The following is a 144,179-nucleotide window of genomic DNA, read 5'->3' on the forward strand; positions in this document are numbered from 1 at the left end:
GCATTAATCAGACATAAATAGGGACAATTCTTGAGATTTCCATGGTATCTTGTCTGCTTCTGAATTCTCCCTCTCAAGGCCTGCTAGGTTTCAAAACACAGAATGGTTTGTCCATTGCACCCTTTACCCCAAAGTAAATGACTGCCCCTTGTTCTCTTGAGAGGACCCCGTGTTGCTGAATTATTAAATACTATGTCATTAAGTATACTAGGCCTCAATCTATGCGACCCTTGCCATTTCGAAACTAAATGTTTTATCTAAGACAATATACATATGCTTGAAAAAGATAAGTACAAACATGTTTTAAATTAAAACACTTTATTTTATTGATTTTTAGAGAAAGGAAGGGAGAGAGAGAGAGAAGGAAAAAGAGAAACAATGGCTTTATTGTTCCACTTATTCATGCCATCATTGGTTGATTCTTGTATGTGCCCTGACTGGGAATCAACTGATCAACTGTACCCTGCCAGGGCCCAGGTATGTTTAAGTGTCAAATTAGTGGATATAATTAACGCCATGATTGGTGGGATGAGTAGGAAGAATTAATAAGAGGGAGACTTTTGTGGTGAAGCAATCTCAATTCTAGAACATTAAAAATGAGCAAGATTCATTACCACTGTCTAGTAGCCTATGTTTACAGAGGCCCCTCATGCCCTCGGCATTACAGGAAAAACCCAGAGACAGGGCTGCCAAGCCTCCCGCACAGTGATCCTGCCAACTTGATCCTCATAAGAGAGGTTCAGTAGAACTGAGACTTTCCCAGTCTAATTGGATCTGTGCAGGTTTATCCTCATTTGCATTTCCTGATCAATCAGTGTGGTTAAATTCTGAGTAATCAAGACAGTGTGTTTTGGACCAATCAAACTGTGGATTTAGAGCCCTCATTTTCTTGGGAACATAGCAATCTGGATCAGGGAGAGAAGTCTTCCTACATGAGCCGGCTTCACCCCTATTTTGGGGAAGGACATTTTCAGTTTTCATTGAAGACTTCCTTTTTCCTGCTGGAGCTAAAGCACTTGGATCGAGGTTGCCAGGGTCGCATTGTGGGCCATCTCCCAGTCCTGCTGTCCCACAGTCCTGCTGTGCAGCAGTTGAGCTGTTATGTAGTCCCGCTATTTCACGATTGAACTATCTCACAACTGTGCTGTCCCACAGCCGTGCTGTTTCAGGGTTGAGCAGTTTTCACTGAATACATTTCTTTCCCTCAGCGCACCTCAAACTGGGGACTTCTGTTGGCATTGACTTGGCCATGATTATCTCTGTCAACAAAATAACACCACAGTATCTTTGATTATGAAACCCAGGCACTCCATATGACACTTAATTATAGAAGGTACAATTAAGGAGACAGTGAATGGGACTCAGAAATATAATAGATCAATTATATCTCAAAGCTGGAAAAACCTACCTGTCTTATCCGAATGTCAGTAGATTACAGACTTGAAGCCACAAGCTGCAACCTATGTCCCAGGATAGCAGAGCTGTTGTTTGTTTCTGATATTTGGTACAAGGCTTCCCTCTGTAACATACAGTAATAGAGTGTTTTTAATAGCTGCATAAATTACTGTGGCTCCTCCTGCAAACATCGACGTTACCACCTCTGTGCAGGTTTTCTAGGGCTAGCAAGTGAAATAGCTGGGTTAATAACTTTCTGAATTGTTCACTTTCTGCTGTGTGCAAATGAGAGGGAAGGAAAAATGTTTGATTGACCTCAGACCCCAATGTTATACTTCCCCATATTAAGCAATAGGGGACAGAGTTTAGTCATCTAAAAATGTTAATTTCACACAAGGAAAACAAAAAAGGACCAGTTGATACCAAATAAAAAAATTATAAATGACCTTTGGGAATAAATGATAAACCTCTGAATAAAGACAATTTGAAGGGCTAAGAAAGGGCTTGTTAAATGGCCTAACAGTCCACAGGAGGACAGCAGTGTTACAATTTACAAAGAGTTCATTTCAGTGTAACCTTTCATAGATGGAAATGTAAAAAGCATTGCAGCTTAGGGGGAATAAAGAAAAATGAATGTAGTCACTCTATTTTGCATGTTTTTTGGAAGTCAGTATAGTATGTTAAAACCTGTTCTTGAATAGAACTTTGCAAAGTCTTAAAATATGTAAAATAGTTTATTCCTAGTTACACTATTCGCTGTCAGGCATGAATTATTACATTATAGAATAGCAGAGTTGCCTATGTTCCTTAAACTTAGACTTTGCTTTAACAATGCAAACTCAAATTCCTCTTGTTCCATGTCTCTTCAGCATTCTTGCAGAAAACGTATCATTAGTTATCTTTTTTTATGAATTATAATGGGGTGACATTGATAAATCAGGGTACATATGTTCAGAGAAAATAGCACTAGGTTATTTTGATGTTTGATTATGCTGTATTCCCATCACCCAAAGTCCAATTGTCTTTCGTCGCCTTCTAACTGGTTTTCTTTTTGCCCCTCCCCTCCCCCATCCCCCTCCCTCTCCTCCCCCCCACCTGTAACCCCCACACTCTTGTCCATGTCTCTGAGTCTCATTTTTATGTCCCACCTATGTATGGAATCATATAGTTCTTAGTTTTTTCCGATTTACTTATTTCGCTTAGTATAATGTTATCAAGGTTCAGCCATGTTGTTGTAAATGATCCGATGTCATCATTTCTTATGGCTGAGTAGTATTCCATTGCATATATATACCAAAGCTTTTTAATCCACTCGTCCTCTGATGGACACTTGGGCTGTTTCCAGATCTTTCCTATTGTGAACAATGCTGCCATAAACATGGGGGTGCATTTCTTCTTTTCATACAGTGCTATGGTGTTCTTGGGGTATATTCCTAACAGTGGGATAGCTGGGTCAAAAGGCAGTTCAATTTTTAATTTTTTGAGGAATCTCCATACTGTTTTCCACAGTGGCTGCACCAGTCTGCATTCCCACCAGCAGTGCAGGAGGGTTCCCTTTTCTCCACATCCTTGCCAGCACTTATTCAGTGTTGTTTTGTTGTTGAGCGCCATTCTGACGGTTGTGAGGTGATATCTCATTGTGGTTTTAATTTGCATTTCTCTAATAATTAGCGATGTTGAGCATTTTTTCATATGCTTATTGGCCATCTGTATGTCCTCTTTGGAGAAGTGTCTATTCATTTCCTTTGCCCATTTTTGGATTGGATTGTTTGTCTTCCTGGCATTAAGTTTTACAAGTTCTTTATAAATTTTGGTTATTAAACCCTTATCAGATGTATTGTCAAATATATTCTCCCATTGTGTAGTTTGTCTTTTTATTCTCTTCTTATTGTCTTTAGCTGTGCAGAAGCTTTTTAGTTTAATTTAGTCCCATTTGTTTATCCTGTATTTTATTTCACTTGCCTGTGGAGACAAATTGGCAAATATATAGCTGTGAGAAATGTCAGAGAGCTTACTGCCTGTGTTTTCTTCTAAGATGCTTATGGTTTCACGGCTTACATTTAAGTCTTTTATGCCACGACCAGAGCCACTGTAGCGCCTGGGGCAGAGGCCAAGGAGCCATCCCCAGCGCCCGGGCCATCTTTGCTCCAATGGAGCCTTGGCTGTGGGAGGGGAAGAGAGAGACAGAGAGGAAGGAGAGGGGGAGGGGTGGACAAGCAGATGGGCGCTTCTCCTGTGTGCCCTGGCCAGGAATTGAACCTGGGACTTCTGCACGCCAGGCCGACACTCTACCACTGAGCCAACCAGCCAGGGCCCCTCTTATATCTTTTTCTTGTCTGATTGCTATGGCTAGGACTTCCAGAACTGTGTTGAATAAGAGTGGTGAAAGGGGGCACCCCTGCCTTGTTCCTGATCTTAAGGGAATTGCTTTTAATTTTTGTCCATTGAGTATGATGTTGGCTGTGGGTTTGTCATAAATGGCCTTTATCATGTTGAGGTATGTTCCCTGTATTTCCACTTTGCTGAGAGTTTTGATCATGAATGGGTGCTGGATTTTATCAAAAGCTTCTTCTGCATTTATTGAAATTATCATGTGGTTTTTCTCCTTTGGTTTATGTGATGGATCACATTGATTGATTTGCGAATATTGTACCAGCCTTGCCTCCCAAGAATAAATCCCACTTGATCCAGGTGTATGATTTTGTTTTCATATATTGCTGAATCCGGTTTTCTAATATTTTGTTGAGGATTTTGGCATCTAAATTCATCAGGGATATTGGCCTATAATTTTCTTTTTTTTGTGTTGTCTTTGCCTGGTTTTGGAATCAGAATTATGCTCGCCTCATAAAAGAAGCTTGGAAGTGTTCCTTCCTCTTGAATTTTTTGAAATAGCTTGAGAAGGATAAGAGTTCGTTCTTCTTTGAATATTTGGTAGAATTCACTTGTGAAGCCATCAGGCCCAGGACTTTTCTTTTTTGGGATTTTTTTTTATAACTGTTTCAATCTCATTTGTTTTAATTGGTCCGTTTAGGTTTTCTGATTCTTCCAGATTGATTTTTGGAAGATTACATGTTTCAAGGAATTTGTCCATTTCATCTAGGTTGTCGGCATACATTTCTTCATACTATTTTCTTACACTATTTTGTATTTTTGTTGTGTCAGTTGTTATTTCTCCACTCTTGTTTCTAATTTTATTTATCTTTGTTTCTTGGTGAGTCTGGTTAAAGGTTTATCGATCTTGTTTACCTTTTCAAAGACCCGGCTCCTGGTTTCATTGATCCTCTGTATTGTTTCTCTAGGCTCTATGTCATTTATTTCTGCTCTGATCTTTATTATTTCCTTCCTTCTACTACATTTGGGCTTTACTTGCTGTTCTTTTTCTAGTTCTTTTAGATGCAGGGTTAAGTTGTTTATTTGAGCTTTTTCTAGTTTCTTAAAGTGTGCTTGTAGTGCTATGAACTTCCCTCTCAGTATTGCTTTTGCTGTGTCCCATAAATTTTGAGTTGATGTATGCTCATTATCATTCGTTTCTAGGAATTTTTTAATTTCTTCTTTAATTTCATTGTTTACCCATTCGTTATTTAATAACGTGCTATTTAGTTTCCAAGTGTTTGAGTATTTTTCAGTTTTTCTATTGTGGTTGATTTCTAGTTTTATGCCATTATGATCAGAGAAAGTGCTCGATATGATTTTAATCTTAAATTTGTTGAGACCGCTTTTGTGCCCTAACATGTGGTTTATTCTAGAGAATGTACCATGAGCACTTGAAAAGAATGTATATTCTGCTGATTTAGGGTGAAAGGTTCTGAAGATATTTATTAAATCAAGTTGATCTAGTATGTCCTTTAAGACTGTTGTTTCTTTGTCAATTTTCTTTCTTGAAGATCTATCTAGTGATGTTAGTGGGGTATTAAAATCCCCTACTATTATAGTATTGCTGTTGATCTTGCCCTTTAAGTCTATCAAAGTGCTTTATATATTTGGGTGCTCCTATATTAGGTACGTAGATATTTATAATGGTTATATCTTCTGTTGGATTGCTCCCTTTATCATTATGTAGTGACCTTCTTTATCTCTTACTATAGTCTTTGTTTTAAAGTCCATTTTGTCTGATATAAGTATTGCTACCCCAGCTTTTTTTTCATTTCCATTTGCGTGAAATATTTTTTTCCATCCATTTATCTTCAGTCTATGTGCATCTTTTTGTTTAAGGTGTGTCTCTTGTAGACAGCATATGTATGGGTCCTGTTTTCTTATCCACACAGCTACTCTATGTCTTTTGATCAGATCATTTAATCCATTTACATTTAAGGTTATTTTTGATATGTAATTGTTTATTGCCATTTTATTCTTTAAAATTGTATTCCTCTTTTGCTATATTCTTTTTCTCCTTTGATCTGTTTACAACAGGTCCCTTAGCATTTCTTGCAGCCTTGGTTTGGTTGTAGTGAATTTCTTGAGGGTTTTTTTTTTTTTTTGTCTGTAAAGCTTTTTATTTCTCCTTCAATTTTAAAAGATAGCCTTGCTGGATAAAGTAGTCTTGGTTGTAGGCTCTTGTTCTGCATTACTTTGAATATTTCTTGCCATTGTCTTCTGGCCTCAAGTGTTTCTGTTGAGAAGTCGGAAGTCATCCATATGGGGGCTCCTTTGTAGGTGATAGTCTTTTTTTCTCTAGCAGCTTTTAATATTTTCTCTTTATCACTTAGCTTTGGTATTTTAATTATGATGTGTCTTGGTATTGATTTCTTTGGGTTTCTCTTTAACAGAGTTCTCTGTGCTTCCTGAACATGTGAGATGTTTTCCTGCTTTAATTGAGGGAAGTTTTCAGCTATGATATGCTTGAACAATGTCTCTATTCCTTGTTCTTTCTCTTCTTCTTCAGGAACCCCTATGATGCGGATGTTATTTCTCTTCATGTTGTCACAGAGCTCTCTTAGAGTTTCCTCGGACTTTTTGAGTCTCTTTTCTTTTTGTGCTCTGCTTCCATGCCTTTATTTATTGTGTCCTCTAACTCACTGATTTGATTCTCAGCTTCATCCATCCTGCTTTTAATTCCTTCCATTATATTTGTCATTTCTGACTGATTCTTTTTTATGATTTAAATGTCCGTTTTTATATCTGCTATCTCTTTATTTAGGTGCTTGTAATGACCATCTATTGCTGTTCTAATATCTTTGAGCATCCTAATAATCGTTATTTTAAACTCTGCATCTGGTAATTTGGTTATATCTGTTTCATTCAGGTTCTTTTCTGGGGACTTCTCTTGACTCATTTGTGTTGCCTTTCTCTGCCTTCTCATCTTCTCTGTGTAATACAAGGTCTTGGCCGCTGGAGTCCACTGGGCGTTTCCTCTGTTTTCTAGGTACGGTCTGTCTGCAGGCTCGCCACCCCCCCTGCTGTTGCTGCTTAGGTTGTTTGGGTATTGGCGTTGCCGGTACCTGTCCACTGGGGCTGTTGCTGTGGTTTCCGCCTTTCCTTCACAGGGTGGCTGTGATCACCTGCTCGTGTATACAAGCCTTGATGGCCTTGGCCTTTGCCCTGCCCCGTGGGTGGCGCTATGCTTGACCTTGTGGTCAGTGACAGCACCTTTTCTCAGTTGCGGGTCTCCACCTGTTTCCGGGCTTCCGCTTCACCCGTGCAGGAGGAGTCCGCTTGTGGGATGGCTGTAAGCCTTGGCTCCACAGGCCAGGTGGGACTGCATGCCCATGCTCAGTAGCGGGTCTTCACCAGTTCTGAGCTTTTGGCTCCACCCCTGTGGGAGGAGCCAGCTCCAAAGTCAGGCCACAAGCCTTGGTTCCGGGCAGGGGGCAAGGATGTGCTCCTGCACCCTTGCTCAAGGGCCAGTCTCCTCCCCTTCTGGGCTTCCCGCCCTTCTCCTGCAGGCTGGATTACAGGCTGCCCGCAGTTGGGCTTGACCACTTTTGCACGCCTACTCCTCCCTAGCTGGGCAAGACTGAGCTCACACCTGGTCCCAGTGGTGGGCACCTAGCTTCCGCCCTTGCTGACAGAACCGCGCCTCTGCGTCCGCTGCCGCCTGCCCTTGGGCGAGCCCTTAGCCATGTGGGTGAGGGTGCTGCAGCTCAGACCCTAAGACTCACTACTGTAGCCTCGAAACCTCCCTCCTTCTAAGCGACTCTGCTCCTAGTGCCACAGGAGAGCTTGTTTGGCTGGTGTCCTGCTTCCCTTTGCTGGTATTGCTGTTTCCAGGGGAAATATTCACTTCAGATTTGGGGAGTGACTCGTCCCAGAGGTTAGGGTGGCTGTCTCTCAAAATGCTTCTCCCTGTGCCTCCTAGACTACACTCTCTTCCTGCTACTCTGGTCCTCTCCTCTCTCCCCATTCCCCAGAGCCTCGGATGAGTGGTTGTGAGAGAGGTTTTCTGCGTGGTCCCTTTAAGAAGAATCCTGGGTCTGAGAAATCAGTCTCTTTCTCACAAACAGTATCCTGTCTTGTTTCCAGCTAAATACTGTCCATACGCCCCTTCTAGGCTCTGGGGCTGCAGGCTGGGGCTTTGCTCCTGGGACGCAGGAGCCTCTCCTCTCTGCTAAACTCACTTCCCATCACACAAGTCTCTCCCGGCTGCCATTCGCTCTGGGGAGTTGGGCAGCCCTCTCCGTGTTTCCACGTTTCCTACCAGTCTCGGTGTGGCTTCTTCAGTGTTCCTTGGTTGAAGAGTCCTTTTAGTTTAGTCCAAAGTTGGTTTTTCCAGATGATAGTTCTTAAAATTAGTTTGTAATCCACTTTGGTTCTGGGAGGTGGGAGTTGGTATGTCCGCCTACTCCAGCACCATCTTGTCTTCCCTCATTAGTTATCTTGAATGTTCTCCCTGCATATGCAAGTATAAAAAATAACTCAGGTTAAATCCAAATAAAATTTGTTAAAATACTGCAGTTATAGTCAAGCTCATTTTCATCCAGTGTTGGTATTAGAAAAATTGCTTCTGTGCTTTTAAACCACAGATCATATAGTTTGGTTGGCCAGGCAACAAGCCCTTAACTGAAATCTTAGGCAATTTTGGATATCTTTATTAGGCTGATTTACTCAAACCTCACATTTCTTAAGTAAATATAATCCTTTTGCTTTTATCATTTTAAGTTTCCATGTAGAAACAGACTGTGGGAGTTGAAACTCTCTAATGAAGAGTTTCTCAACTTTACCTTTATATTAGAAGCATTTGGAGAGCTTAAAAAAAATCTATCTGCCCAGGACACATTGCAGATCAATTATGTGGGAAAACTCTGGGTAATATGGACATTTAAATGATGTTAATTCTTTAAATGCATGAACATGATATATGTTTCACTGTTTTGTATCTTCTTTAATTTCTTTCTTCAGTATCCTATAGTTTGCTGGTATGAGCCTTTTATATACTTGGTTAAATTTATTCCTAGGTATTTTATTCTTTTTGAAGCAATTGTGAATGGTATTGTTTTCTGGGTTTCCCTTTCTAATAGGTCATTATTAGTATATAAAAATTCAACTGGCCCTGGCTGGTTGGCTCAGCAGTAGAGTGTTGGCCCAGAGTGTGGAAGTCCCGGGTTCAATTCCTACCCAACGCACACAGGGGAAGTGCCCATCTGCTTGTCCACCCTTCCCCCTCTCCTTCCTCTCTATCTCTCTCTTCCCCTTCCACAGCCAAGGCTCCACTTGAGCAAAGTTGGCCCAGGCGCTGAGAACGGCTCTATGGCTTCTGCCTCCGGCACTAGAATGGCTTCAGTTGCAACAAACAATGCTCCAGATGGGTGGAGCATCACCCCCTGGTGGGTATGCTGGGTGGATCCTGGTGGGGCAAATGTGGGAGTCTGTTTGCCTCCTATCTTCTAACTTCGGAAAAATACAAATAATAATAATGATGATGATGCAGCAACTGATTTCTGGATATTTATTTTGTATTCTGATACTTTGCTGAATTCATTTATCTGTTCTAGTTGTTTGTGTGTGTGTGTTTGTGTGTATGTGTGTGTGTGTGTAATCTTCTCTGTATATTATATTATGTTATCTCCAAAAAATAACTGTTTTACTTCTTCCATTTCAATTTGGATGCCTTTTATATCTTCTTGTCTTATTTTTGTGGTAGGACTTCCAGTAGTACACTGAATAAGAGTGGTGATAGTGTACATTCCTGTCTTGTTCCTGATCTTAAGGGAAACACTTGTTATTTTTGCCCATTAAATATGATGTTGGCTATGGGGTGTCATATATAGCCTTTATTAGGTTGAGGGTTTTCCCCTCTATTCCCACATTACTGAGAGTTATTTTTAAATATGTGATGGATTTTATCAAATGCTATTTCTGCCTTTATTGATAGGATGATGTGATTTTTATTCCTCATTTTGTTTATGTGGTGTATTGTGTTTATTGATTTGCAGATGTTGTACCAACTGAACATCCCCTGAAAAAAATCCTACATAATCACATAATTGTGGTTTATGGCCTTTTTGATGTATGCTGGATCTAGTTTGTTAATGTTTTACTGAGGGTTTTAGCATCTAGGTACATCAGGGATACAAGCTGATAATTTTTTTTGGTAGTGTCTTTATCTGGTTTCGGAATTAGGGTGATGATGGCCTCATAAAATGAGGTTGGGAGTCTTACCTGTTGTCAAAATTTGAGAATTCTTTGAGAAGGACAGGTGTTAATTCTTTGAATGTTGGATAGCATTCACCTGTGAAGTCATTCAGTCCAGGACTTTTGTTTGTTGGGAGTTTTTGATTTCTGCTTCAATTTCACTGGCTGTATTCTGTCTATTCAGATTCTCTGATTCTTCCTGATTCAGTTTTGGAAGATTGTATGTTTCTAGAAATTTATTTATTTTATCCAGTTTGTCCAATTTGTTGGCATATTATTGTTCATAATATTTTCTTACAATGGTGTGTAATTCTTTGTTGTCTGTTGTTATGTTTTCTCTTTCATCTCTGATTTTTATTTTTTGGGGTCCTCTTTTTTTTCTTGATGACTCTGGTTAAAGGATAGTCAATCTTGTTTATCTTTTCAAAGAACTAGTTCTTGGTTTCATTGATCTTTTGTATATCTATAATTACAACTATATATATATATGTCTCTATTTCATTTATTTCTGCTCTGATCTTTATTATTTCCTTCCTTCTACTCCATTAGCTTGTTGTTCTTTTTCAAGTTCCTTTAAGTGTAAGGTTAGATTGTTCATTTGAGATTTTTCTCTTTTCTTGAGGTAGGCCTGTATTGCTATAAATTTCCTACTTAAGGCTGCTTTCACAGCTGTCCCATAAATTTAGGGTTATTTTGTTCTTATTTTCATTTGTTTCTAAGTATCTTTTGATTTCTTCCTTGATCTCAGTAGTTGGTAACATGTTATTTATCCTCCATGTCTTTGTGTGCTTTTAATTTTTATTCTTGTGATTGATTTTTAGTTTTACGTCATTATGATCAGAGAAGAACTTTATATGATCTCCATCTTCTTAAATTTAATGAGACTTGATTTGCTTCCTAACATGTGATCTAGAAAATGTTCTGTGTGCTCTGTGGGACAGCTGTGTGAGGCTTGCTTGCTGGTTTATCGGTTAAAAACCCTTTGTGTGACTGGTACATGAGTGTGTGGCTGTGTCACATGTGTATGGCCTATATAAGGCTATGGGTGCTTGCACTCAGAGGAATTGTGGATGACGGAGTGCCTACCCTCCACTGTGAGGGGCTATTTTGCTGTCTCTTTGCCTGAGAAGCGGCTTACCCCTGCCTGTGTTTTGTCCACTGTTGTAAGACTCTGTTAAACAGAATGGCAACAACACTTTCCAGCTCCACAGTTTCTCTACCATGTGCCAGAATCTAATGTGGACCTGCCTGGCTCCAAACACCAGCAATTACATGCACTTTAAAATAATCTTTATTTAGGCCCTGGCCAGCTGGCTCAGTTGTAAAGCGTTGGCCTGGCATTTGGAAGTCCGGGGTTCAATTCCCAGCCAGGGCACACAGGAGAAGCACCCATCTGCTTCTTCACCCTTTCGCATCTCCTACTCCACCCTTTCCCATCTCTTTCCTCTCTATCTTTCTCCTTCCTTCCCACAGCCAAGGCTCCATTGGAGCGACGTTGGCCCAGACACTGAAGATGGTTCCATGGCCTCTGCCTCAGGCACTAGAATGGCTCCAGTTGCAACAAAGCAACACCCCAGATTGGCAGAGCATTGTCCCCTAGAGGGCTGGCCAGGTAGATACTGGTCAGGTGCATGAGGGAAACTGTTTCTCTGCTACCCTGCTTCTCACTTCAGAAAAATATAAATAAATAAATAAATAAATAAATAAATAAATAAATAAATAAAATGAATAAAAATAATCTTTATTATGCTGTTTAGGATGAAATGCTCTGATGCTATTAATTAAATTCAGTAGATATAATATGCCATTTAAAGCAACACTTTCGTTGTTGATTTTCTGTCTGGAAGATCTATTCATTGATGTCAATGTGGTGTTAAAATCCACTGCTATGCCTATAGTGCTACCAATATCTTCCTTTATGTCTATCAAGATTTGCTTTATAGCCTGACCAGGCGGTGGCTCAGTGGATAGAGCATCGGACTGGGATGCAGAGGACCCAGGTTCAAGACCCCGAGGTCATCAGCTTGAGCGTGGGCTAATCTAGTTTGAGCAAAGCTCACTAGTTTGGACCCAAGGTCTCTGGCTCGAGCAAGGGGTTACTCGGTCTGCTGAAGGCCCGCGGTCAGGGCAAATATGAGAAAAAAAGCAATGAATAACTAAGGTGTTGCAACGAAAAACTAATGATTGATGCTTCTCATCTCCGTTCCTGTCCATCTGTCCCTATCTATCCCTCTCTCTGGCTCTCTCTCTGTCTCTGTAAAACAAAACAAAACAAAACAGAAAAATTGAAAAAGATTTGCTTTACATATTTAATTATCCTACATTGGGTACATAAATGTTTACAAGGGTTATATCCTCTTGGATTTCTCTCTTTATCATTATGTAGTGTTTTTCTTTACGTCTTATGATAGCCTTTATTTTAAAGTCTATGTTGTCAGATATAAATATTGCCACAGATGGGAGTGCTCCACCCAAATTTTTATTCATTTCCAATTGTAATTCAGTCTTGATTACTATTTGGCCCACTGTGCATGGGACTGACCCTCAGGCTGTCTGTCTGTGAGTCTCTACCTTAACCAAAGCATGCAAGTTGCTGTGCAGGTGCTGACCATGGGCAGCAGAATCCACTTCAGCTGTGTTTGGTGCCTGGCGAGCTCTCCTTTGAATATGCTGACTGTAAAGCTAATTGGATACTACTCTGATGTCTGAAATTGGCCATTAGGTGCATTGGTTCTGGGCTTCTTAGGAGAGAACCTGTGCTGACCAATGTAAGATGCTGCCTGTGACTGGCTCTCAGCAACCTGCATGGAGCTATGAGTAATCCACAGTTTGTGGCTGCCTCTGCTGGACTTAGGTGTGTGTGTAAGGACCAAGCTGTACATCAAGGTCAACTTGACTTGGGGCTGGTCAGCAAAAGACTGAAGGCACCCTGAGATCTGCCAGCTCCTTGTTAGTCTCATCCACTGAGGGAGCCTCTGGAGAGTTGTTCTGCCACCAGCCAGCAGGGCAGTTCTACTGCATCTCCTGTTAAAGGGAAGCAGCAGTAAGATTCTCGGGAGAGTCAGCAAATAGCTCCCACCTCAAAGAAAAACAAATGAGTCATAGTCAGTCCCATAATCTGTCCAGAACTCTATTTCCTGGCCAAGGCCACCAACTCCTCAGTAGGGCCTAATCTTTTTAGGGTGGGCAAGAGGGATTCCTGAAGGTGTGTGGCTGTTATTTTCCCTCAAGTTGATGCCACACAGATGGGAGTGCTCCACCCATGAAAGATGATAGCTTCAGTATTGGACAATAATTCATCAAAGAAGTCATGGTGGCTGTCCCCCACTGTGTCTCTCACCAGAGCCGCAAACTTCAGACTCTCCTCATACCTCTCTAGTCAACTCATCCTTCCTTTCACAGAATCCCAGGATAAGTGGCTGTGAACAGGACTCTATACATTGGCCCATTATGAGGGATCCCATGTCTCTGTGAATTCCTGTCTCTTTCTGGCAGACAGAAACCTCACAGCTCTTCAGTCAAATGCTATGTGGGCACCTCTTCACAGTCCTGATGCTCTAGGCGGGGGATTCCGGCTTGGGTTTTCAGGCCCACATTCTCAGTGTTACTCTCTTGCAGCTGCAATAGCCCCCAGACCTTAGCTGCTGCTAATGTGAGCAGGGCCAGCCCTTTTCACGTCTCTGCCCTTTATACTTGTTTCAATGTGGCTTCTTCCGTGAATCCTTGGTTATAAGACCCTTCTTCGTTTAGTACTGAACTGGGTTTTCAGGATGGTTGTTCTTAAATTTAGTTGGGACTCTAGTTTGGTCCTGGAGGAGGTGAATGTGACATCCATCTACTGTGCTGCCATCTTAGATCCTTCTCCAGGAATATTATTATCAACTATTTTGTAAATGTAAGTTTTTTTAGTATCTCTAGAACCATTTCTAAGAAGGAGGGAATTTCTCTTCATCTCATTTTTAAAATACAAATACTGTCTTTAAAGAGGTGAATCAATTGCTGGTTGTTTATCTTTTTGTACAATGAGAAAATAATGGGATATGAATACAGGGGGCTTTTATTGTCTTGGGTATCAGCTTAGTATTCCATAGATGGGAACAGTTTTAATATTCCATAAAATGCGGCATACTAACTGGCAATTTGGAGAAAGTCATGCATTTAATATGTCTTGAACATTTAATATTATTTCTATTCCTATGTTTTTGGTAGAATTGTTTCCTAAAGAAAACCACTCCGTGACCTTGGCTCCGCCTTTCAGAATTTTGTGCACTCTGTAACATCTTTGGTGTGGTAGTGCAGTTTTCCTAGTAACTTTGTGAATGTGCTGTGAAAGGTTGAATTTGCTTATGTAGTATATATGATATTAATATCTGAGTAGAACTTTGATATAAAAGCTATCAATATTTGAAGATATTGATACTCTATTAGAAACAATTACCCTCCAAATTTTAAACTGGAAAGTCACTGGAATAATGGTTGAGAAAGAAGTCATTAACTACATGACTACGTTTTTGGTATATATGTTAAGAATTGTTACTAGTTGAGATGTTTGTGTAACTTATCGTCAAAGCAGTCAATAATCCCCATTGTAAAATAATTATTTTAAGCAAAACAATAAAACCTTTTAATTGAAAAATGCTTGTTTTTGTGTCATTTAAAAAATATTCTCTACACAAAATTATTTTTTATAGATTTCAGTAATTGACAAGCTATTTGACAACAGAATGTAAGTTATATTTACACATATATATCAATATCACACACATATATATTGAAATCAAAAATATAAATTTGAATTAGACCCTTTTATAAAAGTTAATTTATGTTGATAAGAATAAAAATCTTTGGTTGAAAAATACTTCAATTAGTCTTTAAAAAATGAATAGTACAGTCATCCCTGCTGCTAAGCATCACTACATTCTTGAAAATTAGTCAGTAAAAATATACTGCTCACCAAATTAGAGGATATTTCAAAATGAATATGAGGCAATAAAATATCCCCTAATTTTTGTGAGCAGTATGGGTGCAGGAAACTTATCTGCTGTATTTAATTCTTGATTATTTCTTCTCAAATTCATCTTCCTAAATGTTTCTCACCAGAGATTAGAAAGGAAAGGAGCACTTAAGGTCTATTAAAAGGTCTTTATAGCGTAAAACAGTATTTACTTTGGTCCACTCTGATTCCCTCTTAATTTCCTTCTCAAAGACAAGTTGCTTGGGCCCAAATTGTGCTACTGAATTTTATACACTTGTAAAACAAAACTTGTAAAAATGCAATTGCATTACAAGTGGCAGTCCCTGCTCTTTGCCCACTGGCTCATTTGAAGAAAACCTTGCCTGATGTGAGGCTTCGGATAAAGGAAGCACGTATTCCAACTGAGCGGAGAGTGCTACCTGAGCTAGGTGTTGTCGTTTCCTTTTCTAACACCAACAACCCACACACTAAGTTAAGTTTCCTTTTCTGAAATACATGGCTTAATGGTTACTCTGACTTTAGCAAGTGAGGGGAGATGCATACACAGATGAATTCAGATACAACTTGAGGTTATCTGAGGCTACTCCCTACAATGCTGCCTACTGTTAGGTGACATGTGTAAATAAGATAGCTTTTTATTCAAGGAGGGAGAGAAAACCAGCAAGACCAGAAATTAGAGTGTGTCCTATGTCCCTAAGAAATCTTCAAAGTCACATTGTTCACATTGTACCAAGCTAGCATTTGCTGTTTTTGAGTGTTCGACCCTTCTAACATTTTATACAGTGTGTCTGTAAAGTCATGGTGGACTTTTCACTGGTCACAGGAAAGCAACCAAAGACGATAGAAATGTGAAATCTGTACCAAATAAAAGAAAAACTCTCCCAGTTTCATACCTATTCAGTGTAGTTCGATATGGGCTCACGCACAGATTTTTTTAGGGCTCCTTAGGTAGCTATCCCACATAGCCTCTACAGACTCGTCGCTGACTGATGGCCTACGAGAACGGGGTTTCTCCACCAAACTGCTAGTTTCCTTCCAAGGCTTATCCCACTGAGTAATGTTATTCCTATGTGGTGGCGCTTCGTTATAAATGCTCCGATATTCATGTTGTACTTTGGTCACGGATTCGAATTTAGCAAGCCACAGAACACAGTGAACTTTCCTCTGTACAGTCCACATCTTGACTGGCATAGCCGTGGGCTGCTCTGCTGTATACACGGTGTTACGTCATCATCCGCGCATGCGCACATGCTGCCACATCATCCTACAGAAACTGGGAGGTTTTCCTTTTATTTGGTGCAGATTTCACATTTCTTTTGTCTTTTGTTGCTTTTCTGTGACCGGTCAAAAGTACACCATGACTTTACAAACACATTGTAGAAGTACACAACTGATCTAAATTTTTATTGACTTTTTTAGATGTTTTTGTTTCTTGACATTAGAATAAGTAAACAAAAAATGCCATACATTAATTGTATGGCTTTTTTAAATTGCCCAAAAATTGACCTGACCTGTGGTGGCTCAGTGGATAAAGCTTCAACCTGGAATGCTGAGGTCACCGGTTCGAAACCCTGCACTTGTCTGGTCAAGGCACATATTGGAGTTGATTCTTTCTGCTCCTCCCCCCTTTCTCTCTCTCTCTCTGTCCTCTCTAAAATGAATAAATAAAATAAAATAAAATAAACTGACAACAAATTGAAAAATATTTTTTTCCAGGATCTCTGAATTAGTAACATTTATTGTTATCTATGTCTGAAGCACAGCAGATATTATGATCTTTATTAATTATAGTTTCCTTGATTAAAATAACTTGTACCTATAATGTATTTTCCCCCTAAGATTTTTTTTTATTTTTCCCCCATTTTTTAAAATTAAATTTAATGCAGTTGACATTGATAAATCAGGGTACATATGATGAGAGAAAACAACTCTTGATTATTTTGATATTTGATTTTGCTGTATACCACTCACCCAGAGTAAAATTGTCTCCTGTCACCTTCTATATGGTTTTCTTTGTGCCCCTCCACTCCCCCACCCCCTCTCTTCTTTTTTGTCCCATCCCCCCCACCATCCCCCACCCTCGTTGCCATCACATTCTTTTTCATGTCTCTGAGTCTCATTTTTATGTTTCATCTATGTATGGATTCATATGGTTCTTAGTTTTTTCTGATTTACTTATTTCACTTCATATACTGTTATCAAGGTCCATCCATGTTATTGTAAATGATCCAATGTCATCATTTCTTATGGCTGAGTAGTATTCCATAGTATTTATGTACCAAAGATCTTTAATCCACCTGTCCTCTGATGGACACTTGCGCTGTTTCCAGATCTTCGCTATTGTGAGCAATGCTGCCACGAACATAGGGGTGCATTTCTCCTTTTGGAGCTGTTCTATGGTGTTCTTGGGGTATATTCCTAAAAGTGGGGTAGCTGGGTCAAAAGGCAGTTCGATTTTCAATTTTTTTGAGAAATCTCCATACTGTTTTCCACAATGGCTGCACCAGTCTGCATTCCCAACAGCAGTGCAGGAGGGTTCCCTTTTCTCCACATCCTCGCCAGCACTTATTCTGTGTTGTTTTGTTGATGAGCGCCATACTGGCTGGTGTGAGGTGATATCTCATTGTGGTTTTAATTTACATTTCTCTAATGATTAGTGATGTTGAGCATTTTTTCATATGCCTATTGACCATCTGTATGTCCTCTTTGGAGAAGTGTCTATTCATTTCTTTTTCCCATGTTTTGATTGGATTGTTTGTCTTCCTGGTGTTGAGATTTACAAATTCTTTATAAATTTTGGTTATTAACCCCTTATCAGATGTATTGTCAAATATGTTCTTCCATTGTGTAGTTTGTCTTTTTATTCTGTTCTTATTGTCTTTAGCTGTGCAAAAGCTTTTTAGTTTGATATAGTCCCATTTGCTTATCCTGTATTTTATTTCACTGCTCCGTGGACATAAATCAGCAAATATATTGCTCCGAGTGATGTCGGAGAGCTTACTGCCTATGTTTTCTTCTAAGATGCTTATGGTTTCACGGCTTACATTTAAGTCTTTTATCCATTTTGAGTTTATTTTTGTGAGTAGTGTGAGCTGGTGATCTAGTTTCATTTTTTTGCAGGTAGCTGTCTGTCCAATTTTCCCAACACCATTTGTTAAAGAGGCTGTCTTTACTCCATTGTATTTCCTTACCTCTTTGTCAAATATCAGTTGTCCATAGAGCTCTGGGTTCATTTCTGGTTCTCTGTTAGGTTCCATTGATCTATATGCCTGTTCTTATGCCAGTACCAGGCTGTTATGAGTACAATGGCCTTGTAGTATAACTTCATATCAGGAAGTGTGATACTTCCCACTTTATACTTCTTTTTTAAGATTGCTGAGGCTATTTGTGTTCTTTTTTGGTTCCATATAAATTTTTGGAATATGTGATCTATATCTTTGAAGTATGTCATTGGTATTTTAATTGGTATTGCATTGAATTTATAGATTGCTTTGGGTAATATAGACATTTTAATGATGTTTATTCTTCCTAACCATGAGCATGGTATATGCTTCCACTTGTTTGTATCTTCCTTGATATCTTTTATCAATGCTTTGTAATTTTCCGAGTACAAGTCTTTAGTCTCCTTGGTTAAGTTACCTCCTAGATAATTTATTTTTTTGGTTGTAATAGTGAAGGGGATTGTTTCCTTAATTTCTTTTTCTGGCTGTTCATTATTGGCGTATAAAAATGCCTCTGCTTTCTGAGTATTGATTTTATATCCTGCCACTTTGCTGAATTCATTTATCAGGTCCAGTAGTTTTTTGACTGAGACTTTAGGGTTTTCAATATACAATATCATCATCTGCAAATAATGATAGTTTTACTTCTTCTTTTCCAACTTGAATGCCTTTTATTTCTTCTTCTTGTCTGATTGCTGTGGCTAGAACTTCCAGGACTATGTTAAAAAAGAGTGGTGAAAAAGGGCACCCCTGACTTGTTCCAAATCTTAAGGGTATTGCTTTTAATTTTTGCCCATTGAGTATGATGTTGTCTGTGGGTTTCTCATAGATGACTTTTATCATGTTGAGGTATGTTCCCTGTATTCCCACTTTGCTGAGAGTTTTGATCATGAATGGGTGCTGGATTTTATCAAATGCTTTTTCTGCATTTATTGAAATTATCATGTGGTTTTTCTCTTTTTTGTTTATGTGATGAATCACATTGATTGATTTACGAATATTGTACCAGCCTTGCCTCTTCAGAATAAATCCCACTTGATCATGGTGTATGATTTTTTCCATATATTGTTGGATCTGGTTTGCTAATATTTTGTTGAGGATTTTAGCATCTATATTCATCAGAGATATTGCCCTATAATTTTCTTTTTTTGTGTTGTCTTTGCCTGGTTTTGGAATCAGAATTATGCTTGCCTCATAAAATGAGTTTGGAAGTCTTCTTTCCTCTGAATTTTTTGAAATAGTTTGAGAAGGATAGGAGTTAGTTCTTTGAATATTTGGTAGAATTCACTTGTGAAGCCATCAGGCCCCATACTTTTCTTTGTTGGGAGTTTTTTGATTACTGTTTTTATCTCATTTGGTATAATTGGTCTGTTCAGGTTTTCTGATTCTTCCAGATTGATTTTTGGAAAATTGTATGTTTAAAGGAGTTTGTCCATTTTATCTAGGTTGTCTAGATTTTTTGGCATACAGTTCTTCATAGTACTTTCTTACAATATTTTGTATTTCTGTTGTGTCAGTTGATATTTCACCACTCTCATTTCTAATTTTATTTATTTGAGTCCTCTCTCTCTTTTCCTTGGTGAGTCTAGTTAAAGATTCATCAATCTTGTTTACCTTTTCAAAGAACCAGCTCCTAGTTTTATTGATCCTCTGTATTGTTTCTCTAGCCTCTATGTCATTTATTTCTGCTCTGATCTTTATTATTTCCTTCCTTCTACTATATTTGGGCTTTACTTGCTGTTCTTTTTTTAGTTCTTTTAGATGCAGGGTTGTTTATTTGAGCTTTTTCTAGTTTCTTAAAGTGTGCCTGTAGTGCTATGAACATCCCTCTCAGTACTGCTTTTGCTGTGTCCCATAAATTTTGAGTTGATGTATGCTCATTATCATTCGTTTCTAGGAATTTTTTTATTTCTTCTTTGATCTCATTCTTAATCCATTCGTTATTTAACATCCTGCTATTTAGTTTCCATGTGTTTGAGAATTTTTTAGCTTTTCTGTTGTGGTTCATTTCTAGTTTCATGACATTGTGATTGGAGAAAATGCTTGATATGATTTCAATCTTCTTAAATTTGTTGAGACCACTTTTGTGCCCTACCATGTGGTTTATCCTAAAGAATGTACCATCAGCACTTGAAAAGAATGTATATTCTGCTGCTTTAGGGTGAAAGGTTCTGAAGATATCTATTAAATCGAATTGATCTAGTGTGTCCAATAAGTCTGCTGTTTCTTTGTTAATTTTCTTTCTTGAGGATCTATCTAGTGATGTTAGTGGGGTATTGAAATCCCCTACTATTATAATATTGCTATTGATCTCACCCTTTAAATCCATCAAAGTCTGCTTTATATATTTGGGTGCTACTATACTACGTGCATAGATATTTATAATAGTTATATCTTCCTGTTGGATTACTCCCTTTATCATTATGTAGTGGCCTTCTTTATCTTTTACTATATCCTTTGTTTTAAAGTCCAATTTGTCTGATATAAGTTTTGCCCCCCCAGCTTTTTTTTCATTTCCATTTGCATGAAATGTTTTTTTTTCCATCCTTTTACCTTCAATCTATGTGTATATTTTCTTCTAAGTTGTGTTTCTTGTAGACAGCATATATACGCTTCCTGTTTTCTTATCCATGCAGCTACCCTATATGTTTTGATTTGATTATTTAATCCATTTACATTTATGGTTATTATTGATATGCAGTTTTTTATTGCTATTTTATTCTTTAAAGCTGTATTCCTTTTTTTCTATATTCTTTTTCCACTTTAATCTGTTTACATCAATCCCCTTAACATTTCCTGCAGCATTGGTTTGGTTGGAATGAATTCCTTGAGTTGTTTTTTGTCTGGGAAGCTTTTTATTTCTCCTTCGATTTTAAATGATAGCCTTGCTGGATAAAGTATTTTTGGTTGTAGGTTCTTGTTCTGCATTACTTTGAATATTTCTTGCCATTCCCTTCTGGCCTCAAGTATTTCTGTTGAGAAGTTGGATGTCATCGTTATAAAGGCTCCTTTGTAGGTGATAGCTTTTTTTTTCTCCTGCAGCTTTTCATATTTTCTCTTTGTCTCTTAGCTTTGGTATTTTAATTATGATGTGTCTTGGTGTAGGTTTCTTTGGGTTTCTCTTTAATGGAGTCCTCTGTGCTTCTTGAACTTGTGAGAGTTTCTCCTGCATTAATTTAGGGAAGTTTTCAGCTATGATATGATTGAACAAAGTCTTTATCCCTTGTTCTTTTTCTTCTTCTTCAGGAACTCCTATGATGCAGATGTTATTTCTCTTCATGTTGTCACAGAGCTCTCTAAGAGTTTCCTTAGACTTTTTGAGTCTCTTTTCTTTTTTCTTCTCTGCTTTCTTGCCTTCATTCAAGTTGTCCTCCAACTCACTGATTCGATCCTCAGCTCTATCCATCCTGTTTTTAATTCCTTCCATTGTGGTCTTTATTTCTGATATTGTATTTGTTATCTCCAACTGATTCTTTTTTAATATTTCAATATCCTTTTTTATACTTGCTACTTGTTTATTTAGGTGTTCATAATGACCATCCATTGTTGTTTTAAGATCCCTAAGCATCCTTTCAATCAATATGTTGAACTCTGCATCTGGAAGATTGATTATTTTTATATCACTCAGTTCATCTCCTGAAGGTTTCTCTTGTGGTTTCATTTGGATTGTACTTTTTTGTTTTCTCATTATCTGTGTTTGGGTGTTTTGTTTGTAGAGTTGGTTGAGTCTAGGCTTGGTGTTGTTTGCCTCCAGTTTTCAATTGTGTTATTTCTAGGTTTTCTTGGGTTGGTATCAGCTATTATTTGTAACCCACTTTCGGATTTGGGCAGCTTTGAAATCTTGATTTGTTTGTTTTCTTAATATGTGATAGTCTTGTTTACTGTTGTCAGCAGGGGGCTTCCTTGAAACTGTATCCATGAATGCGGTGGGTGTAACCTGAGACTGTGAAGGCCTCTTCCACCAACTAATCTCCTAATCTCTCTGGGAGCAGGTTGTTTTCTCAGCTTCAGTAGGGGGAGGTGTATCTCAGATCTCCATGGAGACCTGAGTTACTGCACCTCCTCCCCACTTCTTGTTTTCAGCTGTGTCTTTTTTTTTACTTCTTTTTTTATTACTTTTTAGATAGGAGAGAGAGAGAGAGTGAGAGAGAGAGAGAGATGGAGAGAGAGAGAGAGAGAGAGAGAAGGGGGAGGGAGGAACAGGGAGCATCAACTCTCATATGTGCCTTGACCAGAAAGCCCAGGGTTTTGAACCGGCGACCTCAGCATTCCAGGTTGACGCTTTATCCACTGCACCACCACAGGTCAGGCTTCAGCTGTATATTGTTGAACTGATTGGAGCTGGAGAGATGTCTGGAGATCTCTGATCTGGAAGCAATTCAGTACTATTTTGTGGAAGGATCAGTCCCTGCCCCAGCTATGGCTGCCTCCAACATGGATGAGTCAGCTTTTTAGGTCATCTCCTGCAATCCTTACCCCTCACAGTCTGTCCCTCTCTCTCTCCTTTCCACTTGGGAGATAAGCTTGTATTTTCAACACACCTTGCTCCCTGGTCACAAGGCAAGATGCTGTCACCAGTATTTTCTGCTCTTTTCCCTGAAGTGAGATCATTGATTGCTTTCTCATATGCGCCTTGACCAGGGGGCTCCGCCAAGCTGGTGATCTCTTGCTCAAGCCTGATAACTTGGGCTCAAGGTCGCACTTTGTGCTTCCAGCCAATGACCTTTGGGCTCAAGCAAGAGATCATGTGATCATGCCTATGATCCCATGCTCAAGTCAGTGACCCTATGCTCAAGTTGCTGAGCCCTGGCTCATCTGTATACGCACTGATGTTTTAAGCAAAGAAAGTGTGAAACACAAAGTTATTTTGTTTTGCTTTCTTTAGAAGTTATTTTTTCCTGAACCTTTAGGAATTGTAAAAATAATCCACCAAGATAATTTCCTACTCGGACAGCTGTGTATACGTTATTTAAAAAATATATTGTACTACAAATAGAGTAATGTGTATATTGTGTATTCTACAATATAAGATTTAAGATTCAAGTGAAGGAATTGTGAATATTTAAAAGAGAATCAATAATATAAAAAAGTTTGATTTTATTATTATTATTAAATTTAATGCAGTGACATTGATAAATCAGGGTACATATGTTGAGAGAAAACATCTCTTGATTATTTTGACATTTGATTATGCTGCATACCCCTCACCCAAAGTCAAATTGTCTTCTGTCAACTTCTATCTGGTTTTCTTTGTGCTCCTCCCCTCCCCCCACACACACCCCTCTCTCTTTCCTTGCCCCATCCTCCCCCACACCCCCCTCTGTTACCATCACATTCTTGTTCATGTCTCTGAGTCTCATTTTTATGTCCCATCTATGTATGGATTCATATAGTTCTTAATTTTTTCTGATTTACTTATTTCACTCCGTATACTGTTATCAAGGTACATCCATGTTATTGTAAATGATCTGATCTCATCATTAAAAACGTTTGAGCTTTTTATGAGTGAAGAGTGTACTTTTATTACATAGCCCAAACCCAAAAATTAATATAAAAGAATAATATATTATAAAACATCTTAAAAATAATAATTTTATTTTGAAGCTATCTCCAAAATGACAAGCAAAAACAAATTGCTGGCAATCCAATATTTTAATCTTGGTCTATGCTCCAGATTTATTTTAAGTCTTTTAATACATTGTAAATTATTTTATTAAAATTTAAGTGTGATATTTACAAATCTAATTCTCCTTAGGAGATATATATTTGTACATTTTTCTAACCTAAATTCTCCCTTTTCCATTTTTATAGATTAACAAGGCAGATGAAGTTAATGAAGTGCCTTGGTAATTGGCCCATTGCAGCAACTTTAAGTTTAACACAGTAAATTAATAGAACATAAGAAGAAAGTCAAAAAGTGTTGCTTTTAATTCTCTGGTATGACATGTATAAATAACAAGTCTAAACAACAGCAACAACAAAAAATCAAATTGGGTATTTGAGCAAGACACCTATATAGCATCTTACAGCTACTTGAGTTATTCAGACATGGCTTTCTCCTAAAAATGACAGTGAATAGAATTGTCAAAGTCTCCACAGTGAACAATTTTAAATTTAGTCCTGGACACCAATGCGCTGTAGAAATAGGATATACCTGGGGTGAGAAAGGCCCCAGAATGATCCATAATATTCTGAAGAGCTTAACCTCAAACCCCACAGAAAGTTTTCTTACAGTCGTAGTAGCTAAAGCAACTCTGCACAGATTGCTCTTGTTATAATGATAGTAAAAGTAGGTGAAAATATTTTTAGTAAGGAAATGCAATTCTGACAGCACACTCACACAGGCACAGTTTTTAACAGCACCATATAGAATGCAAACAAAATCTGCATGAAAGTATGTCAAGAAGGAAAACCACCAATTAGTTCAAGAAACATGTTTAATTAATACATTCTTCATGACATGAAGACATTTGTACACACAGGTTCCAACTACTGCAATGCCAGGAACTACAAGAAAGCAGAAAACAAATGACATACTACTCTAAAATATAATTACCTAGTTTCAAAATCTAGCAGAAGAAACTAATATTGATTACATTTCAGTGTCCAGGAATGCTATTTTATTTAAGCACATATACATTTATTTTCCAACTGAATACTTCACTGTCTAAATGCCATTCCCTGGAATCACTTAAAGAACCTTCAGGCCTGATCAGGCGGGGACACAGTGGATAGAGCAACGGACTGTGATGCAGAGAACCCAGGTTTGAGACCCCAAGGTCACTAGCTCATATAGCTTGAGCAGAAAAGCTCAGCAGCTTGGACCCAAGGTTGCTGGCTTGAGCAAGAGTTTACTCAGTCTCTTGATGTGCTGTCAAGGCACATACGAGAAAGCAATCAATGAACAACTAAGGTGTCACAACAAAAAACTGATGATTGAAGCTTCTTATCTCTCTCCATTCCTGTCTGTCTGTCCCTATCTATTCCTCTTTCTGACTCTCTGTTTCTGTAAAAAAAATAAAATAAAATTCAAAATACCAGAGAAGAGTTCTTGCTTAATTTAGAATATTATTCAAAACATATTTGGGATGCAAACTCATATGACCAATTACCTTGTAAAAAAATTGTTATTTAGGATTTGTTACTAAGTGGACATACAGAATATAAATAAATATATAATCACCAACACAAGGTTAAATATCATACAAAGATCTGGTATTTCTAGACTGCTTTACTTAATTTCAAGCTATAAAAAATATAGAAACTAATCAAATCATTAAAAATGTACTTCTTCACATTAATACTTTAAGTATCATCCATGTTCGGGACACTACGTACCATAAGAACAGTCAAAGCTCTGAGTCGATCACCTGAGGAAAAAAAAATCAGTGTAAATAATTGAGCACATGTGTATTTCCAGAGAGAAGATTTACTTTAATTTTGATCAGATCATCTATGAACTACAGCGAAGAATAACTTTATTAATCTAGTTTAGTGTGACTGCTAATGATTCCAGCTCATTTTGATCCCAGAAACCTTTTCATCTGATTCCAGGCTTAGAGTCTAAGTTGTGAAATGCTTAATAGGAGCCTCACTTGTCAAGGTTTTGTGCTCAGTCATCACATCAGATTATAAAAATTAGAATTATTTTAAAAATTAAAAAATTATTATAAAAATTAGAATTCATTAGATTAGAGGAAAATCATTTTAAGAATGTGTTATCTTATTATAGTTCATTTAGTATTCAGTCTATCATTCTTATGACTTGTTAGTAATTTCATTTATATTGTTCTCATAAAGTGAGTCTGTGGACTAAGTTGTAAATGAAGTTCTATTAATTGGTTACATAGACACATTTTGCAATGTCATAAACAATGTGTTATCTCATCATCAATCCTTGTTCATACATCCTACCCCCAAATTTAGACACGGTCTTAATTTCAAATACCAAGAACATTCTAAGAATGCAAATGAAACACCAGGATACATGGATAAATTACACATAGAGACTTAAACATGCATTTCTGACTATCCAGAGAGCCATAAATAATACCATGAAATCTTAATTCTTAGAAATGTCAAGTAGTATTATTTCTGCTTCTAAGCTGCTATAATTTTTATTATATTTCTACAAGTCAAAACATACAATGTTATGATTCCTTCTGATTTTTTTCTTTTACAAAAATTTATCAGATGTTTATTGTCTTAACATGACTTCAGATTTACTGGCACAATGACAGTTTAACCACAGTGTTCAGAGAGAAAATATAAGAGGTGTAAGGTGCATTTTATAAAAAGATTAATCTTACTAAAGTAGTCTAATGTAAATAAAAGTACTACATATTTTTCTTCATTTATTCATCAAACATCCTTGTATTTCATTCAACTATCACAAATATACTCTATCATTTCCTTTAGTATATATTGTGTGAACCTTGTGAGCCTACATAAAGTGTGCTCCACCAGCCTTTTTAAGACAAAAACTAACCCAATTTATGTGTACAATACATAATGTATGAATAGAAAAACTTGATTTACAAGTTGCCAATACAAAATAACACTGTCACCTGCAAAGCAGTTTTATGTATTATAACCTCCATATAAACACAGCAATTGAGAAAGCCACTTCATCCTATTAGGAATTCTCATTTGAGGCACCCTTAAAAACTGTATTATCTACATGTGTGCAGTCCTACTTCTTATATTTGTCATGTTATCTGTACTCTTAAAATAAGCATACATGCCATTACAACGTTTGTGACAGGTTGTTTGTCTAAGTACGGAGAATTGAAATATGATATTTCCACTTAGAACTCTAAGGTCTCATCAGGGAGGGGTATAAAAACCAAAATAATTTCTATATCTTTACCTAAATACTCAAATCGTTCAGCTGATGATTTGTAATGTCCTAAAAAGAAGAAAAAATATATAAATAATGTTGAAAAGAAGTAAAAAATAGTAAAGCGTATAGATCCCTAAATTAATAAGTTTTGATCTTTGCCTTTGTACAGAATCTCACATAATTTTATTTTCTTTACATAAATTACGTTAATGTTTCTCATTTAAAGTATTATCATAAAATATTATAAATTTATATTTAATGTCATAAGTCTTTTTCTTCTCCAGTAAGATTTCCTGTGACAATATTCTGTGGTACAGCATGCAAATTTATCATTAGTGTATTGTTAATAATAGCCTATGGTGTAAAAGAAATTCTACTTACAATTAAAAGATACAGAAAGGCTTAATAAATGATGTAGAGGTTATTCTGTAATACAGTGAAATTTCAACATAATCAGGCCCATTTATGAAAAACCCATAGCTAACATCATGCTTAATGGTGAAAGACTGAAGTTTTCCCCTTAAGATCAGGACAAGATAGGCTGACCATGTTTGCCATTTCTATTCAATATAATAGTGAAAGTTATAATTAGAGAATCAGGCAAGAAAAAAAGCATCCAAATTAGGAAAGAAGAAATAAATTATCTCTGTTCTAGATGACATGATTTTTTGAAGTACAAAACTCTAAATATTATACTCATATGCAGGCACTCACATTATTAACCTGTTGCAACTAATAAATACATTTTATTAAAGTTACAGGCTACAGAATTGACAAGTAAAAATCAGTTGCATTTCTATACACTAACAATGAGCAAATCAAATAAAAGTGTAAAAGAAAAAACACAGTTTAGTTACAATAGCATCAAAAAGAGTAAACTACTTAGGAAGAAAACTTAACCAAGTTGCTGAAAGACTCCTACACTGGAAACTATAAAACATTGCTGAAGGAAACAGAAGATAATATAAATAAATGAAAAGACTACCTTTGTCCATACATTTGAAGACCTTATATAGTAAGGATGTTAAACTACACAAAGCAATCTACAGATTATACACAACCCACATCAACATCTTGAATATACATTTTGCAAAATAGGAAAATCTATATGTAATTCATATGAGATCTCAGGGACTAGAAATAGCCAAGACATTCTTAAAATGGAAGAGCAGAGTTAAAAAAACTCACATTACCTGATTTTAAATGTACTCAAAAGCTTCAGTAATCAAAACACACTGGTTCAGGCAGAAATACAGACACATCAATGGAATAGAATACAGAGCCTACCAATAAAGCTTCTCATATATGGTCAAATGATTGAATGAAAGGGTGCAAAGAACATTAAATTGGGAAAGACCAATCTTTCAACAAATGGTTCTTGGAAAACTGGATATGTACATACAGTCCATGAAGTTTGATCATTATCTTATATCATATGCAGAAATAAATTCAAAATGGGTCAAAGAACTAAATACGAGCTAAAACAATAACTTTCTTAGAAAAACACAAAGAGGACAAGCTTCATGATGATAAGTCTGACAAGGATTTCTTGGGTGTGACACCAAAAGCCTAAGTGACAAAGAAAAACATAGATAAATTGGACTTCACCAAATTTATGAACAATTATCAATAGAGTGAAAAGGCAATCCATAGAATAAAAGAAAACACCGGCCAAGAATACATCTGATAAGGAATTAATATCCAAAATGCATAATGAACTCCTAAAACTTAGTAATGGAAAAAAAACCCAAACAAAAATGTGCAAAGGACATGAATGAATATTTCCCCATAGAAGATATACAAAACACCAAGAAGCACAGAAAACGTGACCATTAATCAATAATAACCACAATGCAAATAAAAACCGCAGTGAGATACATTAGAATAGCTAGTATCAAAAACAAGAAATAACACGTGTTGGTAAAGAGGTAGAGAAATTGGAACTTTGTGCATCACTGGTGGAAATGTCAAATGATGCAGTTGCTATGGAGACCACGTGGCTGTTCCTCAAAAAGTAAACACAGAATGCCCAGGTAACCCTGGAGCTCTACTCCTGGGTCCGGACCCCAAATTGAAAACAGGCCTCAAACATGTCCTCAAATGCCATATTCAGATAAGCATGTTCAGAATAGCCAAAAGTTGAAACAACCCACGTGTCTATCATCAGTGAATGGATAAAAAATGTGGTATATACAAACAATGGAATATTACTCAATCATAAAAAGGAATAGAGTTCTGATACATGCTACAGGGTAGATGAACCTTGAAAGCCTTACACTAATTGAAGGAAGCCAGAAGTGATTGCAGTTCCGTCAGGTTCTTAAGGTAGCCAATTCCCAGGAAATTAAATAACAATTGTCAGGGTTGGGCAGGGTCCAAGGCAGATGGAAAATTGTTGTTTAATGTGTATAGTGTTTCAGTTTTAGTTTTGGATGTACAGAAGTGATGGCTGCACAACAGTGGGAATGTACTTAATGCCCCTGACATGTATCCATGAAATGGTTAAGTGGTAAAAATAAAATAAAAGTTGATCTGTAAAAATTAGCATAGAAAGTGGCTTGAACATTTCTCCAAAAGCAGTGCTCTGACAGATATTAAAACATATCACAGCAGTAGAAGGAAGCAGAAAAGATGTGGTGTAGGCAGAGTTCAAGTGAACAGAGACAAGAAGAACATCTATGAATTTAATGTATGATAAAAACTGGCACTTCAAGCAGTTGGAGAGAAGACAAAAAGTGTATATTCCAACGTCAGATGTAACAATGATTTAAGTGCAAAGAATGCAATAAGGATATGTGGTTGAAATTTTTATATGATTTCAGCATGGGGATGAACTCCAGTTTTTATAATAAAGACTGAACACACATAGCCACTAGAAAGAGTAACTGATACATCCAACTACCTATTAATGTAAAATTTCTGCACATATAAATGTCACAGATAGAAAATTTTAAATAAATATGGTATATATTGAAGCCATCATTAAAAAATGTGGGAATAGGCCCTGGCCCGTTGGCTCAGTGGTGGAGCGTCGGCCTGGCGTGAGGGAGTCCCGGGTTCGTTTCCCGGCCAGGGCACACAGGAGAAGTGCCCGTCTGCTTCTCCATCCCTTCCCATCTCCTTCATCTCTGTCTCTCTCTTCCCCTCCCGCTGCCAAGGCTCCATTGGAGTAGAGTTGGCTCGGGCGCTCAGGATGGCTCTGTGGCCTCTGCCTCAGGTGTGAGAGTGGCTCTGGTTGCAATAGAGCGGCGCACCAGAAGGGCAGAACTTCCCCTTCCTGGTGGGCGTTCCAGGAGGATCCCAGTCAGGTGCATGCTGGAATCTGTCTGGCTGCCTCCCCGTTTCCAACTTCGGAAAAATATAAAAAAAAAAAAAAAAGAAAAAAAATGTGGGAATAAATGTAAATATCATCCCAATATAAGATAGTAAATGTAAAATATGAGAGTTTAGAAAAATATGAACAGCATGATGCCATTTTTGGTTACCAACAACAAGAAAAAAGAACACTGAAATATGTGTATGTATATGCATACAAGAATATTAATATACAGAAACAGATAAAAAGACACCTAAACTATTAAGTGATTTTTTTTTAAGTGAGAGGAGGGAAAGTTGTGTGACGAACTCCCATATACACTTTTACAGGGATCCAGTCACCAATTCTTGTCTGGGGCTGATGCTCCATTACTGAGCTACTTTGAGCACCTAAGGCCAACGCTGGAACCAACCAGCTATCCTCAGCACTGAGAGTCCAAGCTTGAACTAAGTGAGCCACTGGTTGCAGGACAGGAAGAGGAAGAGAAAAAAAGAAGAGGAAGAGGGAGAGGTGAAAAGAGGGAGAGGGAGGAGAAGAGAAGGGCATAGTTTCTTCTCTTGTGTACCCTAACAGGGAATTGAACCTTGGACATCCATATGCCAGACCAACACTCTATCCACTGAGCCTACCAGCCAGAGCTACTATTAAGAGATTAACTCAGATAATGAATTAGAGAAAGAAAAGATAATATTTTGCTCTGTATATTTTAATTTTTATGAATTTATATTTGTGCACTATTTACATAATTAAAATTATATAAACTATATTCAAACATATAAACTCTTAAAAATATACTCACTAAAAAATAAGGCAATGAAAACTAGTTACAATGTTTACTTCATCTTAAAAGGGTTTTGAAATTTTAATGAATTCTGTCAAATCAATGAAAAAACATTTTAGAATCCTGATTAAAAAATGAGTGAAGAACAAGAATAAATAAAAGTGGGCCAAAACAAGTTTAACTTCATTTATAATTAAATAAGTGCTAATTTACACATAAAATTATTTTCATCACCTTATGAAGTTATTAACAATATGAATAGGATAAAGAGTTACTGGACCTGGTTTAGTTCTTTTTGGAACAGTAGGCTTGACACCTGGAAACATGAAATTGACTCCATTTACCAACAATACAAAATTAGGGATTTAATTTGATTTTTACCTTTTAAAAAAGATTAATTATTTCTCTAAATGAAAAATACACATGATCCCCTATCTTTACAATTCCTCTTCTGGGAATTACCCTAAATATAAATATATATCAATATAAGTACATATAGATTTTGCATAAGAATGTTTTGTATTCTAGAATAGAAGTTCAGAAATTAACTAATAAAAATCATAACAATAATGTATTCAAAATGAACATATGTATCTCTAAGAAATTAACTGTCCAATTTGTAGCATACTACATATTTTTTATCCTTTTGTTTTCTGCTTAGTATTTCACTGTTTTCCACACTAGAACAATTATATCTACCTTATCATCATTACATGGTACTATGGATTTGTTTTGTTTTAGTTTTCTCTAACCAATAAAAGATATTTGACAGTCACATGAGGAATTTTAGTTTTTGATAATTAAGAAAAGTTCCCTGCAGTTTATCATTTTTATAAACATTTCCTTACAATTCTTTCTTCTTTAAAACACTAGAAATATCAGTGTTTTATAAATCATTTATGATACAGTTATGGTTAACTCATTTAAAAGAGCAGATCAACAAACACGGTATCCCACAGTGCGTATGCTCATGAGGACCATGTGAGTAAACACGGGTGGGTCGATGAATGTAAACTTCACATGAAATCTTAATGTATCTGTCCACCAAAAGCCATCTATTTCCCCACAAAACATTCATTTTTACCCATCACCTTATGACATTATTAACAATATGAATAGAATAAAGAGTTACTGGACCTGGTTTGCTTGAAACTGGAGTTGTTTTTGGAACAGTAGGCTTAACACCTGGAAATATGGAATTGATTACATTTAATAACAATACAAAATTAGAGATTTAATTTATCTTTTTAAAAAAGATTATTTTTCTAAATGGAAAACACATTTATTTTCTTATCTTTATAATTTCTCTTCTGGGAAGTTAGCTAAATATATATCTATACAAGTACATATGAATTTTACATAAGAATGTTTTGGATTCTAGAATGGAAATCCAGAAATTAAGTAATAAAAATCATAAAAATAATGTATTCAAAATGAACATATGTATCTCTAAGAAATTAACTTTCCAATTTGTATCACACTACATACTTTTTATTATTTTATTTTCTGTTTAATACTTCACAGTTTTTCATATTAAAACAATGATATCTATCTTGTCATCATTCTATGTTACTATGGATCCTTTTTTCATAGTCTTTCCTAAATGATGATAAAATATGATTGACAGTCTAATGAGGAATTTTGATTTTTGATTTTAAGAAAAGAACCCTGTAGTTTATCCTCCTTTATACATTTCCTCACAATCCTCTCTTCTTTGAAACATTAGAAATATCTGTTCTTTTATAAATTCTTTATGAAATACTAACTGTTACCTCTTTTGAAAGAGCATATTAACAAACCCAGTATCCCACAGTGCATGTGCTCACTAGGACCATGTGAGTAAACACGGGTGAGTCAATGAATTTAAATGTCACAAGAGTCTTAATGTATCAGTCCACCAAAAAAGCATTAGTTTCCCTCCAAAACCTTATAACACGCAACTGAAGTACTCAAGGAAGCTATCGGTTTCCAGGTGTAGAGGAATTATAAAAAGGTGTTGTAATTATCATGTTAATTAGATGGTAACTCCCCTTATTCCTTTAAAATATTAGGACAACAGAAAATATACAAACAAACAAGAGCTAGTCATTTAAATTTGAGATCAATACACTTATGTTTAACAGGAAACTAAGTCCAAAGAAATGATGTTACTATAATAAGGAGAGCCAAACTAAGACCTTGTGTGAGGTCTGCTCAGGCTAAGCTCTTCCCAATACAGTCCCCTCTTGTCCACATGGAACAAGATACTCATCCCTGCCCGGGAAACTGGATAATACTGAATCATATTATATATGATGTTTTTATTGTATATACACATTTATAATAAAGTTTAATTCATAAATTTGGGAAGATAAGCGATAAACTACTAATAAAATGGAATAATTATAATAATACCTATAATAAAAATATGTGATATTCTTCTCAGAATATCATATTGCACTGCACGCTCCCTCCTCCTAGTGATGATGTGAGATGATACAGTGCCCACATGAAGCGAAGTGAGGTGAATACACTGAGCCAAGGGATGATTCCCGTCTTAGGTGGGAAATAGTGGGACAGTGTGAGAAGTCATCATGCCACTCAGAATGGCAAGTAACTTATACTTATGAATTACTGTTATTTGCATTAAATATTTTCACACCAGGATTGCAGGCAATTGAAACTACAGAAAGTGAAACCACAGATAAGTGGTGACTGCTGTATAGCTCTTTCCCCTTGTTCCTGCTGAAATCAAAGAGAAGCCAGAGATTGGAATACAGAAAAATAATTCCATCCACCATGTCAAAATCACCTCCAAAGCAGGGCAACTGATGAGTAGTCCATCCATGAAGTTCTCCATTTCATTTCAATAAATAAGGACTTTTCCTGTCTTTCTGTTGATGTGAAATTTACTTTCTATTGCCAAAAAAAAAGTTCAGTAAAGAGAAAAAGGCTAATTACATGAGGCAGGGAGAGGTGGGGTCTTGTTCTAGGACAGCAGAGATTTCCCAGTTTAAAAGGTACTACATAGAAAGAATAAAACTGATTGCGGTCCAGGAAATAAAACATCATCCTGGATCACAAAGATAACCTGTAAAGGTGTCAACAGATCATTTTAAAAATAATAAAATAGCAATGTTGGTGACATAGAAAACATATGTGTTAAAAATCATTAGCCATGGCCAGTCCTCTTCACTAATATTAACTGCAGTGATGCTGTAAATTAGATATGAGCTTCCTAGCTTCCTATAGGTCAGGTGCTGTGCTAAGTGCTCGAAATACACCCCATTTTAACTTTACTATTAACCAGTGAGGAAGGAATTACATCATTTTATAAGTAAGTAAACACCTTAAAGGTTTATATTACTTGTGCAAGTTTGTTTTAATGTCTGCAGATCATGGCAAAAAGTTTTAGAACCACAAAGTGTAACGACTAGAATGGTTATAAATATGTTCTTCCTTCTTTGTTACTAAAAGTGATGAATGGGTCCAAATCATCAGATATTTAAAGAATTTAAAAAATCAGGAGCCATTCATGAATTTTGAAAAATATGAACAGACTGTTACTAAACCTGAGACACTGAAAATTGTAGGTTTTGCACTGGGAGGTGTTGACTTGGAAAAAAATGATGAAGACAGGACCAATTATTACTTTTGAAAATTTATATAAATCTTGCCTTTAGATTTTGACTTTTTTTAGGTATAAATTCCAGTGCTTCAATTTACTCTGATAAATGATTGTGATTCATTGTTACACATGAGAAACACCAAACAATTAGCAGCAATTTAGACACCATTGTGATGTACATAATGTGCTAAGACTCTATAAATAAATTGTCATACATCTGTCATGAAAATTAATATGAGACCGAAATAATTACGAACACTGCTACTTTTTGAAAATCCCATGTCATTGATATTGATTGTCAGAGAAATAAAATCTAAATAAAAAAGAAAAAAAATTGTACCTTGAGTACACTTTGGCAGCCCAGGCACCCAAGTACTGTTAGCTCCACACACAGCACTGTTGCTGCCTTCAAAGAGAAATCCCTTCAGGCATTGAAATGTAACCCTCGTTCTGTAGGAATATTGTGTTTCAATTATTGACACAATTCTTCCATTCTTGACTACTGGATGCGGACATTGGACCACTGAAAAGCAGAGAAATTCCAGAATTAATGTAAAGCTGCTTTAACACAGGAAAGAAATCAAGTACAAAATAGTAATTTCCCCTGGAACACAGAGACAAGGACCCGAAGGTGGGATGTTAACCTTTTATAAAAAGATTTTATTTGTGTATTTTAATTCCAGATAAAGAGATATAATCTTTTCTCCCATAGAAAGGACTGTCATTATAGATTATTATTTTTCTATATTTTTCCATTACGGACAAGTTTTGAGAAAGGTCTGACTACCATGGACAATTTTCAGGTGGCCCACATGCTGAGTTGAGTTTGAGACCCCTGCTTTAGATGGTGAGGTTTTAAACCGGGGACCTCAACATCTTGGTTAGATGCTCCATCCACTGTGCCATCACTAGTCAAGCAAAATGGTTTCCTTTTATTTTTATTTTTTTTTATTTCATCTTCAGCTTTAAAAGATTTTCTCCTTGACAGACATTTATTATCTATTTTTTCATCACATTATCAGATATTATTGTTTTACTGTCGCCACAGTTCCCTAAAACAAGTCAGCTGTCATTCTTTAAAGAAGTGGGGCAAAGTTATATACTTCTGATATCTCACTGGTTCTTTTTTTATCTTTTGTTTTCAGAAGCTTAACCTTGATGTGTTTAGATCAGGGGTCTCAAACTCAACTCAGCATGTGGGCTGCAGAGCAAGATCACAGCCCTTCAGCGGGCCGCACTAGGTCTACAAAAGGCAACTGTTACGCAACACTTTTCTCACTGCAGTTGAAAACAAAAAAAAATCAGTACAACAAGCACAATCATACATGCAGTTTACTCAGTGTCACAAAATGACCAGAAACTGTAGTTCGCATCACAACTGCTGTTAACTAAGCCAATATCTAGCTAGGATGCTAGAGAAATGAAAAATACAAGTAGGCCCCTAGGCTTACTTAATTTCATCCAAAATATTTTGAACTTCGTGGATTAGTCTGCGGGCAGCACAGAATTGTTCGGCGGGCTGCATGCGGCCCGTGGGCCGCGAGTTTGAGACCCCTGGTTTAGATAGTGAGGATTTCATAGTAAATTTTTAATATTTACTTATCCTGCTAGGGCCATTGAATTTTTTGGACTACAGGTGGTTGTTTGGATAAAATGCAGGTAATTTTTGGACATTATTTATTCAAATAGTTCTATACTGTTGTTTCTACTCTTTTTATGAAACTCCATTAACAGGCATATTTGACCTGCTTGCTACTCTTCCCCAGGCTGTCTTTCCCTCTATGTTAAATTTTTTTTTCTTTCAAACATATTGAAATTCTATTGTACTTACTTAAGGTCCACTGATCTTTTTCTATGCTGTGCTAAACTGCTGTTAATTGCAGTAGTGGTTTAAATTAGGTTTACTGGATATAATTCACATTCAGTAAATTATAGCCTTTTAAATGGACAGCTTGTATGAAGCTTAAAAAATGAAAACACTAGTCATATAATTCCCACCATAATAGACATAGAAGAGTTCCACTACTCTTCAATATTTCTTCACAACACTTTGTAATCAACCCTCCCAAAGTCACCTCCAGCTACCTTCCCCAAATAGCCAACCATTGATCTGTTTTGTAGCTGTATAATGTTTTTTTTTAGAGTGTCAGAATGGGAATACAGCGTCTGAGTGTGGCTTATTTCACTTAGCACAATGCATTTGTGTTGTTGTTTGAATTAGAAGCTTATTTCTTCTTGTTGATGAATGTTATTCCATTATATAGATGTATCATGCTTGTTCAGCCATTCATCACATCAAAAATATGTGTATGTTTCTAATGGGGGATGATTATAAGTAAGGCTTCTATAAATATTCTTATATTGGTTTCTATTTGAACATGTTTCAATTCACTCGGATTGCTGAGTTTTTTTGAAAGTGTATGTTTAACTTTATAAGAAATTACAAAAAGGTGTTCTGAAATAAGCTTCCTCCTTCCTTCCTTCCTTCCTTCCTTCCTTCCTTCCTTCCTTCCTTCCTTCCTTCCTTCCTTCCTTCCCTCCCTCTGATCCTTCCTCCTTCCCCCCTCCCTCCCTCCTTCCTTCCAGACAGGAAGGGAGAGAAATGAGAAGGATCAACTTGTTGTGGCAGTGGCATCTTAGCTGTTCATAGATTGCTTTCTCATATATACTTTGACCAGGGGGCCCCTGCTGAGCCAGTGACCCCTTACTCAAACCAGTGACCTTGGGTTCAAGCCAGCGACCTTTGGGCTTAGTCAGTGACCATGGCGTCATATCTATGATCCCATGCTCAAACTGAAATACCACTCTCAAGCTTGTGACCCACGCTCAAGCCAGATGTGCCTGTGTGCAAACCGGTGACCTTGAGGTTTTGAGCCTGGGTCCTTAGCATCCCAGGCTGATACTCTTATCTACGACACCACTGCTTGGTCAGGGCCACTTTGCATTCTTTACAGTAATGTATCAGAGTTCCAATTGCTACCTATCCTTGACAGTATATGGTATTGTTAGTTTTTTTCTTGTTTTTATTTCCAGCCATTCTAGTGGTTGTTCAATGGTATCTCATTATAATTTTAAATTATATTTGTGTGTTTATTAATTATATTGAGCAATGTTTCATGTACTTTTTGCTATCCATATATCTACTTTGATGTAATCAGCCTATTAAAAACTTTTGATTATTTTTAAAATTTGTGACTTTTTTCTTTTTTTTTTTTTTTTTTGTATTTTTCTGTAGTTGTAAATGGGGAGGCAGTCAGACAGACTCCTGCATGTGCCCGACTGGGATCCACCCGGCATGCCCACCAGTGGTCGATGCTCTGCCCATCTGGGGCACTGCTCTGTTGCACCCAGAGCCATTCTAGTGCCTGAGGCAGAGGCCACAGAGCTATCCCCAGCCGCAGGCCAACCTTGCTCCAATGGAGCTTTGGCTGCGGGAGGGGAAGAGAGAGACAGAGAGGAAGGAGAGGGGGAGGGGTGGAGAAGCAGATGGGCACCTCCCCTGGGTGCCGTGGCCGGGAATTGAACCTGGGACTCCTGCACGCCAGGCCAATGCTCTACCACTGAGCCAACCGGCCAGGGCCTCTTTTTGTGTTTTGAGAATTTCTTTATATAAAGTCCATTATCAGATATGTGTATTGGAAATATGTTCTTCCAGTCTTTGGTTCATTTAAAAAATTCTTATAACATAGTCTTTGAGAACAGAAGCTTTGAGTTTTTAAGATTTTGAATTTATTAATTTTTTTATATAAAAATTATGCTTTTGAATTTAAGAAATCTTTGCCAAGTCATAAATATGTTCTGTTTTCAAGTTAAACTGTTATAATTTTATATTTAGGAAAGTCTAAGATCTATTTTAAGTAAATGTTCGCACATGGTGCTAACATACTTGTGGTCCTCTTTTATGGTATATGTATGTTCAGTTGTACTTGTCCTTTTGCTATTTTCCCACTAAGCTGTTTGTACATCTGTAATAAAATCAAATACACATATTTGAAAGGGTATATTATAGAATCTTTATTCTGTTCCATTGTTTTCTATGATAATCCTTTTACCAATAACACACAGTCTTTATTATATGCACTTTTGGTAAGTTTTATAATAAGTTTTGACAGTAGAATGAGTCCCTTAATTATATTTTCAAAATGATTTAGACTATTCTAATTCTATTGTCTTTTCATATAAATTTTAAAATCACTTTTTCAATTTCTATAAAACATCTGCTGGAATTTTAATTGGATTATACTCAATTTATATATCAGTTACAAAGAATTGACATCTTTATTATATTGAGTTTTGCAATTTATGATCAATGAATTTGTATTTATTCCAACTTTAAGATACAGTACTGGCCCTGGCCAGTTTTTCAGCGGTATAGCATAAGCCTAGTTGTGGATGTCCTGGGTTTGATTCCCAGTCAGGGCACACAGAAGAAATACCCATCTGCTTCTTCACCCCTCCCCCTCTTGCTTCTCTCCCTCTTTTTCTCTTTCCCTTCTGTAGCCAAGACTCGATTGGAGTGAGTTGGCCCCAGGCACTGAGTATGGCTCCATGGCCTCCACCTCAAGAGCTAAGAAGAACTCAGTTTCTGAGCAATAGAGCAACGTCCCAAATGGGCCCTAATGGGTTTCTGGGTGGATCTTATTCAAGGTACATGTGGGAGTCTATCTCTCTGCCTTTCCTCCTCTCCGTGAAAATAAATAAATAAATAAATAAATGACACTGTACTACAAATAATTTCAATTTTATTAAAATTAAAAAAAAATTTAAAAATTTACTACTCAGAATGTTACTAGTTCCATGCACTTGAAAAGAGGAACTATTTTGCTATGTTACAGTGCTTTCTTTCATTCAAGAATCAAGAAACCTCCAGTGTTTCTCTACTTTTGGTCATCCTCAAATACTTTAAACATTGTTTTTTAACTATAGGCATACCTCTGACATATTTCAAGTTTGTTTCAGGCTACAGCAAAAAGTGAGTATGAAAGTAAAGCAAGTCACAACAGTTTTGCTGGTTATGGTATTGCCTCTATTGGCAAATACATATAATGTGTATGAAGTGCAATAAAGGAAGGCACAATTAAACAAGATAAGACTGTATGTTTTGTCCAAAACTTATCAGTCTTATTGGTGAGACGGTTAGTCTTTTATCTGTATTCCACCATTTCCTCTTGCCAGAACTGTCATACTTCTTATATTGTAAGATGAAACTTTTTAAAGCCAAGTGTGTGTTTTTGATGTTTTCAAGCCAAAAATTTTAATTCATGCATATACATAGTATTTAAAAATATATAAACCGGAATGCCAAAACATGTGGGGTGAAGAGTGGGAAAGTACAACTAGAATTATTTTTGATTCTGTGTGACACATAAACAATTAAAATAGAAAAAAAATTTAATAGGGAAACAAGCACATATGGCTGGGTTTTTTTTTAATTGCTTGGCCAAAATATTCAAAAGTTGGTAAAAGGTTGTACAGTATTTACAAATGAGAGGTAAATAAATGAAAATATCATTGCAGTAGTGGAATATGCATCCTAAATGTGAGAAAATCTCTAGAGCAATAACAGTAAGAAATTTTGAGTGCTTACTTGTACAGGCCTCCTGGAGGGATGTCCATGTGTTATCAGCCTGACAAACAATAGTGGTGGAGAGAGGAGGGACGATAGGCTTGTATCCTCGGCGACACTCATATTCTACTCTGTCCTCAGGTTGATAAGCGGTTTGAGGAGGATCTTTGAGCATCATAGACTGGAATCTCGGTGGATCATCACAGGCATCTGGGCAGAACAGAATAAGAACATAAAAATAAAGTATTTTCTCTTTTCAACAGCCATGGATTGTGGACTGGCAGTGGGCAGGAAGTACAGAATATATGCAAAGGTCCTTGGGAAGATTTCAATTGATTGCTCAATGCTTTTACCAGACAATGAGCCACGCTTGTTTTTCATCCATTCTATAAGCTTTCATTTCTTGGGGAATAATTTAAACATTCGTTAAACCATAAATTGAAGATGCAGCTGCAATATTTTGGGCTTTAAAATATATTTAAAGGTATGCTTCCTTCTCTATTTTTTTAAAATTCATTTCACTCTTACCTCTCCCCTAGAAAGACTTCTACAGTATATAGTCCTTGGTCAGATTACTCTCCCACAGTCTGAAATGCAAACTGATGATGACGCTGATGTTGCCTTGTTACTTCAGGCTCAGTCTTTGTTTGGAAGGCAAGACCTGGAGGTCAGGGATCCTGTGTCTTCTTTTCCGAGTACACTCTCTACCCAGTGGGTGCTCAAGAAATGCTGCGGTAAGTGTAACTATTAAATAAGCACTGTGGATTTCATAGAGCAAAATAAATATAACTAGACTATTTCAAAACACAAGATTCATGCCATGTTTCATATCAGTGAACAGAGCATTTTATAAGTGAATAGATTCTAAATAAGTATAAATTTTGTAACTTTGACACTATTTTAAATATAATTAATTCTTTCTTCGTGAATTAGCAAATAATGCTTGGCCTCAAAATTTCCCTGAGGTAGCTATTTGGGCTCTACTGCTACATTGCTATGCCACCAGAATTTTTTATTTCTGGATTTTGTGGGGTGTTTTTTTTCTATCCAGAATAGTGTCTTTTTTACTTGTTGTGGACATTAAATGGCAAAAAGCCATTATAGATTCGAGGCTTAGCAAAAGGCTAAGTTCTCCCCCCTCCATCTCCATATTTGGCTTTGATGCTGAGTATTTGCACCCACTCCACTTGCTTCCTTGGGCTGCTGAAAGCAATATACATGCCCTTCCTCTAACTTTTTGTTTGTTTCAGATGTTGGTAGATTTCACTTATATATCCTGTTTTTGACTTGGGAGAGTTCCTGTCTTAGCCTCGGATGTGAAACTTTGTATCAAGGTCCCTGATTTGCATATGTCTATATAATAAAGCGAACTGGGCCTATGATGCACTGGGATACTGCCAGGCAGTTTGAAGAGTCCTCCTGGTCCCATCGCTTTTGTTTTGACAAGTGTGTTTCCTTAATTCCGCACCATTATTTGGAGCCGCGCTGGTCCGCAGCATCTACTTCAGCAATTCTCTTTCTTTAAATTATCTGTGGGCTTGAAAATCTAACTAATTCGATAAAATAATGCGGTGCATGCACATAAAGTGAAGTCATAAAGGGCTAGAAGAATGCAGAGGCTTCACCTAGAAGGGTAAGGTCCTAAGGAGAAAGGAGATGGATCTATTTTGACCCCTGGGAAACTCTTTTCTTACTCTCCAGATTGCTTTTATATCAGATTGATGTTAAGCTTATATATATATATAAGCTTATATTTATATATACTTGTATATATATACTTCTATGAAATATCAAAAATCATGTGACTTAAAATTAAATTTATTGGAATAACATTGGTTAATAACATTATATAAATTTCAGGTGTACACCATTGTAATAGGACATCTGTGCACTCTACGGTGAAATTTGGTCACCGTCCCCCACCTCCCTTAAACCTCGTCATCCTTCCCCCACAACACTTCCATTATGGTAACCACCATTCTGTTATCTGTAACTGTGATGTTTTTCTTTATTTGTTTTGTTTGTTCATTTGTTGCTTTTTTTTAATATCCAACATATGAGTGAAATCATACAGTTTTTGTCCTTTTTGAGCTGACTTACTTAAAACAACCCTCTCAATGTCTATTCACTTCTTTAAACATAGTAATATTTAATCTTTTTATGACCGCCTAGAATTCCATAGCATACATGCACCACCTCTTCTTTATCTAATCATCTGTTGTTGTTTTTCTTATCGAGAGAGACAGAGACAGAGGGACGAATAGGGACAGACAGACAGGAAGGGGAAAGATAAGAAGCATCACTTTTTTGTTGCAGCACCTTAATTTTTCATTGATTGCTTTCTCATATGTGCCTTGACTGGGGGGCTCCAGCTGATCCTACAAACCCTTGCTCAAACCAGCCACCTTGGGCTCAAGCCAGTGACCTTGGGCTTCAAGACAGAAACCTTTGGGCTCAAGCCAGCGACCATGGATTCATGTCTGTGATTCCATGATCCAGCCAGCGACCCTGTGCTCAAGCTGGTGAGCCCACACTCAAGCCAGTGACCTCAGGGTTTCTAACCTGAGGTTGATGAAGTTCTATCCACTGCACCACTGCCTGGTCAGGCTCCTAATAGTCTTTTGATGGAGTCTTTAAGGTTTTCTATATACAGAATTTTGATATATGGAAATAATGACTGCTTAACTCCTTCAATCCCAATTTGGATGCCATTTAGTTCAGTTGCTTGTCTAATTTTTCTGGTGAGGACTTCAGTACTATGTTGAATAACAGTGGTGAGAGTGAGCTTCCTTGTCTTGTTCTTGATCTGAGAGTGAAAGCTTTCAGTTTTTCACCAGTGAGTATAACATTAGCTGAATAGTTGTCATATAGTGCCTTTATCATGTTAAGATACTTTGCTTCTCTGTTGTGTTTTCGTTATAAATAGATGTTTTATCTTGTCAAATACCTTTTCTTCATCTGGTAATGATCATATGGTTTTTATCTTTTATTTTGTTAATGTGGTACATCATATTGATTAATTTATGAATGTAGAATCATCTGTCCATCCTGGAATGAATCCCACTTTATCATGATATATATGATCCTTTTCATGAATAGCTGTATTAGATTTGCTAGTATTTTGTTTAGGATTTTTCCATTGATGTTCATCAGAGATATTGGCCTGTAAATTTTTTGGTGTGTTGTCCTTGCCTGGTTTTGTTATTAGGATAAAGTTGGCCTCATAAAATGAGTTTGTAAGTATTGCCTCCTCTTCTATTTTTTGAAAGAGCTTGACATGAATTGGTATTATATTCCTTTGAATGCTTGGCAGAATTGACCAGTAAAGCCATCAGGGCGTGTACTTTTGTTTAAGGCGCATATTTTAATTAGTGCTTCAATTTTCTTTCTAGTGATTACTGTACTTAGGTTTTCCAATTTTATGTTTTTAAATTTAAGTATAATAGTATATATCATAATATTCCATTGATTATATGATTTTCAGGTATACAATATAGTAATTAGACAATTTTATTCCTTACAATGAGATCATCCCACTAATTCCAGGAATCATCTGTCAGTGTGAAAACTTATCACAATATTACTGACTATATTTCTCTTCACTTTTTCATCTGCCTCTTTCAGGCAACTACTTCTTTATTCACTGTTTCTATGAGTTTTTATTTATTTATTTTTAGTTTTTTTATTGAGTTTGGGTAGAGGAGAGAGAGACAGAGAAAAAGGGAGGGGGAAAGAATGGGAAGCATCAACCTGTAATAGTTGCTTCTCATACGTCCCAGGACCAGGCAAGTTGGTGACCTCGGCATTCCAGTCGATGCTCATCCACTGTGTCCCCACAGGTCAGGTTGTTTTGCTTTTTTAGAGTCCACAATAAGTGAAATCATATCATATTTGTCTTTCTCTATCTTACTTAATTTAGCATAACACCCTCTAAGTCCATCCATGTTGCTGCAAATGACAAGATTTAATGGTTTTTTTATTACACTACAATATTCCACTTTATGTATATATATCACAATTTTTTTTTATTTTTCTACGGATGGACACCTACTTTGTTTTCATATCTTATTATAAGTAATGCTGCAAGGGACAGACACACAGGAAGGGGAGAGATGAGAAGCATCACTTCTTTGTTGCATATACCTTTTAGATTACCCAGAAGTGGAGTTGCTCGGTTGTACTGTAGATCTGTTTTTATTTTATTAAGGAATATCCATACAGCTCTCTATAGTGACTGCACCAATCTGCAGTGCCACCAACAGTGCACAAGGGCTCCATTTTCTCTGAATATCATTTTCTGACTTTTTAAATATAGTCATCCTGACTGGTGTGATGTGGTATCTCACTGCTGTTTTGATTTGCATTTTCCTGATGATTAGTGATGTTGAGCATCTTTTCCTATGTCTGTTGGCCATTATTGTGCCTTCTTGGAGAAATGCCTTTCATATCCTTTGCCTATTTTCTGATTGGTTGTTTATTAATTTTGTAATTGATTTGTATGAGTTCCTCATTTATTTTTGGTTATCAATCCCTTATCTGATATATGTACATGGAAGTGTATTCTTCCATACTGTAGGTTGGAAGAACTTTTCATTTTTTTTTTTTAATTTTTATTTTTATTCATTTTAGAGAGGAGAGACAGAGAGAGAGAGGAGAGACAGAGAGAGAGAAGGAGGAGGAGCTGGAAGCATCAACTCCCATATGTGCCTTGACCAGGCAAGCCCAGGGTTTCGAACCGGCGACCTCAGCATTTCCAGGTCGATGCTTTATCCACTGCGCCACCACAGGTCAGGCAGAACTTTTCATTTTTTGATGATGTCCTTTGCCATGTAGTAAATTTTTGATTGATAAAGTCCATTTGTTTATTTTTGCTTTTGTTCTTCTTGTCTGAAGAGACATATCCAAAACATCATTACTAAGAGATATGTCAAACAGTTTACTACTTATGTTTTTCCTAGGATATCTATGGTTTCAGGCTTACATTTATGTCTTTAATCCATTTTAAGTTTATTTTCGTATGTGGTGTAAGAGAGTGGTCCATTTTCCTCAACACTATTGAAAAGATTTTAATTTCTCCATTGTATATCCTTCCTCTTTTTTGTAGCTTAGTTGACAATATAAGCAAGGGTTTATTCTGGGCTTTCTATTCTGTTCCATTGATTTCTGGGTCTGTTTTTGTACCTGTACCATACTGTTATGATGATTACTGCTTTGTAGTACAGTTTTAAACCAGGGAGTGTGATACCTCCATCTTTATTCTTCTTTCTCAAGGTTGCTTTGGCTATTTGGTGCCTTTTGTGGTTCTATATCAATTTTAGGATTATTATTTTGTTCTATAACAAATAGTAATCCTAAAATTGATATAGAACTAGAAAAGAGAAAGGCCATTGATATTTTAAAAAGGATTGTATTGGAGCTATTGATTGCTTCATGTATCATAGTCATTTTCATAATATTAATCTTTCTAATACATGAGCATAGTATATCCTTCCATTTATGTGTGTCTTATTCAGTATCTATAGCTTTTAAGTACATATCTTTATTCCCTTTGATTAAATTTATTGTTTTTTTAAAATTTTTTCCTTGTAATTGGAAATGAGATTGTTTTATTTATTTTTCCTCCTTATTTTTTCTTATTCATGTATAGGAACTTGACCAGCTTCAGTACCTTTAGTACATTAATTTTGTATCCTGCTACTTTACTGAATTCCTTTATTAATTCCATGAATTTCTTTGGTGGATTCTTTAGGATTTTCTATGTATAGTATCATGTCATTACAAAATGCCTACAGTTTTACTTCTTTCTTTACAATTTGGTTGCTTTTTATTTCTTTTTCTTATTTGATTGCTGTAGCTCAGAATTTTGATACTACTTTGAATAAAAGTGGTGAGAGTAGGCATCCTTTTCTTATTCCTGAAAACTTTTGAACATATTAGCTGTGTGCTTGTTATATACGGCTTGATGAAGTTAAGGTAAGTTCCTTCTATAGCACTTCGTTGAGTGTTTTTGTCATAAATAGATGTTAAATTCTGTCAAATGCTTTTCCTGCATCTATTGAGATAATTATGATTTTTATCATTGGTTTTAATGATGTAATGAATCACATTGATTGTTGTGGATGTTGAACCATCCCTGCATCCCTGGTATAAATCCCATTTTATCATGATATATGTAGGGTGGGGCAAGTAAGTACACAGGTATAAGTACACAAAACTAGAGTTTATTCTTGTATTATTAATTATTATTGTATTATTTTATTTTCCATATGAACAACTGTGAACTACTTTTGTCCCACTTTGTAATCCCTTTAACAGATGTTGAATTTGGTTTGTTAAATTTTGTGGAGAATTTTAGTGTCAATTTTCTTCAGGGATATTGTTCTGTAATTCTTTTTATGGTAGTGTCTTTGTTTTTTGGGGGTATTAGACTAATGCTAGCCTCATAAAATAAGTTTGGAAATATTCCTTCCTCTTTAATATTCAGAAATAGTTTCAAAAAAGTAGGTACTAATTCTTTAAATATTTGGTAGAGTTCACCTGTGAGGCTATTGGCCCTGGGCTTCATTTTGTTGTTGATTAAAAAAAAATTGCTTGAGTATTATTGCTAGTTACTGGTATGTTCAGATTCTCTGTTTTTTCCTGGTTTAGCCTTGGAAGCTTGTATGCTTCTAGAAATTTATTCATTTTTCTAGATTATTCAGTTTGTTGACATATCGTTGTTCCTGTACCTACCTTCCTTCTTTCCTTCCTTCCTTCCTTCCTTCCTATCTCTCTCTCTTTCTTTCTCTCTCTCTCTCTCTTTCTTTTTTCTTTCTCTCTTTCGTTTTCTCACTCTTTCTTCTTTCTTTCTTTCTTTTTTCTTTCTTTTGTTCTTTCTTTCTCTCTCCCTTTCTCTCTCTCTCCCTTTCTCTCTCTCTCCCTTCCTTCCTTCCTTCCTTCCTTCCTTCCTTCCTTCCTTCCTTCCTTCCTTCCTTCCTTCCTTCCTCCCTCCCTCCCTCCCTCTCTCCCTTTCTTTCTTTCTTTCTTTCTTTCTTTCTTTCTTTCTTTCTTTCTGTTTCTTTTTTCTTTTTCTTTCTCCTTTCTTTCTTTATTTCTCTTAACAAGTGAGAGGCAGGGAAGTGGAGAGACAGACTCCCACATGCACCCCAACTGGTATCTACCTGGCAACCACTTCTGGGGCTGATGTTCTGCCCACATGGGACCCTATCCCACTGCTCCCCAACCCAGCTCTTCTAGTACCTGAGGTGAGGCCAAGGAGCCATCCTCAGCCCCAGGGGGCCAACTTGTTTTTTTTTGAGCCAGAGTTACAGGAAGAGAAGAGAGAGAGAGAGGGAGAAAGAGAGAGAGAGAGAGAGAGAAAGCATGAGCAAGAAAGGTGAGGCATGGAGAAGCAGATGGTTGCTTCTCCTGTGTGTCCTGACCAGGAATCAAACCCGAACTTGTACATGCTGGGCTGATGCTCTACAGCTGAGCCAACTGGCCAGGGCCTGTTCATGTATTCTTTAATGATCCTTTATGTGTTGTCAGTAGTAATATCTTTTCTTTCATTTCAGATTTTTTTCATTTGTGTCTTCTCTCTTTTTACTTTATGTTTCATGCTAGAAGTCTGTCAATGTTATTTATCCTTTCAAAGAACCACCTCTTAGCTTCACTGATCTTTTCTTTTTTTAAAAAAATATTTTCTATTTCTTTATTTTCTTCCTTCTACTTACTTTGGGTTTTGTTTGTTCCTCTTTTTCTTGTTCCTTTAGATGTAAATTATATTGTTTATATGGTATTATTTCTGCTTATTAATAAAGGCCTGTATACCTATAAACTTTCCTCTTATAACTCCTTTTGCTGTCTCCCACAAATTTTGTACAGTTTGTTTTTATTTTCATTTTTCTCAGGGTAGCTTTAGTTTTCCTGTTTGATTAGAATTTTTACTGACTACTATATTTATTATTATTTTTGGGGAGAAGGCAGTTAATAGTTTTAAATGAGTGCTGACACCAAGGTACAAAATTGTTCATTTGCAAAGAGAAATGTGAAAAGAAAGAGAAAATATCTTCATTCTAATAGAGATAAAATAGAAGTGATAGTTTTGGAAGAATGACTACAAGTTACGGGGAGTATGAGCTGGAGTGTGTAGGCCTTCCTGAAATAGTTTGCTCAGAAACGGTCCCAAAGGGGGTAACATCATAACTCAGTTTGAAAGAAAGGCCCCAATTATACAAGATGCAGGAGGAGAATGTCCCCAGACTGAGTGACAGCAACAGAAGTCCCAAAGTTGCAGTTTAACCTATTTGATGAGCACAAAATTATTCCCTTATACCAGTCATTTGTGAAATACTGTCAGAGAATCATGCTCCTTCTCCCCAGGCACCTGTCTTAGCCTATAACATATTAGTACTATGGTTTGATTACTGTCTTTAGTTCCAATAGATTTCAGCAAATACTTATTGATTGCTTACTGTGTGCTGGCACTGGGGATCTAAGAGTGAGCAAAACACAGTCACTGTCTATGTTCATGTGTGAGTGGGTACATGCAGACAAAGAGTGAAATAAGGACCTCAAAATAGGAATGTTTTGTTACTACTCACCAGGGTATTGCGAAAACCAGAATGGATTCGGCACATACAAGGCAAATACATATTTATTGAGTGAATTCTGCTAAGGACAGAATGCAGCCTACAAACTGTATATGTAATAGGGTCCTAAAAATAATTAGAGTATCTTTATAGATTGTATACCTTTTATACGATAAGGATGTGAGTGTGTGTACACGAATATACAAAACATGAATCCAACTTAGTGGGTGGCCTTCAGCTTCAGTTTATAATCTTAAGGTAAAACCCTATTGATATTATTTATCATTCATTTCTTAGGACTTCTGTTTCTAATTAAATTTGGCTACCAGTATTTTTTTTAGATTTCTTCGAATCTTGCTCAAATGGGACCCAACCTGATGAAAAAGAGAAAAAATAATGTCCAAAAGACATTTGGGAACAGAATAGGATATTATCTATATTGGATGTGAATATGAATGTGACTCTATGATTAAAAAGAAAAAGAAAGAAAAGGAAAATGCCTGCAAACCAATTACCAATACAATTTGTGGGGCAACAAGCAGCCTGTTACCTTACGGACAACAATCACTGAGAGCTCCCTTCTTAATCTCTCTAAATACCAAGACATGGAGCCAACTATCACTCAAGGTCTCCATGCAGAACTGCTCCCCAACAGCCATACAAGGCAAGTAGTGATCTTCCTTACCCCACACTCTACACCGTTGGCCTGGACACTTCCATAAAGCAGACACCCAATAATAATACCTGGCCCCGGATCCTCCACCCTAACCCAGTGAGGCACAAACACTCCACTCACCCAGGTATTATCCCGCCCAGGAAACACATCGCAAAACGCCCCACCCGAACAGCACCGGGGCACTCCAGAGCAAGCCCTCACTTTAAGCACAGGTGAGGGCTTTCCATCCCGATTTACTCAGTTCCCAAACAACTGCAAGCTTGTGCTATGGACACAGCTTGGTCCCAGGCAAAAATGGGTGTGTCTAGCACCCCGCAAGGCTCATTGACTATCACCAAGTAGCCCTCACCGCGGGCACTACCGGGTCCCCACGTCCCGGATCCGCCACAGCACAACCCTGAGGATCTGTGGCTGAGCCTTCCACGCCAACTCTGCACCACCCGGGTCAACCAATCCCTGTGCCTCCGACCCCACCCAGCAGGCATAGTTCCCTCCGTCCTGGGCTCAGGGAGGCCAGCTCTCAACCCGCTCCAGTTCGTCTCCAGAGCTCACAACCTTCCTGGTCCCCTACCGGAGCCTGAGGGTAGCAGGAGCACTAGGGCCACCAAATGGATCCCAACGAAGCGCCAAGAAGAAAAGACTCTCGAGGTGGTAGGAAGGTGCCCTGCGCGGCTTGGGAGACACCGTCATTTTTCCGGACATCAGCGGGAAACCGGAGGGACAGTGAGCGAGCATTTACCTTTTTGATTGTGGCGGGTGGGAGATGCAACAATCCCCAGTCTCACAATGTGTCAAGTGAGGTACCGCTGGTGGGCGCGATGCGGGCCATGACGGAAGGGACGGGCGGACCAATGGCAGGCTTCCTTGAGGAGCCTCAGAACGGGCGGGGCGTTTGCCCTGAGGGAGCGGGGCGTGGTCTGGCCGTGGTCAGCACCCCCACCCTCTGACAGGTCAGGCTCCGCCCGCACTCGCGGGGCTGATCCTTCACAGCTACCCTGAAGCACTGCTGCGGTTTGCGGGAATTGGTTACCTCCCGCAACCGGGAACGGTGGTTACCTAAACGGGCACTTACCTCCCCACTCAGGAACGGTGGAAGGGAAACAAGAGCTGGCCAAGTCATCATTGCGGAACCCTGGATGGCAAAATAAAGCGCATGGTCCTAAAAATAGAAACCTAAACTCTAGACAGTGAGTCATCTAGGGGTCAAGACCCTAGGGTTCCACTTTTTTCGTGGGGTCTCCTCTCCACAGAGGCAGATTAAGGTCCATTGAGATCCCGGGGGCAGAAGAAAATATCAGGTCCCTTATATTAGACAGAAGTGTAAAGTTGGGATTTTGCCAGGCATTTCAGAAGTCGGGGCCCAGGGCGCACGTCCAGTGTGCACACCGTTTAACCTGCCTCTGGGTCTCCAGACTGTCAATAGTGCCAGGGCCCCTGCTGTAATTTGGCATTAATCAGACATAAATAGGGACAATTCTTGAGATTTCCATGGTATCTTGTCTGCTTCTGAATTCTCCCTCTCAAGGCCTGCTAGGTTTCAAAACACAGAATGGTTTGTCCATTGCACCCTTTACCCCAAAGTAAATGACTGCCCCTTGTTCCCTTGAGAGGACCCCGTGTTGCTGAATTATTAAATACTATGTCATTAAGTATACTAGGCCTCAATCTATGCGACCCTTGCCATTTCGAAACTAAATGTTTTATCTAAGACAATATACATATGCTTGAAAAAGATAAGTACAAACATGTTTTAAATTAAAACACTTTGTTTTATTGATTTTTAGAGAGTGAGGAAGGCGTAGAGAGAGAGAGAGAAGGGAAAAGAGAGAAACAATGGCTTTATTGTTCCACTTATTAATGCCATCATTGGTTGATTCTTGTATGTGCCCTGACTGGGAATCAACTGATCAACTGTACCCTGCCAGGGCCCAAGTATGTTTAAGTGTCAAATTAGTGGATGTAATTAATGCCATGATTGGTGGGATGAGAAGGAAGAATTAATAGGAGGGAGACTTTTGTAGTGAAGCAATCTCAATTTTAGAACATTAAAAATGAGCAAGATTCATAACCACAGCCTAGTAGCCTATGTTTACAGAGGCCCCTCATGCCCTCGGCATTACAGGAAAAACCCACATACTGGGCTGCCAAGCCTTCCTCCGCACAGTGGTCCTGCCATCTTAACCCTCATAAGAGAGGTTCAGTAGAACTGAGACTTTCCCAGTCTAATTGGATCTGTGCAGGTTTATCCTCATTTGCATTTCCTGATCAATCAAAAGTGGCTAAATTCTGAGTAATCAAGACAGTGTGTTTTGGACCAATCAAACTGTGGATTTGGAGCCCTCATTTTCTTGAGAACATAGCAATCCGGGTCAGGGAGAGAAGTCTTCCTACAAGAGCTGGCTTCACCCCTATTAGGGGGAAGTACATTTTCATTTTTCACTGAAGACTTCCTTTTTCCTGCTGGAGCTAAAGCACTTGGATCGAGGTTGCCAGGGTCGCATTGTGGGCCATCTCCCAGTCCTGCTGTGCAGCAGTTGAGCTGTTATGTAGTCCCGCTATTTCATGATTGAACTATCTCACAACTGTGCTGTCCCACAGCCGGGCTGTTTCAGGGTTGAGCTGTTTTCACTGAATAAATTCCTTCCTCTCAGCGCACCTCAAACTGGGGACTTCTGTTGGCATTGAATTGGCCATGATTATCTCTGTCAACAAAATAACACCACAGTATCTTTGATTATGAAACCCAGTCACTCCATATGACACTTAATTATAGAAGGTTCAATTAAGGAGACAGTGAATGAGACTTAGTGAGTGGGAGTTATCATTTCTCTTCATTCTTACTTTTATAAAAGTGACCTAGCTGAAATGTCTGTGGCTCAATGTTGGCACTTACTGTGACAACAGAATCTATTTTTCTCTGAAAGCATTCTACACAATGAGATATATCAATTATATCTCAAAACTGGAGAAACCTAACTATCTTATCATCTTATCTGATACAGACTTGAAGCCACAGCTGCAACCTATGTCCCAGGATAGCAGAGCTGTTTTTTGTTTCTTATATTCCGTACAAGGGTTCCCCCTGTAACATACAATAATAGAGTGTTTTTAATAGCTGCATAAATTATCTGTGGTTCCTCCTGCAAACATCGACGTTACCACCTCTGTGTAGGTTTTCTTGGGCTAGCAAGTGAAATAGCTGGGTTAGTAACTTTTTGTACGTGAATTATACATAGGGTAATTGTTCACTTTCTGCTGGTATGCAAATGAGAGGGAAGGAAAAATGTTTGACCTCAGACCCCAATGTTATACTTCACCATATTAAGCACTAAGAGGCAGAGTTTAGTCATTTAAAGATGTTAATTTCAAAAAAGGAAACTAAAAAAGGACCAGTTGATACCAGATAAAAAAAAATTATAAATGACCTTTGGGAATAAATGATAAACCTCTGAATAAAGACAATTTGAATGGCTAAGAAAGGGCTTGTTAAATGCCCTCACAGTCCACAGGAGGGCAGCAGTGTTACAATTTACAAAGAATTCATTTCAGTGTAACCATTCATAGATGAGCCTGGAAATGATAAAAGCATTGCAGCTTAGGGGGGGGAAAAAGAAGGAAAAATGAGTGTAGCCACTCTATTTTGCATGCTTTTTGGAAGTTAGTATGGTATGTTAAATCCTGTTCTTGAATAGAAATTTGCAAAGTCTTAAAATATGTAAAATAGTGTATTCTGAGTTACACTATTCGCTGTCAGGCATGTATTATTACTACATTGAATAGCAGAGTTGCCTATGTTCCTTAAACTTAGACTTTGCTTTAACAATGCAAACTCAAATTCCTCCTGTTCCAGGTCTCTTCAGCATTCTCACAGAAAACGTATCATTAGTTATCTTGAATGTTCTTCCTGCATATATTATAGCAGTATACAAGTATAAAAAATAACCCAAGTTAAACTCAAATAAAATTTGTTAAAATTATTACTTATAGTCAAGCTAATTTTCCTCCAGTGTTGGTATTAGGAAAATTGCTTCTGTGCTTTTAAACCACAGATCATCTTGTTTGTTAGCCAGGCAACAAGCCCTTGACTAAAGGCATATGCAAATTTGGATATCTTTAATAGGCGGATTTACTGAAACCTCACATTTCTTAAGTAAATATAATCCTTTTGCTTTTATCTTTTTAAATTTCCATGTAGAAACAGACTGTGGGATTTGAGTCTCTCATGAAGAGGTTCTCAACCTTACCTGTGTATTAGAAGCACTAGGAAAGCTTAAAAAAATCTCTCTGCCCAGGACACATTGCGGATCAATTATGTGGGAAAACTCTGGCTAATATGGACATTTAAATGATGTTAATTCTTTTAATGCATGAACATGATATATGTTTCACTTGTTTGTATCTTCTTTAAGTTCTTTCTTCAGTATCCTATAGTTTTCTGGGTATGAGTCTTTTTTATACTTGGTTAAATTCATTTCTAGGTATTTTATTCATTTTGAAGCAATTGTGAATGGTATTGTTTTCTTGGTTTCCCTTCCTAATAGGTCATTATTGGTATATAAAAATGCAACTAGCTCAGCAGTAGAGCGTCGGCCCGGCATGTGGAAACCCAGGTTCAATTCCCACCCAGCACACACAGGAGAAGTGCCCATCTGTTTCTCCACCCCTCCCCCTCTCCTTCCTCTCTGTCTCTCTCTTCCCCTCCTACAGCCAAGGCTCCATTGGAGCAAAGTTTGCTTGGGCACTGAGGATGGCTCCATGGCCTCTGACTCAGGTGCTAGAATGGCTCAGGCTGCAACAAGCAATGCCCCAGATGGGCAGAGCACCGCCCCCGGTAGGCATGCTGGGTGGATCCCCGTGGGGCGCATGCAGGAATCTGTTTGCCTCCTGACTTCTAACTTTGAAAAAATACAAATAATAATAATAATAATAATAATAATAATAAATGCAACTGATTTCTGGATATTTATTTTGTATTCTGATACTTTGCTGAATTCATTTATCTGTTCTAGTGTTGTGTGAGTGTGTGTGTGTGTATGTGTGTGTGTGTGTAATCTTCTCTGTATATTATATCATGTTATCTCCAAAAAGTAACTGTTTTATTTCTTCCATTTCAATTTGGATGCCTTTTATATCTTCTTCTTGTTTTATTTTTATGGCTAGGACTTCCAGTAATATACTGAATAAGAGTGGTGATAGCGTACATTCCTATCTTGTTCCTGATCTTAAGGGAAACACTTGTAGTTTTTGCCCATTGAATATGATGTTGGCTATGGGGTGTCATATACAGCCTTTATTAGATTGAGGTTTTCCCCTCTATTCCCACATTACTGAGAGTTATTTTCATAAATATGTGGTGGATTTTATCAAATGCTATTTCTGCCTTTATTGATATGATGATGTGATTTTTATTCTTCATTTGGTTATGTGGTGTATTGTGTTTATTGATTTGCAGATGTTGTACCAACTGAACATCCTCTGCAAAAAATCCCATGTAATTCTGGTTTATGGCCTTCTTAATGTATGCTGGGTCTAGTTTGCTAATATTTTGCTGAGGATTTTAGCATCTAGGTACATCAGGGATACAAGCTTATAATTTATTTTAGTGTCTTTATCTGGTTTTGGAATTAGGATAATGATGGCCTTATCAAATGAGGTTGGGAGTCTTCCCTCTTGTTAAAATTAGAGACTCCTTTGAGAAGGACAGGTGTTAATTCTTTGAATGTTGAATGGCATTCACCTGTGAAGTCACGCAGTCCAGGACTTTTGTTTGTTGGGAGTTTTTGATTACTGCTTCAATTTCACTGGCTGTATTCTGTCTATTTAGATTCTCTGATTGTTCTTGATTCAGTTTTGGAAGATTGTATGTTTCTAGAAATTTATTTATTTTATCCAGATTGTCCAATTTGTTGGCATATTATTGTTCATAATATTTTCTTAGAATGCTGTATAATTCTTTGTTGTCTGTTGTTATGTTTTCTCTTTCATCTCTGATTTTTATTTTTTGGGGTCTTCTCTTTTTTTTCTTGATGAATCTGGTTAAAGTTTAGTCAATCTTGTTTATCTTTTCAAAGAACTAGTTCTTGGTTTCATTGATCTTTTGTATATATATATATCTATATATATATCTATATCTCTATCTATAACTATATATATAAGTATATATATATATATATATATAGTCTCTATTTTATTTATTTCTGCTCTGATCTTTATTATTTCCTTCCTTCTACTCCATTAGCTTGTTGTTCTTTTTCAAGTTCCTTTAAGTGTAAGGTTATATTGTTCATTTGAAACTTTTCTCTTTTCTTGAATTAGACCTGCATTGCTATAAATTTCTTTCTTAGGGCTGCTTTCACAGCTGTCCCATAAATTTAGGGTTATTGTGTTCTTAATTTCATTTGTTTCAAAGTATCTTTTTATTTCTTCTTTGATCTCACTAGTTGGTAACATGTTATTTATCCCCAGATTGGCAGAGCATTGTCCCCTAGGACTTGCCAGGTAGATCCTGGTCGGGCGCATGAGGGAGTGTGTGTCTCTGCCACCCTGCTTCTCACTTCAGAAAAATAGAAATAAATAAATAAGTAAAATGAATAAAAAATAATCTTTATTATGCTGTTTGGGATGAAATGCTCTGATGCTATTAAATAAATTCAGTAGATATAATAGCCATTTAAAGCAGCACTTTTGTTGTTGATTTTCTGTCTGGAAGATCTATTCATTGATGTCAAAGCGTGTTAAGTCCCCCGCTATGCCTATAGTGCTATCAATATCTGCCTTTATCTCTATCAAGATTTGTTTCACAGCCTGACCAGGCAGTGGCGCAGTGGATAGAGCGTCAGACTGGGATGCAGAAGTCCCAGGTAAAAGACCTCGAGGTCGCCAGCTTGAGCGAAGGCTCAACTGGTTTGAGCAAAAAACTCACCAGCTTGGACCCAATGTCGCTGGCTTGAGCAAGGGGTTACTCAGTCTGCTGAAGACCCGCGGTCAAGGCACATGTGGAAAAGCAATCAATGAACAACTAAGGTGTCACAACAAAAAATTGATAATTGATACTTCTCATCTCTCTTTGTTCCTGTCTGTCTGTCCCTATCTATCCCTCTCTCTCTGACTCTCTCTCTGTTCCTGTTAAAAAAAATTTTGCTTTACATATTTAGGTGTTCCTACATTGGGTGCATAAATATTTACAAGGGTTATATCCTCTTGGATTTCTCTCTTTATCATTATGTAGTGTTTTTCTTTACCTCTTATGATAACCTTTATTTTAAAGTCTATGTTGTCAGATATAAATATTGTTACCCCCAATTTTTATTCATTTCCTATTGTAATTCAGTCTTGATTACTATTTGGCCCACTGTGCATGGGACTAACCCTCAGGCTGTCTGTCTGTGAGGCTCTACCTTAACCAAAGCATGCAAGTTCCTGTGCAGGTGCTGACCATGGTCAGCAGAATCCACTTCAGCTGTGTATGGTGCCTGGCAAGCTCTCCTTTGAATATGCTGACTGTAAAGCTAATTGGATACTACTCTGATGTCTGAAATTGGCCCTTAGGTGTATTGGTTCTGGGCTTCTTAGGAGAGAACCTGTGCTGACCAATGTAAGATGCTGCCTGTGACTGGCTCTCAGCAACCTGCATGGAGCTATGAGCAATCCACAGTTTGTGGCTGCCTCTGCTGGACTTAGGTGTGTGTGTAAGGACCAAGCTGTACATCAAGGTCAACTTGACTTGGGGCCGATCAGCAAAAGAGTGAAGGCACCCTGAGATCTGCCAGCTCCTTGTTAGTCTCATCCACTGAAAGAGCCTCTGGAGAGTTGTTCTGCCACCAGCCAGCAGGGCAGTTCTACTGCATCTCCTGTTAAAGGGAAGCAGGAGTAAGATTCTCGGGAAAGTCAGAGAATAGCTCCTCCCTCAAAGAAAAACAAATGAGTTACAGTCGGCCCCTTAATCTGCCCAGAACTCTATTTCCTGGCCAAGGCCACCAACTCCTCAGTAGGGCCTAATCTTTTCAGGGTGGGCAAGAGGGATTCCTGAAGGTGTGTGGCTGTTAGTTTCCCTCAAGCTGATGCCTCACAGATGGGAGTGCTCCACCCATGAAAGATGATAGCTTCAGTACTGGACAATAATTCATCAAAGAAGTCATGGTGGCTGTCCCGCACTGTGTCTCTCACCAGAGCTGCAAACTTCAGACTCTCCTCACACATCTCTAGTCAACTCATCCTTCTTTTCACAGAAGCCCAGGATAACTGGCTGTGAACAGGACTCTATATATTGTCCCATTATGAGGGTTCCCATGTGTCTGTGAATTCCTGTCTCTTTCTGGCAGACAGAAACCTCACAGCTCTTCAGTCAAATGCTATGTGGGCACCTCTTCACAGTCCTGATGCTCTAGGCTGGGGATTCCGGCTTGGGTTTTCAGCCCCACACTTCTCAGTGTTACTCTCTTGCAGCTGCAATAGCCCCCAGACCTTAGCTGCTGCTCCTGCGAGCAGGGCCAGCCCTTTTCACGTCTCTACCCTTTCTACTTGTTTTAATGTGGCTTCTTCTGTGAATCCTTGGTTATAAGACCCTTCTTCTTTAATTTCTGAACTGGGTTTGCAGGATGCTTGTTCTTAAATTTAGTTGGGACTCTAGTTTGGTCCTGGAGGAGGCAAGTGTGACATCCATCTACTCTGCTGCCATCTTGGATCCTTCTCCAGGAATATTATTATCAACTATTATGTAAATGTAAGTTTTTTAGTATCTTTAGAAGCATTTCTAAGAAGGAGGGAATTTCACTTTATCCCATTTTTAAAATATAAATACTTTCTTTAAAGAGGTAAATCACTTGCTGTTTGTTTATCTTTTGGTACAACCAGAAAATAGCGGGATATGAATACAGGAGGCTTTTATTGTCTTGGGTATCAGCATAGTATTCAATAGATGGGAATAGTTTTAATATCCCATAAAACGCAGCATACTAACTGGCAATTTGGAGCTATTCATGCATTTAGTATGTCTTGAACATTTAATATTTCTTCTATTCCTATGGTTTTGGTAGAATTGTTTCCTAAAGAAAACCACTCTGTGACCTTGGCTCCGCCTATCAGAATTTTGTGCACTCTGTATGTAACATCTTTGGTGTGGTAGTCCAGTTTTCCTAGTAACTTTGTGAATGTGCTGTGAAAGGTTGAATTTGCTTATGTAGTATATATGATATTAATAATGAGTAGAACTTTGATATAAAAGCTATCAATATTTGAAGAAATTGATACTCTATTACAAACAATTAGCCTCCCAATTTTAAACTGGAAAGTCACTGGAATAACGGCTTAGAAAGAAGTCATTAACTACATGACTACGTTTTTGGTACATATGTTAAGAATTGTTACTAGTTGAGATGTCTGTGTAACTTTTCGTCAAAGCAGTCAATAATCCCCATTGTAAAATAATTATTTTAAGCAAAACAATAAAACCTCTTAATTTAAAAATGCTTGTTTTTGTGTCATTTAAAAAATATTCTCTAAACAAAATTATTTTTTATAGATTTCAGTAATTGACAAGCTATTTGACAACGGAATGTAAGTTACATTTACACATATATATCAATATCACACATATATATATTGAAATGAGAAATATAAATTTGAATTATAACCTTTTGTAAAAGTTAATTTATGTTGATAAGAATAATAATTTTTGGTTGAAAATTACTTCAATTAGTCTTTAAAAAATGAATAGTACAGTCATCCCCGCTGCTAAGCATTACTACATTCTTTTTTTTTTTTTTTTTTTTTTTTTTCATTTTTCTTAAGCTGGAAACAGGGAGAGACAGACAGACTCCCGCATGCGCCCGACCGGGATCCACCCGGCACGCCCACCAGGGGCGGTGCTCTGGCCCCCCAGGGGGGGGTGCTCTGCCCATCCTGGGCGTCACCATATTGCGACCAGAGCCACTCTAGCGCCTGAGGCAGAGGCCACAGAGCTATGCCCAGCGCCCGGGCCATCTTTGCTCCAATGGAGCCTTGGCTGCGGGAGGGGAAGAGAGAGACAGAGAGGAAAGCGCGGCAGAGGGGTGGAGAAGCAAATGGGCGCTTCTCCTATGTGCCCTGGCCGGGAATCGAACCCAGGTCCTCCGCACGCTAGGCCAACGCTCTACCGCTGAGCCAACCGGCCAGGGCCACATTACTACATTCTTGAAAATTAGTCAGTAAAAATATACTGCTCACAAAATTAGGAGATATTTCAAAATGAATATGAAGCAATAAAATATCCTCTAATTTTTGTGAGCAGTATGGGTGCAGTAAACTTATCTGCTGTGTTTAATTCTTGATTATTTCTTCTCAAATTCATCTTTCTAAATGTTTCTCACCAGAGATTAGAAAGGAAAGGAGCACTTAAGGTCTATTTAAAGGTCTTTATAGCGTAAAACATTATTTACTTTGGTCCACTCTGATTCCCTCTTGATTTCCTTCTCAAAGACAAGTTGCTTTGGCCCAAATTGTGCTACTAAATTTTGTACACTTATAAAACAAAACTTGTAAAAATGCAATTGCTTTACGAGTGGCAGTCCCTGCTCTTTGCCCACTGGCTCATTTGAAGAAAACATTGCCTGATGTGAGGCCTCAGAAAAAGGAGGGACCTATTCCAAAAGAGCGGAGAGTGCTACCTGAGCTAGGTGTTGTCGTTTCCTTTTCTAACACCAACAACCCACACACTAAGTTAAGTTTCCTTTTCTGAAATACGTGGCTTAATGGTTACTCTGCCTTTAGCAAGTGAGGGGAGGTGCACACACACAGATTAATTTAGATACAACTTGAGGTTATCTGAGGCTACTCCCTACAATGCTGCCTACTGTTAGGTGACATGTGTAAATGAGATAGCTTTTTATTCAAGGAGGGAGAGAAAACCACCAAGGCCAGAAATTAGAGTGTGTCCTATGTCCCTAAGAAATCTTCAAGTTCACACTGTTCACATTGTACCAAGCTAGCATTTGCTGTTTTTGAGTGTTAGACCTTTCTAACATTTTATACAGTGTGTCTGTAAAGTCATGGTGCACTTTTGACCGGTCACAGGAAAGCAATAAAAGATGATAGAAATGTGAAATCTGCACCAAACAAAAGGAAAACTCTCCCAGTTTCATACATATTCACTGCAGTTTGATGTGGGCTCACACACAGATTTTTTAGGACTCCTTAGGTAACTATCCCATATAGCCTCTACAGACTCGTCACTGACTGATGGTCTACCAGAACAGGGTTTCCCCACCAAACTGTGGATTTCCTTCAACTGCATATCCCACCGAGTAATGTTATTCCTATGGGGTAGCGCTTTGTTAATATACGCTGATATTCACGTTGCACTTTGGTCATGGATTCGAATTTAGCAAGCCACAGAACACACGGAACTTTCCTCTGTACAGTCCACATTTCAACTGGCATGGCCGTGGGCTACTTCGTTGTATACACGGTGTTATGTCATCATCTGTGCATGCGCACATGCTGCCACATCATCGTACAGAAACTGGAAGGGTATTCCTTTTATTTGGTGCCATTTCACATTTCTATCATCTTTTCTTGCTTTCTTGTGACCGGTCAAAGTACACCATGACTTTACGAACACACTGTAGAAGTATGCAATTGATCTAAATTTTTATTGATGTTTTTAGACATTTTTGTTTGTTGATATCAGAATAAGTAAACAACAAATGCCATATATTAATTGTATGGCTTCTTTAAATTGCCCAAAAATTGACCTGACCTGTGGCGGCTCAGTGGATAAAGCATCAACCTGGAATGCTGAGGTCACCGGTTCAGAACCCTTCACTTGTCTGGTATAGGCATATATTGGAGTTGATGCTTCCTGCTGCTACCCCTTTCTCTCTCTCTCTTTCTCTCTCTCTCTCTCTCTCACTCTCTCTCTCCCTGTCTCTGTCCTGTCTAAAATGAATAAATAAATACAATAAAATAAATTTCCAGTGACGTCACGGAAATGGCGCCGTGAGAAGCGCGTCCGACAGCTCTCCCCTAAATCACAACAAATTTATCAACTAGAAACAGAAAAATTTATCCTCGGAGCATTCCGGTGTTCCACACAAACTGAAAGCAAAAGGACTGTTATCACTTGAATCTGAGAGATGAGGGTTTGGAGGAAGCTACCGCAGCAGTGACGCTCATTCAAGCCGCGAGGGAGTGCGCCTGCGGTGAGTCAGCCCATATACTTGGGAACCGCGAGCCGCCGCCAGCGGCCGACGCGAGCCGCCACCGCGAGCTGACGCGAGCCCCCGCGAGCCGCCGTCGCGAGCGGCCCCCGCTAACCGCCACCGCGAGCGGCCGCCACGAGCCACCGCGCTCGCGCCTGGTCCGGTTGAGCACCGCTGACGTTCCCAGCGGCCCGCACACTGCGAGTGGGGGTCGCCGGCCACCGGTGCCCAGAGAGCCCCATTCGCGCGCGTGCTTGGGGCATTCCACGCGCCCAGGGCGCCCTGTTGGCCCGCACACCCAGGGGGCTCCATTATCCTGCGCCTGGTGCGGTCCAGCCGCCAGCGGCAGGGCGAGCGGGAGAGGCTTGGGAGATTCTCTCCGTGGGCGGGGCACCTCACCCAGCTATTCAAGCTAACAATCAAGCGTTGGGGGAGGGGCGCGCGCAGGCAGCCTAAAATACCTTCGGAAGCACAGCTGCGACCCAATCACTGAAATTAGCTTAACCCATAAAATCTGCGCACCCTCGGTTCTAATTGATAAGATCTCTCTCAGTTCAGCGATCCAAGACAAGAGGCGTGATATTTTTTAGTGCCTCTCGCTAAAGGGGCGGGGGCAACTTCTGATTGATAGAGCCTCCATATTCAGGGATAAACGCTAACAAGAAGGACTTGGCAGATAATAAGGTCTATACTACACTAGTCGTAAGCAGAGACTAGTGCCTCTTCTTCCCTGCAAAAACAGGCTACAAAGTGTGGAAAGCCTGGGTTGAGAGGTCCAACTAAATGATAGGCGCTGAACAGTCACCTTGACAACAATTGACTCCCACCCCCGCCTGATTACACTGGAGGCCCTGACTCTCAGAGCCTTTCCCAAAGCCTTGCACTGAGTGGGGATAGAGTGGGGATTTCCCAGCTCTTTGAGCCTCTTACTCCCCAGGCAGAAGCAGTTGCAGCCTTATAGCTGGATCACCAGGCTGCTAATTCAGAAAGGGGGGACTAGGAGAGAGAATCCAGGAAAGCAAACTCTCTCATCGTTGGACCCTGCAAACGCCAACAAGCCTTTACTTCCAGCAAGACTAAAGCCAATTATATGACATTGCCATAGAATCCCATCAACTGCAAATCCCTACCTAAGAGTGACACAGGGGCAGAGCCTGGGGTACAGAGTCACCGACTAGGAAGAGGGAGAGAAAAGAAAAAGGAAGAAGTTAACCTCTCAAAATCAAGAAAAACCCACAGACTTTACAACTTGATCCACTAATTTTTTTGTTGTTGTTGTTGTTGTTTGTTTCTTCTATCTTTTTGCCTTTATTTCCTCCACCTCGGTCCTTCTATTCTCTGCCCATCTTATGCTTCCCCTTTCTTGAACTACACTACCCATGAGTGTTGCATTTTATTTTTCTTCTTCATCCTCACCCTCCTTTAAGGTTATACTCCAAAACACTTAACTCTCACTCTCTCCTCTTTTGTTTTTTTTTTGTCTTGCTTTATTTTGTTTTTTTCTCCTCCTATTTTATTTCTTCCTTCATTTTTCTCTTTTTCTTATTTTTTCCTTTCTATTCGTTTTTTCTTTTCTCATTTTACTTTCCTCCCATATAATCCTCAATCACAAACAAATTAGTTAATTTGGGACTCAAGGCTTTTTTTTGGCTTTATTTCTCTTTTTTGCTTTTGTTTTTATTTTTTTTCTTTTTTCTTGTTTGTTTATTTTTGTGGCATTTTGGGTCCTCCCAACCCAAGGTCTCCATTGTATTTAGTCTTCGCTCCACTTATTACAACAGATTTTTACTTATTATTTTTAGTTTTTCTTCTTTATTATTCTTTTTTGGTCCTTTTTTTCTGATTCCCTCTTATCCCTCTCATTATATCTCTTAGTTGACCATCACTTACAAGCAAATCATCTTATGCTTGTCTAAGATTTTCTTCCTTTTTTTTTTTTGCATTTAGTAGGTCCCTACTCCTTTTTTTTTGCCCCTTGAACTCTTCACCCCAAATCAGGCCCTCCATTATAGGCACGATATTTCCCTGAGGAGGGGAGAGGAGGGAAAGAGAAGAGAGAAAAAAAGGGGGAAATAATAAATTATTACTGTTTTTTTTTGTGGGGTGTTTTACCCTTTTTTTTCTGTTTACTCTTTATTAATTCTAATTAGTGCTATCAATAAGACCACCCTCAGATGCTGATAAGAAAGAGGAAATCGAATATTATGGATACAAAAGAAAGAGAGGTAACACAAATAGATGTGGAAAAATCTATGGAGAAAAGACTTAACATATTGGAAGCCTTGGAGCTAAATGACAGAGAATTTAAAATAGAAATCTTAAAAATACTCAGAGATATACAAGAAAACACAGAAAGGCAATATAGGGAGATCAGAAAACAACTTAATGAACACAAAGAATATATTACCAAGGAAATTGAAACTATAAAAACAAATCAAACAGAAATGAAAAACTCAATTCACGAGCTGAAAAACGAGGTAACAAGCTTAGCTAACAGAACAGCCCAGATTGAAGATAGGATTGGTGAAATAGAAGACAAACAACTTGAGGCACAACAGAGAGAAGAAGAAAGAGACTCAAAAATAATAAAAAATGAGAAAGCCCTACAGGAATTGTCTGACTCCATCAGAAAGAATAACATAAGAATAATAGGTATATCAGAGGGAGAAGAGAAAGAAAATGGAATGGAGAATATACTCAAACAAATAATAGACGAGAACTTCCCAAGCCTGTGGAAGGAAATAAGCCTCAAATTCAAGAAGCAAACAGAACACCAAGTTTTCTTAACCCCAACAAACCCACTCCAAGGCACATCATAATAAAGATGACACAAACCAATGACAAAGAAAAAATTCTCAAGGCAGCCAGGGAAAAGAAGAGTACAACATATAAAGGAAGGCCTATTAGATTATCATCAGATTTCTCAGCAGAAACTCTACAAGCTAGAAGAGAGTGGACCCCAATATTTAAAGCCCTGAAAGAGAGGAACTTTCAGCCAAGAATACTATACCCATCAAAGCTATCCTTCAAGTATGAAGGAGATATAAAAACATTCACAAATACAGAAAAGATGAGAGAATTTATCAACAGAAAGCCCCCACTCCAGGAAATACTAAGGGGGGTTTTCCAACCAGATTCAAAGAACAAAAGAAAACAACACCACAAGTAACAGCTCCACCAAGAACACAATAAAACCAAACTTAAACTGTGACAACAAAGGAAAAAAAGGGGGGAGAGGATGGAGATTAACAGTAGCAAAGGATGATGAAGTGCAGAAATACTTATAAGATAGGGTACTACAATGAATATGGTAGGTACCCTTTTCATTACTTAATGGTAACCACCCTTAAAAAAACCACCACAAAAACACTTGACTTAAAAAAGGTAGCAACAGAGGAAAGAAGTATGGAACACAAACAAACAAAAACAAATGATAGAAAAACAAAAGAGAAGAATCAAACTAGATACAAAACTAACAGAAAGCAATTTATAAAATGGCAGTAGGGAACCCATAAGTGTCAATACTTACACTAAATGTAAACGGATTAAACTTACCAATAAAAAGACACAGAGTAGCAGAATGGATTAAAAAAGAAAATCCAACTATATGCTGCCTACAAGAAACACATTTAAGCAACAAGGATAAAAACAAATTCAAAGTGAAAGGCTGGAAAACAATACTCCAAGCAAACAACACCCAAAAAAAAGCAGGTGTAGCAATACTCATATCTAATAATGCTGACTACAAGACAGAAAAAGTACTCAGGGACAAAAATGGTCATTTCATAATGATTAAGGGGAAGTTGAATCAAGAAGACATAACAATCCTTAATATATATGCACCAAACCAAGGAGCACCAAAATATATAAGACAGCTACTTATTGACCTTAAAACAAAAACTAACAAAAATACAATCATACTTGGAGACCTCAATACACCGCTGACGGCTCTAGATCGGTCATCCAAACAGAGAATCAATAAAGATATAGTGGCCTTAAACGAAATACTAGAACACCTGGATATGATAGACATCTACAGGACACTTCATCCCAAAGCGACAGAGTATACATTTTTCTCTAGTGTACATGGAACATTCTCAAGAATTGACCATATGTTGGGCCACAAAGACAATATCAGCAAATTTAGAAAAATTGAAATTGTACCAAGCATATTTTCTGATCATAAAGCCTTGAAACTAGAATTCAACTGCAAAAAAGAGGGGGAAAAACCCACAAAAATGTGGAAACTAAACAACATACTTCTAAAAAATGAATGGGTCAAAGAAGAAATAAGTGCAGAGATCAAAAGATATATACAGACAAATGAAAATGAAAATACGACATATCAGAATCTCTGGGATGCAGCAAAAGCAGTAATAAGAGGAAAGTTCATATCACTTCAGGCCTATATGAACAAACAAGAGAGAGCCGAAGTAAACCACTTAACTTCACACCTTAAGGAACTAGAAAAAGAAGAACAAAGACAACCCAAAACCAGCCGAAGAAAGGAGATAATAAAAATCAGAGCAGAAATAAATGAAATAGAGAACAGAAAAACTATAGAAAAAATCAATAAAACAAGGAGCTGGTTCTTTGAAAAGATCAACAAAATTGACAAACCCTTGGCAAGACTTACCAAGGAAAAAAGACACAGGACTCAAATAAGTAAAATCCAAAATGAAAGAGGAGAGATCACCACAGACATCATAGAAATACAAAGAATTATTGTAGAATACTATGAAAAATTATATGCCACCAAATACAACAATCTAGAAGAAATGGATAAATTCCTAGAACAATACAACCTTCCTAGACTGAGTCATGAAGAAGCAGAAAGCCTAAACAGACCAATCAGCAGGGAGGAAATAGAAAAAACTATTAAAAATCTCCCCAAAAATAAAAGTCCAGGCCCAGACGGTTATACTAGTGAATTCTATCAAACATTCAAAGAAGACTTGGTTCCTATTCTACTCAAAGTCTTCCAAAAAATTGAAGAAGAATCAATACTTCCAAACACATTTTATGAGGCCAACATAACCCTCATACCAAAACCTGGCAAGGATGGCACAAAGAAAGAAAACTACAGACCAATATCTCTAATGAATACAGATGCCAAAATACTAAACAAAATACAGGCAAACCGAATACAACAACATATTAAAAAAATAATACATCATGATCAAGTGGGATTCATCCCAGAATCTCAAGGATGGTTCAACATACGCAAAACGGTTAACGTAATACACCATATCAACAAAACAAACAACAAAAACCACATGATCTTATCAATAGATGCAGAAAAGGCTTTTGATAAAATACAACACAATTTTATGTTTAAGACTCTCAACAAAATGGGTATAGAAGGAAAATATCTCAACATGATAAAGGCCATATATGATAAACCATCAGCCAACATCCTATTAAACGGCATAAAACTGAGGACTTTCTACCTTAAATCAGGAACAAGACAGGGTTGTCCACTCTCTCCACTCTTATTCAACGTGGTGCTAGAAGTTCTGGTTAGAGCAATCAGACAAGACAAAGAAATAAAAGGCATCCATATCGGAAAAGAAGAAGTAAAGCTATCACTTTTTGCTGATGATATGATCCTATACATCGAAAACCCGAAGGACTCCAGAAAAAGATTATTAGAAACAATAAACCAATACAGTAAGGTCGCAGGATACAAAATTAACATACAAAAGTCCATAGCCTTTCTATATGCCAACAATGAAATATTAGAAAACGAACTCAAAAAAATAATCCCCTTTACGATTGCAACAAAAAAAATAAAATACCTAGGAATAAACATAACAAAGAACGTAAAGGACCTATATAATGAAAATTACAAAGCATTGTTAAGGGAAATCGAAAAGATACAATGAGATGGAAAAATATTCCTTGTTCTTGGATAGGAAGAATAAATATAATCAAAATGGCCATATTACCCAAAGCAATATACAAATTTAATGCAATTCCCATCAAAATCCCTATGAGATTTTTTAAAGAAATGGAACAAAAAATCATCAGATTTATATGGAACTATAAAAAACCCCGAATAGCCAAAACAATCCTAAGGAAAAAGAATGAAGCTGGGGGCATTACAATACCTGACTTTAAACTATATTATAGGGCCACGATAATCAAAACAGCATGGTATTGGCAGAAAAATAGACACTCACACCAATGGAACAGAATAGAAAGCCCAGAAATAAAACCACATATATATGGTCAAATAATCTTTGATAAAGGGGCCAACAACACACAATGGAGAAAAGAAAGCCTCTTCAACAAATGGTGTTGGGAAAACTGGAAAGCCACATGCAAAAGAATGAAACTCGACTACAGCCTGTCCCCGTGTACTAAAATTAATTCAAAATGGATCAAAGACCTAAATATAAGACCTGAAACAATAAAGTACATAGAAGAAGACATAGGTACTAAAATCATGGACCTGGGTTTTAAAGAACATTTTATGAACTTGACTCCAATGGCAAGAGAAGTGAAGGCAAAGATAAATGAATGGGACTACATCAGAATTAAAAGTTTTTGCTCAGCAAGAGAAACTGATATCAAAATAAACAGACAGCCAACTATATGGGAACTGATATTTTCAAACGACAGCTCAGATAAGGGCCTAATATCCAAAATTTACAAAGAACTCATAAAACTCAACAACAAACAAACAATCCAATAAAAAAATGGGAAGAGGACATGAACAGACACTTCTCCCAGGAAGAGATACAAATGGCCAACAGATATATGAAAAGATGCTCAGCTTCATTAGTTATTAGAGAAATGCAAATCAAAACTACAATGAGATACCACCTCACCCCTGTTAGATTAGCTATTATCAACAAGACGGGTAATAGCAAATGTTGGAGAGGCTGTGGAGAAAAAGGAACCCTCATTCACTGTTGGTGGGACTGTAAAGTAGTACAACCATTATGGAGGAAAGTATGGTGGTTCCTCAAAAAACTCCAAATAGAACTACCTTATGACCCAGCAATCCCTCTACTGGGTATATACCCCAAAACCTCAGAAACACTGATACGTGAAGACACATGTAGCCCCATGTTCATTGCAGCACTGTTCACAGTGGCCAAGACATGGAAACAACCAAAAAGCCCTTCAATAGAAGACTGGATAAAGAAGATGTGGCACATATACACTATGGAATACTACTCAGCCATAAGAAATGATGACATCAGATCATTTACAGCAAAATGGTGGGATCTTGATAACATTATAAGGAGTGAAATAAGCAAATCAGAAAAAAACAAGAACTACATGATTCCATACATTGGTGGAACATAAAAATGAGACTAAGAGACATGGACAAGAGTGTGGTGGTTACCAAGGGTGGGGGGGGGAGGGAGGACATGGGAGGAAGGGAGGGAGAGAGTTAGGGGGAGGGGGAGGGGCACAGGGAACTAGATAGAGGGTGACGGAGGACAATCTGACTTTGGGCGAGGGGTTTGCAACATAATTTGATGACAAAATAACCTAGACATGTTTTCTTTGAATATATGTACCCTGATTTATTAATGTCATCCCATTACCATTAATAAAAATTTATTTAAAAAAATTAATTGCCAACAAATTGAAAAATATTTTAAAAAGCATTTTTACCTTATTTACTGTAAAACAATTTTCCAATAATATTTTCAGTTTAGGAAGTCAAAATTGCTCAGTAAACTGGCTGTAACAGACAGAGTAAAACTAACAGTGCTGGCCATTGTGCTTGTCACAGCAAATACTTCTGGGATGCCCACCCAGTGTCAGAACTATGTGTTACATTTGGATATTTGAATAGTTCTCTTTATTGGGGGGGGGGGAAGGTCAGCAGTTGTGGTATTCAGCCAGTTCTCACAGGTTTGTCAGAACTGATACCTAAAATTTGTTGAGTTCAGTGGACCGGTTAAAATAGCACTTGTAATCAGGGTTCTCTCTAAGATGAGGACCTCGGTTGCCTAATGTGGAAATCACAAATTTACACTCCTTACTCTTTTTTAACTTTCATCTGCACAACAGTGTATTCTCAGCAGCACTAGTAATGTTCATTTTGTCCATAGGTGGAAAAATCTGATAGAACTATGCTTGTAATACTTATTAATTCATTTCATGAAACTCATTATACCTTTGATGGAATACACATTTTAATTCCCTTCTACAGTGAAAAGATGGTTCAGGATAAATCGCACAGTCGATGATGCTTGGTATTAGGGCAGAGAACTGCTTGTTAAATTACCTGAATCCCAACACTTGGGGGCAGCACTGTGAACCACCACTGGCAAGGACTGCACTTGTACTAGAGCAACTGCCTGAGGACTACTGTGGGCCTGACGTAATAATTGGGCCTGTCCCTGAATTCTCCAACACTCTTATATTTTCCTGTGTTTTTAATTCCATTTATTTTATTTCCTGTAGTAGTACAATCTTTTTCTACAGAGAAATTTTTTTAAAATTTTTTATTTATTGATTTTTAGAGAGAAGGGAGAGAGAGAGACAGACAGACAGACAGACAGAAGGGGGAGGAGCAGGAAGCATCAACTCCCATATGTGCCTTGACCAGGAAGCCCAAGGTTTCGAACCGGCAACCTCAGTGTTCCAGGTCGATGCTTTATCCCACTGTGCCACCACAGGTCCGGCCTACAGATACATTTTTATATAGAAATACAATCAGCAAAGGAGATAAGTAAGCATTAATATAAATTTATAGAAACATTTATTTTATAGAACAGTGGTTCTATTTGAAGACAATGATGATATAAAATTGAATTTCTTTTTTTTAATGTTTTATTTTATTGATTTTTTTAGAGAGGAATTTAGAGAGCGAGAAAGTAACAGGAATATTTTTCCTGGATATGCCCTGACTGGGGATTGAACCAGCAACTTCTGTGCTTCGGGATGATACCCTAAACAACCAAACTCTCTGGCCAGGCCTAAAACTGAATTTCTAATCACAGTTACTTTCCATTAACCTCAGCATTCATTAAATTGATAGCAAGAGTTTCAGCATAGCTAGAGTGTTTGATTTAAACTTGTATTAAAAAACTTATAAGTATTTTGATGCACTAAGTTGTGTGTTTGTGTGTGTGTGAGAGAGAGATAAAGAAACAGAGAAGCAGAGGAAAGGGAAGGGAAAGAGATGAGAAGCATCAACTAGTAGTTGCAGCGCTTTAGTTGTTCATTGATTGCTTTCTCATATGCGCCTTGACCAGGGGGCTCCAGCCAAGCTGGTGATCTCTTGCTCAAGCCTGATAACTTGGGCTCAAGGTCGCACCTTGTGCTTCCAGCCAATGACCTTTGGGCTCAAGCAAGAGATCATGTGATCATGCCTATGATCCCACGCTCAAGTCAGTGACCCTTTGCTCAAATTGATGAGCCCAGGCTCATCTGTATATGCACTGATGTTTTAAGCAAAGAAAGTGAGAAACATAAAGTTATTTTGTTTTGCTTTCTTTAGAAGTTATTTTTTCCTGAACCTTTAGGAATTGTAAAAATAATCCACCAAGATAATTTCCTACTCAGACAGCTGTGTATATGTTATTTTAAAAATATATTGTGCTACAAATAGAGTAATATGTATATTGTGTATTCTACAATATAAGATTTAAGGTTCAAGTGAAGGAATTGTGAATATTTAAAAGAGAATCAATAATATAAAAAATGTTTGTTTTTTTATTATTATTACTCAGTCTACTGATGTGCGGTCAAGGCACATACGAAAAAGCAATCAATGCACAACTAAGGTGTTACAACAAAAAACTGATGATTGATGCTTCTCATCTTTCTGCGTTCCTGTCTGTCTGTCCCTATCTATCCCTCTGTCTGACTCTCTCTCTGTCCCTGTAAAAACAAACAAAAAAGAATCTTCAATAAGCCACAGAAGAGTTCTTACTTAATTTAGAATATTACTCAAAACATATTTGGGATGCAAACTCATATGACCAATCACCTTGAAAAAAATGTTATTTAGGATTTGTTACTAAGTGGACATTTAGAATATAAATAAATACATAATCACCAACACAAGGTTGAATATCATACAAAGGTCTGGTATTTCTAGACTAGTTTACTTAATTTTAAGCTATAATAAGTATAGAAACTAATCAACTCATTAAAAATGTACTTCTTCATATTAATACTTTGATTTAAGTATCATCCATGTTCGGGACACTACGTACCATAATAACAGTCAAAGCTGTCAGCCGGCTACCTGAAGAAAAACATCAGTTTGAATAATTAGGCACATGTGTATCTCTAGAGAGAAGATTCACTTTAATTTTGATCAGATCATCTATAAACTACAGCAAAGAAAAAGTTTATCAATCTAGTTTCTGCTAGTGATTCCAGCTCATTTTGATCCCAGAACCCTTCTCATCTGATTCCAGGCCTAGAGTCTAACTTGTGAAATGCTTAATAGGAGCCTCACTTGTCAAGGTTATGTGCTCAGTCACCACATCCAATTATAAAAATTAGAATTCATTAGATTAGAGGAAATTCATTTTAAGAATGTGTTGGTGGGACATAAAAGCAAGACTAAGAGGCATGGACAGGAGTGTGGTGGTTACGGGGGGTGGGGGGAGGGAAGGAAGGAGAGGGGGAGGGGGAGGGGTACAGAGGGAACTGGATGGAGGTTGGCGGAGGACGATCTCTCTTCAGGTGATGGGTATACAACAGAACTAAATGACAAGATAACCTGGAAATGTTTTCTTTTAATGTATGTACCCTGATTTATTGATGTCACCCCATTAAAATAAAAATTTATTTATAAAAAAAAAGATGAGAGTTATGAGCCAATTAGAAATTAGAATGCTTACTGGATATTTGATGAAATTAAAGTTATTGAATAAAATTTTCCATTAAAAAATCAAGAAGAGAGAGTAATGGCGGGGTAGGAAGCGATACCGATAAATCTCCCCCAAAACTCAACAACATCTTCAACCAGAAACCGAAAAACCTATACTTGGAGCTTCCAGATGCTTCGCAATACACCCAAAGGTATGATTGAGTGAAAAATTGGCTAAATATATAACCAAACCCCGAAGGAAATAGGGAGTAAGAAATGCTCCGCCTTCCTCACTAACCTGAACAGGGCGGTTTTCTCTGGTAACTGTGAATATAGAAACTGAGGTGGGCCAAGGGGGTGAATAGATCCAGACTGTGACACGAACAGCCGAACCAGGCTGTGGCATGGAGATCCAATCCAAGGAAAATCTGATCCTGTGGCAACCCGGGCAATACAAGCTAACACTTGCGCCAAACCCAAACAAAGAAAGACAAGCGGAGCGGCCATTTTACCCAGTCTCCTGGTCGGTGTGCAGTTAGTGGGCGAGAATTTCTTCCTAGGCCCCGAGAGTGGGTGACCGTGTTGCCCCACGGAGAGGCAGGGTCAGAGGCCTTTCTGTGGGCCAAGGGCAGAGTCTCTGGGCAGCCCCAGCGCCCTGGGAAAGCCACGCACGGGAGGGAGTGAGAACTAATTCCAACGGTGGAGATTTTCCGTGTGGGAGGGTGTTTCACTCAGAGGGAAACGTGGCCAGCCTCATATCCTGGTTTGCGTGCGCAGATAAGGAGTGAGCAATTCCTCCGAGTGCCTCGGCAGTGCGCGCCCGTGTTATCGCACAGAGGGGCAGAGTCAGGGGCCTTTGTGTGGGCCAAAGTGGAATCTCGAGCCACCCCAGCGCCTTGCAAAAGCCACGCACGAGGACGGAGCAAGACTCAATTCCAACGCTGCAACTTTTCCCTGCGGTTGGGGGTTTCACTCAGATCGTGAGACTGCTGGCCGGATATCCTGGTCGCAGACAGTGAGTGAGAGTTTCCCCCAAGCGCCCCGAAAGTGGGTGCCCGCTTGTGTTACTGGACAGAGTGGCAGAGCCAGAGGTCTTTGAGTGGGCGGAAAGCCCGCCTGATTATGCTAGCAGCTCTGACTGACTGAGCCTTACCCAGAGCCCTGTGCTGAGTGGAAATAGAGTGGGGAGTTGCCAGCTCTTTGAGCCTCTTACTATCCAGGCAGAGGTAGCAGCAACCCCATAGCTGGATTATCAGGCTACTAATTGAGGAAGGAAAGACTAGGAGAAAGGCTCCAGGAACACGGACTCTCTCACTGTCGGAGCCTATAAATGCTAATGAGCTTCGACTGCCAACGAGACTAAAGCACAATACATGACATTGCCATAGAGACTTATCATTTGCAAACCTCTACCTGAGCATGCCAAAGGGGCAGAACCCGGGGTACAGAGTCACCGACCAGGAAGAGGGAGAGAAAAGAAAAAGCAAGAAGATAACCTCTCAAAATCAAGAACAATCTGCAGACTTTATAACCTATCCCATTTTATTATATTTGTTTGTTTGTTTCTCTTATCTTCATTCTTGATACTTTTTTTTCCTCCTCCAATTTGGCCGATTAACTCACTACCGGTCTTACTCTCTCCTCTCCTTGAACTACACTACCCATAAGTGTTACATCTCCCATTATCTTTTCTCTTCTCCTTTCTCTCTATGAGGGTTGCACTCCAAAACCCTTAACTCTCTCTCTCTCTCTCTCCTTTCTTTTTTTTTCTTTTAGTGGTTCCCTCCTTTTTTTTCTCTCTCTCTCTTTCTTTCCTCCCTCTATATTAGTTTCTTCCTTTCTCCTTTACATCTCCTCTCATTCAAACCTCAATAACAAACAAATTATCTTATCTGGGACTCAGACCTATGTTTGTGGCATTTTGGGGTTTTTTTTCTTCATCTTTTTAACTCACTAGCCGTGCTCCCATCCCTGGCTCTCCATATTATCTAGTTCTTGTTCCACTAAATACAATAGTAATTTTTTAATTTGTCCTCCCATTTTTCCATTTTCCTCTTATTCCTCTCATCATAACTCTTAGACAACCAACACCTAAAAGCAAATCATTTTATTCTTGACCCAAATTTTTTCCTTATTTGCTTTTTGTGGGTCCATACGCTCTTTTTTTTTCTTTTTTTTTTCTTTTTCTTTTTCTTTTTTTTTTTTTTTTTTTTTTTTTGCCCCTTTATTACTTTTCCCCAATTCAGGCCCTCCATCACAGGCATTGTTTGTTATAATTCACAGTCCACCACAAGATTTTCTCAAGAAAGAGGGGAGAGGAAAGGAGAGGAAAAAAGGAGGGGGGGAATAATTTCCTTTTTTAAAAAAATTTTATTTTATTTTATTTTATTTTTCTTTATTTCATTATTAATTTTTTTTTAAAAAACAACTCTTTTCGATTTTTTATTTTTTTTATTTTTTTTAACTTTTTATTCTTTATTAAATCTCATTAATACTATCAACAAAACCACCCTCAGATGCCATTAAGGAAGAGAAAATCGAATATCATGGATACAAAAGAAAGAGAGGTAACACAGCTACATGAGAAAAAGTCTATGGAGAAAAAATTTAATATATTGGAAACCTTGGAGCTAAATGACAGAGAATTCAAGATAGAAATCATAAAAATCCTCCGATATATACAAGAAAACACAGAAAGGCAATTTAGGGAGCTCAGAAAACAACTCAATGAACACAAAGAATATATGTCCAAGGAAATTGAAACTATAAAAACAAATCAAACAGAGATGAAAAACTCAATTCACGAGCTGAAAAATGGAGTAACAAGCTTAGCTAATAGAACAGGTCAGATAGAAGAGAGGATTAGTGAAATAGAAGACAAGCAACTTGAGGCACAACAGAGAGAAGAAGAAAGAGACTCCAAAATAAAAAAAAATGAGATAGCCCTACAAGAATTATCTGACTCCATCAAAAAGAATAACATAAGAATAATAGGTATATCAGAGGGAGAAGAGAGAGAAAATGGAATGGAGAACATACTCAAACAAATAATAGATGAGAACTTCCCAAGCCTGTGGAAAGAACTAAAGCCTCAAGTTCAAGAAGCAAACAGAACTCCAAGTTTTCTTAACCCCAACAAACCTACTCCAAGGCATATCATAATGAAATTGACACAAACCAACAGCAAAGAAAAAATTCTCAAGGCAGCCAGGGAAAAGAAGAATACAACATATAAAGAAAGGCCCATTAGATTATCATCACATTTCTCAGCAGAAACTCTACAAGCTAGAAGAGAGTGGACCCCAATATTTAAAGTCCTGAAAGAGAGGAACTTTCAGCCACGAATACTATACCCATCAAAGCTATCCTTCAAATACTAAGGAGAAATAAAAACATTCACAGATACAGAAAAGATGAGGGAATTTATCATAAGAAAACCCCCACTCCAGGAATTACTAAAGGGGGTTCTTTAAGCAGATGCAAAGAACAAAAAAAAAACAGAGCCACAAGTAAAAGCTCCAAGAAGAACACAATAAAACCAAATTTAAACTGTGACAACAACACAAAGAAAGGGGGAGAAGATGGAGATTAACAGTAGCAAAGGACGATGGAGTGCAAAAGTACTCACAAAATAGTTCGCTACAATGAACAGGGTAGGGACCCTTTTCATTACTCAAAGGTAACCACCATTGAAAAAACCACCACAGAAGCACATGAGATAAAAAAGATAGCAACAGAGGAAAGATGTATGGAATACAACCAAATAAAAACAAAAGATAGAAAAATGAAAGAGAAGGATCAAACAAGACACAAAACTAACAGAAAGCAAGATATAAAATGGCAATAGGGAACTCACAAGTATCAATAATTACACTAAATATAAACGGATTAAACTCACCAATAAAAAGGCACAGAGTAGCAGAATGGATTAAAAAAGAAAATCCAACTGTATGCTGCCTACAGGAAACTCATCTAAGTAACAAGGATAAAAACAAATTCAAAGTGAAAGGCTGGAAAACAATACTCCAAGCAAATAACATCCAAAAAAAAGCAGGTGTAGCAATACTCATATCGGATAATGCTGACTGCAAGACAGCAAAAGTACTCAGAGACAAAAATGGCCATTTCATAATGGCTAAGGGGACACTGAATCAAGAAGACATAACAATTCTTAATATATATGCACCAAACCAAGGAGCACCAAAATATATAAGACAGCTACTTATTGATCTTAAAACAAAAACTGACAAAAACACAATCACACTTGGAGACCTCAATACACCGCTGACGGCTCTAGATCGGTCATCCAAACAGAGAATCAACAAAGACATAGTGGCCTTAAACAAAACACTAGAGCACCTGGATATGATAGACATCTACAGGACATTTCATCCCAAAGTGACTGAGTATACATTTTTCTCCAGTGTACATGGATCATTCTCAAGAATTGACCATATGTTGGGCCACAAAAACAACATCAGCAAATTCAGAAAAATTGAAGTTGTACCAAGCATAGTTTCTGATCATAAAGCCTTGAAACTAGCACTCAACTGCAAGAAAGAGGAAAAAATCCCACAAAAATGTGGAAACTAAACAACATACTTTTAAAAAATGAATGGGTCAAAGAAGAAATAAGTGCAGAGATCAAAAGACATATACAGACTAATGAAAATGACAATACGACATATCAGAATCTATGGGATGCAGCAAAAGCAGTGATAAGAGGGAAGTTCATATCACTTCAGGCATATATGAACAAACAAGAGAGAGCCCAAGTGAACCACTTAACTTCCCACCTTAAGGAACTAGAAAAAGAAGAACAAAGACAACCCAAAACCAGCCAAAGAAAGGAGGTAATAAAAATCAGAGCAGAAATAAATGAATTAGAGAACAGAAAAACTATAGAAAAAATTAATAGAACAAGGAGCTGTTTCTTTGAAAAGATCAACAAAATTGACAAACCCTTGGCAAGACTTACCAAGGAAAAAAGAGAAAGAACTCATATAAACAAAATCCAAAATGAAAGAGGAGAAATCACCACGGACACCGTAGATATATAAAGAATTATTGTAGAATACTATGAAAAACTTTATGCCACTAAATTCAACAACCTAGAAGAAATGGATAAATTCCTAGAACAATACAACCTTCCTAGACTGAGTCAAGAAGAAGCAGAAAGCCTAAACAGACCTATCAGTAGAGAAGAAATACAAAAAACCATTAAAAACCTCCCCAAAAATAAAAGTCCAGGCCCTGACGGCTATACCAGCGAATTTTATCAAACATTCAAAGAAGACTTGGTTCCTATTCTACTCAAAGTCTTCCAAAAAATTGAAGAAGAAGCAATACTTCCAAACACATTTTATGAGGCCAACATAACCCTCATAAGAAAACCAGGCAAGGATGGCACAAAAAAAGAAAACTACAGACCAATATCTCTAATGAATACAGATGCTAAAATACTAAACAAAATACTAGCAAATCGAATACAACAACATATTAAAAAAATAATACATCATGATCAAGTGGGATTCATCCCAGAATCTCAAGGATGGTTCAACATACGTAAAACGGTTAATGTAATACACCATATCAACAAAACAAAGAACAAAAACCACATGATCTTATCAATAGACGCAGAAAAGGCTTTCGATAAAATACAACACAATTTTATGTTTAAGACTCTCAACAAAATGGGTATAGAAGGAAAATATCTCAACATGATAAAGGCCATATATGATAAACCATCAGCTAACATCATATTAAATGGCACTAAACTGAAGGCTTTCCCCCTTAAATCAGGAACAAGACAGGGTTGTCCACTCTCTCCACTCTTATTTAATGTGGTACTAGAGGTTCTAGCCAGAGCAATCAGACAAGACAAAGAAATAAAAGGCATCCATATTGGAAAAGAAGAAGTAAAGGTATCACTTTTTGCAGATGATATGATCCTATACATCGAAAACCCCAAAGAATCCACAAAAAGACTACTAGAAACAATAAGCCAATACAGTAAGGTCGCAGGATACAAAATTAACATACAGAAGTCAATAGCCTTTCTATATGCCAACAATGAAACAACTGAGAAGGAACTCAAAAGAATAATCCCCTTCACGATTGCAACAAAAAAAAATAAAATACTTAGGAATAAACATAACAAAGAATGTAAAGGACTTATATAATGAAAATTATAAACCATTGTTAAGGGAAATCGAAAAAGATATAATGAGATGGAAGAATATACCTTGTTCTTGGCTAGGAAGAATAAATATAATCAAGATGGCTATATTAACCAAAGCAATATACAAATTTAATGCAATTCCCATCAAACTTCCAGTGACATTTTTTAAAGAAATAGAGCAAAAAATCATCAGATTTATATGTAACTATAAAAAACCCCGAATAGCCAAAGCAATCCTAAAGAAAAAGAATGAAGCTGGGGGCATAAAAATACCTGACTTCAAACTCTATTATAGGGCCACGACAATCAAAACAGCATCGTATTGGCAGAAAAATAGACACTCAGACCAATGGAACAGAATAGAAAGTCCAGAAATAAAACCACATATATATAGTCAAATAATTTTTGATAAAGCGGCCAACAACACACAATGGAGAAAAGAAAGCCTCTTCAATAAATGGTGCTGGGAAAACTGGAAAGCCACATGCAAAGGAATGAAACTGGACTACAGTCTTTCCCCCTGTACAAAAATTAACTCAAAATGGATCAAAGATCTAAACATAAGACCTGAAACAATTAAGTACATAGAAGAAGACATAGGTACTCAACTCATGGACCTGGGTTTTAAAGAGCATTTTATGAATTTGACTCCAATGGCAAGAGAAGTGAAGGCAAAAATTAATGAATGGGACTACATCAGACTAAGAAGTTTTTGCTCAGCAAGAGAAACTGATAACAAAATAAACAGAAAGCCAACTAAATGGGAAATGATATTTTCAAACAACAGCTCAGATAAGGGCCTAATATCCAAAATATACAAAGAACTCATAAAACTCAACAACAAACAAACAAATAATCCAATAAAAAAATGGGAAGAGGATATGAATAGACACTTCTCCCAGGAAGAAATACAAATGGCCAACAGATATATGAAAAGATGCTCATCTTCTTTAGCTATTAGAGAAATGCAAATCAAAATGGCAATGAGATACCACCTCACACCTGTTCGATTAGCTGTTATTAGCAAGTCAGGTAATAGCAAATGTTGGAGAGGCTGTGGAGAAAAAGGAACCCTCATACACTGTTGGTGGGAATGTAAAGTAGTACAACCATTATGGAAGAAAGTATGGTGGTTCCTCAAAAAACTGAAAATAGAACTACCTTATGACCCAGCAATCCCTCTACTGGGTATATACCCCCAAAACTCAGAAACATTGATACGTCAAGACACATGCAGCCCCATGTTTATTGCAGCATTGTTCACAGTGGCCAGGACATGGAAACAACCAAAAAGCCCATCAATAGATGACTGGATAAAGAAGATGTGGCACATATACACTATGGAATACTACTCAGCCATAAGAAATGATGACATCGGAACATTTACAGCAAAATGGTGGGATCTTGATAACATGATACGAAGCGAAATAAGTAAATCAGAAAAAAACAGGAACTGTATTATTCCATACGTAGGTGGGACATAATAGTGAAACTAAGAGACATTGATAAGAGTGTGGTGGTTACGGGGGGGAGGGGGGAATGGGAGAGGGATAGGGGGTGGGGAGGGGCACAAAGAAAACAAGATAGAAGGTGACAGAGGACAATCTGACTTTGGGTGATGGGTATGCAACATAATTGAACGACAAGATAACCTGGACTTGTTATCTTTGAATATATGTATCCTGATTTATTGATGTCACCCCATTAAAAAAATAAAATTATTAAAAAAAAATCAAGAAGAAGAAGAAAAAAAGAATGTGTTATCTTATTGTAGTTCATTTAGTATTCAGTCTATCATTCTTATGACTTGTTAGCAATTTCATTTATATTATTCCACTAGAGTGAGTCTGTGGACTAAGTTGTAAATAAAGTTCTATTAATTGGTTACATAGACACATTTTGCAATGTCATAAACAATATGTTATCATCAATCCTTCTTCATGCACCCCACCCCCAAATTAAGACACAGTCTCAATTTCCAATACCAAGAACATTCAAAGAATGCAAATGAAACACCAGGATACATGGATAAATTACACATAGAAACTCAAACATGCATTTCTGACTATCCAGAGAGCAATAAATAATACCAGGAAATCTTAATTCTTAGAAATGTCAGGTAGTATTATCTCTGCTTCTAAGCTGCCATAATTTTTATTATATTTCTACAAGTCAAAACATACAATATTATGATTTCTTCTGATTTTTTTCTTTTATAAAAAGTTATCAGATGTTTATTGTCTTAACATGACTTCAGATTTACTGGCACAATGAGAGTTTAACCAGAGTATTCAGAGAGAAAATAGAGCAGGCCTAAGGTGCATTTTATAAAAAGATTAACTTTACTAAAGTAGTCTAATGTAAATAAAAGTACTACATATTTTTCTTCATTTACTCATCAAACATCCTTGTATTTCATTAAACTATCACAACTATACTCTATCATTTCCTTTAGTATATATTGTGTGAGCCTTGTGAGCCTACATAAAGTGTGCTCCACCAGCCTTTTTAAGACAAAAACTAACCTAATTTATGTGTATATAATGTATGAATAGAAAAACTTGTTTTACAGATTACTAACACAAAATAACACTGTCACCTGCAAAGCAGTTTTATGTATTTTAACCTCCATATAAACACAGCAATTGAGAAAGCCACTTCATCCTATTAGGAATTCCAATTTGAGGCACCCTTAAAAACTGTAGTAGCTACATGTGTCCAGTTCTACTCCTGCTTATATTTGTCATGTTATTTGTACTCTTAAAATAAGCATACATGCCATTATAACATTTGTGACAGGTTGTTTGTCTAAGTACGGATAATTAAAATATGATATTTCCACTTAGAACTCTAAGGTCTCATCAGGGAGGAGTATAAAAACCAAAATAATTTCTATATCTTTACCTAAATACTCAAATCGTTCAGCTGATGATGTGGAAAGTCCTAAAAAGAAGAAGAAAATAGAAATAATGTTAAAAAGAAATGAAAAATAGTAAAGCTTATTGACCCCCAAATTAATAGGTTTTGATTCTTTGCCTTTGTACAGAATCTCACATAATTTTATTTTCCTTACATAAATTATGTTAATGTTTCTCATTTAAAGTATTATCATAAAATATTATAAATTTATATTTAATGTCATAAGTCTTCTTCTTCTCCAGTAAGATTTTCTGTGACAGTATTCTGTGGTACAGCATGCAAATTTATTATTAGTGTATTGTTAGTAATAGCCTACGGTGTAAAAGAAATTCTACTTACAATTAAAAGATACAGAAAGGCTTAATAAATGATGTAGAGGTTATTCTGTAATACAGTGAAATTTCAACATAATAAGGCCCATTTATGAAAAACCCATAGCTAACATCATGCTTCATGGTGAAAGACTGAAAGTTTTCCCCTTAAGTTCAGGAACAAGACAGGATGACCATGTTTGCCATTTCTATTTAATACAATAGTGAAAGTTACAATTAGAGAATCAGGCAAGAAAAAATGCATCCAAATTAGGAAAGAAGAAATAAATTATCTCTGTTCTATATGACATGATTTTTCGAAATACAAAACTGTAAAGATTATACTCATATGCAGGCACTCACATTATTGTATTAACCTGTTGCAACTAATAAATACATTTTATTAAAGCTATAGGTTACAGAATTGACAAGTAAAAATCAGTTGCATTTCTATAACTAACAATGAGCAAATCAAATAAAAGTGTAAAAGAAAAAACACAGTTTAGTTATAATAGTATCAAAAAGAGTAAACTACTTAGGAAGAAAACTTAACCAAGTTGCTGAAAGACTCCTACACTGGAAACTATAAAACATTGCTGAAGGAAACAGAAGATAATATAAATAAATGAAGAGACATTCTTTGTCCATACATTTGAAGACCTTATATAGTAAAGATGTTAAACTACACAAAGCAATCTACAGATTATACACAACCCACATCAACATCTTGAATATACATTTTGCAAAATAGGAAAAATATATATGTAATTCATATGAGATCTCAGGGATAAGAAATAGCCAAGACAATCTTAAAATGGAAGAGCAGAGTTGAAAAAACTCACATTACCTGATTTTAAATGTACTCAAAAGCTACAATTATCCAAACACAGTGGTATAGGCATAAATACAGACACACCAATGGAATAGAATACAGAGCCCACCAATAAAGCTTCACATATATGGTCAAATGATTGAATGAAAGGGTGCAAAGAACATTAAATTGGGAAAGACCAATCTTTCAACAAATGGTTCTTGGAAAACTGGATATGTACATACAATCCATGAAGTTTTATTCGTATCTTACATCATAATCAGAAATGAATTCAAAATGGGTCAAAGAGCTAAATAAGAGCTAAAACTATAACACTCTTAGAAAAACAAATAGAGGACCAGCTTCATGATGATAAGTCTGACAATGATTTCTTGGGTGTGACACCAAAAGCCCTAGTTACAACGAAAAACATAGATAAATTGGACTTTACCAAATTTATGAACAATTATCAATAGAGTGAAAAAGCAATCCATAAAATAAAAGAAAACACTGGCAATGAATACATCTGATAAGGAATTAATATCCAAAATGCATAATGAACTCCTAAAACTTAGTAATGGAAAAAAACCCCAAACAAAAATGTGCAAAGGACATGAATAGATATTTCCCCAAAGAAGATATACAAAACACCAAGAAGCACAGGAAACATGACCATTAATCAATAATAACCACAATGCAAATAAAAATCACAGTGAGATACATTAGGATGGCTAGCATTAAAAACAGGAAATAACATGTGTTGGTAAAGAAGTGGAGAAATTGGAACTTCGTGCATCACTGGTGGAAATATCAAATGATACAGTTGCTATGGAGAACATGTGGCTGTTCCTCAAAAAGTAAACACAGAATGCCCACATAACCCAGCAGCTCTACTCCTGGGTGTGTACCCCAAATTGAAACAGGTCCTAAAATGCCAATATTCAGAGAAGCATATTCAGAATAGGCAAAAGTTTAAACAACCCACATGTCTATCATTAGTGAATGGATAAAAAATGTGATATATACAAACAATGGAATATTACCCAATCATAAAAAGGAATAGAGTTCTGATACATGCTACAGGGTAGATGAACCTTGAAAGCCTTACACTAAGTGAAATAAGCCAGAAGTGATTGCAGTTCTGTGAGGTTCTTAAGGTAGTCAATTTCCAGAAAATTAAATACAATTGTCAGGGTTGGGCGGGGGCCGGGGCGGATGGAAAATTGTTGTTTAATGTGTATAATGTTTCCGTTTTAGTTTTGGATATACAGAAGTGATGGCTGCACAACAGTGAGAATGTACCTAATGCCCCTGACATGTACCCATGAAATGGTTAAATGGTAAAAATAAAATAAAAGTTGATCTTTAAAAATTAGCATAGAAAGTGGCCTGAACATGTCTGAAAAAGCAGTGCTCTGACAGATATTAAAACATATCATAGCCGTACAAGGAAGCATAAAAGATATGGTGTAGGCAGAGTTCAAGGGAAGAGAGACAAGAAGAACCCCTATGAATTTAACGTATGATAAAAACTGGCACTTCAAGCAGTTGGAGAGAAGACAAAAAGTGTATATACCAACATCAGATGTAACAATGATTTAAGTGCAAAGAATGTAATAAGATCATATGGTTGAAATTTTTATATGATTTCAGCATGGGGATGAACTCCAGTTTTCACAATAGAGACTGAACACTCATAGCCACTAGAGAGAGAAACTGATACATCCAACTACCTATTAATGTAAAACTTCTGCACATATAAATATCGCTGATAGGAAAAAGGTTAAATAAATATGGTATATATTAAAGTCATCATTAAAAATGTGGAAATAAATCTAAATATAATCCCAATATAAGATAGTGAATGTAGAATATGAGAGTTTAGAAGAATATGAACAGCGTGATTCCATTTTTGGTTACCAACAACAACAAAAAAGAACACTGAAATATGTGTATGTATATGCATACAAGAATATTAATGTACAGCAGCAGACAAAAGGACACCTAAACTATTAAGTGATTTTTTTTAAGTGAGAGGAGGGAAGATTGTGAGACGAACTCCCATATACACTCCTAGTGAGATCTACTCTTCAATTCTTGTCTGGGACTGATGCTCCATTACTGAGCTATTTTTAGCATCTAAGGTCAACAGTAGAACCAACCAGCTATCCTCAGCACTGAGGGTCCACGCTTGAACCAAGTGACCACTGGTTGCAGGACAGGAAGAGGGAGAGAAGAAAAGAAGAGGAAGAGAGAGGGGGGAAAAGAGGGAGAGGGAGGGGAAGAGAAGGGCATAGTTTCTTCTCTTGTGTACCCTAACAGGGAATTGAACCTTGGACATCCATATGCCAGGCCAACACTCTATCAACTGAGCCTACCAGCCAGAGCTACTATTAAGAGATTAACTCAGACAATGAATTAGAGAAAGAGAAGACAATATTTTGCTCTGTATATTTTTGTAACATTATAATTTTTATGAATTTATATTTGTGCACTATTTACATAATTAAAAATTATATAAACTATACCCAAACATATGAACTCTTAAAAATATACTCATTAAAAAAATAAGGCAATGAAAACTAGTTAAAATGTTCATTTCATGTTAAAAGTGTGGGAAATTATAATGAATTCTGTTAAATCAACGAAAAAGCATTTTAGAAACCTAATTAAAAAATGAGTGAAGAACAAGAATAAATAAAAGTGGGCCAAAAAAATCAACTTCATTTATAATTAAATAAGTGCTAATTCACACATAAAATTATTTTCATCACTTTATGAGGTTATTAAGAATATTAATAGGATAAAGAGTTACTGGACCTGGTGTAGTTGTTTTTGGAAGAGTAGGCTTGACACCTGGAAACATGAAATTGACTTCATTTACCAACAATACAAAATTAGAGATTTAATTTGATTTTTTACCTTTTAAAAAAGATTAATTATTTCTCTAAATAAAAAATACACATGCTTCCTTATCTTTACAATTCTTCTTCTGGGAGTTACCCTAAATATATACTTATACAAGTACATATAAATTTTGCATAAGAATGTTTTGTATTCTAGAATGGAAATTCAGAAATTAACTAATAAAAATCATAAAAATAATGTATTCAGAATGAACAACTGTATCTCTAAGAAATTAACTGTCCAATTTGTATCATACTACATATTTTTTATCCTTTTGTTTTCTGCTTAGTATTTTACTGTTTTCCACACTACAACAATTGTATCTACCTTATCATCATTAAATGGTACTACGGACTTTTTTCCTTTCGTTTCTCTAACCAATAAAAGATATTTGACAGTCACATGAAGAATTTTAAATTTTGATAATTAAGAAAAGATCCTCCATGAACAGACACTTCTCCCAGGAAGAAATACAAATGGCCAACAGATATATGAAAAGATGCTCAGCTTCATTAGTTATTAGAGAAATGCAGATAAAGACTACAATGAGATACCACCTCACCCCTGTTAGATTAGCTATTATCAACAAGACGGGTAATAACAAATGTTGGAGAGGCTGTGGAGAAAAAGGAACCCTCATACACTGTTGGTGGGAATGTAAAGTAGTACAACCACTATGGAGGAAAGTATGGTGGTTCCTCAAAAAACTCCAAATAGAACTACCTTATGACCCAGCAATCCCTCTACTGGGTATATACCCCAAAACCTCAGAATCATTGATACGTAAAGACACATGTAGCCCCATGTTCATAGCAGCACTGTTCACAGTGGCCAAGACATGGAAACAACCAAAAAGTCCTTCAATAGAAGACTGGATAAAGAAGATGTGGCACATATACACTATGGAATACTACTCAGCCATAAGAAATGATGACATTAGATCATTTATAGCAAAATGGTGGGATCTTGATAACATTATACGGAGTGAAATAGGTAAATCAGAAAAAAACAAGAACTACATGATTCCATACATTGGTGGAACATAAAAACAAGACTAAGAGACATGGACAAGAATGTGGTGGTTACCAGGGGTGGGGGGAGGGAGGATGCAGGAGGGAGGGAGGGAGAGATTTAGGGGGAGGGGGAGGGGCACAGAGAAAACTAGATAGAGGGTGACAGAGGACAATCTGACTCTGGGCGAGGGGTATGCAACATAATTTAATGAGAAGATAACCTAGACATGTTTTCTTTGAATATATGTACCCTGAATTATTAATGTCATCCCATTAACATTAATAAAAATTTATTAAAAAAAAAAAAAGAAAAGATCCTCGTAGTTTATCGTTTTTATAAACATTTCCTCACACTTCTCTCTTCTTTGAAACACTAGAAGAATCAGTGTTTTATAAATCCTTTAAGATACAGTTATGGTTAACTCATTTAAAAGAGCATGTCACCAAACTGGTATCCCATAGTGCATATGCTCATGAGGACCATGTGAGTAAACACGGGTGGGTCGATGAATGTAAACTTCACATGCAATCTTAATGTATCTGTCCACCAAAAGCCACCAGTTTCCCCACAAAACATTCATTTTTACCCATCACCTTATGACATTATTAACAATATGAATAGAATAAAGAGTTACTAGACCTGGTTTGCTTGAAACTGGGGTTGTTTTTGGAACAGTAGGCTGAACACCTGGAAACATGAAATTGATTACATTTAATAACAATACAAAATTAGAGATTTAATTTGATTTATCTTTTTAAAAAGATTATTTCTCTAAATGGAAAATGCATTTATTTTCTTATCTTTATAATTTCTATTCTGGGAAGTTAGCTACATATATATCTATACAAGTACATATGAATTTTGCATAAGAATGTTTTGGATTCTAGAATGGAAATCCAGAAATTAAGTAATATAAATCATAAAAATAATGTATTCAAAATAAACATGTATCTCTAAGAAATTAACTGTCTAATTTGTATCATACTACATACTTTTTATTATTTTATTTTTTGTTTAATACTTCACAGTTTTTCATATTAAAACAATGATATCTATCTTGTCATCATTCTATGTTACTATGGATCCTTTTTTCATAGTCTTTCCTCAATGATGATAAAATATGATTGACAGTCAAAGGAGGAATTTTGATTTTTGATTTTAAGAAAAGAATTCTGTATTTATCCTCCTTATATACATTTTCTCACAATCCTCTACTTTGAAACACTAGAAGTATGTTTTTATAAATCCTTTATGACATACTTACTGTTAACTCTTTTGAAAGAGCATATTAACAAACCCAGTATCCCACAGTGCGTGTGCTCACTAGGACCATGTGAGTAAACACGGGTGAGTCAATGAATTTAAATGTCACAAGAGTCTTAATGTATCAGTCCACCAAAAAAGCATTAGTTTCCCTCCAAAACCTTATAACACGCAACTAAAGTACTCAAGGAAGCTACCAGTTTCCAGGTATAGAGGAATTATAAAAAGATGTTGTAATTACCATGTTAATTAGATGGTAACTCCCCTTATTCCTTTAAAATATTAGGACAACAGAAAATATACAAACAAACAAGAGCTAGTCATTTAAATTTGAGATCAATACCCTTATGTTTAACAGGAAACTAAGTCCAAAGAAATGATGTTACTATAATAAGGAGAGCCAAACTAAGACCTTGTGTGAGGTCTGCTCAGGCTAAGCTCTTCCCAATACAGTCCCCTATTGTCCACATGGAACAAGATACTCATCCCTGCCCGGGAAACTGGATAATACTGAATCATATTATATATGATGTTTTTATTGTATATACACATTTATAATAAAGTTTAACACATACATTTGGGAAGATAAGTGATAACTACTAATAAAATGGAATAATAATAACAATATACTACAATAAAAATATGTGATATTCTTCTCCAAATATCATATTGCACTGCACGCTCCCTCCTTCCAGTGATGATGTGAGATGATACAGTGGCCACATGATGAGAAGTGAGTTGAATACACTGAGCCAAGGGATGATTCTCGTCTTAGGTGGGAAATACTGGGACAGTGTGAGAAGTCATCATGCCACTCAGAATGGCAAGTAACTTATACGTATGAATTACTCTTTCCTATTATTTGCATTAAATATTTTCACACCAGATTTGCAGGCAATTGAAACTACAGAAAGTGAAACCACGGATAAGTGGTGACTGCTGTATAGCTCTTGCCCCTTGTTCCTGCTGAAATCAAAGAGAAGCCAGAGATTGGAAACAGAAAAATAATTCCATCCACCATGTCAAAATAATCTCCAAAGCAGAGCAGCTAATGAGTAGTCCATCCATGAAGTCCTCCATTTCATTTCAATAAATAAAGACTTTTCCTGTCTTTCTGTTGATGTGAAATTTATTTTCTATTGCCAAAAAAAAAAATGTTTAGTAAAGAGAAAAAGGCTAATTACATGAGGCAGGGAGAGGTGGGGTCTTGTTCTAGGACAGCAGAGATTTCCCAGTTTAAAAGGTACTACATAGAAAGAATAAAACCGATTGCGGTCAAGGAAATAAAACATCATCCTGGATCACAAAGATAACCTGTAAAGGTATCAATAGATCATTTTTAAAATAATAAAATAACTAACTTGATGACAAAGAAAACATATGTGTTAAAAAATATTAGCCATGGTCCATCCTCTTCACTAATATTAACTGGAGTGATGCTTTAAGTTAGATATGAGCTTCCTTTAAGGGCTTCCTAGAGGTCAGGTGCTGTGCTAAGTGCTCGAAATACACACCATTTCACCTTTACTATTAACCAGTAAGGAAGGAATTACATCATTTTATAAGTAAGTAAACACCTTAAAGGTTTATATTACTTGTCCAAGTTTGTTCTAAGTCTGCAGACCATGGCAAATGGTTTTAGATTAGAACCACAAAGTGTAACAAGTAGAATGGCTATAAATATGTTCTTCCTCTTTGTTACTAAAAGTGACGAATGGGTGCAAATCATCAGATATTTAAAGAATGTAAAAAATCAGGAGCCATTTATGAATTTTGAAAAATATGAGCAGACAATTACTAAACCTGAGACACTGAAAATTGTAGGTTTTGCACTGGGAGGTGTTGACATGGAAAAAATGATGAAGACAGGATCAACTACTTGGTAATTACTACTTTTGAAAATATATATAAATCTTGCCTTTAGATTTTCATTTTTTTTTAGGTATAAATTCCAGTGCTTCAATTTACTCTGATAAATGATTGTGATCCATTGTTACACATGAGAAACACCAAACAACAGTAATTTAGACACCATTGTGATGTACATAATGTGCTAAGACTCTATAAAATAAATTATGTCATGAAAATTAATATGAGACCGAAATAATTACAAACACTGCTACTTTTGAAAATCCCATGTCATTGATATTGATTGTCAGAGAAATAAAATCTAAAGAAAAAAGAAAAAAAATCCTTTGTACCTTGAGTACACTTTGGCAGCCCAGGCACCCAATTACTGTTAGCTCCACACACAGCACTGTTGCTGCCTTCAAAGAGAAATCCCTTCAGGCATTGAAATGTAACCCTTGTTCTGTAAGAATATTTTGTTCCAATTATTGACACAATTGTTCCATTCTTGACTACTGGATACGGACATTTGACCACTGAAAAGCAGAGAAATTCCAGAATTAATGCAAAGCTGCTTTAACACAGGAAAGAAATCAAGTACAAAATAGTAATTTCCCCTGGAACAGAGACGAGGACCTGAAGGCAGGATGTTAACCTTTTATAAAAGGATTTTATTTGTGTATTTTAATTCCAGATAAAGAGATATAATCTTTTCTCCCATAGAAAGGACTGCCGTTATAGATTATTGGTTTTCTCTATTTTTCCATAACTGACAAGTTTTGAGAAAGGTATGACTACCATGGACAATTTTCAGGTAAGCTCAAATGTAACTTTTGATGCTGTTTACTTTTAGGATTTGTTTTTAAATAAAAATACATGTTGACACTGATTTAGTACCCTGACCTTTCTGAAGGCAGGAAAGAGTCTTCTAATAAGGTAATACTTGAGCTCAAGTGTAAAAGTTGGAGAGAAGCTAGCCATGCAAAGATATGCAAAGAGAATTAATTCATTAGGTCTCAATAGCATGCAGAACTGGATGTTCAAGAAAAAGAAAGGCCAGTGGAAGTAGGGCTGTGTTTTCCAAATATTTTGTATTGGAACTCAGAGACCAAAAATCACATTTTAAATTGTAATCTCATAACCTGGGTTAAAGTTAAAACTTATATTTAGCCTTCGCACCCATACACTCTGGTATCTCCTGTTCTGCTCTACATCTTAGGAAGTAAAATGCTGGGTACGACCCTCCAGATTGATTTCAAGATCCACAATGGGTGCCAGAATTTGGGGAAAATCACAGACAAAACAAAAAACAGCAAAACACTGGCTAGGATTTAGATTAAATCTGAGCAACAGAGAAGGGCCCACAATGCACAGTGTTTTAAGCCAGGAGAGTGCTCTTCCTCCCTGCGTGGGGATCTGAATTTTCATCAGGCATCACTTCCCTTCAGCCTGAAGAACTTCGTTTAAGCAATTCTTGTAGTTCAGGTAGGACAGTGACAATTCTCTTAGCTTTTATTTCAAAATCCTTTTTTTGTTTTTGTTTTTGAGAGAGAGAGAGAAAGACAGACAGACAGACATAGAGGGAGAGAGCATGGGTGGAGAGAGATAAGAAGCATCAACTCATAATTGCTTCACTGTAGTTGTTTATTGATTTCTTTTCATACTTGACCAGGGGCTCAAGCCAAGCCAGTGACCTGTGGGCTCAAGCTATTGTCCTTGGGATCATGATGATGATTTCACACTCAAGCTGGTGACTCACACTCAAGTTGGCAAGATCATGCTTGAGGTTTTGAACTGGGAACCTCAACATCCTGGTTAGATGCTTTATCCACTGTGCCATCACTAGTCAAGCAAAATGGTTTCCTTTTATTTTTATTTATTTATTTTTATTCAGGGAGAGGAGGAAAGACAGAGATAGACTCCCACATGTACCTTGAATAAGATCCATCCAGCAAGCCCACTAGGGAAACAAGCACATATGGCTGGGTTTATTTTTTTTTTATTATTGGTTGGCCAAAGTATTCAAAAGTTGGTAGAAGTTTGTACAGTATTTACAAATGAGAGGTAAATAAATAAAAATATTATTACCATTACACTCAGGAGGGTCACTACTCCATTGGTCCTGTCCAGAACAAATCAATGTTCTCTTCCCAACAAGTGAATATTCATCTGGTCCATTTGAAGGATTACAACTGTAAGTTACTACTTCATTATATTCATATGTATCCTTTTGGCTATTGGTGTATGTTCCATGAGGTATTTTTTTAGGTGGCTGGCACAAAATTTCTTAAAAGGAAAATAAAAAGAGGACATAAAATTCAAAAGAAAAGGTGAAACCTTAATAATGTGTTAGTAAAGTCCTGTGAACTGACTTCAATTAATTTATGAACATATGACTTCACAGTCTAGTTGTGAATCCAATATCCAAGTAAGAAGAAAGTTCCTTTGACAAAATGTATTATCTGACATCAAAACATTAATATAGAAATTAAATTTTAGAATATATCCATTTTCTTAAATACTCATATGAGCTACTTATATGAAATATCTGTATTTATCAGAAAGGTCATGATAAATTTTATTCTAATCATAACACATGGTAAAAATTTAATGAAGAAATTACATTCACAGCCCTGGCCTGTTGGCTCAGTGGTAGAGCATCAGCCTGGTATGTGGATGTCCTGGGTTCATTTCCCAGCCAGGGCACAAAGGAGAAGCACCTATCTGCTTCTCCACCCTTCCCCCACTCCTTCCTTGCTCTCTCTCTCTCTCTCTCTCTCTTTCTCTTCCCCTCCACAGCCAAGGCTCCATTGCAGCAAAGTTGGCCCGGGTGCTGAGGATGGCTCCATGGCCTCTGCCTCAGGTGCTAGAATGGCTCCAGTTGCAACTGAGCAGCACCCCAGATGTGCAGAGCATTATCCCCTAGTGGGCATGTTGGGTGGATCCCAGTCTGGTGCCTGATGGAGTCTGTCTCTCTGCCTCCCCACTCCTCACTTCAGAAAAATAAAAATACAAAAATGAAAAGAAATTACACTCATAATTGAGGAAAACTCAGTGCTAGTGGAGACATGCTTTATTCTTTGTAAATACATCTCTCTCTAAATCAATGGTTGACAAGTACACAAAGATTTATTGTCATTTTTCAATCTCATTCTTAAGAGCATACAGTAAAATTTTCCTATGGTTTCAGATTACTTGATAATGCAGCCCAAAGAATCCGGAGGTCTTTCTCTAAGCCAGATACTAAAAACATTAGAAAACAATGTAAAGCAATGATACTATTTTCAATGTTTGTTTTGGAAAGTTTTGATTTTATGAATACCTATGTTGTATTTGTTAACATGTATTGAACTAACTTTTCTTAAAAATGAATTAATAAATAATTATTTAAAAGTTTTCTGTTTTAATTCTAATATAAAGCATATCAATAGCACTAATCCACCTACAGAAAAGCTCTTTAGGGTCTTTGTTCATTTTAAACCATAAAGGGATACCCAGACCAAAAAGTTTGAGAAATGCTGCTCTACATTCCAAAGAGAGAATATACTTACTTTCACACAGTGGGGGATTATCACTCCATTCCATTTTATCTCCAGAGATTTCACAATATAGGATTTTTGTTCCAAGTAAGTAAAAACTAAATGGGAATAATGATTGATTTCTGTATCAGTTAATGAGACTACACAATAACGAAGGCATTTTTATATGATAGTTTTTCTGCACTACAATAGCTTCAGGGAGAAATTTCTTAAGTGACATGTATTGAGCATGGTAACGAAATCTGCTATTTGATGAAATAAAGATATTCTTTACGTGAACACACATTGAACCTGAGAAAATTACCTAAATAATTCTGTCATGCCTGGTAGTCTGGTGATCGTCACCTTCAAGTCTCACCACACATGCACTTCTATGTCCTTGCTCAGGCCATTCTGCTCAGTCAGGACACGACTGAGTAGGGAGACCTGGCCCAACAGCTTACCTGACTGGATTTGAGTCCCAGTTCCAAGACTGACTGGTTTTTTGAGCTTGAGCAAGTCCCTTAATTTTTTCTTTCTTAAATTCCTCCTGTATGGAAAGTATATAATAATATATATATCATAGTGTTATTTTGAGTAGTAGGTGAATTAGCATCTCAGACACAGTGAGTGCTAAGTAAAGTTTTTTAGGGGGGGAGGATGGTATTTGAATATTCTTCAGATTAGAGTGTTTGCTTGGTCCAGCATAGGAAAACCCCTACATGATGAAATCTCTAACGATTGGAATTCCCAGAACTCTACCCTCCTTATAATGATCAAAAATAAGTCTGTTTCTATGGAACTTCTTATTTACTATTTTCTTTGGTCACCTCACAGTATATATTGTGTTTCTCGACAATGTTAAATTTCTTTGAGAATAGTGTACGCCAGCAATTTTCAATCCTTTTTATCACATGGCTCACATAAACTAATACTAAAATTCTGTGCTTCCCACTCAAATATATATATATTTATATATTTGCTGATCTATAAAAACAATAGGTATACATTTGATTCCTTTATACCAGATGGCTATTGTTTTGTTGGCTGTTGTCAAATTTTAATTTGATTATTTAAAGGAAAAATGGTCAGTGGTCCTGGGTAAATAGTTAGGTATTGCATGTTTCAAAAATTGTTGTGGCACAATGGTTGAAAACACCATGTCTATGGCATCTGTGCTGTTATAATTGACTGCTGTTTCTGATCATAGAGAAGCAGACAGAGAGGGAGAAAGTCATCATTTTCACCCCTCCCCCAAAATTTCCAGCCCCATCCTTCTACGATATTTTCAGATCCAGTGACCATTGCTTCTTCCTTTATTTTTCACTCTTTCCCCTTTCAGGAGGCAGACATGAAAATGGGAACATTTAGGCCCTGCCAGAGTGTTCAGTTAGTTAACGTGAAGAGCGTTGTTCCCATATGCCAAGGTGGCAGTATCAATCCTGGTCAGATAATATAGAAGAATCAACCAATGAATGCACAGATTGATGTAATTATCTCTCTCTCAAATCAATCAATCAATAAAAATTAAAAAACCAATCTTTAATAGGAAACAAAACAACTTTTTGTTTGAGGAAAATTGGAGTTTAATGCTCATGCCCAGAAAAAGACTTAGTTTACATGTCAGGCTTTTCTTCAGCACAGAGACACTCTTCAACAGTCATAAACCAAAAACATAAAACAACAAACTCTAGATAATGGTAAGAATCTGATAACCAGAGTTACCCCATTATTAGATTCAAATGTTCAACAAAACAAAAAATGAGAGAAATAGTAATACTTTCCCAGAAATAAATGTTAAGAGAATTTGTTATCACTGAACTTCTCTGAAAAAAATGTTCAACGGTTTCTAAAAGGTGAATGAAAGGACAGTAGAGAGTATCTCATGCCATATGGATAACCAGCTCACCGAGGGTACAAACATGGGCAGTTATTAAAGCTAGTAGTACTCTAACAATGGTTTGTAAATGGTTTTTATTTTTTATGTGGTTTAAGAAAGTAATCTTACAATGAAAATAAATAGTGTAGAAGCCAGTATTATACATTTTAGTGTAGAGGTTAGTATGACATTAACAATCCAAAGGGGTGGGATGGAGTTGATAAGAATCCATTGTTGTAATTTATTGAAGTTAAGTTGGTACAAATTCAAATTGTAGTGTTATACTTCTAGGATGTTAAATGTATTATAATCCCAATGGTAACCACAGACAAAATCACTACAGAATATACACAAAAGGAAATGAGAAAGGAACCCCAACATTTCATTATATAAACCAAGTAACATAGAAGAAAACTGGAATGCAGGGAAAGAAGGGCATATAAGCTCTTAGGCAGGTAGAAAACAAACAGCTCCCTCGTTGTCAGAAATTACTGTAAATTTAAATGAATGGAATTCTACAAGCAATGGCAGAGCTGGGCATAATGGATAAAGACAAATGATCTGATGCTGTCTACAAGACACTCACTTGAGAGTCAGAGACATGTGTGAGTTGAAAGAGGGAGGATGAGAAAGATGTTTTGTGCAAATTGTGATCTAAGGAGGGCAGGGTGGCCATATTAATTCAGACAAAATAGGTTTCGAATCAAAAAGGTTATGAGACAAGGAGCACATTATATTTTAATAAGTTTTAAATACTATAAAAAGATATAATAATTAAAAATATTTATGCACAGACCTTCAAAATATAAACATATGACAGACCTTCAAAATACATGAAGCAAAAGCTAACAGAACTGAAGGGAGAAATACACATTTCTACATAATAGGCATTTCTACATAATAGTTGGAGGTTTCAATATTCCACTAACAGTAATGGATTGCACAACTAGACTGAAAATTAAGCAAGGAAAAGGAGGACTTCAACAAAACAATTAATCAACTAGACCTCACAGACATAGTTGAGCACCATATAACAGAATACACATAACCTCATATGCACATGAGTCATCATCTAGGAGAGACCAGATGTTAAGCTGCAAATTAATATAACTAATCAATAGGTTTAAAAAAGATAGCTATCATACAAAGTATTATATCTGACCACAATAGGATAAAGTTGTTAAGCAAAACCCTGCTCAGCCAGAAGCTTTCTTGTAAGAACAGGTTCATTTACTAGCCATATGCTAGCCAGAAAAAGAAACAGGTCCTGGGGCATGCAGTCGAAACATCAGCAGCAGGGATAGATGAAGAAGGCAAACATTTCTGACATCTGGGGTTTAATGGGGTTCTTTTATAGTTTTGAGAACAAAGACAAAAGTTATTTGGAAGGAATTTTCATTGGCTATAGATAGAGATGGAAGAATAAGAAGTAGGACTATTCTGTGATAGCTGCCTAGTGTGCAGGAAGAAGTGTTTGCTGATTCAGATTGTTGGCAACAGTCTGAGAGGGTCATGTGTAAGCAGGATACAGTGAAACCTGGTGGCCAGCTATCTTTTTTTGAATAAGAGCTGTACTAGCTCTTATACTAACACTTTTCTGAAATAGCTCTGGAAGTTGATTCATAGTTTCATCATATATTCAGGAAAGGGAACAGTCTTCCATTAGTTTCTGCCCTTTGTTCTGTTAACTGATTAATGCATGTTGCTCCTCCACCCCCCACCGCCCGCTTGCCTGCTATGATGTAATTTAGAAACATATCACCATGATTACTGCATTTTTAATGCCTATGATAGGGTATATTATTATTTACAGTAAGTATTCTAGAATTTTGCTTTTCTTCAATTCTAATTTTTTTGTTCTTATTACATATCTTTTCAGTCTCCATAAAAGGCCCAAGAGTTGCTTGGCTATGAGTACAACGGTCACCCAGAAAGCAAGATGAAATCAACATTATGGGAACACTGAAGAAGAGAAGCAAGCCAAACATGGAATTAGTAATATTTACCTATTTCTCTAAGGAGCAACTACTTACCCCTCATTACACTCATAGTGAGCCTGTGAACCAAATGTAGTGCTTCCATTTACGTAGGTTACTTGACCATTTCTTGGTTCTGCTAGGTTTACACAAGATTTTTCTTAAAAAAAATTGAAATTTGTTGTTTTATACAAATGTCAAAACAGATTTGAATCAAAATAAAAATTCTACATTGCTCTATTAAATTCACTAAATTCATGAAAATATTTTTTTGCTTATTAATTTTTCTTAAGTTTATTGAGGTTTCATTGGTTAATAAGATTATATAGGTTTCAAGTGTACATTTCCATGATACATGATCTGTACATTGCATTGTATGCCCATGCCCAAAGTCAAAACACCTTCTGTCATCATGTTACTTTTTACTACACTTCTCAACCCTACTTCCTTCTGGTAACCACCATACTGTGTCTGGGTCTATGAGTTTCAGTTTTTTAGCCCATATATGAGTGAAATCATATGGTTCGCACTTTTTTTGTCTGACTTATTTTGCCTACCATGATAATCTCAAGTCCATTCCTGTTGTCGCAAGGGGCCAAACTTTAGAGTCACATTTTCACAGAGAATCAATAGTCAAATAAAAAGATTCCTGGAGCCTGAAAAAATACATTGCTATCTAAAATCTACATTTAAATGAGAAAGCCACCATTGCAGTAGTGGAATATGCATCTTAAGTGTGAGAAAATCTCTAGAGCAATAACAGTAAGAAGTGTGCTTACTTGTACAGGCCTCCTGGAGGGGTGTCCATGTGTTATCAGCCTGACAAACAGCAGTGGTGGAGACAAGAGGAACAATACGCATGTATCCTAGGCGACACTCATATTCTACTGTGTCCCCAGGTTGATAAACGGTTTGAGAAGCACCTCTGAGCATCATAGACTGGAATCTTGGTGGGACATCACAGGCATCTGGGCAGAACAGAATAAGAACATGAAAATAAAGTATTTTCTCTTTTCAGCAGCCATGGATTGTGCACTGGCAGCGGGCAGGTAGTATAGAATATATGCAAAAGTCCTTGGAAAGATTTTAAGTGATTGTTCCATGCCATGCTTTTACTGGACGATATGCCATGCTTGTTTTCCATACATTCTATCAGCTTTCATTTATTGCAGAATAATTTTTTTTTTTAATAAATTTTTATTAATGGTAATGGGATGACATTAATAAATCAGGGTACATATATTCAAAGAAAACATGTCTAGGTTATTTTGTCATCAAATTATGTTGCAAACCCCTCGCCCAAAGTCAGATTGTCCTCCATCACCCTCTATCTAGTTCTCTGTGCCCCTCCCCCTCCCCCTAACTCTCTCCCTCCCTCCCTCCCATGTCCTCCCTCCCCCCCCACCCTTGGTAACCACCACACTCTTGTCCATGTCTCTTAGTCTCATTTTTATGTTCCACCAATGTATGGAATCATGTAGTTCTTGTTTTTTTCTGATTTGCTTATTTCACTCCTTATAATGTTATCAAGATCCCACCATTTTGCTGTAAATGATCTGATGTCATCATTTCTTATGGCTGAGTAGTATTCCATAGTGTATATGTGCCACATCTTCTTTATCCAGTCTTCTATTGAAGGGCTTTTTGGTTGTTTCCATGTCTTGGCCACTGTGAACAGTGCTGCAATGAACATGGGGCTACATGTGTCTTCACGTATCAATGTTTCTGAGGTTTTGGGGTATATACCCAGTAGAGGGATTGCTGGGTCATAAGGTAGTTCTATTTGCAGTTTTTTGAGGAACCACCATACTTTCCTCCATAATGGTTGTACTACTTTACAGTCCCACCAACAGTGAATGAGGGTTCCTTTTTCTCCACAGCCTCTCCAACATTTGCTATTACCCGTCTTGTTGATAATAGCTAATCTAACAGGGGTGAGGTGGTATCTCATTGTAGTTTTGATTTGCATTTCTCTAATAACTAATGAAGCTGAGCATCTTTTCATATATCTGTTGGCCATTTGTATCTCTTCCTGGGAGAAGTGTCTGTTCATGTCCTCTTCCCATTTTTTTATTGGATTGCTTGTTTGTTTGTTGTTGAGTTTTATGAGTTCTTTGTAAATTTTGGATATTAGGCCCTTATCTGAGCTGTCGTTTGAAAATATCAGTTCCCATATAGTTGGCTGTCTGTTTATTTTGATATCAGTTTCTCTTGCTGAGCAAAAACTTTTAATTCTGATGTAGTCCCATTCATTTATCTTTGCCTTCACTTCTCTTGCCATTGGAGTCAAGTTCATAAAATGTTCTTTAAAACCCAGGTCCATGATTTTAGTACCTATGTCTTCTTCTATGTACTTTATTGTTTCAGGTCTTATATTTAGGTCTTTGATCCATTTTGAATTAATTTTAGTACACGGGGACAGGCTGTAGTCGAGTTTCATTCTTTTGCATGTGGCTTTCCAGTTTTCCCAACACCATTTGTTGAAGAGGCTTTCTTTTCTCCATTGTGTGTTGTTGGCCCCTTTATCAAAGATTATTTGACCGTATATATGTGGTTTTATTTCTGGGCTTTCTATTCTGTTCCATTGGTCTGAGTGTCTATTTTTCTGCCAATACCATGCTGTTTTAATTATCGTGGCCCTATAATATAGTTTAAAGTCAGGTATTGTAATGCCCCCAGCTTCATTCTTTTTCCTTAGGATTGTTTTGGCTATTCGGGGTTTTTTATAGTTCCATATAAATCTGATGATTTTTTGTTCCATTTCTTTAAAAAATCTCATAGGGATTTTGATGGGAATTGCATTAAATTTGTATATTGCTTTGGGTAATATGGCCATTTTGATTATATTTATTCTTCCTATCCAAGAACAAGGAATATGTTTCCATCTCATTGTATCTTTTTCGATTTCCCTTAACAATGCTTTGTAATTTTCATTATATAGGTCCTTTACGTTCTTTGTTATGTTTATTCCTAGGTATTTTATTTTTTTTGTTGCAATCGTGAAGGGGATTATTTTTTTGAGTTCGTTTTCTAATATTTCATTGTTGGCATATAGAAAGGCTATGGACTTTTGTATGTTAATTTTGTATCCTGCGACCTTACTGTATTGGTCTATTGTTTCTAATAATCTTTTTGTGGAGTCCTTCGGGTTTTCGATGTATAGGATCATATCATCAGCAAAAAGTGATAGCTTTACTTCTTCTTTTCCGATATGGATGCCTTTTATTTCTTTGTCTTGTCTGATTGCTCTGGCCAGAACTTCTAGCACCACGTTGAATAAGAGTGGAGAGAGTGGACAACCCTGTCTTGTTCCTGATTTAAGGTAGAAAGTCCTCAGTTTTATGCCGTTTAATAGGATGTTGGCTGATGGTTTATCATATATGGCCTTTATTATGTTGAGATATTTTCCTTCTATACCCATTTTTTTGAGAGTCTTAAACATAAAATTGTGTTGTATTTTATCAAAAGCCTTTTCTGCATCTATTGATAAGATCATGTGGTTTTTGTTCTTTGTTTTGTTGATATGGTGTATTACGTTAACCGTTTTGCGTATGTTGAACCATCCTTGAGATTCTGGGATGAATCCCACTTGATCATGATGTATTATTTTTTTAATATGTTGTTGTATTCGGTTTGCCAGTATTTTGTTTAGTATTTTAGCATCTGTATTCATTAGAGATATTGGTCTGTAGTTTTCTTTCTTTGTGCCATCCTTGCCAGGTTTTGGTATGAGGGTTATGTTGGCCTCATAAAATGTGTTTGGAAGTATTGCTTCTTCTTCAATTTTTTGGAAGACTTTGAGTAGAATAGGAACCAAGTCTTCTTTGAACGTTTGATAGAATTCACTAGTATAACCGTCTGGGCCTGGACTTTTATTTTTGGGGAGATTTTTAATAGTTTTTTCTATTTCCTCCCTGCTGATTGGTCTGTTTAGGCTTTCTGCTTCTTCATGACTCAGTCTAGGAAGGTTGTATTGTTCTAGGAATTTATCCATTTCTTCTAGGTTGTTGTATTTGGTGGCATATAATTTTTCATAGTATTCTACAATAATTCTTTGTATTTCTATGATGTCTGTGGTGATCTCTCCTCTTTCATTTTGGATTTTATTTATTTGAGTCCTGTGTCTTTTTTCCTTGGTGAGTCTTGCCAAGGGTTTGTCAATTTTGTTGATCTTTTCAAAGAACCAGCTCCTTGTTTTATTGATTTTTTCTATAGTTTTTCTGTTCTCTATTTCATTTATTTCTGCTCTGATTTTTATTATCTCCTTTCTTCGGCTGGTTTTGGGTTGTCTTTGTTCTTCTTTTTCTAGTTCGTTAAGGTGTGAAGTTAAGTGGTTTACTTCGGCTCTCTCTTGTTTGTTCATATAGGCCTGAAGTGATATGAACTTTCCTCTTATTACTGCTTTTGCTGCATCCCAGAGATTCTGATATGTCGTATTTTCATTTTCATTTGTCTGTATATATCTTTTGATCTCTGCGCTTATTTCTTCTTTGACCCATTCATTTTTTAGAAGTATGTTGTTTAGTTTCCACATTTTTGTGGGTTTTTCCCCCTCTTTTTTGCAGTTGAATTCTAGTTTCAAGGCTTTATGATCAGAAAATATGCTTGGTACAATTTCAATTTTTCTAAATTTGCTGATATTGTCTTTGTGGCCCAACATATGGTCAATTCTTGAGAATGTTCCATGTACACTAGAGAAAAATGTATACTCTGTCGCTTTGGGATGAAGTGTCCTGTAGATGTCTATCATATCCAGGTGTTCTAGTATTTCGTTTAAGGCCACTATATCTTTATTGATTCTCTGTTTGGATGACCGATCTAGAGCCGTCAGCGGTGTATTGAGGTCTCCAAGTATGATTGTATTTTTGTTAGTTTTTGTTTTAAGGTCAATAAGTAGCTGTCTTATATATTTTGGTGCTCCTTGGTTTGGTGCATATATATTAAGGATTGTTATGTCTTCTTGATTCAACTTCCCCTTAATCATTATGAAATGACCATTTTTGTCTCTGAGTACTTTTTCTGTCTTGTAGTCAGCATTATTAGATATGAGTATTGCTACACCTGCTTTTTTTTGGGTGTTGTTTGCTTGGAGTATTGTTTTCCAGCCTTTCACTTTGAATTTGTTTTTATCCTTGTTGCTTAGATGTGTTTCTTGTAGGCAGCATATAGTTGGATTTTCTTTTTTAATCCATTCTGCTACTCTGTGTCTTTTTATTGGTAAGTTCAATCCATTTACATTTAGTGTAATTATTGACACTTGTGGGTTCCCTACTGCCATTTTATAAATTGCTTTCTGTTAGTTTTGTATCTAGTTTGATTCTTCTCTTTTGTTTTTCTATCATTTGTTTTTGTTTGTTTGTGTTCCATACTTCTTTCCTCTGTTGCTACCTTTTTTAAGTCAAGTGCTTTTGTGGTGGTTTTTTTAAGGGTGGTTACCATTAAGTAATGAAAAGGGTACCTACCATATTCATTGTAGTACCCTATCTTATAAGTATTTCTGTACTTCATCATCCTTTGCTACTGTTAATCTCCATCCTCTCCCCCCTTTTTTTCCTTTGTTGTCACAGTTTAAGTTTGGTTTTATTGTGTTCTTGGTGGAGCTGTTACTTGTGGTGTTGTTTTCTTTTGTTCTTTGAATCTGGTTGGAAAACCCCCCTTAGTATTTCCTGGAGTGGGGGCTTTCTGTTGATAAATTCTCTCATCTTTTCTGTATTTGTGAATGTTTTTATATCTCCTTCATACTTGAAGGATAGCTTTGATGGGTATAGTATTCTTGGCTGAAAGTTCCTCTCTTTCAGGGCTTTAAATATTGGGGTCCACTCTCTTCTAGCTTGTAGAGTTTCTGCTGAGAAATCTGATGATAATCTAATAGGCCTTCCTTTATATGTTGTACTCTTCTTTTCCCTGGCTGCCTTGAGAATTTTTTCTTTGTCATTGATTTGTGTCATCTTTATTATGATGTGCCTTGGAGTGGGTTTGTTGGGGTTAAGAAACTTGGTGTTCTGTTTGCTTCTTGAATTTGAGGCTTTAGTTCCTTCCACAGGCTTGGGAAGTTCTCGTCTATTATTTGTTTGAGTATATTCTCCATTCCATTTTCTTTCTCTTCTCCCTCTGATATACCTATTATTCTTATGTTATTCTTTCTGATGGAGTCAGACAATTCCTGTAGGGCTTTCTCATTTTTTATTATTTTTGAGTCTCTTTCTTCTTCTCTCTGTTGTGCCTCAAGTTGTTTGTCTTCTATTTCACTAATCCTATCTTCAATCTGGGCTGTTCTGTTAGCTAAGCTTGTTACCTCGTTTTTCAGCTCGTGAATTGAGTTTTTCATTTCTGTTTGATTTGTTTTTATAGTTTCAATTTCCTTGGTAATATATTCTTTGTGTTCATTGAGTTGTTTTCTGATCTCCCTATATTGCCTTTCTGTGTTTTCTTGTATATCTCTGAGTATTTTTAAGATTTCTAGTTTAAATTCTCTGTCATTTAGCTCCAAGGCTTCCAATATGTTAAGTCTTTTCTCCATAGATTTTTCCACATCTATTTGTGTTACCTCTCTTTCTTTTGTATCCATAATATTCGATTTCCTCTTTCTTATCGGCATCTGAGGGTGGTCTTATTGATAGCACGCGGGCGCACTCCCTGGCGGCTTGAATGAGCGTCGCTGCAGTAGCTTCCTCCACACCCTCGTCTCTCAGATTCAAGTGATAACAGTCCTTTTGCTTTCAGTTTGTGTGGAACTCCGGAATGCTCCGAGGATAAATTTTTCTGTTTCTAGTTGATAAATTTGTTGTGATTTAGGGGAGAGCTGTCGGACGCGCTTCTCACGGCGCCATTTCCGTGACGTCACTCCTATTGCAGAATAATTTGAATATTCATTAAACAGCAAAATAAAGATGCAGCTGCAATATTTTTAGCATTAACATATATTTTCAGGTACCAAAAGTATATTTATCTGCATCCTTCCCCATTTTTTCTGAATTCATTTCATGCTCACCTTTCCCCTAAGAAGAGCCCTCAGTCAGATTACTCTCCCATTCTGAAATACAAGCTGAAGATGATGCCTTGTTACTTCAGGCTCAGTCTCTCCTTGGAAGGCAAGACCTAGGGGTCAGGGATACTGTGCCTTCTTTTCCGAGTACACTCTCTATCTCTTTTCTTTTTCTTTTTTGCTAATCAGTGGATAATGCTTGGCCTGAAAAGTTCTCTGGGGTAGGTATTTGGGCTATACTGCTATATTGTTATGCTATTAGAATTTTTTGGTATTTTTTTTCTATCTAGAATAGTGTCATTTCTACTTTAGCAATTCCACTTCCTTTAAATTATCTGTAGGCCTGAACACCTAGGTAATTTGATAAAATAGTGTGATGGACAAAGCTAAGTCCTAAAGGACTAGAAGAATGCAGGGGCCTCAGCAAAAGGGTAAAGTCATAAGGAGAAAGGAGATAGATCTCTTTTGATCCCTGAGAAACCTTTCTTTTCTTACTCCCTGGGTTGGTATTATATCAGATTGATGATACATTTTTACTTCTATCAAATAACAAAAATTATGTTACTCTTCTAAAATTAAATTCATTGGAATAACATTGGTTAATAACATTATATAAATTTCAGGAACACCATTGTAATAGGACATCTGTGCACTCTACGGTGATATTTAGTCTCCTTCCCCCACCTCCCTTAAACCTCGTCATTCTCCCCCCACAACTCATCCCTTCTGGTTGCCACCATTTTGTTTCCTGTAACTCTGAGGGCAATTTTGTTTTGTTTTGTTTGCTTTGTTTTTTATTTGTTGCTTTTTGTTTTATATCCCACATATGAGTGAAATCATATAGCTTTTATTTTTTATGTGCTGACTTACTTCCTTTCCATAATTCTCTCAATGTCTATACACAATTGTTGCAAATGGCAATATTTAACCTTTTTATGACCGAGTAGTATTCCATTGTGTGTGTGTGTGTGTGTGTGTGTGTGTATATATATATATATATATATATATATATATATATATATATATATATACTGCATCTTCTTTATTTAATTATTCATTGAAGAATACTTAGGTTGTTACTATATCTTTGATACTGCGAATAATCCTGAAAAGAACATAGGGTTCCATATATCTTGGTAACTGTTTTCAAATTTTGGGGGTGGATACCCAGGAGAGGGATTGCTGATCATGCTAGCTCTATTCTTCTTTTTTTTTTTGATGAACCTTCATACTATTTTCCATGGTGGCTGGACCACTTTACATTCCCACCAGCAATGCATCAATGTTCCCTTTCCTCCATTTCCTTTCCAATAGACATTTTAACAGGCGTGAGGTGGAATCTCATTGTGGTTTTGATTTACATTTCCCTTCCTACTAGTGATCCTGAGCATCTTTTAATATATTGGTACACCATATGTATATCTTCCTTAGAAAATTATCTACCCAGGTCCTTAGTTCATTTTCTAATCAGATTTTTGTTGTTATTGTTGTTGAGCTGTATGAGTTGTTTATATATTTTGGAAATTATAAACAAATGATACCTTTATCAGAGGTATCATTTGAAAATGTATTTTCTTATTCAGTTGGCTTCCTTTTTGTTTCATTGATGGCTTCTTTTTTCTTTTTAGAGTTTACTTATTAATTTTTATAGAAAGAGAAGAAAGAGAGAAGGGGGAGAGAAGATGGGAGCATCAACTCCCATATGTGCCTTGACCAGGCAAGTTCGGGGTTTTGAACCAGCAACCTCAGCATTTCAGGTGGCACTTTATTCACTGTGCCACCACAGGTCAGGCATGGATGGTTTATTTTGCTGTGTAGAACCTTTTAAATTTGATGTAGTACCATTTATTTCTTTTTCTTTCTCTTTTTATTTTTCTATTTTTCAGTGTCTTTAGGGTCAAGCTCACAGAAACTCCTCTGAGAACAAGATACCTAAATATAATATGTTTTCTTCTATGTATTTTATTGTTTCAGTTCTCATATTCAAATCCTTAATCCATTCTAAATTAAGTTTTATGAATGGTATCACATTAAAGTCTAGTTTCATTCTTTTCTATGTGTACCATTTATTGATGAGACTTTTATTTAGCCAATGCCTGTTTTTTGGCTCCTTTGTCAAAATTGAGCTGTTCATATACTGTGTGGAGTTATTTCTGTGCTCTCAATTCTGTTCCCTTAGTCTGTGAGTCTTCTTTTCAATCAATACCATACTGTTTCACTCACTGTAGCTATGTAGCATAGTTTGAAGCCAGGGAGTATGAAACCTTTAGCTTTGTTCTTTTTTCTCAGGATTGTTTTGACTCTTCAGGGTGTTCTGTAGTTTCATAAAATGTGACAATATTTTGCTCTTTTTCTTTGAAAAATGCCATTGACATTTTGATGAGGATTGTATTAAATTTGTAAATTGCTTTAAGTATATGGTTATTTTAAGAGTGTTAAATCTTCTAGTTCATGAACATAAAATATCAATCCATTTTTTGTCTTTTTTAATTTTTTTCATTAATGTATTTTTTCTATATAAAGTTTCTTTGAACCCTTTAAGTTTATTCCTAAGTTTTTATTTTGGTTTTCGCAATTGCAAATATGATTGTTTTGTTTACCTTGCTTTGTGATATTTTGTTAATATATAAGAACACACTGAATATTTGTACATTGATACTGTATCCTGAAACTTACTGTATTTGTTTATTTTTCCTAATAGTCTTTTGATGGAGTCTTTAGGGTTTTCTGTATATAGAAGTTTGTCATAGGATGTTTGGGTTGATGTTTATCAGAGATATTGGCCTGTCAATTTTTTTGTGTGTGTTCTTCTTGCCAGGATTTGTTGTTGGGATAAAATTGGCTTCATAAAATGAGTTTGTAAGTAATGCCTTCTCTTCTATTTTTTGGAAATGGTTGAGATAAATTGATAGTACATTTCTTTGAATGCTTGGCAAGATTAAATGGTAATGCCATCTGGCCCTGGTCTTTTGATTTAGGGGAAGATTTTAATTAATGTTTTAATTAAAACATTAATTACTAGAGATCACTCTACTTAGGTTTTTCAATTCTATTTTTTAAAAATTAAAGTATAGTTGATATATAATATTCCATTGATTATATTATTTTCAGGTGTACATTATAGTGATTTAAAAATTTTATACCTTACAATGAGATCACCCCACTAATTCTAGTAATCATCTCTCAGTGTGAAAACTTATCACAATATTATTGACCACATTGCCCTTCACTTTTTCACCCATCTCACGTCCACCTCCCCTCTGGCAACCATCTCTTTATTCATTATTTCTATGAATCTGCTTTTGTTTGGTTTGGTGGTTTGATTTGTTTTTATATTGAATAGATTCCATATATAAGTGAAATCATATAATATTTATGTTTCTCTTACTTCACTTAGCATAATACTTTCTAGTCCATCCATGTTGTCTCAAATGGCAAGATTTCAGTCTATTTTTATTAAAGCAAAATATTACACTTTATGTATATACATCACAAATTCTTTATTCATCTACTGATGGACACCTACTTTGTTTTCATATCTTATTATAAGTAATGCTGCAAGGAACAAATATGTGCATATACCTTTTAGATTACCCAGAATTAGAGTTGCCGGGTTGTACTGTAGATCTGTTTTTATTTTATTAAGGAATATCCATACAGCTCTCTATAGTGACTGCATCAATTTGCAGTGCCACTAATAGTGCACAAAGGTTCTATTTTTTCTGTATATCATTTTCCGACTCTTTAAATATGGTCATCCTGACTGGTGTGATGTGGTATCTCATTGCTGTTTTGATTTGTATTTTCCTGATGATTAGTGATGTTGAGCATCTTTTCCTATGTCTATTGGCCATAAGTGTGCCTTCTTGGAGAAACGTCTTTCATGTCCTCTGCTTATTTTCTGATTGGTTGTTTAATTTTGTTATTGATTTGTATGAGTTCCTCATAAATGTTTGGTTATCAATCCCTTATTTGATATATACACATGGAAGTGTATTCTCTCATTCTGTAGGTTGTCTTTTTGGTTTTTGATGGTTTCCTTTGCCATGCAGTGCACTTGAGTTTGATAAAGTCCCATATGCTTATTTTTGTTTTTGTTTCTCTTGCCTGAGGAGACTACCAAAAAAATCATTACTGAGAGTGATGTCAAACAGTTTACTACCTATGTTTTTTTTTTCCTAGAATTTCTATGGTTTCATGCCTTACATTTGAGTATTTAATCCATTTTGAGTTTATAATTGTATGTGGTATAAGAGAGTGATCCAGTTTTGTTTTTCCCCATGTGTCTTTCCAGTTTTCCTAACACTATTATTGAGGAGACTGTCATTTCTTCATTGTATATTCTTGCCTCTTTTTTGTAGCTTAGTTGACCATATAAGTAAAGGTTTATTTTTGAACTTTCTATTCTGTTCCATTAACCTCTGTGTCTGTTTTTGGTGCCTGTACGATTGTTTTATAATTATAGCTTTGCAGCAAACTTTTAAATCAGGAAGCATGATATCTCCAGCTTAATTCATCTTTCTTGTGTTTTGCTATTGGGATCTTCTGTTGTTTTATATCAATTTTAGGATTATTTGTTTCAGTTCTGAGAAGGTCATGAATATTTTAATAAGAATTGCTGAATGTATAGATTGCTTTGGTTAGTATGTTAATACTAACTTCTCAAATCATGAGCCTGGTACATCCTTCTATTTATATGTGTCCTATTTAATTTTTTTCTTCAATGTTTTATAGTTTTCAAGTACATGCCTTACCTCTTTTTAATTTTTTTTCTTTTCCAAGTGAGAAGAGGAGAGATATTGAGACAGACTTGCACATATGCTTCAACTGGGATTCACCTGGCAACCCCCATCTGGGGCCGATCCTCTGCCCATCTGGGGCCATGCTAGCAACCGAGCTATTTTTAGCACCTGAAGTGGAGGTTGCAGGGAACCAACCTCAGCACCTGAGGCTGATGCACTTGAGCCAATAGAGCCATGGCTGTGGAAGGGGAAGAGGGAGAGAGAGAGAGAGAGAAAGAGAGAGAGAGAGAGAGAGAGAGAAGGGGAGGGAGAGAGGGGGAGAAGCAGATGGTTGCTTCTCCTGTGTGCCCTGACCAGGAATCAAATCCTGGATGTCTGCACGTCAAGCCTACCTCTACAACTAAACCAACCAGCCAGAGCCACCTTACCTCTTTATGATTAATTTTATTCTCAGTATTATTTTCCATGCATTTGTAAATGAGATTTATAAAAAAAAATTCCTTCTGACTTTTTGTTATTCATGTATAGGAACATGTTGGACTTCTGTATATTAATTTTGTATCCTGCCACCTTAATTCCTTTATTAACTCTATTAATTTGCCTGACCAGGCAGTGGCACAGTGGATAGAACGTCGAACTGGGATGCAGAGAACCCAGGTTCAAGACCCCGAGGTCACCAGCTTGAGCGTGGGCTCATCTGGTTTGAGCAAAGCTCACCAGTACCCAAGGTTGCTGGCTTGAGCAAGGGGTTACTTGGTCTGCTGAAGGCCCATGGTCAAGGCACATATGAGAAAGCAATCAATGAACAACTAAGGTGTTGCAATGAAAAACTAATGATTGATGCTTCTCATCTCTCCCTGTTCCTGTCTGTTTGTCCCTATCTATCCATCTCTCTGACTCTCTCTCTGTCTCTGTAAAGAGAGAGAGAGAGAGAGAGAGAGAGAGAGACAAAAAATACCTCTATTAATTTATTGGTGGATTTTTGGGGATTTTCCATGTATAGTATCATGTCATTACAAAATGCTTACAATTTTACTTCTTTCTTTACAATTTGGATGCTTTTTATTTATTGTTCTTGTTTGATTGCTGTAGGTCAGAATTTTGATAATATATCAAATAAAAGTGAGAGTGGGCATTATTTTCTTATTCCTGAGAACTTTTGAACATGTTAGCTGTGTGTTTGCTATATATAGCTTGATAAAGTTAAGGTAAATTCTTTCTATATCACTTTGTTTAGTGTTTTTATCATAAATAGATGTTAAATTATGTCAAATGCTTTTTCTGTATCTACTGAGATAATATAATTTTAATGATTGGTTTTATTGATGTGATAAATTACATTAATTGTTTTTTGGATGTTGAACCATTTTTGCATCCCTAGTATAAATTCCACTGATCATGGAATATACAGGGTGGGGCAAAAGTAGGTTTATAGTTGTGAGTACATAAATAAAGAGTTTATTCTTACATTATTATTTATTAATGTATTATATTATTTTTCATATGAAAAACTGCAAACCTACTTTTGATTTATATTGAATTTGGTTTAAATCTTGTTGAGAATTTTTATGTCTATGTTCATCAGGGTAATTGGCCTCTACAGTAATTATTTTTTTGGTAGTGTCTTTGTCTGGATTTGATATCAGACTAATGCTAGCATAAAATAAGTTTGGAAATATTCCTTCTTCTTCAATAATCAGAGATAGTTTCAGAAGAATAGGTAATAATTCTTTATTTGGTAGAATTCACATGTTAAGCTGTTTGGTCCTGGACTTCATTTTTGTTGTTAATTTTTTTTAAATAGCTTTGATTTCATTCCTAGTAATTGATGTGTTCAGATTCTGTTTCTTCCTGGTTTAGCCTTGGAAACTTGTATGTTTCTAAAAACTTCTTTTTCTTCTTCTTCTTCTTCTTCTTCTTCTTCTTCTTCTTCTTCTTCTTCTTCGATTATCCAATGTGTTGGCATATTGTTGTTCATAATATTCTTTAATGATCTATTGAATTTCTGTGTTGTCCAGTGTAATGTCTTCTGTTTCATTTCTATTTTATTTGTGTCCTCTCTCTTTTTGCATTATGATTCTTGCTAGAGGTTTGTTAATGTTATTAATCTTTTCAAAGAACCACCTCTTAGTTTCACTGATATTTTCTATTATTTTACTATTTTCTATTTCTTTATTTTTATCTGGTGTTTATTATTTCCTTTCTACTACTTAGTTTAGGGTTTGTTTGCTCCTCTTTTTCTAGTTCCTTTAGATGAAAATTAGATTGTTTATTTGGGATTATTTCTGCTTCTTAATGAAGACATGGATAACTATAAACTTTCCTTTTATAAAGGCTTTTCCTGTCTCCCATTCATTTTGTAAGGTTTGTTTTTATTTTCATTTTTCTCAAGGTAGATTTTGTTTTCCTGTTTGATTTGAGTTTTTATGGGCTGTTAACCCAAGCTGACTATATTATGATACATATTTTATCATATGTATGATAAATAGTTCATATGAAAAACTGCAAACCTACTTTTGATTTATATTGAATTTGGTTTAAATCTTGTTTATTTGGGATTATTAGTTATAAAAGAGTGGTACTTAATAGTTATAAAAGAGTGGTAATGCCAAGGCAAAAAAAAATTGGGACATTTGCAGACAAAAGTGTGACAAGACAAAAAGGATCTCTGTGGTATAATGGTGATAGAATAGAAAAGATAGTTTTGGAAGAGTGACTACAAGTTAGGGGGAATTTGAGCTGGAGTGTGTGGGTCTTCCTGACATGGTTTGCTCAGAGAAGGTCCCTAAGCAGGTAACATTTGAAGGATAAGGGTCCAATTATGGAAGAGGCAAGAAGAGAATGTCCCCAGGTGGAGGGATGGAAGCCCCAAAGTTGTAGAGTTTGGCCCTCCTGATAAACACAAAAGTCTTCCTTTCCACCAGTCATTTGCTAAATACTGTCAGAGAATCATGCTCCTTCCCCCCAGAGCACCTGTCTTGGGATATAACATATTAGTACTATGGTTTGGCTACTGTCTCCAGTTCCAATAGATTACAGCAAATACTTATTGATTGCTTACTGTGTGCTGGCACTGGGGATCTAAAAGTGAGAAAAACAAAGTCACAGTCTATGTTCATATGTGAGTGGGTGCGAACAGACAAATAGTGAAACAAGGATTTTAAAAATAGAAATGGTTTGTTACTACTACCAGTGTATCCCGAGTACCAACACCAGATCTGCCACATACAAGGCAAATATTTATTGAATGATTTATTTTATGGACAGAATGCAGCATACAAACTGTATATGTAATAGGAGTGTAAAAATAATTAGGGTATAGAATCACACAGGTATATAAAGACAGTTGGAAATATGTACGCCAAATTATTCAATAGTTGTTTTTGAATTGTATTTGTTTTATATAACAAGCATCTGTGTGGATATTATTATATATATGAAACACAAAACAAATTTAGTGGATGGCCTTCAGCTTCTTTTATGAGCTTTGGTAAAAGTCTATTGATATTATTTATCATTTATTTCTTAGGGCTCTCACTTCTCATTACATTTGATTACTAATATTTTTTAGGTTGCTTCGAATCTCCCTTCAAATAGGCACCAGCCTAATGAAAAAAAGAAAACATTGCCCAAAGACATTCGGGAATAGAATAGAAAATGTTCTATAATGGATGGGAATAGTGACACCATGGTTCAAAACAAACAAACAACAAAACAATAGCTTGCAAACCAATTACCAATTAATTTGGGGGCAGCAAGGAGCCCCCACATTTGTGTACAACAAGCACTGTGAGCCTCTCTTAATCCCAGAACTCAGAGTTAGCTCTCACCCAAGTGCTTTGTGTACAACACGCGCTCCCCAACCTCGATAAAAAGCAAGCAGTGAGCTTTCTTTCCCCACACTCCACACACCTGGCCTGGAAATTTAAATAAAGCACACACCTAGTAACACCAGGCCCCGGATCCCCCAGCCAAACCCTCGGGGCATCAACACTCCAGTCATGGTAATATCATCCCGCCTAGGAAACTCAGCGCAAAGGCTCCCCACTGGAACAGAATGGGTCCTAGCAACATCCCACGCACCGGGGCACTCCAGAGCAAGCCCTCACTTTAAGCACAGGTGAGGGTTTCCCATCCCGATTGACGCAGTCCCCAGTCACCTGCAGGCTTGTGCTAGGGACACAGCTTGATCTTGGACAGCTTGGTCTTGGGCAAAACTGGCTGCCTCCAGAGCCCCGCGAGGCTCAGTCACTATCACCAGGCAGCCCTCACTGCGGGCACCACGGGGTCGCCACACCGTGAATTCGCCACAGCACAACCCTGAGGATCTGTGGCTGAGCCTTCCACCCCAACCCCGCACCACCCGGGCGATCAAGCCTGGCGCCTCCAACCCCACCCACCAGGCAAAGTTCCCTCCGCCCTGGGCTCAGGGAGGCCAGCTCCCCAACCCGCTCCAGTTCGTCTCCAGAGCTCACAACCTTTCCGGTCCCCTACCGGAGCCTAAGGGTAGCAGGAGCACTAGGGTCACCAAATGGATCCCAACGAAGCGCCAAGAAGAAAAGAGACTCTCGAGATGGTAGGAAGGTGCCCTGCGCGGCTTGGGAGACACCGTCATTTTCCGGATATCAATGGAAAACTGACAGACAGTGAGCATTCACTTTATTTATTGTTGTGGATGTGTCAAATGAGGTACCACTGGTGGGTGTGGTTTTCTGTGACGTAAGGGATGGGTGGGCCATTGGCGGCTGCCTTACGGGTCCTCGGCGCCACGCCCCAGGCAGTTAGCACTGGAGGGAGCGGGGTGTGGCCTGGCCACGGTCACCCACCCCCACCCGCTGACAGCTCTGGCTTCGTGCGCATTCGCGGGGCTGATCCTTCTATCAATACTTTGCTACCTCAGCACAGCCGTGCTTTGCTGGAAATGGTGGCTCATCCTCGCGTTCCTAAGTAGGTAGTTATTACCCCATTCAGGAAAGGTGGAAAGGAAACAAGAGCTGGCCAAACAAAGTGTCCTTATACTTTTCCTGGAACTCTGAATTGCAGAATAAAACACATGAACCTCAAAATAGAAACCGAGGAAATAGAGCCTAGACCAGGGATCGGGAACCTTTTTGGCTGAGAGAGCCATGACGCCACATATTTTAAAATGTAATTCTGTGAGGGCCATACAAAGTCCCATGTACCTTACGCATTATCCAATAAGAATTTGGTGTTGTCTTGGAGGACAGCTGTGATTGGCTCCAGCCACCCACAAGCATGAACATGAGATAGGAAATGAATGGATTGTAATACATGAGAATGTTTTATATTTTTAACGTTATTATTTTTTTTATTAAAGATTTGTCTGTGAACCGGATGCAGCCATCAGAAGAGCCACATCTGGCTGGTGAGCCATAGGTTCCCAACCCCTGGTCTAGATAGTAGGTTGCCAAAGAGCCAGCACATGTAAGGTTCCACTTTTTTTCCCTGGGGCCTCCAGACTGTTAGTAGTGCCAAGGCCTTTGTTCTAATTTGGAATTAATCAGACATAACTAGGGACAATACTTGAGATTTCTGCAGTTTCTGGTCTGCTACTGAATTCTCCCTCTCAAGGCCTGCTAGGTTTTGAAATCACAAAAATGGATTGTCTATTGCACCTCTAACCCGGATGTAAATAACTTTTCCCTACTCCCTTGAGATGACCCCTGGGCTGGTAAATTATTAAGCACTGTGCCATTACGCATGCTGGAATTCAACCTATGAGGCACTTGCCCTTCCAAACTAAGTGTTTTATTGAAGATGAAATACACATGCTTGAAGAAAGGTGAGGACAAAGGTGTTTTAAATTAAAAAAATAATAATTTATTGTTTTTTTAGAGAGACAGGAAGGGGAGAAAGAGAGAGAAACATCAGCTTTGTTGTTCCACTTATTCATGCCGTCATTGGTAGATTCTTGCATGTGCCCTGACCTGGGATCAACTCTACCCCGCCAGGGCCCAAGGGTGTTTTAAGTGTCAAATTCCTAAATGTGATTAATGCCATGATTGGTGGGATTGGTAGGAATTAGTAAGAAGGAGACTTTTGTGGTGAAGCAATCTCAATTCTGGAACATTAAAAATGAGCAAGATCTATTTTTAGACTTGTGAATAAATCTGTAAGACTATTAAAAGAAAAAATATATAATGAAGGATATTAAAGAGCACACAAAAGGAGATGACACTTTGTTCCTTACTTAACAAGGAATCAAAACATCAACAATTGTGACTAAATGTATTGGGAGTGGCAGCACGCTCAAATTTTAGTTTTTAATATAACTTTTTGCACCCTGGCTTGCTAGCTAAGCTGTAGAGTGTTGGCCCAGTGTGTTGAAGTTCTGGGTTTGATTCCTGGCCAGGGCACACAGGAGAAGTGCTCATCTGCTTCTCCACCATTCCCCCTCTACTTCCTCTCTGTCTCTCTCTTCCCCTCCCGCAGCCAAGGCTCTACTGGAGCAAAGTTGGCCCAGGTGCTGAATGGCTCCAGTTGCTGTGGAGCAACGCCCCAGATGGGCAGAGCATCACCCTCTCATGGTCATGCCAGGTGGATCCTCGTCTGGCGCATGTGGGAGTCCGTCTCTCTGCCTCCCTGCTTCTCACTTCAGAAAAATACAAAAATTATCAATGTCAATATCTATATCTATATATAACTATTTTTGTATGTTAAAAGTTTTTAAACAGAGATAGCTTAAACCATCATTTCTGCTTCGAGTTTATCCCAGAGAAATCAGCAGAGCTGTAAGCAAGGATGAACTTTGGAAAAACATAAACACTAAATGTCTAGTAAGAATGTTAGAGAATTTATGGGATTGAATTCTATGCAGCATGCAGTGTAAAAATATCAGTATGAGTACCTATAATATATTTGTCAGTGAACAAAGCAGACTGCAAATCAGCAGGTGAGTTTTGGATTTGTTTTATAAAAGAGTGTACATTGTAAAAGTAAGGTTCCATTGTAAAAGTAAGGTTAGTTGGAAATATACCAAAATTAACTCATAGTTCAGGGGCTGGGAACCTTTTTGGCTCTCTCATGAGAGAGCCATGAACGCCACAGATTTTAAAATGTAATTTTGTGAGAGCCATACAATATGTTTAACACTAAATACAAGTAAATGTGTGCATTTTATGTAAGACTAATACTTTTAAATACAATAAGTCTCTGAATTCTTTTTAATAACATTGTTATGCTGTTGCTAACCAATGATGAATAAAGTACTTCTTACCATTAATGCGACTTCTGGTGCTGCATGGTTTTGCTGATGGCTTTGTAGTCTGATTGATACATGGTGAGGTTAAGCTTCATGCAGGCATTGAGACTTCCATTTGTTAAACGTGATCGTAGGTTGGTCTTAACATTCTTTAGATGTGAGAAAGACTGCTCACATGCATACGTAGAGCCAAACATTTTCAGTACAGCAATACTCACATGCTACAGTGTGTGGTATGTGATGGGAAGCGTGTTCCAAGTTTTGACAATCAGCTGGTCCGCGGGTTGAAGTTTTTCCATTTCTTCCCACTTGTGTGTTTGCTCGCCAACTCTGCTTGCTGTCATGCAAGTCTTTCCAAATCTTCATTCAGTGACTTGAACTTATTCACCCACATGTCTGAGGCCTTCAGGTCAGCAGCTTGTAGCTCAAAATCTCTGATGGAGACACCAGGGATGTATATCAGGTCGGCGCTGTCCACTGCACACTCATGTGGATGGGTGATGAACTTAAAAAGACGAGTGTGCTCACAAAATTCTCCAAAGCCCGCTTTGAATGACTGCAGGAGATTAGATGTGAAGCCTGCTAGCTGCTGGAGATCAAGATGTTGAGCAGGGTCACTTGCTGTGCATGCATCTTTAAACTCTCCCAGTTTTTCAAAGTGTAGTAAATGAACTGTTTCAATGTCGATGAAGAGTTCCAGCTTGTTTTCAAATGCAAACACTGCTTGTTGAAGGGATAAGACTGTATTTCCAATGCCTTGCATTTTCACATTGAGCTGGTTCAGATGGTCAGTCATGTCCACGAGATAGTAGAACTTCAGGAGCCACTCAGTGTTAGCTAACTCAGGATGCTCAATGCTTTTCATTTCAAGAAAAGTCCAGATTTTGCTCAGACAAGCTGCGAAATGGCTGAGCACCTTTCCTCTTGACAACCAATGCACATTGCTGTGCAGAAGCAGACCAGGATAATTATTGCCAACTTCATCCAGCAGTGTTTTAAACTGGTGCTCATTTAAAGCTTGGGCAACAATAAAGTTGACCACCCGAATGACCAGCAACATCACCTCACCAAGCTGCTCACCACACATCTGAGCACAAAGCACCACTGATGTAGGATGCAGTGAAAACTTAGAATGGGTCTCTTTTCATGTTCACGAAGAAGCGCTACAAATCCTGTTTTTCCCCACCATGCACGGAGCACCATCAGTACACACCGAAATAAGTTTATCCATTGGTAGATTTTTTTCTTTAGCGAACTCAGTGAAAGATTTGAATAAATCCTCCTCTCTTGTTGTCTCTTTCATAGGCAAAACAGCAAGACTTTCCTCAAATAGTGTGTAAGGGACAGCATACCTTGCAATCCCGCATATTTCATTTTCGTTGTACTTTTTCAGTTTTCTATATTGCTTTGTTACAACTGGAATCAGGTGAAGAGTGAAATGTAATAATCCTACTTCTATATCACTGTTATTTTTGTTCATAAACAGTGCAGATAGAACCTATTTCACACAGGGTTAAGCAATGAGAGGATGGTGAAGAAATCCGTTTCCTCTCTCTGTCAAAACCTCAAGTGCTTCTTTTACAATTACAAAATTTCTATGTATTTAAACAATTCTGCATCTGAGGTGTACTAAAGACTTTCTGGGTTCAACTAATCATAGAATTTCATCTTCCTCCTAAACTAACACAATGTTTGGGTTCATAGCTGAGCATATAAGACAGTGTAGAGGTGATACATAAAATGATTGACCCTGAGAAAAATACAGCAAATTGGTTAATTTGGCTCAATTTTGGGGTGTATGAACTTGAAGAGGCCCTCATCTTTCTATGTCTGTTTTGCATTTATAAGTTGGGAGGATAATACCTACCTGCAGTGGTGGGATTCAGCCTATTTGCTCTAGTTCGACAAAACTGATACCTAATTTTTTGTTGAGTTTGGCGAACTGGTTGTTAAAATGGCTTTTGTAATCAGGGTTCTCTCTAAGGTGGAAGCCTGGGTAGCCACTCAATGTCGAAATCAAATTTACATTTCTTACTCTTCTTTTTTTTTTTACAGAGACAGAGAGAGGGATAGATAAGGACAGACAGACAGGAATGGAGAGAGATGAGAAGCATCAATCATTAGTTTTTCGTTGCAACACCTTAGTTGTTCATTGATTGCTTTCTGAAATGTGCCTTGACTGTGGGGCTACAGCATACCGAGTAACTCCTTGCTCGAGCCAGCAACCTTGGGTCCAAGTTGGTGAGCTTTGCTCAAACCAGATGAGCCTGTGCTCAAGCTGGCGACCTCTGGGTCTTGAACCTGGGTCCTCGGCATCCCAGTCCGACGTTCTATTTCCTGGGCCACCTCCTGGACAGGCCATTTCTTACTCTTTTTTAACATTCATCTCCACAACAGCATATTCTAAGTGCCCATAGTAATGTTCATTCTGTCCATAGGTGAAAAATAATGCAAATGAGAATGTCAATCAAGAAGCAATATGGAAATATCTTAAATAATAATTTTATTGTTTTTTAGTCATGTATTATTTACTATTTTTTATTAATATTTTAGAATTCTTTCTTACAACATAATCTAGTTTTGTGTATCTCATTTTTTGTTCTTATTAAAGTATTAAATGCATGAAATAATAAGCTACCTTTTGGTGTATCATTTTGTTATACTTAAAACAGTTATTAGGGCAGAGGACCAGTTGTTAAATTATTTGAATCTCACCACTGGCTCAAATTCATAACCACAGTCTAGCAGCCTTTGTTTACAGAGGTCACTCAGGCACTCAGCATTACAGGGAAGACCCACAGACTGGGCTCCCATGTCTCTTGCACAGTGTTCCTGCCATCTGAGTTGACCCTTACAAGAGAGCTTGAGTAGGACTGAGACTTTCCCAGTCTAATTGGAGCTGTGCAGCTCAATCAGCATTTGCATCTGCACTGATCAATCAGAGTGGCTAAATTCTGACAAATCAAGACACTGTGTTTTGGAATAATCAAACTGTGTGGATTTGGAGCTCTCATTTGCTTGGGAACATAGCAATCCAGGTCAGGGAGAGAAGTCTCCCTATATGAGCCAGCTTCACCTCTATTTTGGGGAAGGACACTTTCAGATTCCACTGAAGACTTTCTTTTTTCTGCTGGAGCTGAAGCACTTGGATCAGCGTTGCCAGGGTCGCATAGTGGGCCTTCTCACAGTCATGCAATCCAGCAGTTGAGCTGTTATGTAGTCCTGCTGTTTCACGATTGAACTATCTCACAGCTGTGCTTTTCCACAGCTGTGCTGTTTCAGGGTTGAGCAGTTTTCACTGAATAAATTCCTTCCCCTCACCGCACCTCAAACTGGGGAGTTCTGTTGGCATTGAATTGGCAATGATTACCTCTGTCAACAAAATAACACCACAGTATCTTTGATTATGAAATCCAGGCACTCCATATGACAATTATAGAAGGTACAATTAAGGAGACAGTGAATGAGAAACTCAATGAGGGGGAGTTATCATTTATATTCATTCTTACAGTTATAAAAGTGATATAACAGAAATGTCTGTGGCTCAATCTCGGCACTTATTTGTGACAAGAGAATCCATTATTCTCTGAAAACATTCTACACAATATGATATGTCAATTATATCTCAAAGCTGAAAAAAGCTTCCCATCTTATCTAAGTGTCAGTAGATTACAGACTACAAACCCTAACCTATGTCCCAGAATAGCGGAGCTGTTGCTTGTTTCTCATATTCAATACTAGGCTTGCCCTTGTAGCATACAATAATTTACTCAATTTTGCATGATTTCTGGAAGTCAGTACACTGTGTTAAATCCTGCTCTTTAGTACAAATATGCAAAATCTTAAAATATGTAATAAAGTTCATTTGCATTACAATATTAGGGATCAGGCATTACAACATTTTAGAACCCCAGAGTTGCCTACTTTCCTTAAACCTAGATTCTGCTTTAACAATGCAAATGCAAATTCCTCCTGTTCCAGGTCCTTCAGCATTCTCGCAGAAAATGTATCGTTAGTCACCTTGAATGTTCTCCCTGCATATACTGTACAAGTATAAAAAATAACTAAAATGAAAACCAAATAAAATTTCGTAAAATTATTAGTTACAGTCAAGCTCATTTTCATCCAGTGTTGGTATTAGAAAGATTGCTTCTGTGTTTTTAAACCACAGATCATATTGTTTGGTTGGCCAGGCAGCAAGCCCTTAACTGAAGTCTTAGGCAATTTTGGATATCTTTAATAGGTTGAAACCTCACATTTCTTAAGTAAATATAAGCCTTTTCCTTCTATCTTTTAAAGTTTTTATGTAGAAATGGACTGTGGGAGTTGAGACTCTCTAATGAAGAGGTTCTCAACCTTACCTGTATATTAGAAGCACTTGGCGAGCTTAAAAAAGAATCTCTTTGCCCAGGACACATTGCAGATCAATTATGTGGGAAAACTCTGGGGGATGGGACCCATTCATTGGTAAAGCTCCTCGAGTGTTCACAATGTGATCTGATTTAATTCAAATCAGCAAAGAGAACAAGTATTTTTATTTTTGCATTAACCAAAACTAATCCAGATATTAGTTACACAATCAAAGTTTAAAATTTTATTGTTGGTTTTGGGTTTTTCATTACTTAGCCATACCCATGCATTAAACTGATGCTGAAAAGTCAGCAGACAGGTGTGCACAGAGACTTAGATGTGGTTAACTCAAGCTAGGGAACGTGATACCAGGCAGGAATCAGAAGCCTCAGGGAGTGAGCACTGCGCTGGTCTGGGAAGATGCCCAGGGCCTGACAGGACCATAGGCATTTCAGGCACCAGGGAGCTAGGATAGCACAGGGCAGGCAGCTGGTCCCGCTTGACTGAGAGTAGGTTACCTGAAGAAATGCAGCAGAAAGAGGTGGCTTGGGAAGAAATTTGGGATTTAATGGTAGAAAGTCTTCCAGCATCGTGCTGAGGAACTTGGACTTCTTGCTGTGGGGTATGTGGTGTCACTGGACACCTGAGAGCAGTAGAGGCCCGTGATGGGCTGAGAGTGGAGAAACGCGGATGCTCTTCAGGCTCTGAGACATGGTGGCAGGAGTGCCGACAGTGGGTGTGGAGCCGTCAGAGGGGACGGACCGATTAGAATCATACTCTGATGTGAAAGAAAACACACTGGAAATAAACATGTCACAAATTAAACTTTTCCATTCAACATTTTATATTTACCTGATTTGAAGAACAAATCTTCAAAATAAATAAATAAATAAATAAATAAATAAATAAAACCTCTATGAGATGAATTTCTCATTTCACTGAATATACATTGTTCCAGTTTAAGAAAGTTTTAATTTCCTGAGCAGCTTGGCAATTGGAGAAGCGTCAATGGCCAGGCGGTCTATGTTCTAGTATCTTCTCAGACCACAATGACATAAGACCAGAAATCAACTACAATAGAAAAACTAAAAAACATTCAGGTTAGCCTTTACCCAAAGGCTATATAGCATGTTATTAAATAACAAATGGAGGCCTGACCTGTGGTGGCACAGTGGATAAATTGTCGACCTGGAATGCTGAGGTCACCGGTTCGAGGCACTGGTTTTACTTGGTCAAAGCACATGCAGGAGTTGATGCTACCTGCACCTCCCCCCTTATCTCTCTCTCTCTCTCTTCTTTCTCTAAAATTGAATAAATAAATAACACATGGGTTAACAATGAGAGCAAAGAAGAAACTGTATTGAAACAAATGGAGATGAATATATAATAACACTAAATCTCTGGGACATAGTGATTGATAGCAGTCCTGAGAGGTAACTTCCTAGTACTACAGGCATAACTTAAGAGGCAAGAAAAAGCTCAAATAACAATCTATTCACAATAGCAAAGATCTGGGAACAGCCCAATTGTCTGTCAGTGGACGAGTGGATTAAAAAGCTGTGGTACATATATACAATGGAATACTATGGGGCTATGAAAAAGAAGGAAATATTACCTTTTGCAACAATATGGAGGGCCCTGGAAACTATTATGTTGAGTGAAATAAGCCAGGCAGAGAAAGAAAAATATCATATGACCTCACTCATTTGAGGAGCCCTAGGAACAATGTGAACTGAGGAACAAAATTGATACAGAGGAGGGATCAAAGAGACCAGAGGAAAAGAGGACAGAGGGATAGGGGATGATAGGATGGGATAAACCTGAAGGGAAGGGGGGGAGGGTGTTGTAGGGAGGGGGGCAAGGGAGATGTTGAAGGGAATAGGGGGGAGGGGGAATGCATTCAGGGTGACCCTAGAATCTATGTAAACAATTAATTTTAAAAAATTTAAAAAATCAATCTAACCCTGCACCTAAAAGAACTAGAAGAAGAAAAATAAATAAAGTTCAGAGGAAGTAAAAGGAAGGAAATAATAAAGAACAGAGTGGGAATAAATGGCTAATAATACAATACAAATAATCAATGAAACCAAGAGCTGGGTCTTTGAAAAGGTAAACAAGATTGATGAACCTTTAACCAGACTCAATAAGAAAAAAGAGAGAGGACCTAGATAAACAAAATTAGAAATGAAAGAGAAGTAACAATTGACATCCCAGAAATACAAGGATTGTAAGAAAATACCATGAAGAACTATATGCATAAAATTGGACAATGTGGCTGAAATGGATAAATTCCTAGAAACATACAACTTTCCAAAATGAAATCTGGAAGAATCAGAAAACCTGAGCAGACAGATTACAAGAAATGAAATTGAAACAGTTATTAAATTCCCAGCACACAGGTCCTGGGCTGAATGGCTTTAAAGGTGAATTTTACCAAACATTCAAAGGTGAATTAACACTTATTCTTCTCAAGCTATTTCAAAAAATTCAAGAGGAGGAAAGACGTATAAGCTCACTTTATAAAGCAAGCATTATCCTAATTCCAAAACCAGGTAAAGACACTACAAAGAAAGTAAACTATAGGACAATATCCCTGATTAACATAGATGCTAAAATTCTCAACAAAATATTTGCAAACCAGATCCAGCAATACATGACATACATAGATCATACATTATGATCAAGTGGGATCTATTCTGGGTAGGAAAGGCTGGTACAATATTCGCAAATCAATAAACATGATTCATCACATAAAATGAAGAATAAAAATCACATGGTCATATCAATAGATGAAGAAAAAACAGTCGATAAAATCTAGCACCTATTTATGATAAAAATTTTCAGCAAAGTGGGAATACAGGGAATATACCTCAACTTAATAAAGGCAATATACAACAAACTGACAGCCAACATCATACTCAAAGGACAAAAATGAAAAGCAATCCCCTTAAGATCGGGAACAAGGCAGCGGTGTTTCCTTTCACCACTCTTATTCGAAACAGTACTGGAAGTCTTAGCCACAGCAATCAGACAAAAAGAAATGAAAGGCATCCAATTAGAAAAGAAGAAGTAAAACTGTCATTATTTGCTGATGACACGATACTGTACATTGAAAACCCTAAAGTCTCATCTAAAAAACTGCTAGACCTGATAAATGAATTCTGCAGAGTGGCAGGATATAAAATTAATATTCAGAAATCAATGGCACTTTTATATACCAATAATGAACTGTCAGAAAGAGAATTAAGAAAACAATTCCATTCAGTATTGCAAGAAAAAATATAAAGTACCTAAAGATAATTTAACTAAGGAAGTAAAAGACTTGGAGGTAAAAGACTTGGGAAATTATAAGACATTGAAACAAGAAATTGAGGAAGATTCAAACAAGTGGAAGCATATACTGTGTTCATGGACAGGAAGAATTAACATTATTAAAATGTCCATACTACCCAAACAATCTACAGATTCACTGCAATTCCTATTAAAATACCAATGGCATACTTCAAAGATCTCGAAAACATACTCTAAAAATGAACCCAAAGAGCTAAGTACAGCATGCAGTAGTAACCTCTGTTTCTCTACAGAGCAAGGTAATGAGTTAGTATCAGAGAGAAACATAATTAAATATAAATATAGAAATTCAATGCCAGAAGCCTATTTAGAAAATGGACAATTAATAAAACAACTCCTGAATCCTTGAAATTAAAAAAAAAATATTATTTTAAAGTAATTTTAAATGTTAACTAGTCTTAATCTTCTTCTATTCCTGTATTATATATATTTTGTATTTCCTCCAAACCAAGAAATAGAAATTACTTGTAAAGTAATTGGTAAATGTTTCCTCATTTTAATTCAGGTCCTGTGTGAAAGACTGGAGAGAAACATGTGCTTCCCTCATAACACAATTAAAATCAGGGTCTTAGATGAAATCTTTACAAAGGTGCCAATGTTAAAAGTATTCAAACTCAGTAATACCTCATTTATTTCTATCGTCAGGGAAATCATGTGTTCTGCTAAGAGAGTTCCCTAAATAGCTAAGTGTACATTGACCTTTAATGGTTACAACAGGCGTGCTCGCTTCGGCAGCACATATACTAATGGTAACAACAGGCATCTTTCTAAAATCTGTCATCCTCTTCCAGCACTGCCCAAGAAATATACTGAATGACATGGATAATTTAAATGTCCAGAAGCCACGTGGTAAAAGAAATGGAAAAATCAATTTCAATATATTTTACTTAATATAATATACATGTATATAACAATTTTTATACTAACTCTTTGAAATTTGGAGTCTATGTTACAGTTCCAGCATATCTTATATTGAACTAGCCACTTTTGAAGCCCCAGTAGGGTTAACTATTAAATTGTAACTCTTAACTATTAATAAGTAATTGTTTAATTAGGAAATGCAATGGTTGTCCCGCCTCAGTAAACTGGCCAGAACAGGCAGACTAAACCTAAAACTGGCCCAGCCAGCACTTCCAGGAGGCCTGCCCAGGGTCAGAGCTATGTGTTTCATTTGGATACTTGAATAGTTCTCTTCGTGGGGGGCAGCACTGTGAACCACCACAGCCAAGGACTGCACTTGTACTAGAGCAACTGCCTGAGGACTAGAGTGGGAGTGACATCATGGGTGGGCCTGTCACTGAATGCTCCAAACACTTATATTCTCCTGTGTTTCAAAGTCAATTCATTTGATTTTATGTAGTAGTAGAATATTTTTCTACAAATACATTTTAAATAGGAATTTAATCTATAAGAGAGATAAACAAGCATTCATATGAATTTAAAGATATATTTATTTGATAAAACAATGATACTATTTGAAGACAATGACAATCTAAAACTGAATTTCTAATTACAGTTAATATTTTATATAACTCCGTCATTCATTTAATTAACTGCAAGAGTTGTAGGGTCATAAGTGTTCAATTCAAACCTGTTTAAAGAACCTATAGGTATTTTGATGCACTGATGTTTTTATTTATTTATTTTTACAGAGACAGAGAGAGAGTCAGAGAGAGGGATAGACAGGGACAGACAGACAGGAATGGAGAGAGATGAGAAGCATCAATCATCAGTTTTTCATTGTGACACCTTAGTTGTTCATCGATTGCTTTCTCACATGTGCCCTGACCACCGGCCTTCAGCAGACGGAGCAATCCCCTGCTCAAGCCAGTGCCCTTGGATCCAAGCTGGTGAGCATTGTTCAAGCCAGATGATCCCGCACTCAAGATGGCAACCTCACAGTCTTGAACCTGGGTCCTCTGCATCCCAGTCCGACACTCCATCCACTGCGCCACCGCCCGGTCAGGCACTGATGCACTGATGTTTTTTTTTTGTTGTTGTTGTTTTTTTTGTATTTTTCTGAAGCTGGAAACGGGGAGAGACAGTCAGACAGACCTCCGCATGCGCCCGACCGGGATCCACCCGGCACGCCCACCAGGGGCGACGCTCTGCCCACCAGGGGGCGATGCTCTGCCCCTCCGGGGCGTTGCTCTGCCGCAATCAGAGCCACTCTAGCGCCTGGGGCAGAGGCCAAGGAGCCATCCCCAGCGCCCGGGTCATCTTTGCTCCAATGGAGCCTTGGCTGCGGGAAGGGAAGAGAGAGACAGAGAGGAAGGAGGGGGTTGGGGGGTGGAGAAGCAAATGGGCGCATCTCCTATGTGCCCTGGCCGGGAATCGAACCCGGGTCCCCCGCACGCCAGGCCGACGCTCTACCGCTGAGCCAACCGGCCAGGGCCTGATGCACTGATGTTTTAAAGAAAGAAAAAAAGCAAGGAACACAAAGCTATTCTAGTTTGCTTTCTTTGGAAGTTACTTCTACATGAATATTATGGAATTGTAAAAATATTCCACTGAAAGTATTTCCAACTCAGATTACTGTGTATATGTAATTTAAAAAATATACTGGCATTGGCCTGACCTGTGGCAGCGCAGTGGATAAAGCATCGACCTGGAAATGCTGAGGTCGCTGGTTCGAAACCCTGGGCTTGCCAAATCAAGGCACGTATTGGAGTTGATGCTTCCAGCTCCTCCCCCCTGTCTCTCTCCTCTCTTTCTCTGTCTCTCTCTGTCTCTCTCTGTCCCTCTCTGTCTCCTCTCTAAAATGAATAAATAAAAAAAAATTAAAAAAAAATATACTGGCATTACAAATAGAGATATCAAATATACATATCATGTGTTCTACAACATAAGATTTAAGATTCACATGGTGGCATTGTGGATATTTCAAAAAGATAACCAATAAATAACAATACAAAAGTTTGAGTTCTTTGTGAGTGAAGAATGTACTTTTACTACACAGCCCAAACCCAATGATTAATATAAAAAAACAAAACAATATATTATAAAGTCAAAAATAGAAAAAGTCTTAAAAATATTAGTTTGATTTCAAAGGTATCTCCAAAATGACAGGGATAAAACAAATCACTGAAAATCCAATATTTTTATCTTGATCTATGCTCTAGAATTTAATCTAAATCTTTTATTACATTGTAAATTATTTCATTAAAATTTAAATATCATGTTTACAAACTCTATTCTCCTTAGAAAATACAAATTTGTACATTTTTTCTATTCTAAACTTTCTTCTTTTCCATTTTTATAGATTAACAAGGCAGATAAAGTTAATGAGGTGCCTTGGTAATTTACCCATTTCAGAAACTTTAAGTTTAACCCATCAGCTTTACTGCAATCCAGTAAATTAATAGAACATAAGAGGAAAGTAAAATAGTGTTGCTTTTTAAAATTTTTATTTAATTTATTGTGTTTACATAGATTCTAGTGTCGCCCCAATTGTATCCCCGTTCCCCTGTATTCACCTCAACATATCCCTTGCTCCCCTCCCAACAGCTCTCTCCCCCCATCCCTTCAGGTTTAATTCCATTCCTCAGTTCACATTGTTCCTTGGATTCCTCAAATGAGTGAGGTCATATGATATTTTTCTTTCTCTGCCTGGCTTATTTCACTTAACATAATAGTTTCCAGGTCCATCCATGTTGTTGCAAAAGGTAAGATTTCCTTCTTTTTCCTGGCCCCATAGTATTCCATTGTATATATGTACCACTGCTTTTTAATCCACTCGTCCACTGACAGACACTTGGGCTGTTTCCAGATCTTCACTATTGTGAACAATGCTGCCATAAACATGGAGTGCATTTTTTTTTTAAATCAGTGATATGACATTCTTGGGATATATTTCTAAAATGGGGATGGCTGTGTCAAAAGGCAGTTCCATTTTTAATTTTTTGAGGAATCTCCATACTGTTGTCCACAGTGGCTGCACCAGTCTGCATTCCCACCAGCAGTGTAGGAGGGTTTTCTTTTCTCCACATCCTTGCCAGCACTTATTCTGTGTTGTTTTGTTAATGAGCGCCATTCTGACTGGTGTGAGGTGGTATTTCATTGTGGTTTTAATTTGCATTTCTCTAATGATTAGTGATGTTGAACATTTTTTCATCTGTCTATTGGCCATCTGTATATCCTCTTTAGAGAAGTGTCTATTAATTTCTTTTGCCCATTTTTTTATTGGATTGTTTGTTTTTCTGGTGTTGAGTTTTACAATTTCTTTATAAATTTTGGTTATTAACCTCTTATCAGATGTATTGTCGAATATGTTCTCCCATTGTGTGCTTTGTCTTTTTATTCTGTTCATATTGTCTTTAGCTGTGCAAAAGCTTTTTAGTTTGATATAGTCCCATTTGTTTATCTTGTCTTTTATTTGACTTGCCCGTGGATATAGATCAGCAAATATATTGCTGCAAGAGATGTCAGAGAGCTTACTGCCTATGTTTTCTTCTAAGATGCTTATGGTTTCATGACTTACATTTAAGTCTTTTTATCAATTTTGAGTTGATTTTTGTGACTGTTGTAAGTTGTTGGTCTAATTTCATTTTTTTTCAGGTAGCTGTCCAATTTTCCCAACACCATTTGTTAAAGAGGCTGTTTTTACTCCATTGTATGCTCTTACCTCCTTTGTCAAATATCAATTGTCCATAGAAGTGTGGGTTTATTTCTGGGTTCTCTGTTCTGTTCCATTGATCTATATGCCTGTTCTTATGCCAGTATCAAGCTGTTTTGAGTACAATGTCCTTGTAGTGTAACTGGATATCAGGAAGGGTGATACCTCCCACTTTATTCTTCTTTTTCAAGATTGCTGAGGCTATTCGTGTTCTTTTTTGGTTCCATATAAATTTTTGGAATATGTGATCTATATCTTTGAAGTATGTCATTGGCATTTTAATTGCTATTGCATTGAATTTATAAATTGCTTTGGGTAGTATAGACATTTTGATGATGTTTATTCTTCCTAACCATGAGCACAGTATATGCTTCCACTTGTTTGTATCTTCCTTGATTTCTTTTATCAATATTTTGTAATTTTCCAAGTACAAGTCTTTAACCTCCTTGGTTAAATTTACTCCTAGGTATTTTTTTTTTTTGGTTGCAATAGTGAAGGGGATTGTTTCCTTCATTTCTCTTTCTGACAGTTCATTGTTGCTGTATAAAAATGCCTCTGTTTTCTGTGTATTAATTTTATACCCTGCCACCTTGCTGAATTCATTTATCAGGTCCAATAGTTTTTGACTGAGACTTTAGGGTTTTCTATATACAGTATCATATCATCTGAAAATAATGATAGTTTTATTTCTTCTTTTCCAATTTGGATGCCTTTTATTTCTTCTTGTCTGATTGCTGTAGGTAAGACTTCCAGTACTATGTTAAATAAGAGTGGTAAAAGGGGGCGCCCCTGTCTTGTTCCTGATCTTAGGGGGATTGCTTTTAATTTTTGCCCAATAACTATGATATTGGCTGTGGGTGTGTCATAGATGGCCTTTATCATGTTGAGGTATGTTCCCTGTATTCCCACTTTGCTGAGAGTTTTGATCATGAATGGGTGATGGATTTTTATCAAATGCTTTTTCTGCATCTATTGAAATTATCATGTGGTTTTTCTCCTTCCTTTTGTTTATGTGATGAATCACATTGATTGATTTTTGAATATTGTACCATTTTGCCTCCCCAGAATAAATCCCACTTGATCATGATGTATGATTTTTTTTCATGTATTGCTGGATCTGGTTTGCTAATATTTTGTTGAGGATTTTAGCATCTAAATTCATCAGGGAAATTGGCCTATAATTTTCTTTCTTTGTGTAGTCTTTGCCTGGTTTTGGAATCAGAATTATGCTCGCCTCATAAAAGGAGCTTGGAACTGTTTCTTCCTCTTGAATTTTTTGAAATAGCTTGAGAAGGATAAGAGTTAGTTCTTCTTTGAGTCTTTGATAGAATTCACCAGTGAAGCCATCTGGTCCAGGGCTTTTGTTTGTTGGGAGTTTTTTGATAACTGTTTTGATCTCATTTGTTGTAATCAGTCTGTTTAAGTTTTCTGATTCTTCCAGATTGGTTTTTGGAAGATTATATGTTTCAAAGAATATATACATTTCACCTAGGTTGTCTAATTTTTTGACATACAGTTCTTCATAGTATTTTCTTACAATATTTTGTATTTCTGTTGTGTCAGTTGTATTTCTCCACTCTCATTTCTAATTTTATTTATTTGAGTCCTCTCTCTTTTTTCTTGGTGAGGCTGGTTAAAGGTTCATCAATTTCTTTACCCTTTCAAAGAACCAGCTCCTGGTTTCATTGATCCTCTGTATTGTTTCTTTAGCCTCTATGTCATTTATTTCTGCTCTGATATTTATTATTTCTTTCCTTCTACTACCTCTGGGCTTTTCTTGCTGTTCTTTTTCTAGTTCTTTTAGATGCAAGGCTAGGTTGTTTATTTGAGCTTTTTCTAGCTTTTTAAGGTATGCCTGTACTGCTATGAACTTTCCTCTCAGTACTGCTTTTGCTGTGTCCCATACATTTTGAGTTGTTGTATGCCTGTTATCATTCTTTCTAGGAATTTTTTAATTTCTTCTTTGATCTCATTGTTAACCCATTCATTATTTAATAACATGCTATTTAGTTTCCTAGTGTTTGAGTATTTTTGAGTTTTTCTGTTGTGATTGATTTCTAGTTTCATGCCATTGTGATCAGAGAAAGTGCTTGATATGACTTCAATCTTCTTAAATTTGTTGAGAACGCTTTTGTGCCCTAACATGTTGTCTATCCTAGAGAATGTACTATGAGTACTTGAAAAGAATGTATATTCTGCTGCTTTATGGTGAAAGGTTCTGAAGATATCTATTAAACTGAATTGATCTAGTGTGTCCTTTAAGTCTGCTGTTTCTTTGTTAATTTTCTTTCTTGGGGATCTATCTAGTGATGTTAGTGGGGTATTGAAATCCCATATATTATAATATTGCTGTTGATCTCATTCTTTATAGCCATTAAAGTCTGCTTTATATATTTAGGTGCTCCTATATTAGGTGTGTAGATATTTATAATGGTTATATCTTCCTGTTGGATTGCTCCCTTTATCATTATGTAGTGACCTTCTTTATCTCTTACTATAGCCTTTGTTTTAAAATCCATTTTGTCTAATATAAGTATTGTTACCCCAGCTTTTTTCATTTCCATTTGCATTAAATATTTTTTCCATCCTTTGACCTTTAGTCTTTGTGTATCTTTTTTTTTGAGATGTGTCTCTTGTAGACAGTATATGTATGGGTTCTGTTATCTTATTCATGCAGCTACCCTATGTCTTTTAATTGGATCATTTAATCCATTTACATTTATGGTTATAATTGATATGTAGTTGTTTATTGCCATTTTATTCTTTTTTTTTTTTTCTCCTGAAGCTGGAAACGGGGAGAGACAGTCAGACAGACTCCCGCATGTGCCCGACTGGGATCCACCCGGCACGCCCACCAGGGGCGGCGCTCTGCCCACCAGGGGGCGATGCTCTGCCCCTCTGGGGTGTCGCTCTGCTGCAACCAGAGCCACTCTAGCGCCTGGGGCAGAGGCCAAGGAGCCATCCCCAGCGCCCGGGCCATCTTTGCTCCAATGGAGCCTTGGCTGCGGGAGGGGAAGAGAGAGCCAGAGAGGAAGGAGGGGGGGTGGAGAAGCAAATGGGCACTTCTCCTATGTGCCCTGGCCGGGAATTGAACCCGGGTCTCCTGCACGCTAGGCCAACACTCTACCGCTGAGCCAACCAGCCATGGTGCCATTTTATTCTTTAAACCTATCTTCCTCTTTTACCATATTCTTTTCCCCCTTTGTTCCGTTTACAACAGGCCCCTTCACATTTCTTGCATCATTGGTTGGTTGTAATGAATTCCTTGAGGTTTTTTTGTTTGTTTGTTTGTTTGGGGAGCTTTTTATTTCTCCTTCAATTTTAAATGATAGCTTTGCTGGATAAAGTAGTCTTGGTTGTAGGCTCTTTTTAAGTATTACTTTGAATATTTCTTGCCATTCCCTTCTGGCCTCAAGCGTTTCTGTTGAGAAGTTGGAGGTCATTCTTATGGGGGCTCCTTTGTAGGTGATAGCCTTTTTTTTCTCTAGCAGCTTTTAATATTTTCTCTTTATCACTTAGCTTTGATAATTTAATTATGATGTGTCTTGGTGTGGATTTCTTTTGGTTTCTTTTTAATGGAATTCTCTGTGCTTCTTGAACTTGTGTGACATTTTTCTGCATCAATTTAGGGAAGTTTTCAGCTATGACAGGAGTTGGGAACCTATGGCTCGTGAGCCAGATGTGGCTCTTTTGATGGCTGCATCTGGCTTGCAGACAAATCTTTAATAAAAAAAATAATAACGTTAAAAATATAAAACATTCTCATGTATTACAATCTATTCATTTCCTACCACTCATGTTCATGGGTGTGGGTGGCTGGAGCCAATCACAGCTGTCCTCTGGGACAAAATCATATTTTTATTGGATAATACACAATGTACAAGAGTTGTTGTATAGCTTTCATGGAATTACATTTTAAAATATGTGGCACTCATGGCTCTTTCAGCCAAACAGGTTCCCGACCCCTGAGCTATGATTTGATTGAACAAGGTTTCTATCCCTTGTTCTTTCTCTTCTTCTTCAGGAATCCCTATGATGCAGATGTTGTTTCTTTTCATGTTGTCAAAGAGCTCTCTTAGAGTTTCCTCAGACTTTTTGAGTCTCTTTTATTTTTGCTACTCTGCTTCCCTGCCTTTATTTATCTTGCCGCTAACTCACTGATTCTATACTCAGTATTATCCATCCTGCTTTTTTAAAAAAATTTTTTCTATTTATTCATTTTTAGAGAGGAGAGAGAGAGACAGAGAGAGAAGGGGGAGGAGCTGGAAGCATCAACTCCCACACGTGCCCTGACCAGGCAAGCCCAGGGTTTTGAACCGGTGACCTCAGCATTTCCAGGTCGATGCTTTATCCACTGCGCCACCACAGGTCAGGCCATCCTGCTTTTAATTCCTTCCATTGTGGTCTTCATTTCTGATATTGTATTTGTCATTTCTGACTGATTCCTTTTTATTATTTCAATGTCCTTTTTTATATTTACTATCTCTTTATGTGCTCGTTATGTCCATCTATTGCTGTTCTAAGATCTTTGAGCATCGTCACAATCATTATTTAAACTTTGCATCAGGTAATTTGTTTATATCTGACTCATTCAAGTCCTTTTCTGGGGATTTCTCTTGATTTATTTGGGCTGCATTTCTCTGCCTTCCTATTCTGTCTGTGTATAAGAAAAGTGTGGCCACAGGAGTCCAATGGGTGTGGCCTCTGTGTTCCCTAGGTGTGGTCTCTCTGCAGGCCCACCACCGCCTCTGCCGCTGCCTTAGGCAATCGGGTAAGGGAAAATAATGTTGCTTTTAATTCCACAGTTTGACTTGTATAAATAACAATTCTAAATGAAAAGAAGTCAAATTGAGTATTTGAAGAAGACACCTACATAAAACTTTTTAAAGCTACTTTCATTATACAGACAAATAGAAGTTTTCATCCTAAAATTTACAGTGAATAGAATTATCAGTCTACACATGAAGAATTTTAAATTTAGTCCTGGATACCAATGCGCTGCTGAAATAGTAAATACCTGGGGTAAGAAAGGCCCTGTAATGATCTGCGATATTCTGCAGAGCATAAACCTCAAACCCAACAGAAATTTTTCTTACAGTTATAATAGCTAGAGCAACTCTGCACAATTTACTCTTGTTACAATGACAGTAAAAGTAAATGAAAATATTTTTAGTAAGGAAATGCAGTTCTGACACACTCATGCAAGCCCAGTTTTTAACAAGGCAGCATGCAATACAGAGTGTGAACAAAAGCTGCACAAAAGTATGTCAAGAACAAAAAGTTATCAGTACGTTCAAGAAACATGTTTGATTTTCATTCTCTTGGTGATGTAAACCTGCAGACATTTTTAAACCCAGATAACAACTCAGGCACACCAGAAACTACAAGAAAGTAGAAAAAATAATGATATGTAACTAAAAAATAATTACCAAGTTTCAAAATTTAGCAGAAGAAACTAATGTTGATTACATTTCAGTGGTCAGAAATGCTATTTTATTTAAGCACATATTCATTTATATTCCATTGGGACACTTCACCATCTAAATGCCATTCTCTGGAATCTCTTAAAAAGTCTGCAGTAAGCCAGAGAAGAGTTCTTGCTTAATTTATAGCATTACTCAAAACATATTTCAGATGCAAATTCACATGACTAATCACCAGGAAACAACATGTGTTATTTATAATTTGTTACCAACGGACACAAGGAATATAAACAAATGCATATTCACCAATACAAGATTGAACATCTTACAAAGGTCAGGTATTTCTAGACTAGTTTACTTAATTTCAAGCTATAAAAACTATAGAAACTAAACAAATCATTAAACATGCACTTATTCATATAGATATTTTGATTTAAGCGTCATCCAAGTTTGTAACACTTATGTACAGTAAGAACAATCACAACAATGAATTTGCCCTCTGGAAAAAAAAAAAACCCTGCTTGAATAATTGAGCACATTTGTGTCTCAGAGAGCAGGTGCATTTTAATTTTGCTCAGATTATCTATTAACTACAGCAAAGAAAATATTTTATCAATCTAGTTTTGTGTGAGTGCCAGTTCAAACAATGCAGCTGCTGTGGAAGACCGTATGGCCATTTCTCAAAAAGTAAACACAGAATGCCCATGTAACCCAGCAGCTCTACCCCTGAGTGTATACCCCAAATTGAAAACAGGCCTCAAAAAGTTCTTCAAATACCAATATTCAGAGAAGCATATTCAGAATCGCCAAAAGTTGAAACAACCCGAGTGTCTATCATCAGTGAACAGATTAAAAAATGTGGTATATACAAACAATGAAATATTGATCAACCATCAAAACAAACAAAGTTCTGATGCATGCTACAGGGTAGATGAACCTTTGAAAGCATTACACTAAGTGAAAGAAGCCAGAACACATTATACAAAGTGAAATAAGCCAGAAGTGATTGCAGTTCTATGAGGAACCTAAGATAGTCAATTCACAGAAAATTGAATAGCAATTGCCTGGGTTCAGAGGAGAGGAAAATTGAGAGTTGTTGTTTGATGTGTATAATGTTTCAGTTTGAGTTTTGGATGTATAGAGGTGATGGCTGCACAACAGTGAGAATGTATGTAATGCCCCTGACATGTAACATGAAATGGTTAAATGGTAAAAATAAAATAAAATAAAATTGATCTGTAAATATTAGCAAAAAGAATGGGTTATAATTTCTGAAAAGGAAGTGTTCTGTGCGATATTAAAACATATCATAGCAGTACAAGGAAGTATAAAAGATGTGGTGTTGGCAGAGTTCAAGGGAAGAGAGAGACAAAAAGAACACCTATGAATTTAATATGTGATAAAAACTGGCACTTTGTCCCTGGCTGGTTGGCTCAGCAGTAGAGCATCGGCCCTGTGTGTGGAAGTCCCAGGTTCAATTCCCTGCCAGTGCACACAGGAGAAGTTTACCCATCTGCTTCTCCACCCTTCCCCCTCTCCTTTCTCTCTATCTCTTTCTTCCCCTCCTGCAGCCAAGGCTCCATTTGAGCAAAGTTGGCTCTGGTGCTGAGAATGGCTCCATGGCCTTACCACAGGTTCTAGAATGACTCCAGTTGCAACAGAGCAATGTCCCAGATGAGCAGAGCATTGCCCCCTAGTGGGCATGCCGGTGGATCCTGGTCGAGCACATGTGGGAGTCTGTCTCTCTGCCTCCCCTCTTCTCACTTCAAAAAAATACCAACCCCCCAACAAAACAAATAAACAAACAAACAAAAAGCATGGTACTTCAAGCAGTTAGAGAGTAGAAAATAACTGTATATACTAATGTCAGATGTAACAATGTCTTAAGTGCAAAGAATGCAATAAGAACATATTTATATACAGTTCTAGCATGGGGACAAACTCCAGCTTCTATAATAAAGACTGAACACATATAGCCGCTAGAGTGAGAAACTGATACATCCAACTCCCTATTAATGTAAAACTTTTGCACATATACATGTCACTGATAGAGAAAAGTTAAATAAATATGGTATATATTAAAGTCATCATTTAAAAGCTGGAAATAAATCTAAATATATCACCAATCTAAGACAGTAAATGTAAAATGTGAGGATTTTAAAAGAATATGAACAGCATGATTCCATTTCTGGTTAACAACAAAAAGGAACACTAAAATATGTATAGATTTGCATATAAGAATATTAATGTACAGAAACAGATAAAAAGACAACTAAACTATTAAGTAATTAACTCAGGAAATGAACTAAATATAAAGGAGACAATATTTTACTCTGTACACTTTGTAATATTTGATATTTTACAAATTTATATTTGTATACTGTTTATATAAAGTTATAAAAAGCAATCTACAGTATATCCAACTGTATAAAATATAAAAAGAAATGTCATTATCAAAAATGAGGCAAAGAAAAAAACCTAGTTAAAATGTTTACTTCGTGTTAAAAGGGCTTTAATTTATAATGAGTTCTGACAATCAACAAAAAAATATTTTAGAAACATAACAGAAAAATGAACAAAGAGCACGAATGAATAAATGTGGGCCCCAAAGAGTTCAGCTTCATTTTGAATTAAAGAAACGAAAATTTATATATAACATTTTTTACCCATCACCTTATGAAGTTATTAACAATATAAATAGGATAAAGAGTGGTTGAGATGAAATTGGAGATTTTGGAACAGTAGATTTGCCATCTGAAAAAAATATATTAGATTACATTCACAAGCTTTATCAATAAAAGATTAGGGATTTAATTTGATTTTTTACTCTTTTATTTTATTTATTTATTTTTTTATTTTTCCGAAGCTGGAAACAGGGAGGCAGTGAGACAGACTCCCGCATGCGCCCAACCGGGATCCACTGGGCACACCCACCAGGAGGTGATGCCCTGCCCCTCTGGGGCGTTGCTCTGTTGCATCCAGAGCCATTCCAGCGCCTGAGGCAGAGGTCACAGAGCCATCCCCAGTGCCCGGGCCATCTTTGCTCCAATGGAGCCTCTGCTGCGGGAGGGGAAGAGAGAGACAGAGAGGAAGGAGAGAGGGACGGGTGGAGAAGCAGATGGAAGCTTTTCCTGTGTGCCCTGACTGGGAATCTAACCTGGGACTCCTGCACGCCAGGCCGACACTCTACCGCTGAGCCAACCGGCCAGGGCTGTTTTTTACTCTTTTAAAAGGATTATTTCTTTAAAGGAAAAATACACATACTTTCCTATCTTTAGAATTCTTCTGGGAAGTTACCTAAATATGTATCTATACAAGCACATGTAGATTTTGCATAAGAATATTGACTTTAGCAGGGGTTGGGAACCTATGGCTCACGAGCCAGATGTGGCTCTTTTGATGGCTGCATCTGGCTTGCAGACAAATCTTTAATAAAAAAAATAACTTTAAAAATATAAAACATTCTAATGTATTACAATCCATTCATTACCTACCGCTCATGTTTATGGTTGTGGGTGGCTGGAGCCAATCACAGCTGTCCTCCAGGACAACACCAAATTTTTATTGGATAATGCATAATGTACACAGGTCATTATATGGCCCTCACAGAATTACATTTTAAAATATGTCGTGTTCGTGAACCTCTCTCAGCCAAAAAGGTTCCTGACCCCTGGACTATAGCTTTGTATTTTAGAATGAAAATTCTAGAAATTAACTAATAAAAATCATAAAAATAATATATTTAAAATAAATCTATATAGCTCTAAGAAAATTAACCATCCAATTAATAGTATACTACATAATACTTATCCTTTTGTTTTCTGCTTAATATTTCACAGTTTTTTTTATATTAGAACAATTATAACTACCTTATCATCATTTTATGTTACTAAGGATCCTTTTTGTATAGTTTTCCCTAACTGATGATAAACGTTTGGCAGTCTCTTGAAGAATTTTGAGTTTTGATATTTAAGGAAATATTCCTGTATTTTATCATCTTTATTAACATTTCCTCACAATCCTCTTTTCTTTGGAACACTAAATAGTATCAGTGTTTTATAAATCCTATATGAAATACTTATGGTCAACTCTTTTGAAAGTGCATATCAACAAACCTAGTATCCCACAGTACATATCCTCACTAGGACCATGTGAATAAATGAATATAACTTTCATTTACTTGATGAATATGAACCTCATATGCAATCTTTTTCTTTTAAAGATTTTTTTATTTATTCATTATAGAGAGGAGAGAGAGAAAGAGAGAGAGAGAGAGAGAGAGAGAGAGAGAAGGGGGGAGGAGCAGGAAGCATCAACTCCCATATGTGCCTTGACCAGGCGAGCTCAGGGTTTTGAACCGGCAACCTCAGCGTTTCCAGGTTGACGCTTTATCCACTGTGCCACCACAGGTCAGGCTCATATGCAATCTTAATGTATCAGTCCACCAAAAGCTATCTCCTCCCCGAAGCCTTGCAGTACTCAACTAAGTACTCAAGAAGGCTACCAGTTGCCAGATGAATCATAAAAACTTTTTCTAATTACTATGTTAACATGCACAATCCCGGACAATCATTTAAAATATTAGGACAACAGGAAACATAAGGACAGATTAGAAACCAGCAATTGAACTTTGAGTTCAACACCCTCATATAACAACAGGAAACTAAACCCCATAGAAATGATGTGATTAAGCAAAGCCATACTCGGACCCTGAGTCTGTCAGCTCAAGCTAATACTCTTTCCACTACAGTAGTCCTGACTTATCCCTGGAGGGTACGTTCCAAGATGCCCAGTTTATGTTTGGAATAGCAGATACCACCAAACCTCATCTATGTTATGTTTGCTCCTCTCTATATACAACAATAATAAAGTTTAATTTATAAATTAGGCATGGTAAGAGATTAACAGCAATAAATAATAACAAAATAAAGCAATTATAATATCCTGTAATAAACGTTATGTGAATGTGGTCTCTCATTCTCAAAATATCTAACTGTCCTGTACTCTTCTTTTATCTTGAGATGATGTGAAATGATACAGTGCCTACATGATGAGGTGAAGTGAGGTGTATACAGTGGACAAATGTATGAGTTATATCCCAGGTGGGACAGAGTGGGGTAGCATAAACTTTCACCACACTACTCAGAATGACGAGTATTTTAAAATAAATGAGTTGTTTATTTGCAGAATTTTCCATTTAATATTTTTGGACTACAGTCGCAGGTAACTGAAATAGAAAAAAGTGAAACTGTGGATAAGTAGTGACTACTGGATTCTTCTTGTCTCTTGCTACTACCACAACCAGTGGGTAGCCAGAGATAGCAGCACTGAAATTAGGAAAGTAATTCCTTCCACCACATTAAAATAATCTCTCAAGTCTCAAGCAGAGCAATTGATGAGTAGTGCATGCAAGAAGTCTTCCATTTAATTTCAATAAGTAATGACTTTTTCTGCCTTTCAGTTGTAAAATGTATTTTCTGTTGCCAAATTAAAAATTCCCACTAAAAGAAAAATAATAATTTTATGACATGAGGAGAGGTGAGAGCAACAGAAATACAAGTCTTGTTATGAAGACAGGAGAAATTTTACAGTTTAAGTGGGAATAAATATACCTATACAAACTGGTTGCATTCAGGAAATGAAGCAGTCCTATGCTAATAAGATACCCTGTAAAGGTGTCACCAGATCACTTTTATAATGAATAAAGTAGCAAAGTTGATGACATGTAAAAAAGACATATAAAAAAATAAGCTACAAACCTTATTCTTCCTGAATATTAATTAGAGTGGTGCTGTAAGTCTATGAGCTTCCTATATGACAGCACTGTGCTAAGTGTTTGATATGCATCCCATTTTAACTTTACTATCATCCCATTTATTTACATCATTTTACATATAAATAAACATTTAAAGTTTACATAACTTGCCAAGTTTACATAATTTTAGAATCACTAATTATAACAGCTAATATGGCTGTAAGTATGTACTTCTTTTTTCATTACTAAAATGAGAAATGAGTGGAATCACCAGAAATTGAAGACATATTTGAAAAATCACCAATTATTTAAAGAATTTTGAAATAGAGCCTGACCTGGCGGTTGCTCAGTGGATAGAGTGTCGGACTGGGATGCTGAGGACCCAGGTTCGAGACCCCGAGGTCGCCAGCTTAAGCACAGGCTCATCTGGTTTGAGCAAAAGCTCACCAGCTTGGACCCAAGGTTGCTGGCTCGAGCAAGGGGTTACTCGGTCTGCTGAAGGCCCATGGTCAAAGCAAATATGAGAAAGCAATCAATGAACAACTAAGGTGTCACAATGAAAAACTAATGATTGATGCTTCTCATCTCTCCGTTCCTGTTTGTCTGTCCCTGTCTATCCCTCTCTCTGACTCTCTCTCTGTCTCTGTAAAAAAAAAAAAAAAAAGAATTTTGAAATAGGGAAGGGAAGTAGGAAGTTCCTAAACCTGTTTTACAGGAAACTGGAGGTCCTGCAGTGGGAGGAGTCAGCACTGGAAAGGAAATAATACAGATTGGGCCAAATGCTTGGACATTATTGCATTGTTTTTATTTGTGTAAAATTATGTTTTTTGTTCTTGACTAATTTACGTATAAATTCCAACCATTCAAATAGTTGCTATACACATAAGCACGTCAAACAACAGAAATTTTTTATATGTATGTGATATACAGAATATACTAAGACCTATGAAATTTACTCTGAAAAGTGGTTGTTATATATTCTTATATGTAAATATCTATTTTATGTATTTATATGTATATGATGTACAGAACATGCTAGGACCCTATGAAATTTTCTCAGTTATGAATTTTTACACATAAATATGCCAAACAACGGAAACATATACATCTATGTGGTGAATAGAATGTGCTAAGACACTATGAAAACATACAAAAGAACAACAACAGAATTTTTTATAAACTGTATGTCATACCCCTGTCATGGAAATTAATACAAGCCAGAATTAATTACTGAAATGTCTTTTTTTCAATTATTTGGTATCACTGATTTTAAATGTCAAAGAAATAAAATCTTAAAAAAAAACAAGAAAGAAAAAAACACCCATTTACCTTTAATACATTTTGGTATCTTAGGCTCCCATAAACCATTATTAGACCCACAGAAAACTGCATTGCTACCTTGAAGGTAAAAACTGTTATGGACCAAACGTGAGTAATTATTTATCGGAGCCCAAATTGGTTATAAATTTAACGAGCCTTTATTAGCTGGCCTGCGACTGCTAGCTGAGAAACAGCTAACAGCCCCAAGCGTAGGGAGAGGGCAGTATTTAAGGGGATAAATCACAATGTTATAGCTATTACAATATGTATGCACCAACATTCTCGACATTTCGGTAGAAAGCATTCTTTGTTCTAAAGCTGATTACAGTTCTTCCTGTAAGTACTGCAAGGTTAAAAGCATAAAACTACATTCTGCTTCTGTAGGCAAGATTTCAGTCAAGATATCTAACTTGGGCTTGTAAAAATTTTCTACTCTAAGCCAGTGGTCCCGAACCCCCGGGCCACAGACCAGTACCGTTCCGTGGGCCATTTGGTATCAGTCCGCAGAGAAAGAATAAATAACTTACATTATTTCTGTTTTATTTATATTTAAGTCTGAACGATGTTTTATTTTTTTTTTAAATGACCAGATTTCCTCTGTTACATCCATCTAAGACTCACTCTTGACGCTTGTCTCAGTCACGTGATACATTTATCCATCCCACCCTAAAGGCCGGTCCATGAAAATATTTTCTGACGTTAAACCGGTCTGTGGCCCCAAAAAGGTTGGAGACCACTACTCTAAGCTACGGCCACAGGCAAGCTCTGGTCAATGCTTAACTTCCTTGCACAGACTATTGGGGATTTTCTACTCTAAGCAGCTACTAAAAGCAAGTTTAAATTTCTTCTTTATGTCCAACTCTCTATACACAATACTGAGGTCCCATACACAACACTAGGCCCCTATCACAAAACCTCCAGGCATTTAAATACAAGATTTTGTTTGTAGTAATATTTTCTTGCACATCCTGACTTCTTTTCTTCCCAAAAATTCATTGAATATTTTTACATCCAGTGTTCCTAACTCTGTTATCTGGTAGATTGTTTGTCTCCATTTTGTTTAGTTATTTTTCTGCAATTTTGTGCTGTTCTTTTACTTGAGACTTATTTGTTTCCTCATTTTTATGTCTCCTTGTGTTTTTATATACTCTTTAAATTTCATGCTGACATTGATTATAGTATCCTGCTTATCTAGAAAAGCAGGAAAGACTCATCTGAGAAGTTAGTACTTGAGCTGAAGTGTAAAAGTTGAAAAGAAGCTAGCCATGAAAAATATGCAAAACAAAAATTTATGAGTAGTAACAATATACAGGAACTGGGGTGTTCAAGAAATAAGTCAATGGAATTTGGGTTGTGTTTTCCACATATTTTGGACACTAACTCATACGTCAATCATCACATTTTACATTGTAGACCAGTATGTAATCCCACAGGGTGAAATAAAGTTCAAAGTTAATACTTAAACTTTACACCAGTGTTCTGGTATTTCCCATTCTAGTCTATTCAAGAAGTAAAATGCTGGTCAAGACCTTCTAGATTGATTTCAGTATGCAGTAATAAATTTGGAAGATTTAAAACACACACACACACACACACACTCACACACACAAACACAAAACAAAACACTGAGCTGGGCAATAAGTTCAAGAGAACATTTTATTATAAGATTAAATCTGAGCAATATGAGCAATAGATAAGGTCCCGTGAGGTACAGTCTCTTAAATTAGGAGAGAGCTCTTCCCCTTTACCTGGGGATCTGAATTTCCATCCGATATCTTTTTTCTTCAGCCTGAAAAACTTCCTTTAACAATTCTTGTATTGCAGTTCAGCTAGTAATAAATTCTCTTGTCTTTATTTTTTTTTCAAATTTTTCTATTTATTTCACCTTAAGTTTTGAAAAAAAATTCCCTTGGCAGAGAATTGTAAGTTATGTGTTTTATTTTTTTTCATCACACGAGCAAATGTGATTGTCTTCTAGTCTTCACAGTTTCTACAGAGTTCCTTAATAGAAGTTGGCTGTCGTTTTTACTTGGGGGGGATTTATAGTTTTTCCTTCTCTCTCGGGGGCTGCTTTTCCTTTTGTATTTTGTTTTCAGATGTTTTACCATGGTATTTTAGTTTAGTGGAGGTTTCTTGGTAAATTTCTAAAATTATTTATCCTGCTAGAGTAAGTGAATATCCTGGACTTGTGGGGTTGTTGTTTTGGTTCAAATGTGGATAATTTTTAGCCAATATTTTTTTTTCAAAAAATTGTCTATGCCATTGTTTCTGCTCTCTTTCTGAATCTGTAATAACATGTTTGTTTGACTGCTTGCTACTCTTCCCCTGGCCTGTAAGTTTCTCTCTTTTCAAAGTATTCTTCTCAAATCATGTTAAATTTCTATTCTCTTGACCAGGTTCACTGATTTTTTTCTTTGTTATGCTAAACTGCTGCTAATCACACTAATGATTTCTCTACATTAGATCTACTGAATATAATTTACATACAGTAAAACTCACCATTTTAAGGTAAATGTGAACACTAATCAGGTAATTACCACCACAATAAAGACAGAAAAGATGTCACTTTGTAATCAACACTCCTCACCCCCCATCCCCTAACTATCTTCCCCAGCCATCCAACCATGAATCTGTTTTCTATCCTTATAATGGTTTTATTTTTTTCCAGAATGCCATAATGGGATTTCAGCCTTTGAGTTGGGTTTACATCACTTAGTGTAATGCATTTGACATTCATTCAGGTCCCTGCAGGGATTAGGAGTTTATTCCTTTTCATTGTAGAGGGTTGTTCCATGATATGGTTGTACTGAAGGACATGTGGATGTTTCCCCTGTGGGGTATTTAGGACTCAGGGTGCTATAAATTAAGATGACCAACTTTTTTACAATGAAAAGGAGGACAAAAATAAGTTGAAGAAAACAATATCATAAATAAAAGAAACATTTTATTCATTGCAATAATAAAACACTAAAATATGATATTGGTCAAGTAAGTTTGTAAATATGATATATATGTTTGCTTGCTTACAATTTGCATTGAGTGTGGGGGACAGGCTGTAAGCAGGCAGGGTTGTTATAGCCTAAGGCTTAGTTTTAAAACTAAGCCTTTACCCACACCCTTGACTATTGCATGATAGGGGGTGGTGCACTCTTATGAGAAATCCCATTTATGCCTCAGATTAGTGACTTTGTATCAGAGACTTCCTTATTTGTATATTGGATTAAAGGTTTTGATTTCTATACATTGGGGCAGAGGAGCCAATGTTGGAAGAGGGCAGAAAAAGGCCATGTGGAGGAGAGGA

General features: G+C 37.0%; 1 protein-coding gene across 2 annotated transcripts; it reads right to left on the reverse strand.

Annotated features, from left to right (window-relative positions):
• Nucleotides 1-24,497: 24,497 nt before the first annotated feature.
• LOC136326087 (membrane cofactor protein-like) lies at nt 24,498-113,517 on the reverse strand. Of its 2 annotated transcripts, XM_066261477.1 has the most exons (16): nt 113,337-113,517; nt 97,895-98,083; nt 97,173-97,275; nt 93,725-93,810; nt 91,831-92,028; nt 90,096-90,278; nt 87,271-87,318; nt 85,531-85,566; nt 81,574-81,612; nt 40,293-40,481; nt 35,046-35,228; nt 32,236-32,283; nt 31,379-31,414; nt 27,029-27,067; nt 25,498-25,529; nt 24,498-24,666 (listed from the first exon to the last, which is right to left on the reverse strand). In XM_066261477.1, the coding sequence occupies exons 1-16, from the start codon at nt 113,494-113,496 to the stop codon at nt 24,649-24,651; spliced, it is 1,587 nt and encodes a 528-aa protein (XP_066117574.1). In that variant the 5' UTR covers nt 113,497-113,517; the 3' UTR covers nt 24,498-24,648. The 2 variants fall into 2 exon arrangements, with proteins under 2 accessions (XP_066117574.1, XP_066117575.1); XM_066261478.1 differs by lacking the exons at nt 40,293-40,481; nt 93,725-93,810 and adding an exon at nt 93,294-93,379 and having other exon boundaries at nt 113,337-113,514.
• Nucleotides 113,518-144,179: the final 30,662 nt, after the last annotated feature.

Source organism: Saccopteryx bilineata, chromosome 2, assembly GCF_036850765.1.
Source record: "Saccopteryx bilineata isolate mSacBil1 chromosome 2, mSacBil1_pri_phased_curated, whole genome shotgun sequence".
Taxonomy (NCBI): domain Eukaryota; kingdom Metazoa; phylum Chordata; class Mammalia; order Chiroptera; family Emballonuridae; genus Saccopteryx; species Saccopteryx bilineata.

Coding starts and splice junctions, on each gene's coding strand:
- LOC136326087 (XM_066261477.1), bottom strand. CDS start 113,496: ATGCTCACTGTCTGTCAGTTTTCCATTGATATCCGGAAAATGACGGTG. Junction 92,029..93,724: donor TGGGACTCAAATCCAGTCAG/GTAAGCTGTTGG, acceptor TTTCCTTTTAAG/AAATTTTGTGCCAGCCACCT. Junction 31,415..32,235: donor TCCAGTTTCAAGCAAACCAG/GTCCAGTAACTC, acceptor TCATGTTTCCAG/GTGTCAAGCCTACTGTTCCA.